This window comes from Cibotium barometz, chromosome 39 (assembly GCF_041138505.1).
Source record: "Cibotium barometz isolate CiBa-2024 chromosome 39, ASM4113850v1, whole genome shotgun sequence".
Classification (NCBI taxonomy): domain Eukaryota; kingdom Viridiplantae; phylum Streptophyta; class Polypodiopsida; order Cyatheales; family Cibotiaceae; genus Cibotium; species Cibotium barometz.
Window position 1 is genome coordinate 19,891,426 of NC_141084.1, and position 108,978 is coordinate 20,000,403.

The following is a 108,978-nucleotide window of genomic DNA, read 5'->3' on the forward strand; positions in this document are numbered from 1 at the left end:
GGAGCTAATTGTGACCTCCTAATTTATAGGGAGAAGGTGAAGAAGACGCCTACTTGAATGACATCATCCATGATGTCTTGTGCCTCTTGAGAGCATCTAAGGCCACCTCCAAGACCTCTTCAAATAGGGTGCCCACTTGACCCATGCCATGTGACACCCTTGCCAGCTAGACTCCTATTTTTGACTAGCTTATCTAGTCCCTTGTAAAGTCTTACAAAAATAGTGTTTTCACTTTTTTCTTTACAAAATAATAAATTTTGATACATGGCTTTTGTATGAGGAAACACCTAATTGGGAAAGGGTTCTCTTTATTAATCTTTCAAGCAACATTTCAACTTAAGCGACAATGTTAAAATTCTCAAACATGAAAAAGTGATTCTTTCACAAATTATTTTTTAAGGTTATGTAGTTCTTATACTATTGTGTTTAGATTTTATTTATTGGTCTTTAAGCAATGTTTCACCTTAGGTGTGACAATACCAAAATTCTCAAACATGTGAAGCAATTCGAAATTGTATTGTGATCATATAGAAAGTAAATATGTTGGGGAGATCATAAGCAATGTATAATTACAAACCACTTGCTTCAAAAAATTACATTCTACATTAAATGTAAGGTTTATGTTGGAATCACATTACATACATATGCCAAGTTTAATAGAGATGCCAAACCAAATAGTTTGCCAGCACTTGCACCTTCACATATACATAAAGGTTGTAAGCCCTAAAATATGTATTACTCCATGGTGCCTAGGCAATGAGCTTCTATATAGTAACTCCAATTATAGGGTGAAACTTACATATGTTTTTTTAGTCGAATTATAGGTGGAACTTACATGTGTTTTTTTTAGTGGAATTATCACATATGCAATCCAACTTCAATGCTCTACTATCAAAAAACCATCCAAATTCTTTTTAGGATATAGTGTAATGTAGTTGTGATGTTTATTAACTTGTGTATTCAGATGTTCAGTCTCATGTGTTGTGTTCTATCTTTATTTATTTTTGTGTGAGAGAGAGAGGACTAAAATTATGTAAGGTAGCAAGTGAGTTAATAGAAGAGGTTTTATTTCTTATGGAGCTACATATTTACATATTTAAAGTTTTAAAATTATGTTCTATCTTTATTTATTTTTGTGTGAGAGAGAGAGGACTAAAATTATGTAAGGTAGCAAGTGAGTTAATAGAAGAGGTTTTATTTCTTATGGAGCTACATATTTACATATTTAAAGTTTTAAAATTATGTAAGGTAGCAAGTGAGTTAATAGAAGAGGTTTTATTTCTTATGGAGCTACATTAAATTTACATATTTAAAGTTTTTAAATTTTTTTGGGTAAAAAAGTGTATATAATTGGTGTACTTATCATCTTAAAATCTACAAATAAGGGTGTATCTAAACTCGTCGATATGTTTTTTTTACTGTCCTAGGATATCCATATATAGTAACCCCCAAAGGTTTATCATGCATTTTTCTCTTATCATCTATATGCACAAATAAAGTTAACATTAAAAGTACATATCATTTTCCCCTCTTTTGTTGCCTCCACCTCAATTACTTAGAGGAATATATTTTCCAAGCCTAATAGGAAAAAGTGGGAATATTAATTATCTGATTGGTCACTTCAAACCTTATCATGGGTATAATAAGCAACAACCGTGTCCTCCTTAGCATTCATAATGTGACTTCTTAAGTGACAAAATTCTTGTAGTAACAAATGTAGATAAGGACATGATCATGGCAAACTTCATGGCATATAAACTAGAAATGACCATTATTGAATCACTTGCCTCCCAACCTCACCACCTTCCCTTCTAGATTATGCAGTCCTAGTTTTCATCCAAATCTTTTGCATTTCCCTTTCTCATCACCCTTTATTTGTCAAGTGTCCCCATAAGCATGTGCGTATTACATGCATGCACCTAAGTGCACATGCATAAACACGTGCACAAATAAGAACACGAACATGGCCCATTGTCCACATTTGAGAGAAAAGAGGATAAACACTATGGAGGCACATGCACACAAACAAGAACACAAATATGGCCCATTGTCCAAGAGGAAAAACATTATGGAGATAAAAGAGGGAGAGGGCCATTTTTCCACATGGAGAGGAAAAGGGTTCCCCATGTGTCGTGTACATATGTCAAACAACCAAGAGACAAGGAGAGCTCCATGTGTACCTCTGACCTTTTCCATGTAGGAAGTAGTTAAGCCTAAGAAAAGGGATAACCGTTTGTCCACACGAAGCATGAAGAAAAGAGAAGGCCCTTTATCGACATGAAGTGTGAATAAAAGAGAAGGTTTTTTGTCCACACGAAGAGTGAAGAAGATCTCCATGTGTACCTATTTCCTTTTCCTTGTAGAGACACTAGTTAAGGCCTTTGCTCATACAACAAAGCATAGAGAAAAGCTCCATCCCCCCTCCCCCAATTTTTTATGTGTGCATGTATTTGTGTGTGTGTGTGTGTGTGTGCGCGTGCATACATGTCCATGTGCCCATGCATCCACAGTGTGTGCATATGTGTCCATGTATGCATACATCCACAGTGTGTGTACATGTATCCATGTATGCATGAATTTATAGTGTGTGCATGTGTGTCCATGTACGTGTGCATCCATATACCCCTTTTAAAAATAGCATAACCTCTCTCTCTAACACACACACATGCATGCACGCACCCAAACACTCACACATATGTATATGTGCACGCTTCTACACACACATACATATACACACCAAACCTATACTAACATGCATATGTACAAGCACACAACACAATAGAAAATCTCTCTCTCTCTCTCTCTCTCTCTCTCTCTCTCTCTCTCTCTCTCTATCTACTCACACACACACAATGTTATAAGGAGTAATTCATGGAATTTAATTTTCATGTTTTTCATTAATTATGAATTCTTGTAGACAAGTTTAGATTTGGACGCCTTTCTAAATCCGGGTGGTTATAGCCTAATTTAAACATATGCATGTGACTTTGTATATGCGTGATAGTATTGGTTGCATAGTCTCAATTAGTTGGATTTTATGTGGTCTCAATTAGTTGGATTGGTCTTAATTTGTGTATTTTGGAAGGTAAAATGTCTAATAAAAATAAATCATTAAAAAACATAAGTAGGAAGTAAGAAAAATCAATACACAAGGTTAGGTCCAATTTGCCCCCACGCAAGAGTGAGCCCACTCTTCCTCTTAGTGCATTTTAATTCATATTACTTAAAATAGCTTGTGGGCTTAAAATAGCTTTACTTTACATCCATGTCCATCTTGGGTCCGATTTGCCCTCACGTAAGAGTGAGCCCACGCTTCCTCTTGCTGCATTTCAATTACTTGAAATAGATTGTGGGGCTTAAAATAGCTTTACTTTATATCCATGTCCATCTCAAGAAAAAATGGGTTTACGTGCATATCTTTAGTTTACATTCATGTCTATCTACTTGAAATTGGAGTATCCTTTGAACCCAAAAAATCTTTGCAACCTTTATAATAAAATCAAATGTCTACAAGAGAACTTTCATATGTCTAAATAAATATCCTCTATCAATAAATATGGACGCCACCCAAAATGGAAGCAAGTGTCCAATAAAATATAAATATAAATATGTCGATGCCCAAAGTCGAGAATCTCAATAATGATCAATGACTTTAGTAGGAATATGTGGGTGTATTCTCTTTAGGATAAGACTGAAGCTTTTGGAAAGTTCAAAATATGGCATAACTTGGTAGAGAATAAGACTTGAAAGAGGCTAAGCACAACTTGATAGAGAATAAGACATGCTAGAGGCTAAGCATAACTTGGTAGAGAATAAGACTAAAGCTTTTAGAAAGTTCAAAATATGGCATAACTTGGTAGAGAATAAGACATCAAAGAGGCTAAAGAAGTTTTGATGAATAGATCGAGGACATCAAGTGAGTTCAATGCCTACTGCCAAGGAGTATCTAGTCTTTGCAGGTGCTGCATCTCATGTGGAGATACTTGTTCTAGCAATGTAATCCTGCACTATCCATACATATTACCTACATATTTTCTTATCATCTACATGCAAATTATACTTTTACTTGTAAAAGCACTAATGAAATTGAAATTAAAGTATGTTTTCTAGGCTCTTCTTTTCGTTGCCTCCATCTAATTTATTGGAATGGATCTAGAGTTAAAGATGAAATCAAACACATGAAAGATGAATTCTAGCATCCATTACACATGAAATTAGCATTTCCAAGCATCATAGCCAAATATGAACAAGAGAGAGAATCCATATGTGTATGTAGCAAAGAGAAAGATACACAATGGCCTAAGTGTGTTAACCTCTCACCAAGAGGATGGCCTGAAAGCTAGCCATGAGCCTTGACTAAAGATAGCCATCTCCATAGTAGGAGCCAACGGTACAATGGAATGTCCAAGATTAGTAAAATGACAAAAGGTCCTATCCATATACCCAAGGCCCTATTTATAGTGTTTTACCCATGGGCCCATTTACATGTATGCTATAGGTTCATGAGACAAACCATCCCTTCTCAAAGATTTTGTCCTCAAAATCATACAAGATATTTACACTTCAAGTGTGGCCACAATTGGAATCTTTGAGAAGTAAAGAGGTTCCTCTTGAAGTACATTTGGAAGAAGAAATCCAAATGTAATGAAGCCCACAAACCCTTTCTCTTGAAGTACATTTTGAAGAAGAAATCCAAATGTAATGAAGCCCACAAACCCTTTCTCCAATGCAATCATATGAGACTGTTATGGCAACCTTATTGTCGATGAAGATCCTTGAAAATACTTCATGAAATCTCCATAAAAATTGGGTTGCAATAATTGATGCATAACCTCAACCAAATGAGTCCCACATCTTTGCCTTATATCATGATGATCTTCCAAGAGTAGAATGATGGCCCCAACAATGGATCCAACCAAAGCTATCTAGAAATTATAGCAAATCTGTCCAAAGATTACAGCATATGTAGTCCTCATGTAATGCCCATTCTCCACATGCTAAACATGCCACTTGGTCAAGGAATACTTCCATCAAGCAAACCATGTTGTTGTACATACTCCATTGATTGCCAAGTAGCCTCATCCATGGGCAAATGCTTCCATTTAATAAGAAATTCTTCAATATCCTTGTTCCTCAATGCTCTTATCCTTTTGTCTACAATTCTCTCCGGTTCATATATTATCTCTCCTTCTTCATCCATTCGTGGTTCTTGAGGAAGAGAACCCACAAACCTCTTGAAGTTAGAAACATGGAACACATTATGGATTCTTGTGGAAGGAGGTAAGTCAAGCTTGTAAGCCAATTCACCTACTCTCTTGACTATCAAATATGGTCCATAATATCGATGAGCCAACTTTGGGTTGGAAGAAACTTTGAGGATATTGTGACAGCTCTTAGGAAGCTTGAGTAATACATAATCACCTTCCTTGAACTCCACTTCACGTCTATGCTCATCCGCATTTGCCTTCATGACTTCTTGAGGCTTCTTCATGTTGTCCTTACATAATTGAAGAAGCTATCTCATCCTTTCCAACTCATCCTTGGCTAAAGGATTAACTATTTTATCCTCATGAAAGGCAATGGATGGCACATGCACTAGATAACCATAAAGAGTTTCAAAAGGTGACATTCCAATACTCAAATTCTTGCTAGAATTATGGCAAAAATCAGCAAGATAGAGCCACTCATCCCATGAGGCTTACATGTCATGACAATAGTGCCTTAAGTACACTTTAAGCCATTTGTTTGTGCACTCCGTTTGCCCATCCGTTTGAGGGTGATAGGCTATAGAGGGAGTGATTTGAGTACCCAAGTTCTCATACAATGTCCTCCAAAAAGTGCCCATAACACCATATTAGATAATTTGGGAAAAATCCCATTCCCATTTGAAAAATGGGATCATGGTGAACTTGTCCAAAATTTTGTCAAAACCCCCTCATGTGACATATCATTGGTGGAAAGATCTTTAAATGTAGAATCTAGATCTACAATCTTCGACAAATTTGGAGATGGCATGTTTAAGATATACCCAAAATTAAATGGAGTGATTAATTCCCAAAATATGAATTTTTTTTTCGAATTATCTAATATTGACTTCCATAAACTTGGTATCTCGATCACAAACTATATTGAGTGGCAATCCATGTATCTTGAATACATACTCCATAAATTGCTTGGCAATGTGAGAGGCTCCATATGTAGTCTTGGAAGCAATGAAATGGGCTGATTTGGTGAGTCTATCCACCACCACCACAAAGACTTGATCCCATCCATGCTTCGTCTTTGGTAGACCCATGATGAAGTCCATAGAAATAAGAATCCATTTCCCATCTGGAATAGGCAAAGGATGGAGTAAACCACCTGTCAATTGGCGACTATCCTTATTCCTTTGGCATGACACACATTCCAAAACAAACTTCTTTACATCTCTCCACATGCCTTTCCAAAAGAAGCTTTTGCTCACTTTGTCAAATGTCTTGAGTACGCCAAGATGACCCGAAAGTGGTGAAGAATGCATCTCGTGAAGCACCTTGGGAACGTAAGATGAGCAAATACACCTTATCCTTGTGCCATAAGAGACCATTTCGAAGCTTATAATGAGGAAATTCTTCACCCTCTCCTTGCTTCTGTAATTTTATGTAAATATGGGCAGCATTCTCATTGACAAGATACTCCTCTTGAATCCCTTTGATCCATACACTATACACTTCCATAATTGATGTCATAGTGCAAGCCCACATTATAGACAATGCATCCGCTACTACATTGTCCTTTCCCAGAGTGTAGGATATCTCAAAGTCATGTCCTTGGAGAGTAGCCAACCACCTCTTTTGTTTGGGAGAAAGATTGGGTTAGGAGAGGAAAAATTTCAACACCCTATGATCACTTCTCACCTTGAAATGAGCACCATAAAGATAGTGATGCCATTTCTTGATTGCATGAAGTATAGCCAACATCTCTTGCTCATAAACATACAATTCCATCTCCTTGATATAAAACTGCTCCAAGACCTTTTCCACTTGCATCCTCTCTCACATAGAATGTCTTTATAAAGTCCGGACAAACAAGAATAGGAGCTGATGATGTAAGCAAGGCTTTGAGCTCATTAAAACTCTTGTCAACAATGGCATCTCAAAAGAAATCTTCCCTCTTGAGTAGATCGGTAAGAGGTGCTGCAATAGATCCATAAATCTTCTATAGAAAGAAGATAGCCCCAAAAATCCTCTCAATTGAGTTGCATTGCTAGGAATTGGCCATTCTTTGACACATGCCACCTTCTTTGGGTCCACTCTAATTCCATTCTTTCCCACCAACAAATGTCCAAGGTATTCAACCTCATTCACCCATGAAAGTACATTTAGTCTCCTTTTTTGCAAACAATCTATGCTCACTCATGACTTCAAATACTTGCTTCACATGTGCCAAATGTTCCTCTTTGCTCTTGCTATAGATCAATATGTCGTCGAAGAACACAAGCACAAATTTAAACAAGAAAGGAGCCAACACCCGATTCATAAGTGCTTGGAAAGTGGCCGGGGCATTCGTAAGCCAAAAGGCATGAACATAAAATGAAATAATCCCCTTTCAGTCCTAAATGTCGTCTTCTCATCATCACCCTCCATCCTTATTTGATGATATCCCGATCTCAAATCAATCTTTTTGAATAACTTGGCCCCTTTAAGCTCATCAAGAAGATCATTGATGTGAGGTATGGGGTATCTATTCTTGATGGTGACCTTATTCAAATCACGGTAATCTATGTACATATGAAAGGACCCATCCTTCTTCTTCACCAATAGAACGGGAGATGTAAACATAGATTGTGAAGGTTGAATGAGACCCATAGAGAGCAAATCTTGCACTTGCTTTGCCACTTCCTCCCTTTCCACCTTAGAAAAATGGTAAGGAGGCTTGTTCACAACCCTTGCATTCGGTTCAAGCACAATGGCATGGTCAATCTCCCTCTTGGGTGTGGCAAACTCTTTGGCACTTGGAAAATGTCATCATAATCCTTGAGAAGAGCTGCCATTTCTTTGTCTATGTGCTGTCCATTACCATCCATCCCTCCTTGAGTGACATGCAACACATAAATCGTGCGAAGAGCCTTGATTTCCTTCTTGAGCCGCTTTGGATTGATTATAAAGACAGCCCTTTTGGTGCATTTCTAGCCAATACCACTTGATGTCCATCATGTGAATAGCTCATAACACCTTGTTGGAGGTTCATGTGAAAATTGCCAAGAGAAGCTAACCAATCGCATCCCATAATCACATCATTGGGTCCCATGTCCAAGACCACCAAATCACCTTCCCAAGTGTATGAAGAGGATAAAATCACTCTTGTTGAAGGGCAAACCAAACTAGCTTTCTCATTGTTTCCATTTGTTGCAACTTGCACTTGAAAGGTTATGGGTAGCTCCTTTGGAGATAGTTTGAGAGTGTTGATGGGTTTAGAGTTGATGAAGCTATGAGTACTCTCAGAATCCACCAAAATGTGTACAACTCTCCCATTGATGGTACCCATCAATCTCAAAGTATTTGGACTCTTGCAACCCACCAAAAGCTCTTGTGAAATGGAACATACATGAGCTGCATTTTTTGCATAGTTTGCACTTTTGGGCATATCATCACCCACAATGCATGCATGATTCCTTCCATTGGGGTCAAAAGGAAACTCATCCTCTTCTTTAACAAAAGAATGATCCTCCAAATCCTCCTCCCCATGTGTCTCTTCATTGCAATCTTGAAACTCTTCCATGTCATGAGATGGTTTGGAGTCATCATCCTCATCCATGATAATCATAGTAGCCACCATTTTCTTTGACTTGCAAATATGCCCGGGTGACCACTTCTCTTTGCATTTGAAATAAAGGCCTTTGCTTCTCAATTCCTCAATCTTAGGATCATCCATCCTTTGCGTCTTCTTGAAGGGTTGAGGAGACTTCTTGATGAACCCACTGCTCTTCTTAGCATCATTATGAACTTCATTCATGGTATGCCCACTTCCAAAAGATGATGGAAGTTTGTGAGTATAAGTGGATGTGGTAGAAGACATACTCTTCCCAAAATTAGAAGAAGCATTGAATGGCTTATGAGTAGTTGCATTGGGCTGAAATCTCCTATACTTTGGCTCATATAGCTCCGCCAACTTCATAGCCTCCTTGATAGTGGTAGGTTTTTGTGTCAAAACATCCGCCTTGATGTATGAATCTAGACCATTCACAAACTTCTTCAATCTCATGCCTTCATTGAGCCCATCCAAACGAACATAGAGAGCTTCATAAACTTCTTGATGTACTCTCTAATCGGTATACCCTTTTGTGTGAGTTCATACCATTGCTCATGGTATCGATCAAGAACCAAAGGCGAAACAAATGACCTATTCATTTCCCTCTTCAATTCTTCCCAAGTGTGTGGCATAGTACCTTCCTTAATCATATGTCTCCACCATTGATGTGCATAATCTTCCAAATGTAAGGATGCAAACTGCACTTTATCCCTTTCACTCTTTGGGTAAAGCTGAAAGTATGTATCCAACTTGTTCATCCACTCCAACTCATTTCGGGCTGATCCATCACCCTTGAACTTAGAGAGAGAGATCTTGTCTTTCACATCCTTAGATGCGGCAGATGATGCATTCTCATGATGGTGTGAAGGCTTGTACTTTTGCATTTGCACATATGACTCAAAGAATTGTGCAAAATCCTTGTACTCCCTCTTGAGAAAGTGTGGCATTCCCATCCATCTATCATGAGCTTCTCTTTGCTTCTCTCGCGAGCGATGAACGACATATGTTTCCAATCATGTACATCCACATCATCCACATCATCCACATCATACACCTCTTCTTCAATCATGGAGTATTGATTTGCTTTGGGCTGTAAAGGTACTCTTCTAGGATCCCCAACATTGGACTCCACATGTTTGAATGTAGGTGCATGTTGCCCTTCATTCATTTGAGAAGAACACGCTTGAAATGAAGTAGGCTTTGTCTCCCTTATCATAGAAGGTCTTCGAGCATCCGCCATGAACCCAAAAGAAACATTCTTGGTTGAATGCTCATGTGTCAACTTAGGAGAAGCCTCTTGCATCATTGGTTGTTTGCCTTCCCTTCGGCCTTCAAAAGCTGTCTCAAAATGTTGTTTGTCTTCATGTTGACCACCATGACCACTATCATATGGATGTTGACTCATTGGTCGAATGACATTTCTTCCAAAGCTTCCATCCTTGTAGCCATAAAGTCAAGTTTATCATTGACCTCCACCTTTGTAGCCATAGAATCCATCTTTACATTGATTTCCATTAGCATTTGTAGGAGGGCATCATTGGAGATGGAATGTGAGGATTGCGGGGTATACTTGGGGACACTCCCAACATTCATTTTTTCCTCCACTTCTCTTGAAGCTTGCCCAAGATTTTCCTCCGGCACATCCAAAATGCCATGCTCCATTGCTTCCTCCCCTTCTACTTCCTCGGAGGCCAATGCATTGCACCTCGGTCGTCCCTTGGGTTTCGGTGCCATAAAATCCCTGTTTTTGGAAAAAATGGCGATAGATTGGGGTAGGGTTATCGGATTAAAGAGATCTATAGCTTGAGAGAGAGCTATTGAGATACTCTGAACCCCTATGAAAAGACCCAAAAGAATTGAAGTGTTCTACTACTCTCTGTTTTAGGGTTCTCAGGGATAAGGGCTGAAATAGTATTTTGGCTATATCTTGAGCTAGAAATATCAGAATTCAAAACTTTCTTGCTCAAATCAAAGCCCTTGATGAGTTCTACAAGCCTATGTGATTAGATCTATGAGACCATAAACTCCATGTGATTGAATTAGGGTTTATCATTCTTGGTAAAATCCTAATTTTTACCCTAAAGGAATATCATATTTCAAAGGTTAAGGGCTTGCTAGGTAGGTCTAAGGAAGTAATAAGGGCTTGTGTAATCACCTTTAATTCAGTCCTGAAGGATTTTGACTGAATTAGGGTTTTGACAATTCTATAGAATCTTGCCCAAATGACTTTCTTAGTGACCAATGGCTTCCCGCTTGCCCCAATTCACTTGTTCAAGTATCCAATACTCCATTGACATCCAAAAGCTCATAGTATGTGCTCACCAATGCCCATAACTCTGACCATGCATAAGATTTTTGAAAAAATTTTGGCATGGTCTCCTTTGTGTATTAGGAGCCAAATCTCAATCTCCTAAGCATCAAATTTCAGCATCAACACTCATTGGCATCTTGCATAAACTGCATAACACCTTGCCCCAATGTTTGCCTCAACCAATAGGCATCAAATCCATGCATAACCCAAGTGGATCACTGCAATACATGTACCAATGTCTTTATTGAAACACGTCAAAGAAGCTTACTAATCTCCTAGCCAAGCTCTTCCCACCCTCGTACCTAGTCCGATTCTAGGCACAAGTTGGGGCCATGTCTTTCCCACCAAGTACCTAATCCTCCACCGTATTGCTTTCCCACGGCACTCACGGGACGGTGGATTCAAACCATGCTCCTCTCGGGCCTCTTCTCCAATGCCCGAGGTACCTCACAACATACTAGATGCTAGGAATGAAAAGTTGCGAGAACAATTGTGATGTGGTAGCATGCTTTGCTTGAATGTAAAAGCAAGGAAGATTACTTACAATCACATGGCATGACTCATGCCCTTTTACAACTCATTCATTACAACCAAAGAGCATGGACTCATGCTATTCAATCAAATCCCATGAATCTTCCATCCATCCAACAAAACCACTCAATTCTAATCACCACAACAATTGCATGTGAGGGTAAGTAAAACCAATAGCTCAATCCACAATCTCTTATGCATGCCCATACTCCATGTGACTCCTCATAGCATTGAGATGGCTATAAGTGGCTCAATGGCATCCAATACCCTTTGCAATGCTCAAAGATATGAGAATATGTGTCGTATCAATGCAAAATTGGTGCCAATAGCTCATTCATGGGTTTCATAACCCTTCTAATGCATAGAATCACATCCATCATAACCATCAAAAGCATGTGAGTCAATCTCTACACCATCTCATATGCATGTCCCATAGCATGGATAAGGCCAACGTAGCTCCAATGAACTCAATTAGGCTATAGGTTATGCCAATAGAAGCATAGACATCACCAATGGTATGTAATGTGTCTAAATGCTTCAATCTCTCATTATGTGCATGATTAGGGTTTTAAATGGATGACAATCCTTGATTCTTCAATGAAATTGCTGGGAAACTTGGAAGGCCTCTTACCACTTGATGCACATAAAGCTAGTTGATGAAGAAGTAGTTGATAAAGCATTCCCTTTACATAAATCTTGATGTAGATAGAATCCAAACCATCCAAAATCTCCAATTAGAAGTCCTCATCATTCGATTTTCTCCCAAATTAGCTTGCAAGAAGCTCAAACCCTGATTTCTCCCAAAATGGATGAGTATTAAGCATATGTGTGGGTAGAGGGAAGCAAAAGGAGAAGGATTAACCCCATGGATTTCCAAAAAATGATGGTAGAAACCCTAATTAAAGATGAAGATAAGAAATGCCAAAAAATAGATGCAATACAATAAGCTGATGATTAAGAAGGCTAAATGAACTTGTTAATCAAGAGCTTAAGCTCTAATCTCATGTCATTTTAAGCCGTGAGGCTGTTCGCGAACGCGATGCTGCCGATTGGTTAATTTTCTCCAAATTTTGGTCCTACAATTCAAATTTTGGTTCGAGAAACCCAAAATTTGGTCCCATAGCCCAATTTTTTACCAAAATTGATCAAAATGGGACCTCTAACACCCAAATCTCTCCTAATCCCTCAAGATAAACAGATTTAGAGCATGATTAGGGAGCATTAACCAAGGAAGGACCAAGAAATTCAAGAAAATTTCCAAGAACATCAAGAAAATCAAGAAATACCAATCTCATGCACCAAGAACCTTGAAAGTGGATCAAAATCAAGGCTCTGATACCAAATGGAATGGATCTAGAGTTAAAGATGAAATCAAACACATGAAATAGAATTCTAGCATCCATTACACATGAAATTAGCATTTCCAAGCATCATAGCCAAAGATGAACAAGAGAGAGAATCCATATGTGTATGTAGCAAAGACAAAGATACACAATGGCCTGTGTGTTAACCTCTCACCAAGAGGATGGCTTGAAAGCTAGCTATGAGCCTTGACCATAGATGGCCATCTCCATAGTAGGAGCCAAAGGTACAATGGAATGTCCAAGATTAGTAAAATGACAAAAGGTCCTATCCATGTGCCAAGGCCCTATTTATAGTGTTTTACCCATGGGCCCATTTACATGTATGCTATAGGTTCATGACATTTATCAAGAGCATCTATTAAATACCTTTTCTAAGTCTCATTAGAAAATGTAAAAATTTTGATTATCTATTTGATCACTTTAAACTTTATAATATGTACCCAATTGACCTTCCTAATGTGACTCCTTGAGTGATGATATGCTATAATAAATAAAGATAGGGACATTATTATGTCGTGTTACCCTACTAGGAAACCTTCATGGTGTATAAAATAAAAGGATACACTATTTAGCCATTTACCTCCCAACCCCACCACCCAACCTTCTAGGTTATATACATCTACTTTTTATCGAAATCCTCTTCATATCCCTTTCCCACCACCCTTGAATTATAAACCACAAAGAGAATATATTAAATATATCTACCTAGAGCATGTATTAAATACATTTTCCAAGTCTCATTGGAAAATGTGGAAATTTTGATTATTTATTTGATCACTTCAAACCCTATAAGATGTACCCCCTTGACCTTCCTAATGTGACTCCTTAAGTGATAATATGCCATAATAAATGTAGATAGGGACATGATTATGACATCACCCTAATAGGCAACCGTTATGATATATAGAATATAAGGGACCACTATTTAGCCACTTGTCTCTAAACCCCCAGGCCACCATCCACCCTTCTAAATCATACACTCCTACTTTTTATCCAAATTCCAAATCCTCTTCATTAGCCTTGAACTGTCAACCATAAAGAATCACCATAAGTACATGCATACACGTGCACACACACACACACACATAGAGAGAGAGAGAGAGAGAGAGAGAGAGAGAGAGAGAGAGAGAGAGAGAGAGAGAGAGAGGGCCCATTGTTCACATTTGAGAGGATGGATCTAAAGAATGAAGAGATAATGAAGGGAGAGGGCAATTGTCCAAATGAGGAGGAAAGGGGGTCATCATGTGTACCTATGTCCTCTAATTAGAATTTACTATAAGAAATAAAAGAAAGGGCCCGAAGAGACAAGTAGAATTCCATGTGTACCTATGTCTTTTCCATGTAGGAACTAGTCAAAACATAAGAAAAGTGAAGGACCTTTGTCAACATGGAGAGTGAGAAAGAGCTCCATGTGTACATATGTCATTTTCCTTTTAGACACTAGCTATGAAATCTGCTCATATAAAGCATAGAGGAAACAACCCCACCTCCCCCCCATCCCCAAATTTTGTGTGTGTATCCATGTCTCTGTGCATTCATATATCCCTACAAAACACAAACAAACACAATCTTTCTCTCTCTCTCTCTCTCTCTCTCTCTCTCTCTCTACACACACACACGCACACACACACACACACATGCATGCATTTATGAATGGATGTATGTATGTATGGAAAGAGAGGTAAAGAAACCTACATAGAGATAGGAAAACAAAGGGACAAACATAAAAACACACAAATAAATGCATAAGTAGGTAGGTAGATAGACATACAAATAGATGCTTAGATGGATTGATAAGTAGGTAGGTAAATAAATAGACACATAGACTCAATGATATTATAGGCACAAGAAGACAATGTGTGGTAAAATAATATTTTGAAGCAATTAAGATATTAAAGTTACTATTAGTTACATTCATAATACATAATAAAACAAAATTGATGATAATTACTTTATTATCATTTAGTGAGAGACTCTCAAAGTAGTACACTTATTTTTAGGGGCAATAATATGTGTGATATAATGTTTCAACTTCCAAACAAATTATTTAATTTGCCATCGCTAACTTTCAATTGTTGCCTTATGTATGAACAATTCTTCTTATTTGATTCCATTTCAGATTTTACTACTAATTGGATGTAATACAAGTAACTTATATTTTGTTTCTGCCAACATAAAATGAGCACTTAACACTTATTTCCATGGTGTCATTAATCCATTGCATGCTCTTATAAAAAGAAATGGTATAATTAATAGTATAGTACAAGCCACCTTCACATTGAATCTAAAGAGTCTCATGCCATAAAGTCCACAAAATCCCCAATAAGTGATCGGAAGGGTGTTAGTTCTTAAAGTAAGATTATCATAAGGAGTTCTTATAGGTGCTCACTCAACATCCACATCATCGTCTAATTTTAACAAGGTCTCTTGAGTGTAAGTTAAGCTAGTTTCTAAGATCCACTCTGATGTTGGAGGTAATTGAGTACCCTAGAACCATCCTTGGGGTTGAGACATTTGTGGCTTACTAGCTACATAGATATTAAGTCCATCATTACTAGAAAAGCTTTACTTGTGTAAAATCTAGTAGAGGAGAAGCATTTCTTGAGCATTATTATATACAAACCACTTCAATTAGAATTCTTTAGGATGTAGGTGTGCAAGCACATAAACTTATTTAGATGTCATCTTTCAGAACTATACAATGAGAAGTGCTAAATTCAAAGAGAGAGAGAGAGAGAGAGAGAGAGAGAGAGAGAGAGAGAGTTTTGAATTTTACACTTTAGAGACAATGCCCATCATGTTAGAAATATATTCTTTACAAAATGTTAGATAAGCATTCCTTCATCATTACCCTCTTAAAACCACTTTACGTAATTTTATTTAGGATGTAGGTGTGCATGCACATAAATTTAGTAAAATGCAATCTGTGTGTGTGTGTGTGTGTGTGTGTGTGTGTGTGTGTGTGTGAGAGAGAGAGAGAGAGAGAGAGAGAGAGAGAGAGAGAGAGGGAGGTGTGTGTGTGTGTGTGTGTGAGGGAGAGATAGAGAGAGAGAAAGAGAGAGAGAGAGAGAGAGGGAGGGAGGTGTGTGTGTGTGTGTGTGTGTGTGTGAGAGAGAGAGAGAGAGAGAGAGAGAGAGAGAGAGAGAGAGGGACGGAGGGAGGGAGGGAGGGAAGTTGGAGGTTTGCATTCTTTTTATGACCACATTTATTACTTGTGTAAGTGAAGATATTTATGGGGAAAACCATGATATAAATTGTCAAATTTTAAATAAAGCTACAATCAATGGATTTAGTTTCTGAATATTATATCATGGCTAAATACTTTTAACGTCCCCTAGCTATTATGAATAAATGTATATATTGGCAAGATTTATTTCCGTTCACAATAGAAAATTGTTTATTTTTTCATTTGGGCATGCTTTTGTGCAGCCTCTGTGGAATCACCATGGGTTTGCCACTAGTTTATTTTGTCATGTGGGCATGCTTTTGCGCACCCTCTATGGAATCACCGCACTATTTTATGTAAAGGATATTGAGTTTGATTTTTTCATGTTATGTAATGTTAGGCTTTTAAATAGATTGTGTGTGAGAAAAGGATGGTTGAAATTTGATTGCATCTTAAGCCTTTGTTATGTAATGTTAGGCTTTTAAATAGATTGTGTGCTATAAAAGGATGGTCGAAAGTTGATTGCATCTTAAGCCTTTGTTTTGCTTTTATGATTTCAAAGGTAGGATGTGGTATCTACTTTAAAATATTGAAGTTCATTTTTTTCAAAAAAAAATAAAAATAAAATACAATATCATAATAACTACAATAGATGAATGCTTCTTGATTGCATCACAATTTATAGGTAACTTTGAATCATCATTGAAAGAAACCTTGAAATCGATATCAAAACCCTTAGTGCAAATGCATGGTAAGTGGGGACATCAAGTCGCAAATAATGTAAAAGTGCATGTGCTATAACACAAATATATAAAGAGAATGGTTTAGTACTCTTAAATACACACTAGTTCTCTTGATGACACCTTTTTTCTTGATTCCCATGTGATTACCTCATTGCATAGACTTTTCTTGTATCTCAATAAGATGATATTATAACATGCAAGGACCAAAAAACAACCAAATATGCATGGCTAAGTATCCAATACATAAGCTCACAATAGAATGATATTATATCATGCAAGGACCAAAAAAGTAACCAAATAAGCATGCTTAAGTATCCAATATGTAGGCTCACATGCAGCACATACTAAAGCTAGTAAAAGATCAAATCTATAATTACTTGTGTATCTTGATAGTGGTGAATAGAATTTATTTATACATACAAAAGAAGAAACACACATGTTTGGACTATCTACCATTCTAGATGGAAACAATGTTCTTTTCTTCTTTTCTTCTCTTTTTAATAAGTAAAGTTATCCTTTGACTATAAAAAAATAGTTGTTTACAAAATATCAATTTTGATACATAGGTCTTGTATGAAGAAACCCCTATTTGGGAAAGGATACAGTATTTGGGTTCTCTTTATTAATCATTCAAGAAGTGTTTCAATTTAGGAGACCATGCTAAAGTTCTTTTTATTAATCTTTTAAACAAATTTTAAACTTAGGAGACCATCGTAAATTTCTTAAACATGAAATATTAATGAGATTCTTTCTTTTTTTTAAAGGTGATAATTTTATAGTGCTCAAACTATTGTATTCAAGTTTTCCATATTAGGTGACGATGTCAAAATTCTAATTTAAAATTGCATAGATCACAAGCAATGTATAATTATATACCACATGCTTCAAAAATTTACATTCTACATTAGATGTAAAGTTCAAGTTAGAATCACATATGACCAAGTTTAATAGACATGTGTTTGCCAAACAAAAAATTTTGCACCACTTGCACATCATATATACACAAAGGTTGTGAATCTTAAAGTAAAATAGGTATTGTGTAAAATAGGTACTTAGGCAATGAGCCACCACTTGCATCATCATATATACACAAAGGTTGTAAACCTGAAGTAAAATAGGTATTGTTCTATGGTACTTAGGTAATGAGCCTCTCTATATTAATTCCAATTACAAGGTGACACTTATGCCTTTAGTGGTGAATTACCATGGAAGCTATCCAACTTTATTATCACTGTCAAAAAACCATCCAAAGTATTTTAATGATATAGTATAATATAGTCGTGATGTTTATTAATCTCATGTATTTTAATGATATAGTATAATATAGTCGTGATGTTTATTAATCTCATGCATTTAAATGTGTTATGTTCTCTCTTCTTCCTTTTTAGAGAGAGAAAGCACTAAAAATTAGGTAAGATGATGTTTTTTGGACACTTCTATAGAGTGTCAGGCGAAAACCTTAATGGGATCCAAAATGACTTCGGATGGCAAAAATAATGATAGAATTATCCTTATGGGCCCAAAACAATGCAATGTTGAGCTTTTACTTTACTTAAGGGGGCTCCCCAATATATAACAGTGCCCCCTCCTATGGTCGCTATCCTTGACTTGTAAATACTTGTAGAGATTTACTTCTGAATCAAACGAAAAGAGATGGAGTTACCCTTACCCATGTACCACTTCCTTTGCTTGTGTCTTGCTAGCCTCCTAAGCTCATTATGCAAGCTGACACTCTAATACCATGAGAACAATGTGAAGGAGAGTGGGAGGTTGAGCTCCTTGTATGGAGCAATACCTATTTTACTTTAGGATTTATAACCATTACATACATAAGACGATGCAATTTGGTTTGGAAAACATGTGTTAAACTTGGAACAAGGCCTATGTTACTTAGAAACTATAACTTTTATGTATAGAAGATGATGCAAGTGGTGGCAAATTGTTTGGTTTAGCTAATACATATGTGTTAAACTTGGCCACATGTGATTCCAACTTGAACTTTACACTTGATGTAGAATGTAATTTTTCAAAGCAAGTGTTATCCTTGCTTGTGATCCATGCAATCTAATTTGTAAACTAGCTAGCATAATTAGATAATTTAAATCTAATGGGAAGAAATATAAATAGATTACTAATGGATAATATAGTGGACATTCCAAATATTTTGTTCAAGCATTATAGTAGAATTGCAAATTACATGTGTTTAAGAATTTTGGCGTTGTCACCTAAGGTGAAACATTGCTTAAAAGGTCAATAAAGAAAACCCAAGTACACTAGTTTGAGAACCATAAAATTACAAGGTTTTTTTTTCAAAAATTGTAGTAGAATTGCATTTATTTTCCAAAACAGCATATAGGATGCATGTTTGACATTTAAAAAAACCTACCTACGAACTTTTGTAATTTAGATACATCCCATTTATAGATTTTGTTTTTTTGTTTTTTGAATTAAACAACCCTTTAAATGCATAGTGTGCACCTATGTCATTTTCCTTGTAGACACTTGGTCATAGAAAGTGTAGAGCAAACCCTCCATGTGTACCTATCTTGTTTTCCTTGTAGACACACTAGCTAATACCTTTGCTCATACAAAGTCTAGAGGAAACAAACCCAAGCCACCCCCCCAAAGAGAGAGAGAGAGAGAGAGAGAGAGAGAGAGAGAGAGAGAGAGAGAGAGAGAGAGAGAGAGAGAGAGAGAGAGAGAGAGAGAGAGTGTATCCTCTCACTCACTCACTCAAACACACTCACGTATGTACACACACATGCTTACACACGCGCACACGCACACATGCACATGCATATGCATATACACACCTACACACATGCACAAGCACAAGCACATAACATAAGACAAACATGCACATGTATATGCATGCATAGAAAGAATGAAAGATAGATGGATAGGTAGATAGATAGATTATAGATTAATAGTTGTATACTCTTGCCACCATGCAATTATATTAGTAGTAGGCACGGGGAAATATGTGTGGTACAAGAACATTTTGAATCAATTAAGATATTAAAGCCAATATTAATCGCGATGCACAAAAACAACATTGTTGATAATTACTTTAGTATCCTTAGAAAAAAAAGTGAAATACTCTCAATGTTCATTATTAAAGAGTAGCACAGGGGCCATACTATATATGATATAATGTTTTGACTTCCAAACAAATCATTTTATTAGTCATCATCACTTACTTTCAGTTGTTGTTTCCTTATGTATGAATGATTCTTCTTGTTTGATACTTTGAGATCTTCATATTAATTGGATGTAACACATTAAGCTTACGTTTTGTTATGCCAACATAAAATGAGCACTAACACTTATTTCCATGGTGTGAATAATCCATTACACGCTCCTATAAAAAAACAATGCCATGATTTAACATTAGAAAATAAACACATGAAGCATAGAACAGATTAGAAATGATTGATGTAATGAGATGAATATAAGGCCTTGGTAAAAGTTGGACAATGGTTTACAAACCATGACCACCCATGAAATAAAACATGTACCTTAACATTGAATCTAGACAATCCCATCCCATAAAGTCCACACGATTCCAACCACTGACAGAAGGGAATTGGTAAAAGTTGGACATTACAAGCCATGACCACCCATGAGACAAAACATGTACCTTGATACTAAATCTAGACAATCCCGTGCCATAAAGTCTATATGATTCCAACCATAAGGGATTTGGTTTTTAAAGTAAGATCATCACGAGCTACTTCCTTCTTTATGAGCATAGGTGCTCACTCAACATCCACAATGTCACCTAATATAACAATGGGCTTTATAAGGGTAAGTTAAGCTAGTTTATGAGATCCACTTACTCATGTTGGAGGTAACCGAGTATCCTAGAACCATCCTTGGGATTGAGAGTATTGGCCATATGGATGGCAAGTTAATCGTTTGTTGGCAAATCTATACTTGTGCAAAAGATTGCAAAGGAGAAACATTTCTCGTTGACAAACTCAGACTTCTTTAGGATGTAGGTGTGCAAGCACATAAATTTATTGAGATGCCATCTTTAAGAACTATGTCATGTGAGAGAGAGAGAGAGAGAGAGAGAGAGAGAGAGAGAGAGAGAGAGAGTATCTACTAAAGACCCAATGGACCTATGAGACAAAAGTGATACAATAATGTCCATGGAATATCTCATCATGGAACATAAATAAGAACAAAACAAAACTATCTCACTGTAGTAATTCAAAAATGTCAATGGAAATCTCATCATGGAATATAAGATGAAAGGAGAATCAGCCCAAGTAAATGGTATACCACTCCCCAATATATCAAGCATGGGGCTAAGGAGTATGGCTAAGAGGTCTCCATGAGCTAAGTCACGTGGAAAGGTATCTTGATGGTGTGCTTGGAGAGCATGTCCTGGATATGGAGCATAATGATTGGATCGTGGCTATCATTCGGGGGCCATGGGCATTGGGCATGCTGGAGTGGGCATGCTTGGTCTAAGGTAACTCCTCTTCGATGAGGTGGGTCCATCAACAGCCCAAGGGATCCACTGTGTGGGTGTCCTCCTCTTGGGTCTAGAAGAAGTTGGTGATGGTTGTCGGTGAGGGAGGGGGCATAGTAGTTAGGGCGCCCAAGCTCTCTCAAGAATGTGTCCCTGTGTCTACAGAGCTCAAGCAGGATGGGCCCTAGGCAATATTAGTCTTAGAAGTCGATGATCTTGGAAATTGGGCCAAACCCCTCATGGAATAGACAGTAGTGAATCCTCCGGCAGATCTCATAGTATACTCTGCACAACGACATATGTAATGCTTCTCTATCTTAGTAGCATAATTAGTAGATCCTCAGTCCTTGGATCTCCATATGAGCTTTGTGGATCTAAAGATGCACTTAGCTCTCCCTATCTCCACTCTGTGATGAAACTCATATATTTGGCCAATTGCAATCCGGATGGCATGGGACATGTGAACACTTAGGTAGCCCGGGTTAGATGAATCCATCCTCAGTGAGCCTGAGCAAGCAATCTTTGTAGAAGTGCATCTTCAATGGAAGCTTCGAAGGTGCGATTCATGTGCAGTGGGTGCAGAGGTTGAGAAGATCTAGTTGGATGACCCTTCAGTGGAATATCCAAAGGTTTGATCCATTTGCACAGTGGGTGTAGAGGCTAAGAAGATTTATCTGGATAACTTGATTGGTGTCCTCATGAGAGAGCTAGAGAAAAGGGGAGTCTAAACTATACAAAAGATGTGATCCATGTGCAGTGGGTGTAGAGGCTGAGGAGATCTAATCGGATAACCTGATTGGTGTCCCTATGAGAGAGCTAGAGAAATGGGAGTCTAAATTGTACGGAGGTGTGATCCATGTGCACTGGGTGTAGAAGCTGAGAAGACCTGACTAAATAACCCAATCTATATCCTTATGAGAGAGTTGGAGAAAAGGGAGTCCAAAGTGTATTAAAGGGGTCATGTCCTTGCAAGTAGAGCCCCCGACCATATCGTTGGATGATTGTACCCACCATTGAGCTTCTCATTGAGAGATTTTGGGTTCCTTGCTTTGAATTGGACTTAAGATAAGTCTGATCAAAACCTATGGCTTTGGATAGGACTTAACATGAAGTCCCATCAAAATCTTGAGATGGATAATCAAAGCAAGGGATATAATATATATATATTATAATCGTTTAAAATTAGATTGTTGGTCTCCATTTTTCACTATGCTCCAAAGGTTTAACTATTTTCGACCTTCTTTGGCACGCGCTTTGGGCCCAGAGCCAGGTGGAAAACCGCCATAGCCAGCGACACTTGCTCTCAATTCTCGCAGACAGCGCTCTCTGTCTCTCTCCGTGCTGTAGCAGCAGTGCAACACAAGCTAAGCTGTCCCTACCCTCTATTTTCTAAAGCTTTTTCTTATATTCTTCAGGTTGTGATTGGCCTTCCTTGCTCGATCCTCGGGCTTCTCTCAAGCAGGCTTTTTGACTTCATCGCTAGTGGAATTAGGGTTGAGCAGAGCAAGCGAATCACGTTCTCACAGGGTAAATCTCTCCTTTGCTTCGGATTTCGGTTCCTTTCCTAAGCAAGAGCTTCAGAGCTCTGCATGCGCACAGGAATCATCATCATCAATCTACAGGTGATTAGCAAGTAATGCAGGCTCGCCGAAAAGAGAAGGAGAGGCATCGGGTGGTATCGCGTTAGGCGTTTGGTCCAGGATAGCTTGCTGGGGAAGCCATAGCTTGCTTTTTTTTTTTTTTTTTTGGCATTGTCCGCCGTAGCTTGTACAGGAAGCTCTTTTGGAGCCATAGGTTTCGTCCCGTCATAGTTTGCAAAGGGAGCATAGCTTGGTGACCCTGCTTACCTTTCTTTCTATTGAAAGAACTTTCCGGCTAGAGCAGGGATCCTTTGGATATGGCGTTCCGGGCGGCTTGCCCACAGACATGTGGAATGCGATCGCCATGGCCGAGCTCGAGCTTTTTCAGATGATAGCCGAGTGCAACGGCGGTGTGGCGGGGGTATAACGAAGCGGGATTTGATGGTCAATCTGTGCAGGAAAGCGTTGCTCTTCGTCCTGCCTGCTGCGCCCGGGCCTCCTCTGCAGCTTCCATGGCGTGCTTCCAGCACCATGATGAGCCTCTCTACTCCCTCACCTCTCTCCAAATTGGGTAAGGCATCTTTGGAAACCTTCCTTTCTTGCAACCTTTGAGTTTAATTTTTTTTGTCTTATCCCAACAAATTACCTTTGCTGCCTTTTGATTTCCACTGTTTTTTTTTGAGATATTAGTTGAACTCACCTGCTTTGGTACACAAGAACTCTGAAGAATTAACATCCGGAAATCATTCCAAAACAGGGCTTGCAAATTTTGTTCGAACTGTTGCAACCTTGGGAGACTTGGATGCTTTTCCTTTTCTATATATTTTTTGTGTTGCTGCCAGTGGGTGGGGGCGCGGGGATAGTGTAAAGTCCTTCTCTGAATCCCCCTAAACACACTGAAAACCAAGGTTAGTCCTTAACCAAATCATGAGGTAAGCTAGTTCACCTCCCAACCGCGACCGGCTTCCGCCGATCTCCCCTGAGCCAAGGCTAGGGCGTCTTGCACAATCCCATAGGCCCGTGTCTAACTCCGGAGTCCCTTATCACTGAAGTGCGCCGGCAAGCTTTCGACCTGCCAACCTACATGCTTGCCATGTGCCTGGCACGGGCATGTCTGCCCTGGTTCATCTGTCTCATAATAACCCAAGTTCTCAGTTATATAGTGATAACTGTGCCATAAATAGTTAACTCGCTATAAAAGGCCATTAAGCTTGTTTTATCAACTAGTCAAGTATCAGCCTATTAATCCTTGATCCTTGGGCGCCCCTAATCCTATTGGATTAGTTTTCTAATCCGTAGATTAGTGTCTAGGCATTCTTCCCCTCTTCAAACATTTACTCTTAAATGAAATTAGGAAAGCGCTTACTTAAACTAGCTGTTGATTCCCAAGTCGAGTCCTCCTCCGCTCTATCTTTTCACATAATCTTATATTCAGGGATCAACTTGTTCCTCAATTGCCTTGTCGTGAAATCTATAATCCTCTCAGGTTCGTGTGGAACATATGACAAGTCCTCAACCTCAACAAGTTTTGAGGGTAACAAGGTTATCCTTAGCTTACAACATCTCGTTCAGTCGACTGGCGTAAAAGACAGGTTGAACTTTCACATTCGGAGGTAACTCTAGTCTATAAGCAACCTCACCAATCTTTTTCAAGATCTTGTAAGGTCCATAGTACCTAGGGGATAACTTTCCAATCTTCCTTGTACGTAACGTCTGTAAACTCTTTGGCACTCTCAACCAAACTAGCATTCCCTTGATGAATGTTGCCTACCAGCATAAAATCTTGCACGATCTTGTGCATTTCTAATAGCCTCTCGTGCAATGACTAGCATTTCATGCATATCTACTAAGAAATCTCTATGCGCATCAATATGAGTACCCTTAAGTCCAACTATTACCGGAGATCTAGGCTGGTATCTATACATCAACAATGATGATGTTAGTGGGGATGTCGTAGTATAGTGGAGTTGATAGTTATATAGTCTTGTGGGTTGACTACCATGAGTATATAACATGCACGTTCGTAAAAGGTGAATTTGGGCATGTTACTGGATTCATCTAGGTATATGTATATAAATGGACTATAACCAGTAGCCGCATGCTTAGCATTGTTATAGGCAATCTCGACCATCGGGATGTACTTCTCCCAATCTGATGGTCTCTTGGACATGTATGCATGAAGCATATCCTCCAAAATCTGGTTCACCCTCTTTGTTTGCCCATCAAACAGAGGATTATTAGAGGAACTCATACTTAGTGTAGTCTCCAATCTCTGGAAAACTAGTTGCCATAAATGTTCAGAAAACTTCGAGTCCTTATCATTGACTATATCAAAAGACAATCCATATAACCTGGAAAGCTGCTCAATAAACTGTTGCGCACTAATTCCGTTGTGTTTACTGCTACTTTTGTAAGTAAAAAATCATGCCATCTTTGTAATCTGTCTACCACCATCTAGATAGCATCATGCTCTCTCCTACTCCGTGGCAAACCTACAATGAAGTCCATGGAAATACTCTCCTATTTACCTCTTGGGATCTCTAGAGGATACCTTGAGTCCTAAGGCATTCGACCTTATTCACTTGACATTGACGGACTTTACCACCACGGCCAGTAAAACGTCCGCTTTACTAAATCATAGGTTCGTTGTATCCGTGGATGACCTGCTGCTAAAGGAGTGTCGTGACATTCATACAAGTTCCTCTTTCTAATCTCAATGTTATCCGGTACACAAACCTTCTCATTCCGGGACAACAATCCATTCCGAATAAGAAATTGACCATGTGCTACACTCAAGGATGGCTTGACTCCTGACTCTCGGTCTAAATCTATGGAGCTCCTTGCCAATGTTGCTACGCGTTGAAACAGGTTTCGTACGTTTTGAAATGTTTCCTAAAAGGTAAGAAATGGGTCCATAAAGGTTTCAAACAAAATAGAAAAAATATGTATATTTTTAACTTGGAATATACAAAAAAAGAACAAGTATTTATCTCTATGACATAACTTATAAGAGACGACACTGTATTCATTTCAATAAACAAACAAAATACATGTAAGATATCACAAATCATGATTGATCATTGGGCCACTACGAAAAAGCTTCATACTTCATTAATAAACAGAAATCAAAAGGATCACCACGTGGGTGATGAGTCATGACTCATAATCCATGATCCACGGCATAAATTCCAGCTGCTAGTAGCAAGAAAGTATCGAAAGAGTACATAAATATATGATGTAACATGTCCAAACTAAATAACACAATTGAAATAAAATGACGTTGCTAGCAGCTATCTACTTCATCCTCCTCCTCATGCTCATCCTTATTCTCGTCCTCATCCTCATCCTCATCCTCATCCTCTGTAGCCTCACTCTCACGGTCACTACCGGTAGTTGAGTCCTCAAATGCCTCATCCTCTAGAGGTGCGAATGTGGTACTATACTACTCTCTCGACGAGATCGTGTAGTGTGAACTGGAGCCATGATCTCCTCATAGAGCATGGAATAGATATCTCTCTCCTCTTGAGGAATGTCGAGAATCTCCTTGCACTTCGTGATGTCAATCTTATCAAGATTCACTTAGCGAGGCTCAATGGGATGATCCTTTTGCTTTAGCAATCGAAGATTGCAATGGCAAAAGACAAGCCTCTCCAATTGTCTGTTTCTCTTTTTCGTGTGAAAAAGAGCCCATGTACTCCAGTTCCTCTCACAAGGCCCTGAACTACAATCTTGTGAGAGAATTCTCAATGCAATCTGTCTCTACATTTTACAAAAAAGAATGTAAAGTTAGAGTCAAAGAGAGTAGCATTTGAATATAGATTTAAGAAGAATAAGAGAAAAAGATGCAAGATTTGAGAACCTTACTAAGTTTGGTGTACCAATACCATATTTCTCCCACCAAGACAATGGATCCAACTGTGTCTCCCTGAGCAATGCAGTAGCTCGCCCAAACATATAGCTACCGTTGCGGTAAATGAGAAGCTCATTCTCTAGCTTCCTCATAAGCTATATCACCTCCCAGTCCCACCAACTTGGTAGTGTACTCGGTCCATCTTGACTCTCGCTTCTCATTGAGATATTGCTCCTCATTCCTCCAAAGGGGATGCAAAATGTGAGCAACAGCATGGATTGGCCCATACCAACGCCGATTCCAGATGTCCTTAATATCTTAAACTCTATATGTGACATATGTAAGAGATCCAAGATTTAGGAAGCACCAAGGAAGCTGCAAGTCTAGACTCTATATTTATAAAATAACTTATAGGAAGAGAGAGAGTCAAAGACTAAAGTTATGGCCCAAGGGTGAGCACTTGTTAGGTGACAAGGTAGTGCAAGCATTGAGAGCTTCACCAATTCTATCTATGAACTAATAAAGCAGCCCAATGGTACTCCCCTTCATGTCTGTTAGTTGAAGAATACTATACATGGGGTGAAGTGCCTTCACAAGCCCCTATGCATCCTACCACTAAGTCATAATAACATGGGATAGGGAATGGGAACGGGGAACGGGGACGGGGACAGGGATTCCTGGGAATCGGGACGGGGAACGGGGGACGGCATGGGACGGCATACAAAATATGCAATTTTAAGTAAGCACTCATTCAAGAAACTTAACAATACTAAAACAAAGTCACTTTACACTTCCAAAGCATCAATATTAAGTCATACTAGCAAAAAAATGGGTGTTACAAAAATGGAGATCGGGCACCCAGGACCCAGTCGCCAAAGGCTAAAGCAAAAGACAAGGGCAAAGGCCTAGGCCCTAACCACGTAAGTGGCATACAAAAAAGAGACTATCACTAGAGTAGTACATATGTCCAAAAGCCTCAAGGGGCATGTGAAGTGCTGGCCTCACGATCATGGGTCCCTGCAATGCCTGCAGGCTCCATAGAGATGTCCTTCACTTGCTCCTCCAACTCCTCATCATCTTGAGACATCTCCCACTCGGTAAATGCATCAGCCTTTGCAGCTGCACTCTTGCAAAGCATTCACAAGTTTGCACTCACAAAGACTTGATCATTTGCCCGTTCCACCCCAAGACGGTTCCTCTTCTTCGATGCAATGTGACTGTATCAGCTCCAAAGTTGCTCTAGGCAAGAGGAACTCACTGCCTGGCTGAGAATGCGGATGGCTAGATGCTGAAGCTCAGGTCCATCCGAACCAAAATCTTCCCACCACAAAGCAGCCCCAACTTTGAAGCGATCATCCTGTGCATCCATGTCTCCATGAGAGCCCTGAAAGCTCCTATACCTGGACAACTGGTCACGGATCTTCCGCCTAACATTTGGGTCAGGCACAAGTCGAGTCAAGACAAGTCTCCATAGCTTGCTCACCTCTGCGTCACTTTCTTGCCCTTTACCCTGAAACTCACGGTCCACCACATAGGTTGTTGCATGCAACGGAGAAGAGTAGGAGTTTCACTTACGCACACATAGGGCACGGATCTCCTCGTACCTATCCTCATCTGGCTCCAAATCCCTCAGCTTCTCTATCATGCTCTCCATAGCCTCATATACCTTGCCGATGCATGGCTTCATACCATCCACAAGCCTCATCAAGTGGACAATAGGTTGAACCATAGCATCAATGCACTTCACTTTTTCCCAAAAATCAAGGCTATCTGCTTTTTCCTTGCATAGAGCTCCTGTCTCAGTGGAAGCCAATGGTGAAGAAGTGAACTTGTCACTAATGAACAACTGTCTCAATGCACCACTACACTCTTTCAATCGGTGGAGCATCAAGAAGTTGTAGGCAAACCTCGTATCTGAGTATTTGAGGAGCTGACGGCTAGATTTTTTGGAGAATTCATGAGGTAGGAACAAATGGTTTGTGACAAATGTCACTATTTGGTTGCCCACTTGGATGATAGGCCGGATCCATGGCAAGTCCCCAATATCCTTCAAGAGATTATTTAAGCAATGTGCCATGCAAAATGACATGGTGATGTTGGGGTACATGCTCTCAATGATCGCTTCGGCTGCCCTATTTGAAGCCTCCCCATCAGCAACAAAGCCCACAACTAGGTCTGGGCCAATGATCTCTATGCCACTAGCCCACTCTTCTGCTGCTAGGACATCAGCACTCTTCCCGGTCCCAGAAGCATCATGTGAGGCGATGAAGTACATCTCACTGTGCGTATATGCGACAAGGCCATGGATGGACCTCTTCTGCGTATCACTCTAGCCATCGGCTATCAGGGACACTCCATTCCTTGCCCATTGTCGCTTCGTGTTTTCTGTTGCTTGCTCCACAAGCCTCTTCTCCTTCTCTAGCAATGTGGTGCGCAAGGACTCCGATGATGGGGGCGTATAGTTTGGACCATGCTCCCCTATCTTCTTCACCATGACCTTGAAGTAGTCCAATCTATCCACAAAAAATGAATAATTTAATAACCGATCAACTTCAAAGTTCAAAGTTCAAAGTTCAAGTAACTTGTAAGAGGATCATTGTAAAATGATAGATCTTAAGCTAGACATCTTAATTCTTGATTACCTGGCAGCATGGAAAGCAATGTGGTCATGAAAGAAGAAGCGGGCTATGGCCGTATCCACCTCTTTCTTCTTCTTGGGGTCCCAACTACCCTCAAGAGTACTTTGCCGGCGTGAGTGTGTGGATGCGGTCGGCATGGAGAAGGATGGTGTTGGGGCCCGTTCTTGTGGGGCAGGTGATGCGCCCGCGGGTGCCGATGAAGTGGATGCACATGGGGATGCCGATGTGGATGCCGAACCTTGGGATGGCCTCACTAGTGTTGCGGGATCCACGGCCACATGCGGCACTCTCCTCCTTGAAAGCAAGGCCTCGTGTGCAGCAACACAGGGGTCAGGTCATAGAGAGTCGTAGAAAGGTCATTTAGTCCCTTTTTGGATAGGCCAAAGGCCATAGATTTGTATAGACAAATACATCTTTTTGTATCATATGAATATACTGAATACACAACCATCTCTCTCTCTCTCTCTCTCTCTCTCTCTCTCTCTCTCTTTGGCGACAGGTCTGGACTGCATGTGGTAAGACTTTTTGGTGTGAGAAGGTTGGCAGGCTTGACCTGTGCGTTTGCTCTATGCGCACCCACCTGCATGCCTCTCTGCTGTACTCTGTGCGCAACCAGTTCTTAGTTCTACTCCCTTTTCCCACCCACCCTTGCTCAGGCCCCCAAGGCAGCAACTAGTAGGGGAAAACATGTCTCAACCCCGAGAGGGGGAACAGGATGGTGAGACAACCTTTCAAACCCCCACGAAGGCACCAAATGCCTACCACAGAAGAAGACTGAGGGAAGGAATCATGTCCCCTGGCTCACGAAGGATTACGAAGATGGCCTGAGGAGATGAGGCCCTTTATGAGGAGCTTCAGCTTCACATAAGGACAGAGATGAACACCATGCGACAGGAGCTTGAAAAGGAATGGACCGAGCAGATGCATGCAAAGGAAAGTGATATATGAAACGCTGAAGGAAGAGATATATGTCCAATTGAAGGGAGAAATGCAAGCCCAAGTACGGGTTGAGATGGAATTAGCCCAAGCCTTGATGTACACGGAAATGAAAAAAGAGATGCAGAAATGGAAGGATGACATGCTCCGAGAGATTGGCACAATAGTTGCATCGTACGAAGGCACTTTGAAGACATGTATGGCTGACCACGAAAAAGACATCACAGAAATGCAAAACACTTTGGAATCATGTAAGGCAAAAGTGGCTGCAGGTGAGAAGGAAATGCATTCATGGGCTCAAATTGCCAGTGCCACAAAGAAACAAATTGAGGAAGTCAACCCATGGATTGAAGTAGTAAAAAAACAGAAGGATACACGAGTCAATAAAGTAGAGGTGATGAATGCTACATTGGAAGAGGAAGCCAAGAGACGGGCACGTGCCTTACATGTACGTGTGGTTGGGTGGGAAGATAAGGGCAATCCCCAAGAGGATGCAAAAGCTCTTGCAACAAAAATTGGAGCCACTGATGTACCCATTACCGGAGCATGGCGAGTAGGCAGAGATGAAACCAGGGCGAAGATATTGATCATCAGGTTTGGTGACTTGGAGAAGAAGAAGGCCTTCCTCTCCAAAAGGATGGCCCTTAAGGGGGAAAAGATTTATTTGGATGAGGACCTTACACCGGCACAGATAGCATACCGGAAGGAACACATGCCGCGTGTGCTTGAGGCAAGGAAAGAGGGGAAATGGGCGGTATACAGAGATGGTCGAGTCATCATTACGGAGAGGAGGCCCGCTTGACGGTGCGCGGCCTATGAGACCTTGCGATTCACGGTGTGGAATTGCAACGGAGCCCTTAGAACAGATGCAGGATACTTTGAGGATACTTTCAGACACAGTGATATTGCTATGTATACGGAGACCCATCAGTGCACAAACAGCAGGCTTCCTGACGTCCGGGGTTACAGATGGGAATCAGTTTTCCGCCCTCAGCCACGCACAGTGGGAGGTGCCAGAGGACCTGGAGGAGTGGCAATACTTTACAGGGAGGAGCTTCGTGACAAAATACATGTGGTACATAGAGATGCAGATCATAGTAACATGGGACGAGGAACAGGGACGGAGATGGGGATTCTTGGGAACCGGGACAGGGAACGGGGGACGGCATGGGACGGCATACAAAATATGCAATTTTAAGTAAGCACTCATTTAAGAAACTTAACAATACTAAAACAAAGTCACTTTACACTTCCAAAGCATCAATATTAAGTCATACTAGCAAAAAAATGGGTGTTACAAAAAAGGAGATCGAGCACCCAGGACCCAGTCGCCACAGGCTAAAGCAAAAGACAAGGGCAAAGGCCTAGGCTAACCACGTAAGTGGCATACAAAAAAGAGACCATCACTAGAGTAGTACATATGTCAAAAAGCCTCAAGGGGCATGTGAAGTGCTGGCCTCACGATCATGGGTCCCTGCAATGCCTGCAGGCTCCATAGAGATGTCCTCCACTTGCTCCTCCAACTCCTCATCATCTTGAGACATCTCCCACTCGGTAAATGCATCAGCCTTTGCAGTTGTACTCTTGCAAAGCATTCGCAAGTTTGCACTCACAAAGACTAGATCATTTGCCCGTTCCACCCCAAGACGGTTCCTCTTCTTCGATGCAATGTGATTGTATCAGCTCCAAAGTTGCTCTAGGCAAGAGGAACTCACTGCCTGGCTGAGAATGCGGATGGCTAGATGCTGAAGCTCAGGTCCATCCGAACCAAAATCTTCCCACCACAAAGCAACCCCAACTTTGAAGCGATCATCCTGTGCATCCATGACTCCATAAGAGCCCTGAAAGCTCCTATACCTGGACAACTGGTCACTGATCTTCCGCCTAACATTTGGGTCAGGCACAAGTCGAGTCAAGACAAGTCTCCATAGCTTGCTCACCTCTGCGTCACTTTCTTGCCCTTTACCCTGAAACTCAAGGTCCACCACATAGGCTGCTGCATGCAAAGGAGAGGAGTAGGAGTTCCACCTACGCACACATAGGGCACGGATCTCCTCGTACCTGTCCTCATCTGGCTCCAAATCCCTCAGCTTCTCTATCATGCTCTCCATAGCCTCATATACCTTGCCGATGCATGGCTTCATACCATCCACAAGCCTCATCAAGTGGACAATAGGTTGAACCATAGCATCAATGCACTTCACTTTTTCCCAAAAATCAAGGCTATCTGCTTTTTCCTTGCATAGAGCTCCTGTCTCAGTGGAAGCCAATGGTGAAGAAGTGAACTCGTCACTAATGAACAACTGTCTCAATGCACCACTACACTCTTTCAATCGGTGGAGCATCAAGAAGTTGTAGGCAAACCTCGTATCTGAGTATTTGAGGAGCTGACGGCTAGATTTTTGGAGAATTCATGGCGTAGGAACTGATGGTTTGTGACAAATGTCACTATTTGGTTGCCCACTTGGATGATAGGCCGGATCCATGGCAAGTCCCCAATATCCTTCAAGAGATTGTTTAAGCAATGTGCCATGCAAAATGACACGGTGATGTTGGGGTACATGCTCTCAACGATCGCTCCGGCTGCCCTGTTTGAAGCCTCCCCATCAGCACAAAGCCCACAACTAGGTCTGGGCCAATGATCTCTATGCCACTAGCCCACTCTTCTGCTAGCGCATCAGCACTCTTCCCGGTCCCGGAAGCATCATGTGAGGCGATGAAGTACATCTCACCGCGGGAATATGCGACAAGGCCATGGATGGACCTCTTCCGCGTATCTCTCCACACTCCGTTCCTTGCCCATTGTCGCTTCGTGTTTTTTGTTGCTTGCTCCACAAGCCTCTTCTCCTTCTCTAGCAATGTGGTGTGCAAGGACTCCGATGATAGGGGCGTATAGTTTGGACCATACTCCCCTATCTTCTTCACCATGACCTTGAAGTAGTCCGATCTATCCACAAAAAATGAATAATTTAATAACCGATCAACTTCAAAGTTCAGAGTTCAAGTAACTTGTAAGAGGAACATTGTAAAATGATAGATCTTAAGCTAGACATCTTAATTCTTGATTACCTGGCAGCATGGAAAGCAATGTGGTCATGAAAGAAGAAGCGGGCTATGGCCGTATCCACCTCTTCCTTCTTCTTGGGGTCCCAATTACCCTCAAGAGTACTTTGCCGGCGTGAGTGTGTGGATGCGATCGGCATGGAGAAGGATGGTGTTGGGGCCCGTTCTTGTGGGGCGGGTGATGCGCCCGCGGGTGCCGATGAAGTGGATGCACATGGGGATGCCGAACCTTGGGATGGCCTCACTAGTGTTGCGGGATCCACAACCACATGCGGCACTCTCCTCCTTGAAAGCAAGGCCTCATGTGTGGCAACACGTTCAAGAAGCCTCCTTCTCGTCTCCGGTGTGACCTATCACAAAATCGGACCTCATGACCGGGCTCCGCTGACCGTCCCGTCCACCGTCGTCCCGCCGTCCCACATGAACCGCTGTCCCGCCGTCCCACATGAACCGCCGTCCCGCCGTCCCGCCGTCCCGGAATCGCCTTCCCCTTGTTGCAGCGTGGGCTCACACATCCCTTGGCCGTCCCCTGTCCGGTTCCGTTCCCGCGCGTTATGGGACGACGTTCCCCCATCCTAGGGGTCCATCCCCCAGGTCCCCTGTGACTGATGCAGATGCGAGGTCCATGTGGGTTCGAATATGCAGAGGGGGGCTTCGCGAGCTATATGTGGCGGTATGCTACTTTCCCCCAGTCCACTCCAGGTTTGCACCATCAGGAGAGTCGCCCTATATACCACTATATGATGATATCATGAGGTTTGCTAGCATGGGAGACATATTACTATTGGGAGACTTTAATGCACGTACAGGCACAGAGCAGACAGAGTTGTATGATACTCAAGAGGCTATGTACCGGGAGATCACGGCAGAGGATGTAGGGTTGCAGAGATCAGCACAGGATGAGGGGGAGATTACAGATTATGGCAGGCATTTTCTCACATTCGGGAGTGCACATGGGTTGGTCATATACAATGGCTTATCGAGATGGCAAGGATGAGATGCTCTCACACACTGGAACTCTAAAGGGGGAGCGAGCACAGTGGACTACTTGATGGGATCTCCTTCATTGATACTTGATGTGCGGGGTTTCACGATTTCCAGTAGGTCCATTGGCATGCATAGCAACCGATCATGCATACCTGAGTTTCACACTAGTAGGTAGATCCCCGAGAGATGGGCCAGCCACTCATCTACCTAGGTACCCGAGATATCAGTTTACATGTGAGACAGTTGGGGTTTATCGAGATGCAGGATCTGATGGCTTGTTCGCTGTAGACCCGCATAGCCCTGTGTGGACGAGATCACGAGAGGATTGGCAGGTGTACTACATGCATCCGCCTCATATGCGTTTCCCTGCACCATGATCCCTTCCACCCACCCCCGTAGCATTGTCCCACAGAACAATTGGTATGATGATGAGTGTCGTGAGACACGAGCACAGCTACAGCGTGAGATTGCCATTGGGTCTCACACGCATAGACAAGCCAGGATGATCTTTCGGCGCCTTGTGCGGAGCAAGAAACGAGCCTATCTGGCTAAGCTAGAGGAGGAGATCTACCAACTCTTCCTGGGGAAGGATAGCAAGAGGGCATGGAAGATGTTTCAGGAGAGACAGCCTGGTACTCCGATTACTGCACCTGAGGCATGGCATACTTATGCTAGAGAGCTTTATGATGCACCAGGACAGCCCCCCACCCCCCCTCCACTGGGAGCTAGACCGGCTAGTAGCACCTTTTTTACTGTGTGGATGGTGCTAGATGCGATAGACAGGTTACAGAATGGAAAGGCACAGGATCATGATGGGCTAGTTGGAGAGCACTTCTCATATGCACGAGACACTTTGGCTCCGCTCATCGTACATGTGTTTAATCGTGCCATTTGTGAGGGTTTCCCAACAAGCTGGATAGAGCATATTATTGTACCACTCTTTAAGAGTGGGGACCCCATGGTACCAGGCAACTACAGGTGGATCATGATTGGTTATTACTTGGCCAAATTATATGGCTCTATATTGGAGTCGGAGTTGAGCGGATGGGCAGAGAGGCATGGTCATCGAGCACATGGATAGGCTGGCTTTAGGAGAGGATTTACTACCTTGGATCATATACTGACACTTCAGGCACTTATTGAAGAGGGCAGGGCACAGAAGAGAAGGATATACTGCTGCTTTGTGGACTTCCGCAAAGCCTTTGATACCGTACCACGTGCCAGGCTTATGCACAGATTGCATGACATTGAGGTACTCGAGGATATGCAGTAGGGGATATATGCTTTGTATGAGTCTGTGAATGACAGGTAGAGTCCGAGTTCCAGGCGGAGTATCTGCACGATAGGGGTGAAGCAGGGATGCCCGCTATCGCCCACCCTCTTTGGACTGTACATTGATGCGGTCTTTGATTATGTAGACAGATTGGGATGCCCAGGGGTATGCCTGGCAGGGGTGTTGATACCCATCTTGTTATATGCTGATGATATTGTTCTAACTTGGGAAAACCAAGGTTATGGTGTTTAACACCACACATGCATGGGTGACGAGATCAGAGCCTCAGTTCACTTTCCGAGGGGAGCCGGTAGAGTACGTGAGGTCATATGTCTACTTGGGAGTTACTTTCACAGGACTGCGTTTCTCCCTGAAGGAGGCAGCAGCAGCTAGATTAGCTGGAGGGCATGCAACCTTGGGGGCACTTGAGAGGCTGTGTGCACACATACAGTTTCAGGAGCCACGCACCAAATTGTGGCTATTTGATACGCTTGTCACACCGACCCTCCTGTATGGAGCTCCAATTTGGGGGCCCAGTATACATCACAGATCTCAGAGAGGGACAGATGAGGGATGGAGGCAAATGGAGAGACCACTGATTATGATGATTGCCCGCATGATTCAGAGCAAATCATCAGTACCACATGAGTTTGTTCGGGCTGAGCTGGGTGCCCCACCAGTAGTAACCGAGGCCCTATTCCAGGCAGTTACCTTTTTACAGCGGCTATGGGAGCTCCCTCAGCAGAGCTACTCCCGATCGGCATTGACCTCATCCATACAGTTGGCAAAGGATGGAGATACTCATTGTTGGTATGCTCAGATGAGATCATGGTTTGACCTACATGGTTTGCGGATAGAGGCACTACCACCCTTTCAGTAGAGTCTGGATTGTCCATTTTTGGATCTCACCCGCTCAGAGCAAAACCGCGTGATCAGGATGGATATCATCAGCGTGGACACAGAGAGGACATGGACTAGCCCCCTTGAGCCCTTGGGCATGAAAATGGCTCATTACAAGAGCCATTTTCTACACCTCTCACCGGATGATTTTATCACCCGCCCGGCGTACATGGATGTACATCTATCACATGGGATATGTTGTGCCATTGGACAGATCCGGACCTCATCACACGAGCTGCGGATTGAGACAGGGCGATATGTGCATCAGATCTTGGATGACCGCGTTTGTTAGCTATGCTACCAGGAGGTAGAGACAGAGGAACACTACATTTGCCCATGTACAGTCTATTATGAGATCCGAGGGAGATATCATTGCGTCTTCCGAGAGGGTTTTGGGCCGTTACGCAGGGTCATGGAGTTTGAGGATCAGAGATGCCTGGGATTGTTTCTACTTGAGCTCAGGAGACACAGAGAGACCCTCTTGGCAGACAGGAGGCCGAGCCATGATGTACCTAGACAGAGGACCCTGACAGATTTCTTCGGCACCAGCACCAGCAACCGAGCCCACACACCTCTTGATACCTCCTCCATTGGGCCATCAGGGCACCGACCACGCTCCCAGGGAGTCACCACTGATAGAGCAGTTATCTTATGTCGTGCTCGTCAGCCACACCCACTAGGATCCCGACCACGGCATCCTCACCATCGCCAGATCAGAGCCATTATTGCTCGGCACACACTTTTTTTTTTTTGTAAATCCTTGATTTATTTACAAGTGGGAAACCTCTAAGCGAGGAAAACCCAGAAAAAGAAGAGTAACTATAGGCTTCGCTACCTAGAAGCAATCAAAGTAAATCCTATAAGCATCAAGAGTGATGTCCCCAGCATCATAAGCAAAATGAAGTGCGTGACCAAGCGAGAACTTGAAGTAATGGAAGGGATCAATGTCATTGGCTTGGAACATGAGGTTGTTCCGAACATGTCATATGGTCCAAAAGACCCAGAATCGGACCCAGCTGAAAAATACAGCAAACTGAGAGTGTGATGCTTGTAACACCCCAAAAAGCCAAAACCGTCTGTGAAAAATGCCCGAAGGGAAACGAAGGCGAAGAGCAGTCGAGACCCGGCGAATGAACGATCTGGAGCATACGCAACCCCATAGTAAATGTGGGACAGTCTCCTCAGTAGCTTTACATCGGACACAACGTGAAGGCGCAATATGACGTGCATGTAACAAGCTACCAACAGGAAGAGCACCAACCAAACAGCGCCACAAGAACAGGCGTTCTTTGAGAGGCAGATGACTTTTCCAAATTCGAAACAATGTATGTTTCCACCACATTGAAGATTTGGAGAGAGACCATAGCTGATTACCATGTCTGACTATCCATGCATCCGATTGCAAGAGGGCATAAACTGTCCCAGCTGAAATACATTTCATAGCAGTGGTTCCAAGATTCCAATCAGATAGACGGGAATCCACATTCAAGCGAGGTAAAGGAGAAATATCAGCAATCATCCGCTGAATTTCTGTCCAAAGATGAGAATAATGGGATCCCAATTGAAAACGATCCGCCGCAACAGAGAAGGAAAGAACCTGACCAGTGTCATCCACCACCTGATGTATCTGACATATTCCTTTTTGAGATAGAAAATATGCCCGACGAGGTGAACGGTCAACCAAAGTGGAAGAAAATACACGACTCCAATGCAAACTCTCTAGCCGCAGGGAATTGCCCATCAAAGATCGGGAACCATGCCATATCATATGTGAAGTAACTTCCTTCCAATCAATAATGAGAGAAGAAGTGAAAGGACATCCCGGAATGTGTCCTTCAAGTTTTCCACATATAAGATCCCAGTATGTGGGTTGCCAATGACCATAGAATGGCGTGAAAATATGCCGACACAAATGGGACACCATGAGAGTCCAGGGTTGCTGCTGGTCCAACAAAACAGGCAAAAGCATAGCTTTCCTAGCCAAGACATGACGTCTCAAATCCAAAATATTCAGCCCTCCAAGGCGCTTAGGAGAGCATAACTTGTCCATGGATAACAATCTGAGGCCCTTTCCACGAGATGAAGTGCGCCAGAAATGCGCCAATATACTTGACATAAGGGACTTCAAGCGGGATTGAGACCAATATAGCAAAGGTAGATAAAACTGCACATAAGCTACAAGAATGCATTGCACAATTCTAAGACGCACATGAAGCGGCCAAGTGGACAACTTCCAATAATGTAACTTGGAGTGCAAGCGCTCGGCTACCCAATCCAATTTCCGTGTAGCCGATACAGTCCAACCCATCGGATAACCCAAATGACGAACTATAATGTTCGGAGGAACAAGTTCGCCTGGCCAAAGCAGCTTATGCCAATCATACTCAGTCAGAGCCAATAGTTTGGATTTACGAAAATTCACTTTGAGGCCTGCTGCCAATCCAAACAAATGAAGAGTGTGCATAATTTGTTCCACATCATCTTGGTGATTGCGAGGCATAAAGAGAGAATCATCTGCATAAGCTTGCCCAATAAAATGTTTCCCAGAGGGTAATTTCAAGCCCTGCAATCTTCCAGATGAAGTCAAAGACTCCAAATACATAAGCAGGGGATGAGTAGCAATCGCATAAAGCAAAGCACTGAGAGGACAACCTTGCCTTACTGAACGTCCCAAATGCCAAGGATCTGTGAGAAAACCATCCAACAAACCGGCAGAGGTACTGTCAGCATACAAGAAATAAACCACAGAGGATAGCTTAGGCCCAAATCCCAGCCGAAGCATGGTATCTGCAATGTAATCCCAAAGAACAGTGTCAAATGCCTTTTCAATGTCAACCTGCATGACCAATACATCTTGTCGAGTGGAGATGGATGCAAACCATCATGCAAAAACCCTTTAAGTCTATTGACAAGCATTTTAGCCAGCAATTTATAAACCACAGGCATGAGCGTAATCGGCCTCCATTGCGAGAACTCTTCACAAAGTGCTTGCTTTGGAATCAACTTGAGCAAGCCTTCTTTCCAAGATGAAGGCAAAACTTGTTGCTCCCATGCCCTGTTTATCATTAACAATAGTGGTTGGTCCAGGTAGTGCCAAAACGACAAGAAAAATTCTACAGTAAGGCCATCCCAACCGGGAGATTTCCAACGGCCCAAATCACACAAACTGGCATACAATTCTGTCTCCGTGAAGGCGGCTTCCAAAAGCTGAGCCTGGTGGGCCGATAAAATCGGAGCAACTTGAGATAAAAACAAGCGACGAGCCTCTCGACCTTCCTGCGTGAGAGAAGAGGCCTCAAAAATCTTGCCATAATGAGATTCCATGGCCCGTGCAAGCCCCACACGAGAGGTAGTCCAATCACCAGTCGGGAGTTTAATCCTCTTAATAGTTTGAGACTGCCTAGAAAGATGTAGATGACGAAAGAATTGTTTAGAAGTGCATCCTTTATCCGCTATAGCCTTTTGGCGAGCTCTAGTCTGCCACTTTGCCAATTTTCTCTCATCATTACGATGCAACAAAGCACGAGCAGAAAGCAACTCTGTCATCTGGATTTCAGTAAGAGATGAAGTGTTAGCCAGATGCATCAAACTTTGACAAGTGCCTTTGGCCTGTTGAACTTGCTCTCTGAAATGCGATAAATAGTGTCTGCCATAATCCTGGATCACACATTGAACCCGCATAACAAAACGAAACCATGCTGTGTCCATATCAACATGCATTTGAGAGATCAATGGCGAAATAATATCCACAATCAGATTGCGAAAAACGTCATGCTTAAGATAAGCATTATTGACATGCAGAAGTCTCTTTCTAGTTAATGAATCATTGGCAGAACATGAATCGAATTGTATTTTCAAGCATATCGGAGCATGATCCGAGAGACACAAGGAGTAATCAATCCACATATCACATACAAAATCATCATACTGCTGCATCTGAAAGAGATACCATCGGTCCAGACGAGCACGATACATTGATCGAGCGTTATGCTGAAATGTGAATCCTGGATCATTGGCTTGCAACAGAGGCCACAAATCCAAGGCATTACATGTGTGCTGAAAGAGATCCCAAGCTTGTCGTTCCACATGAAGCATGTGAGAATGTCCAGTAGTATTATCCACATGATTTGGAGCATTATTAAAATCGCCACAAAGAAATGCATTAGAACGCCAACAATAAGAGGAGATGGCATGCCACAAACGAGCCCTGTCAGTAGAGGCTGTGTATGCATACACACCACCAAACTCAAAAACTTCCCCATTGATAATACATTGAATGACCATCCATCTGCCAGAGCTGGATCATTGAATACCAACATGGGAAATAATTCATGGCGAACAAGCATCAGCACTCCAGAGTATCCAGCGGATCCTGCATAAGCTATCCAATATCCCGCAAAATAGGAAGTTTGTCCGGCAAAATTATGCTGATTATGCTCTTGAAGAACAACAATATCTGCTTTGCAAGTATGTACATAGTGCCAGGTTAGCCTCCATTTATCCTGATTGCATAATCCGCGCACATTATATGAAATGCAATGTATAGAACTATGCATCTTAAATGGTATATACAGTGGGCGAGAAAACAAAGAAAGCTTAAGAACTCGTGCCCATGGGCACATCCGCATCTGTCGCGGAAACATCAGCTGCCAAATCAAAACTCGAATGTGGAGGAAACAAGTGATGGCCATCCGACGTTGAAGCGGTGCCCCCTGTAACTACTTCCTTATAAGATCGAACAACTTTATCCCAGGCCTGAGCCAAGGAAGAGTTATCATTACAAGGCAGTTTTTGCTGAGCAACATTCTTCAAGGGGGGCACATAATTGCGAGAAGATGGTAGAGTACGTGCTTTGACAGTTTTCTTGGGTACTATCCACGCCTGAGTAGCAGGAAGCTTCTCTTTGCCCTTGTCTTTGATGTTCGGGGAAGCAGGAACACTTGGCATTTGAGACTGCTTCCCTTTACCTTTATTTAGTCCAGTTGTTGATGTGGATGCGGAAGCACCTTTAGATTGTGCCTCAGGGGAAGATTTCGCTAGAGGAGGAGTCTGAGGGGTAGGGACAGCCGAAGGAGGGGGTTGTAGATTTGGTTCAGAACATTCAGATTGCATATGACCAAATTTGCCACAGCGAAAACAGGAATTGGCAAATTTCCCCCATTTAAGCTTGAATGGTCGCTTTCCGACCACTGCGTCCCCAGAATCAACGGTAATGCCCGTAGGAGCAGGAAGATCAGTGTCCCATAGAATACAAAAACGATTTGTATTGGCATCCAACTTCGGGGGGCAAATCACTTTGCCCAATTGAGCAGCCAACAAAGGAAGAAAATGATGCCAAGTACGAGGAAAATCCACCACCTCAACCCAAACCGGGCACTTATGTCGAATAAGGCTCTGATAATCTTTAGTAAGAGCCTAGGGAAGAACATGAGTCATTTGCGTATTGAAGAAGAGGGGAGACATTTCCAACAAAGCATCTCTAGCTTCCATGTCTGCTAACAAGACCTCATAGAATCCTCTTGCTCCAAAATAAACACCCCGGACTGCTTGACGCTTAAGCAAGAAATCAACCCATTGTCCCACATCCTGTGCACTAGGCATCTTGCCCGGGAAAAAGAGAATCACTGCATTCAATGCATACTGCGCAACCGGATCCATGAGCTCCTGCACCGGAATACGCACTTCTGTGACTGGAGCAGGTCCTTCCCAAGCACATCTTGCTTCTTCGAAATCCTCATGCAGGCATTCCTTAATCAAAGACATGGCATCCAAATTCGAGGTGTTCATTGCTTTCCGACGCTTATAAATGGCCAGCTCAGGTGATTCCATCATGCACACCTTAAATTTTCTATAATCCCCAGAACTGCTGTAAGCCCTACTGCTGCTGCAGACAAGAATTTGCTGCGGTACCACTGGCCGAATCTGCTGCAAGCTCCAAATGAAGTAGAAACCCTAATGCTGCTGCAGACGAGGAAGTACTGCTGCTGTAGAACGCTGCTGTAGAACAGGAGTCGGGCTGGCTGACACACACACACACACACAAAAACACGCACACATACACAGTACGCACGCACGCGCGCACAGACACAAACAGAGATGTACAACGCAGCACACACAGGGGCGAGTGAACACACTCAGCGGCACAAAGAAGACTCACGCTGTCGCTGGATAGATTCGTTCATGTGGTCGCCGGCTTTATCAGACAGGTAAGTGGCGAGCAGAGTCGAGCAGAGACGCAGGCGAGGACAGTCGCAGGTTGGCAGGCGAACAGAGTCGCAGGCTCACAAGCGAGTAGAGTCGCAGGCGAACAGGGTCGCAGGGTCGCAGGCGAGCAGTCGAACACACACACCACTCCGCACACACACACACACACACCCCGAATTGCTACTCACTGTGTCTTTGAAAGCATAGCCCTGCTGTTTTGTGCGGGCAGTCTTACCACCCACCTAAAGCTACATTTGCAAACAGAAGTTGTGGCGCGTTTTTCCAAGACGGTTTGACTAAAATTGGTTTATTAATCTTGTAGTTCAAATGAGACTAATTATTTTCAAGCTAAAAGGAGAAAAAGAAAACAGAGAGACACCACTACGGAAGAGTCACTTTTCACATTTCTGGTGCCATTGATTGCTCAAAACTTCTCATTTAGGCACAGTTCCAGGTATGTGTAATAGAACCTAGCTTCAATGAGCTGACATTTGATTTCTTAAATGCAGAGATATGCAGTCATACATCTCAAAACTTTATTTACATGCAAATCATGAGAAGTTGGTGTTGTTTGTTGATAATGGACCTTGGACTGCTGAAAGCCATCGCTCGAGGTCTGTGGAATTATGGCAGTTGATGGTCACACAGGTATGCCTTTCTTTGGGCAGTCTCTCTCCATATGATACTTCTTGTGTAGATCACCTCTGAACTTGTTTGCTAGCGCAGTCACGGACATCTCCATTTGCGAATCGAAGCTTGAGGTGTGCGTTAATAGGCAGGATGAACAAAGAGAGTGCTGAAGAGCTAGATGCAAATACTGTTGAAGATTTTACTGTTGAGAAATGGAGCTTGAGGCGTAGGTTGTTCCAGAAGGATCAGAGCCGCTTGGTGAAGTTCTTTTATGAGTCTTTCCAGCATCGACTGAGGTCTGTAGTCAGCATGCAGGAGCTTTCACATCTGCTGTATGGTTGTGTCACGTTCGAACTTGAGTGGAAAAATGTTAGGGGAATAAATTATGTCAATGAGCTACAGGTACCTTCCTTGTCCTTCTTTCTCTCCCTCTCTCATGGGTTACATGTAATACTTTTGATGTTATAGGTCTTTTGTCGACGTTAATATAAATTTCTCTCTCAAACCGCCAACCCCTGGGTGCACCTTGTCCTCTTAGCTCCCCATCACCCCTGCACTTGAACAAAAATCTCTCTCTTATGGATGTATTTAACACTTTTGATCTCATGGACCCTATGGGTCTTTCATAGGTGTTATTATAGCTCTCTCTCTCTCTCTCTCTCTCTCTCTCTCTCTCTCCCCCCCCCTAGAACTCATTTTCAGTAAAATCATCTAAAGCCATGGGAAGGCTTGTTATTTGTGGAGCCTGATTTGTTCCATGATTCTTGCTTGGTCCAGACAGATACCTGCGTTGCTCTGGAGATGAAGCTAATGGTGAAAAAGGACTTTGGTGATTTTAATACGGCCTTAGCTTCTTATGGCATTGAGCCTCTTGGAGCTCTATCATCAAGTTTGGATGTGACTGTTCCACTAAGGCATTCTTTATCCACACAGAGGGTGGAGAATAACCACATCAACTGTGTTGGTGGAGAGTCATCTCCATGTACACCATGCTCTACTGAATTTCCTCCAGATTTCAGTTTTTCGAGACAAGAGCAAGGTTACAGGGATGATTGTTTAAGTTTTCATGTTGACTCTGATTCTGATTGTGAGCTCTTTGATGCGGTTTGCCATATTGATGGAGCAGCAGCTTTGGAGACAGATTTATGTATTTGTGATGTGGTGACAAGCACTACCATGTTTGCGGAGGGAGGGCTTGCTCTGGATGTTAGTTGTGAGTTTTTTGATGCAGTTCAATGTGGCTGCCATTGTGGTGGACAACCAATTTGGGAGACAGGTGCTTGTCCTCATGAGGCCGTGGACTTCACAAGTGTCACGTCTGACTCACTGCATGATTCTGATTTTTCGGATGATGCCAGTTCTTCTTGCAGCTTGCAAGATGTGGATGATGATGCACCCCTTGTTTACAGAGATACCCTGCTTCTTTTCCGATTTTGTGATCCAATGTTACCATTGGAACTGAAGCGAATAATTATGGCAGATCAGAGGCTCCTGAAAATGTTGGAATCAGGGTTACCTTCTTGGGTCATATTTTTGCAGTCTTATCCTGTTGTTAGCAAGTTTTACAGGCCTTGGATGCGGCCCTTGGCGAAGACGATGTATATTTTAGTATCAATTGTTACGGTCATCATTGGGTTTTATGACTTGTACAAGAATGTCCCAGTTCTGAAAGCCACAGCTGCACGCATATGTGGTCCTCTATTTGAATGGATAGAAGCTTGGGAGATGGTTTCGAGAATCAAGTATCTTGGAACTGTGCTTTTCTTACAAAATTGGGAGAAGGCTTTTCGGTGGTTGCTTTTGGTATTCAAGACTACAAGGAAGCTGTCAGCAATTGTAATGAAGCCAATGATCGAACCTTTGGAAGAGTTAGCAGAACTGATATGGCCAGTTTGGAACTTAATTTTTGAATCAATTTGGGGCATCACAAGTCTGGTTTGGATGATGGTTGCTTCAGTATTTGAATACACAAACAATCTAGTACAACTCATAGTCTGGCCATTTGTTGTATTGCTGACTGCCACATGGAAGCTAGGTGATGACCACAATTGCATGCTTTTAGTGTATAGTGGTTTCAGGTTGTGTACGCATGTGTAGACATGTATGCATGTGTTTTTATATGTGTATGCACGTATGATGTACACGCATACACATACCTACTTTCCTACCTACATACATACATGCGTTTTGGATGGAGTGACTGTCCCTCTTATCATACGCCTTGTATCTGGCAGCAAGTATGTAACATGTAGGTCTTTTATCTCTTATAAGAGGGGCTTAGCCCGATCATTTCCTTGTTGACGTTTTGCAGTTAGTTGGCTTCTATACCCGATTATCTGTGCTGTGTGGGGCTTGATTGTTTTACCTCTTCGCTTGACCATGCTGCTGGTAGACCTCATAATAGCTGTGGTGTGCAGCCTTTACAAGGCTATCCAAAATGTTTGGGTCCTGGTGAACAGCTATACTCAGCTGCTTTCTGTGGCTGGGCCACAGGCTGGAAAGACTGCAAAATCGTCAGCGTCTGCATGGCGACTTTTGTGGAATGATATTTTTTCTCAGGTAGTTGTTCTACTTGAAAATTAACAAGACGAAGTATTCATGGTGTGGGCTTCTAATGTAGAAGTATAGCAACTTGATCATGCTTCATTGGATAAACTCTATGCAGGTTTTTCGTGCTGTTCGGAGCATTGTAAATGTTTTAGTAGCATTTTTTACAACTTGTAACCGCCACCGTTTAAGGTACAACCTACCTTTGCTCGAATGTACTTTGATTTACAATTATTTTTCTGGTTTTACATACATAGATTTGCTTCTTTGAGTTATCGAATGAGACAGAGTCAATTGTCACTGTGCTTTCTAGCCCATTTATTATCTTTTTATCCCACCATTATCCAGGAATTATAGAATATTGTCTGAATCTATAAACTTGTAAATAAACGTAGATTTGGTTCCTCTAACTTCACAATTGGAGAAGAAGTCAACAAACATTGTGACATGCATTTTGCATTAGATGCATGTGCCATGTCTACTGGGGCCTTGTACCCAATAGGTACTTGTGACAATGTGACACATATTATTGTCACTACCATGTTGAGTTCCAAATTTTTTATATGTGTTCCTTTCTCTTAGTGGGCATAGAGAGTTGCCTTCCAGTCCTCATTATTTCATCCACTCTCTTTTGTGTGCATGCACGGAGGATTCCCATTACCATATGATGCCTTGTGTGGAGAGAAATTGCACATCATGTGGTTCACTTGCACATCTATAGATGGTAGATCTTGATGCAAGTGACCAAGAGAGTGACATGGTGATGTTATGAGTATGTGACACACTAGCTCCAGAGTGGTGGGCAGTCCAAGAAGTTGAAGCTCGTGGACGTTTACACCACGTTGTCACTTCACAGCCACATTTAGGGAGCAAATCTACCCCTATATACGGCACACTCATTGTGCCAAGTGACAGGATCGTCAGTTCTGAGCATGCCTGGCAAAGTTTCCTATTGGTGTGGTGGTCTCTATGGTTGATTTTGCAGAGAACTACACCTCCACACCTTTTCAGAAGATACAATTTGAGTATTACTTCTTGGAGCAGGTAATGGTTATATTTCATAATATTTGTTTTGTGTTTGAGCTATATTACTTAATTGATTTTTTGTGTCCTAATTGTCTCTCTCCCTTACCTTACCAGGTTCCTATTATGGTTAACATCTTCACGTGCTATTTAGCCTTGCTTCACACAAGCTAGGTGACACTCAAGAGGATGTGACTACTAGTCACATGACTCGCATATCCATAAGGCTAGGAACAACAACTTGCCACAAGTCCAACGCTTGTAGTGCATAGAACATTCATGACCCTTGGTCATAAGTTCCTTATAGCATCTGCCATCTACTATTCTGTGGCTTTCAAAATTCAGCCATAGAGCCCACACGGCTGTCTTGCCATATCTCATGGTACTAATTCATGATACATATCCAACTCCTGTTACAAAATGAGTTCCAAGGCTTGCCCTACCTAGCCATCAACATAGAAGGCTCTTCAAAACCTGTAGAGAATCCACATGGCATACATAGAAGCTCCATGCATATCTTGTGCCTTTTGGAGATGCTATTCATAGCATTTGGATCTTAAGATGTTTTTATGGCTGTCCACCACATCTCAAGGTACTTGCTAGAACACAAAAAAGAAATTCACTGATGCAAGTACTTCGATGGAAATTCCTACAAACATGTTAGAAGTCATCTCCTGTCTTTATCAGACACCAGGGCCTCTGTTGTGGGTGTGCCCGCCCTTTGTAGGTGTTTTATCATTTTTCCTCACTCCCCGTATTTTTTCCCCATTTTTTCCTATTTTTCCAGGGTATGGGAGGCAATGTAGGACCTGTCGGCTGTACCAGATGCTGGCCGACTGGTCACAGGCAGTCCCAGTTGCTCTTTGCTGGTGGCCAACTCCACACGTGTGAGGGCCGACCTTGAGATGCTGGCCGACTGATGGTTTTCACTGGTCGTGGGCATTTTATGTCCTGTCGGCTGTCCTTCTATTGGCCGACTGCACTCATGGGGCCATATAAAATGGCCCCATGGTCCCCCACCTATTGTCTCTTGTTTTCATTGCGGGATCTTGTGTATAGAGAAGAGTTACACGCCTCTCTCTCTCCTTCTCTTGTGCTGTCTATTTTCTGCACTCTACTTGCTCTTGTGATCTCAGATTTTGTTATCTTCTCTGTTGCGTATTTTGACATGGTACTTTCGTTTTGGCCACTTAAATGTGGATGCTCTGCCGGCAAGCTTTCCGGGACCAGATGGTGGTTGGCTTGCTAGATGTTGGTAGCAGGTATGGACGTTGTAGTTCTTGCATACGTGGTAAGCAGCACAGGGAATCCTTTCCGAAGCAGGCTTCCAGGCGGGCTTCAAAACCATTGGAGTTGATTCACATTGACTTGTGTGGACCTCAGCAGATACCATCAATGGGAGGATCTCTCATTTTATGCTGCTTGTTGATGACTGTTCCAGATTCATGTGGGTCTACTTTCTTGCACAGAAGGACCAAGCTTTTGCACGGTTCAAGGATTGGCACGTGATGGTGGAAAAAGAGTCTGGATTGCAGGTAAAGACTCTCAGGGTTGACAAAGGGGGTGAATTCTCCTCGAATGTATTTCTCAGATTTTGTGCAGATCATGGCATCAAAAGGGAACTGGCCAATACAGGACCGCCTTCAGAGAATGGAGTTGTAGAAACAGGACTGTGGTGGAGATGGCGAGGACCATGCTGGAGCATCGTGATCTTCCTCGTCCACTTTGGGGAGAGGCTGTGGCAACGGCTGTCCATACCCTCAATCGGTCTCCAACGACTTCAGTACCTAATATGACTCCGTTTGAGGCATACTTTGGCAGGAAACCTGATGTCTCGCACTTTCGTGTTTTTGGGAGTGATGCGTATGTACATATTCCGAACAAGCAAAGGGGGAAGCTTGACTCCAAATCCCGCAAGCTTATATTTGTGGGGTATAATTCTCTTTCCAAGGGATATAGATTGTATGATCCAGATAGGAATGAGATTGTTGTCAGCCGGGATGTGGTCTTTGATGAGCATGTTCCAGTATCCATTGTCGAGGAGCCGCCACTTCTTGGAGATCCAGAAGAGTCTGATGATGATTCCCCGACCATTGTTCCAGTTGATCCACCTCAGTCAGTACAGGAGGTTGAGCCCGCACCTGGAGTAGAGCTTCCGCAACGGCAGGAGGCTCCACGATCTGTTCGAATACCCAGGTGGTTGTTGGACACCCTTCGGGAGTCAGGTGTCACGGAGTTACCCTCCGAGTGGACCACAGAGAGGACGGCTCTCGAAGATCGCACAGAGTCCGTGACAAAAGCAATACAACGGAGCTTCTTCAGGTAAACTATGCTTTGATGTCTCGTATTATGCGGGACAAGGAGCCCACTTCCATTAAGGAAGCCCTTTCACAGGATACTTGGAGGAAAGCCATGCAGGTGGAACTTGATGCCATCGAGAAGAACAAAACATGGGAGTTGGTACCGAGGCCGTCGAAACGGTCAGTCATTGGTGTCAAATGGGTCTTTAAGACCAAATATGCGTCAGATGGGTCGGTGGACAAACACAAAGCCAGACTTGTGGCTAAAGGTTATGCTCAGCGGCCAGGCATCGACTACGAGGATACCTTTGTACCGACAGCACTGATGACCATGATTCGGACCGTTCTTGCCCTTGATTCTTCTCAGAGGTGGCCAGTGTATCAAATGGATGTAAAATCTACGTTCCTTAATGGTGACATGCAGGAGGAGGTGTATGTTGAGCAGCCTCCAAGCTTTGTTGTTCCAGGATCAGAAGGGATGGTTTATAGGTCACGTAAGGCCTTGTATGGTCTTAAGCAGGCTCCCAGGGCTTGGAATCAAAAGATTGATTCCTTCTTTGTTCGGACTGGTTTTCAGAGATCGGTTGCAGATCCCAACCTGTATCTCTTTCGGGAACGCGGCATGGTTACGATTATCATCCTTTATGTGGATGATCTCATCCTCACCGGCGGTCATGTGGAGCACATCGGCGTGACGAAGGCTGCCTTGTCAAAGGAGTTTGAGATGACCGACCTAGGCTTACTCCACTTCTTTTTGGGATTGGAGATCTGGCAGACCGAGAGGGGGTTTTTTGTCTCTCAGCAACAGTATATTCATGAGTTGCTTGAGGCCTTTGGGATGGAGAACTGCAAGCCTATTACTTCGTTGATGGACCCAAACACAAAGTTAACTATTAATGATCCTTGTGAGCCAGTTGATGCCTCGCAGTATCGGAAGTTGGTTGGTTCATTGATCTGGTTGCTGAACACCAGATTGGATTTGAGCTTCTCCGTGGGACTGTTGAGCTCTTTTATGCAGACGCCATTGAAGTCTCATTGGGACGCAGGATTGCTTATCTTGCGGTATCTGCAGAGTACGAAGGATCTAGGACTCTTTTACATAGGAGGGGATGGAGTCAGACTCCAAGGTTGGAGTGACTCAGATTGGGGAGGAGATTAAGACATGAGGAGATCCACTTCAGGTTACAGTTTTATCCTCGGCTCATGAGCAGTTTCTTGGAGCAGTAAGAGGCAGTCAACTATTGCCCTATCTTCGACAGAGGCAGAGTACCGGATTGCTTGTGGTGCTGCTTGCGAGGTTGTGTGGCTGCGGAGGCTGTTAGGTGAGATTGGGTTTCCACAGAAGGAGCCCACAGTCATCCAGTGTGATAACCAGAGTTGTATAGCTATTGCTCGGAACCCGGTCTTCCATGCCCGGACCAAGCACATAGAGATATAGTATCACTTTGTACGTGAGAAGATCTTGGCTGGTGACATCTTGCTACTTTATTGTTCGACGGAGGACAATGCGGCGGACCTCTTCATGAAGTCTCTACCTCAGGCTACGCTCAGGCGGCACTCCAGCTCCCCAGGGTTGATTTCACAGCCAGGAGCTGAGAGGGGGTGTTAGAAGTCATCTCCTGTCTTTATCAGACACCAGGGCCTCTCTTGTGGGTGTGCCCGCCCTTTGTAGGTGTTTTATCGTTTTTCCTCACTCCCCGTAGTTTTTCCCCATTTTTCCCTATTTTTCCAGGGTATGGGAGGCAGTGTAGGACCTGTCGGCTGTATGAGATGCTGGCTGACTGGTCATAGGCAGTCCCAGTTGCTCTCTGCTGCTGGCCGACTCCACACGTGTGAGGGCCGACCTTGAGATGCTGGCCGACTGATGGTTTTCACTGGTCGTGGGCATTTTATGTCCTGTCGGCTGTCCTTCTACTGGCCGACTGCACTCATGGGGCCATATAAAATGGCCCCATGGCCCCCCACCTATTGTATCTTGTTTTCATTGCGGGATCTTGTGTATAGAGAAGAGTTACACGCCTATCTCTCTCCTTCTCTTGTGCTGTCTATTTTCTGCACTCTACTTGCTCTTGTGATCTCAGATTTTGTTATCTTCTCCGCTGCGTATTTTGACAAAACATTCATGCTGTCCATGTTTTTATGACTAAAGCATCACATGCTTTTGACCGAGGTAGCATTCATGGATGCCCACAATAAAGACAGGCTATCTACTGAGCCTTTCAACCAAAAACGGTTCTTGAAAACAGCCCCAAACATCACATGTTTTATGGCTGCTGTAACTACACCGGCTAGGTGCGAACGTCCTTGGGCATTGTCTCGTGAACAATACGTATGCAACACTTAAAATGTAACAACCACAATGCAGAAAACAATGGAAAGATACATCACTGCATAAGTTAATCTGCAAGAGACAAGCATTGCATAGTACACCACCACTAGGGCCGCAAACGGGCTGCCCCCCCCCCCCCCCCCCCCCCCCCAAAAAAAAAATCCGAAGTATATTATTGGAGTATTTTAATTTGTACAAAGTTCCAAGGACTTGCCAGCTAGATAATCCAATGCAATGCAAATATAAAGACAAGTTAGCCAAACAAAAGTGCGTCGAAGTAGATTGTCGATGCCGGACTCGTTGAATGAGTCAAAGTAGCCTGGCCGCGAGTCTCATTCTCCTAGGGGGAGTGAACGTGGAACTGTCGTTCCGAGACCAGCACAAATAGGTGCTCTCATCCTAGAGCTTGGCTCACACCCTTGCAGAGTCCGTGGTTCAAGCCTCCCTGGTGCAAGTACACAAACAGGTACAGGCACACGAACAAGTACAAGTACACAAACAGGTACTAGTATGCAGTTTCCAATAGCAAGTACTCAAACCGGTACATGCGGAGTCGATTCACAAGTACATCTGGTGCAACAAGTACAATAGGGTTTTCAGCAAGTACTGTAGGTACGGTAGGGTTTCTAGTAGGTACTGGAGGTACAGTAGGGTTTTCCAGCAAGTACTGCAGGTACAGAAGGCTGTACAACAGCTGTTTCATGAAGTGCAAATGCAAGACCAGTGGGTACAGCTGATGATACGGGTGGTACAGCACCTTTGAGAGCAGGTACAGTCGGCAGCAAGTACAGGGCAGACAGGAGAGTTTTCTTTTTAGGTGTCGATTTGGATATAGAGAGACCCAAGAGAGAGCAGTTATGGGAGAGGTTACTGGAAGGGGTCCAACCCTGGGTTGACACATGGCAGTGCCCACCTTTAATGAAGGTGGGCAGCTTTATAAAATGCAACACCCCCCCCCCCCCCATTATAGAGGGACACGTGGGAGGTGCCCACAATTTGGGCTGGCCACACCTTGGTCCTTGGGCCCTAGGCAAGGGCCAAGAGGCGGTGCCTGGCTTTAATGAAGTGTAAATAGTAAAGGTCATAAAACCTTTGCTGGAAGGAGTCCAACCCCGCATTGACACATGGCAGTGGCCACCTTTAATGAAGGTGGGCAGCTTTATAAAATGCCCCCCCCCCCCCCCCCATTATAGAGGGACACGTGGGAGGTGCCCACAATTTGGGCTGGCCACACCGTCGTCCTTGGGCCCTAGGCAAGGGCCAGGAGGCTGGCTTTAATGAAGTGTGAATAGTAAAGGTCATAAAACCTTTACAAGAATAAACAAAGGTTTAAATGAATACTTACCACCTGTTCACATGCCACAAACCATGTCAAACTATGGGACACTTGCACGGTTCACGGGTGGGCGTCCCTGCTCATGAATTGGACACGTCAAAGCAGGTAGTCACGAAATGAGTTTTAAGCAAGGAAAGATGCGTGACATGCATTATGCAATGGATACATCTCCCATTCATGGAACTTGTAGATAGAAGGTATTCTCGAGCACAGAACTGTCAGAATATGCACAGAACTGTCAGAATATGCAGCGGAAATGATAACCAAACTTGGGTAGACAAGAGCAAGTAGAATGCAGAAAATAGACAGCACTTGGGCGGCCAAATGGTGACATTCCCTGGGCTTCTAAATAGTTAACCACAACTTGTAGATAGAAGGTCTTCTCGAGCACAGAACTGTCAGAATATGCACAGAACTGTCAGAATATGCAGCGGAAATGATAACCAAACTTGGGTAGACAAGAGCAAGTAGAATGCAGAAAATAGACAGCACTTGGGCGGCCAAATGGTGACATTCCCTGGGCTTCTAAATAGTTAACCACAACTAAATACGCCTAAAGAAGCTGTGGGTAATCTTTGAAGTAGTTGCGTTGATAGGCAAGTAGTTTTGAACTTCACAAGGTATCACCTTGAAAACTTACCAGCAAGTAGCTTTCTCTCCTTGTGAAACACAATCTGCTCAGGTTGAAGAATTTCCTCTTGCTCATCAATCTTTGGTGGTTCTTTTGTGACAGGCTTTTCTGGCTCTCGCCCCACGTATATCCGCAGTAGACTCACATGAAAAGCATTGTGAATCCTCCAATGCTCAGGCAATGCAAGTCAGAAAGCAGCCTCATTAATCGCTTCATCATCCTAAAAGGTCCATAATACCTAATAGAGAGCTTAGGGCATGCTCCCTCCTTTCTTGGCCTCTTATTGAGTCTTGCTTTCTCAAATTTCAGCAATACCCAATTATTCTCTTTGATGTCCACCTCTCTTCTATGCTTGTAGGCAGTCCTCTTATGCTTAGCCTGTGAACGGGTAACGGCTATTCGCAATTATGCAAAGGCAACATCAAGATTTGACATACTTGTCAGTTGCATCCTTAGTGCGTAAGATGGGTGGCGATATCGCTTTATATACAATCTCAAACAGGGCCTTTTCCATGGAGGCATGCACTGTGTTGTATGCAAACTCTACCAACGGGGTAGATACTTCTCCCAAGTTGTTTTCTAATTTGCAACATAGCATTTGAGGAGATCCAACATAGCTGAATTTTTGCAGCCTCACTTTGCCCAGCTGTTTGGGGGTGAAAAGCTGCACTCCCACTGGAATCAGAATCACTTGTCCCAACAGTGGACCCCCCTCATGCGAGTATTGCCAAGCATTTCTGGAACGGCAGGTATGAAACGGGTTTCATACATTTTGAAACCTTTTCTAAAAGGTAAGAAATGGGTCCAAAAAATGTCTATATTTTTGACTTGGAATATACAAAAGAAAAAGTATTTATCCCTATGACATAACTTATAAGAAACCACACTGAATTCATTTCAATAAACAAACAAAATACATGTAAGATATCACAAATCATGATTGATCATTGGGCCACTACCCACTAGTAAGAAAAAGCTTCATACTTCATTAATAGTGATCACTAAATAGAAATCAAAACGATAACCATGCAGATGATGAGTCATGACTCATAATCCATGATTCGTAGCATAAATTGCAAATGAAGCTAGCTGTTAGCAGCAAGAAAGTATCAAAAAAGTACATAAATATATGATGTAACATGTCCAAACTAAATAACAAAGTTCAAATAAAATGATACTGCGAGCTACTATATACTTTATCCTCCTCCTCATGCTCATCCTCATCTGCATCCTCTGCCTCTGCACCCTCACTCTCACGGGCACTACACGTAGTTGAGTCCTCAAATGCCTCATCCTCTAGAGGTGTGGGTGCGGCACTAGTACTGGCCTCCTGACAAGATCGTGTAGTGCGAGCTAGAGTCATGATCTCCTCATAGAGCATGGAATAGATGTCTCTCTCCTCTTGAGGAATGTCAGGAATCTCCTTGCACTTCGTGATGTCAATCTTATCAGAATTCACTTGGTGAGGCTCAATGGGATGATTCTTTTTCTCTAGCAATCGGAGATTGCAGTAGGAAAAGACAAGCCTCTCCAATTGTGCTATTGAGAGTCTCTCTCTCTTTTTCGTGTGAAAAAGAGCCCATGTCGTCGAGTTTCTCTCATAGTTCCTCATAGAGCACGGAATAGATGTCTCTCTCCTCCTAAGGAATGTCGGGAATCTCCTTACACTTTGTGATGTCAATCTTATCATGATTCACTTGGCGAGGCTTAAAGGATGACCCTTTTGCTCTAGCAATCAGAGATTGCAATGGCGAAAGACAAGCCTCTCCAATTGTGTTGTGGAGAGTTTGTTTCCCTTTTTCGTTTGAAAAAGAGCCCATGTACTCTAGTTCCTCTCACACAAGCGATCAGCTAGGTGGACAGCCAGTTGGGCAGTCAGATGGACGCCAGTGTGGGAAAGCAATGCAGAGGATGGGCACACAGCAATGAATTTGTCTAGGTACTGGTGGTCGTGGAGTAGGTTACTTGCATGTGACAGCCAGGCGGGCGGGTTTTCTTGCATCATGGAGCAGACCGCATCGCGTTGAGGCATCTCCATAGCCAGAGTGGACAGGCTTAGACCAGCATGATGGAAGCGGGTCTATGGGTTTTTGGCACCGTGATTGGATGGTGCATATGTGAATGGTTCTGTATGGAAACAAGACAAAAGTGTCAAAGGGAAACAAGCCTAAGGGTTTCATGTGGAAACAGGTCGTAGGTTTCTCGAGGAAACATGTATTTGGGTTTCTCCAGGAGATAGGTCACATGCAAGCAGAAGGTACAAGAATGGACACATGTTTGGTAAAGCCTTGCTACTGATTGGGCAGGGGACAGGGAATCCATGATAGAGATGGATAGTACCCTTGGAAGGTAGAGAGGGTTGGTACAGGTGTGTCGACTGTATGGTATGCTGTGCTGTGTTGCGAGTTCTCTTTTGAGAGACAGTTTGGGAGTTTGTGTTGTGATGCAGAAGCACTGGATGTGTCAGGGGGTGATGCTGTTCATAGGGTGAGAGGCTATGGATGGTTATGGCAGCCGTGATCATGGGAGAAAGCTTCTGTATGGAGGACTCCATGTGTGAGTCTTTTGATGTGAACAATGGCTAGACTTGGTTGTGGATGCCGAGTGGATATGAAGCCATGATGCAGGGTATTTGCAGGCTTCAGGAGTTCTACTGTGACGGCTGAGTTCCCAGCCGTATTGTAATCAAAGCTCTTATAATCAATTAAAGAAATATCGCAAGGGGTGCCACTGCGTTTTGGGGCCAATCGGTGTGTGTGTACTGTTTGCAGGAGCACTCTAGCTCCCCCTGTTTGTTTTCCTCCTCTAGGTCCTCAATGGTGTTGAAGTGTTTTATGTGCGAGTGTTTGTTTCACCGCCCGTCAGATTTCTGAAGGCCGGTTTCATAATATGAGAGAATGTTATAGACTTGGGCTCGTCCTTGTCCTCCCATGCTGTCCACTCACGACACACAACAGTGCACAATAAGCCATGTCGCACTCACTAGTCTCTCCACCACAATAAACATATATGCGAACCAAGTTTTGGAGGGTTTGAGAAGCTCAAGATTAGTGTTGGTTGCTACATGCACTGAGCTTGACCGTGATAATGCACAACATGGCCTTCTTTATACCTTTAATGTGGTGAGAGGCTTTATTATCCAATTTAGAGAATAGAGAGAGAGAGAGAGATAAGAGAATGAGAATGAGAATGTAGAAGTCGACACAGTATTGGGTCCCAAATACTACACCCCCCCCCCTTCTCTACCTGCAAGCAGGAGTGTTTGTTTATATTATTCTTTGGAGAATGCTGTACAATGCTTGAGTAACAAGCGATATGAATGCCCAATCCAAGGACGAGGAAGATTGTACGTCGGCTCGGCTGAGTATCCACCTAATCCGAGGCTCTACTGAAGACTCTTCTGGCCACTGATGCAAGTCTAGATAGTTGTAGGACTGCACATATGCTGGCTGTGAAGAGGAGCTTCCTTGATGCTTGGAGAGTATGGATGCTGTCTTGCTTCTGCACTTTCTGCTGAATACCTGAGTGACTTGTGTGGGACTGAGGCACGTGCTTATATATGACCTTCTACTGCTGGTCGGCTGCTAGAGAGAGCTGTCGACTTGCTGTAAAAATCCCACGACTGCATTAATTTTTGTCGGCTGCTGCAAATTACACATGACTGCATAATATGCCAGTTGACTACTGCAAATGCTCACGATTGCATTAAATGCCTGAGTCGGCTGCTGTACAATTGTTTCGGCTGTTGTAGGGTTGGTCGGCTGTTGGGCGACTGGTCACCTAAGTCATCAATGGCTGGCCGACTGCATGGCAAGGGCTAAGGCAGCCCAACTTGGGCTAGCCTTGCAAAGGGATATCCAAGGGCTGGCCCCTTCTATGTGCAATGATCCTAAACATGCCTATACATGCATCTAAGGCTATGGCAGACATCTATATGCTCCTGTATGATGATTTCACCAAGTGGGTTAAGAGGACTGACACCTGACTGACCTCTAAGGCTCAGAGAACGACCTAGGTAGCTCGTGCCTGGACTGAGGGCTCACAATGGGGTCACGATGTATGACAAATATTCCTAAAAAAAGGTGCTACTTTTGTACAAATGTTGCACTGATGATCATGCCAGTGTGTCATTGTGTACCCCAGTGCAAGGTGCACGTGACATTGCCTCCTGCTTAACTTGGCCGCAGGTTCAGGGCTTCCAAGTAGTCCGCTAACAACTGGGGGTAGTCCTGAAAGAACACTTCATCTAGCCAAACTGCTTCATGGGTTCCATGGTCTTTAAACTTCGTGTAGAACTATCGTATTCTTCAATTGGATCCATGCTTCCATCTATGGAGGAGAATTTGCTTTGGCTCTATGATTAGCTTCGTCTATCATATCTAGTTGTTGCTCTTTTGATATATCTTGCAATGTTGAACCTACATATGGCTTGAAGCTTCAACCAAGAAACATGAAAGACATTGTGTATAGTCCAACTTTCCGGCAACTTTAACTTTAAGGAGACGTCACTTACTTTTACATCACATGGTGCGAGTAGGCCGAAATTACCATGTGTTTGAAGGCTTATTCTCATAACGCATCCTTGACTTTGAGGGGGGTTTGTTGGGTATTTCAAGCAGCCAACGTACATGGTTGTTAAAAAAGAAAGAAAAAATTGCAAGTTACCTAGGCTCTGACACCAATTGTAGAACACTTGTGTTTATGTGCTAGGGTTTTCCAGAGATAGAAAGAAGAGTGTGGTGGAATCACACATACAACACACTCAAGAGTCCTAAACTACTACTCTGTATTATGTACAAGAAAGAAGTAATACAACTGAATTCAAGTACAAGATGTGGCTGAGAATGTAGATGCTGAATCACAACCATGTGACCAATTGTATACTCGTGGCTAGCACTTCGCTTTAGAGAAACGCTTTGTGAAGTCCAACATCGAGGAAAGCAGGTGAATATGACAATTTGACTACCCATGTATATGTATGCACCAATGCTCCTAGTCAGCCAATAGTATTGTTGTTTGTCACCTGTTCCTGACTGTCACATCATCAGTGCTACATCACCAGTGCCACGTGGCAATATGTGTTAGAATTCGTGGTGCTCATGCTAGATCAACTATGTGGAGGAGAGAGACTCACAAAATACAAGAAAATATCTTGCTTATTAAGTTGCTCAAATACAACTAGGCTTCTTGCTCCATACAAAATGCCTTCTAGCTCCACCTTTAAATAGGTGAGCTAGTGGACCATAAGTCCATTCACACACACACACCCTTCTCTTCCCCTTTTATATAACCTTAGTCTCTTAATACCCCCCTTCGATACCAACTATGAAAGAAATTGGAATAAGTAGTATTGGACATAGGTTGCCTTTTTATAACATTAGGCGTACAAGGTTAGGAATATAGGTGTGGTTACATTGAGATTTAAAACAATTTCTCAGTGGAGTTAGAGGCTGATACAAAGTTAGCCTGTGACTCTTTGTTAGGACATTTAGTAGTGATATGTCCCGTTTGTTTACACTTGTTACATTTCATTTTGTTGGGATATTTGATCCAACAATTATTTGCCAAATAATCCACCTTTTTACAATGGGCATATCTTACTTTGATCACTAGATGTGACAAATCTTGTTCGATATTCGATGAAGTGGTTGCATTTGAAGATTCAGCTCCTCCCTTTAGCCTCTTTTCTTCATCAAGACAAGATTGAATGACTCCTTTAAGGGTGGGATTAGGTATGTTCTTCAGGGTGGTGACTAAGGTGGGGTACACCTTCTTGACTGCTTTTAGCAAAACAGCCATTGCATCATCTTCATCCATTCCCGCATTATTTGGGTGTTGTCCTTTGACATTGGGTATTGAAGGAGGTTACTAGAGAGTAATGGGCTGATTTATGAAGAAGAAAAAACCAGAAATTTATGATATTTTGGCTTAAGTAGAAAGAGAAAGGCTTATGAGAGTGCAACAACCCTTAATCAAGCCAAGGATGTTGCATAAAAAGGAGACTAAGATGGTAAATTTTATGGTTTAGTACTTAGGGTTTGTGCCCAACCACTAATTTTGATGGAGATTAACTTCATTAGTGTCAAGGAACAGTTTGTTTGGCGATTAAGATCACCATTAGTGTTTAAAAACACGATTAGTGCTTAAGAGCACATTTCTAACATCTAATGACACTTGCATTGGTGATTAGATTCACCATTCGTGTTTAAGAACACTCTTAGTATTTAAAAACACTTTGGAATGACTCTTCTCTGTTGGATTAGTAGTCTTATTAGTGTTAATCAACACTATTAGTGCTTATAAGCACACTTTAAAAAGCTTTGTGCACTTGAAGATGATGTTGATGATGGAGCTTGATGAGAATGAGGCTCATGAATACCTCATGGTGTATGGCCACCGCTTCAAGCTCAAAAATAGGATCAGCAACAAGCCCTCTCACAAGAGCACTTAGGTGATTAGAGCAAAGAAGAGGGGATTAGTGAAAGAGAATCACTATTAACAAGCTTGAGCAAGCTTTCATGGAGAAGTGAAACAGTAGGCGCCTGGTTTTTCTCTTATTGTGAGAGCATGGAGCAGCCATTAGGGCTAAAAATGAAGCTGTAGACTCTCGAGGCTATGGGCTTCAAAAGCCCTAAGCCCACGCAGCCTATTATGCGCTGCAGACGTCGAATTCATGTACGACATCGATGGCAGCCAGGAACTGCGCCGGCCTGCACAGCGGCAATGCCGCAACGGAGAGAGGGCGACTCGACTGATGAGCTGTACGAAAATGTCGGCCCGGATATCCTCTTCACTTTCTTAGTTGAGAGCTCCCCAAGATTTTGCCTCCACGAGCTGCTAGAGCTTCTCCACTAGCAGGAGGTTCAGCTCCCATGCTAGATCAACTATGTGGAGGAGAGAGACTCACAAAATACAAGAAAATATCTTGCTTATTAAGTTGCTCAAATACAACTAGGCTTCTTGCTCCATACAAAATGCCTTCTAGCTCCACCTTTAAATAGGTGAGCTAGTGGACCATAAGTCCATTCACACACACACCCTTCTCTTCCCCTTTTACATAACCTTAGTCTCTTAATAATATGGCAATGCCACGTGGCACGTGTGTCGTCCGACCCTACCAGTTGGCTGCTATGTGATATCCGGTTGTTCTCTACATGTGTCACATTGACACTACTTGGGAGATCATCGCCAATATCATAGCTTGGCAAATGCCAGACGCACAGAGGCTATTGGGCATCCAGATATACGACACTTAGTGCATTTGTACTATATAGTTAGATATTATTCACATTTTTATGGCCACATGGGCTTGTATAAAAGGACCATCTAGATTTGTGCAAACAAAGCGCACTGCTTTCATGAGGGAGTGGGATCAAGGGATCTTTTTCTCATCGACGCCCATAGGACGCTCTTGGCACCTTTGTGCTGTGCTCCAAGTTGGTTGAGATCACCCTACATTTTGAGATGAGGTTTTTTTGTTTTGACTTCTAGCTGTGATTTTGTATGGTCTATTCATAAGTGATATAAGTCTCCTTTTTGCACTCCAAAAATAATAAAAATAAATAAATCTGCCTCTTGGATCTTCTTAAATGAATTTCTCCTTGGTCCCTCTCATGCACGTCCAGCTGTTGGGTGTCCTATTATGTTCCTGAGACTAACCTAGGGGTTAAATTGTGAACCTGGGGTCAGGTTGGCTAATTTGGTGGCTAGGAGGACCCAAAGATTAGTAAAAGCAGGCTGATTCTAAGGGCTAATTCTTATAAGTTACAATAAGTGACTTATGAGTTAATAATCTATGGGGTTAGGTTGACTAATTTGGTGGCTAGGACCAAAAGATTAGTAAAAGCAGGCTGATTCTAAGGACTAATGCTTATAAGTGACGATAAATGACTTATGAGTTAATAAATCCATAAGTATCGCTTTTATAGGAAAATGAGAGTTATGTGATGAGTGTATTGTTATATTGTATTGTCATATGACAAGATGGTGTGTGCACCTAGACCTTGGGTGCAATCCACTCTTGATTGTCCATCCTTGATGCACATGGTCCACTGATAAATTGTGAACCTGGGGGGTTAGGTTAGTTGATTTGGTGGCTAGGAGGACCAAAAGATTAGTAAAAGTAGGTTGATTCTAAGGGCTAATGCTTACAAGTGACGATAAGTGACTTATGAGTTAATAATCCCATTAGTATCGCTTTTATTGGAAAACGAGGGTTATGTGATGAGTGGATTGTTATATTGTATTGTCATGTGACAAGATGGTGTGTGTGCCTAGACCTTGGGTGCAATCCACTCTTGATTGTCCATCCTTGATGCAGATGGTCCATTGATGGCCTTCTTAGGGCAGCTCTTCAGGGCTGACTAGTGTGGTCTGTATGGGCGGAGCCTTAGCCCCTTAGCTTGGGGTAGACCTATGTTGTATGGGATCTATGGTTGGGTGGTGAGCTAGCTTGCGGAACCTTTGATTCTAGTTCGTGAATCCTTGATGCGTCCCATGCCATTTTCACGCTTGTCCTATATGATCTTGTTGTGAGAACCTTAATTTCGGATTTTCACGCTTGTCCTATATGATCTTGTTGTGAGAACCTTTGATTCTATTGCGTGAATCCTTGATGCGTCCCATGCCATTTTGATGTGATGCGTCCCATGCCATTTTGAATCGAGATTCTTTGCATAACTTGATGTATGTGCGTGTGCGTGTCAACTAACTTGAAATATGGGCATGCATGTGCAGCATATACAACCATACAGCAGCTTTCATATTTCGACTGACATATCTGGTGAAATCTGCTTGTTCGAGGTTATCAAATGCATGTCATCACGTTCTAGACACGTCTTTGCTGAACCAGGGTGGTTTTGAGGATGAGGTATGTGGTATTATTAAATATGACATAGACATAGAGAAAGGCTAAGAGACAAAGATAGCACAAACACATTCATGCACGTGCACGCGTGCACATGGGGAGATTTGCATGAAAGCAAGTTTGCACATCCATGCATGCACATGCCTGTGCACACACAAATATTTATAATGCACCTATTCATTGGTACCTAACTGAAGATTGGACATGCAAGTGTAACGAGTGCACAATGGGAAACAATGAATTACAAGGAACTCATATTAACGAAAATTAAAGAAAAACATAGCTTATACAGCTGAAAAATGTAACTGTAACAGGATTGGAGGTGGCAACTGAAAGTGTCTAGACATAGGGACATTTTTATATATTTGTCATTTGACCAGTCTTAACCTGAAAATGTATTTAAAGTATGGTAGATCCTTGTCTTCATTTTGTATATCTAGTGTGTTGTATTTGCCCTACCAGCAACCCTCTTTTGTAGTTTGCATTCCAAGTAAGCTGATTTGATGGCATCACGTATTTTTGTAATCAGGAAAAATGCGTATAGTCTAAGAGCCTTCATCATAGTTGTGCTTGCCTTAGCTGTAGGTGTTAGCTATGCTCTTGTTTCCTTGCCTTAGGGATGTTTAGTCAATAACCCTTTGAATCCATACTGTACCTTAGGAAGATACACTTTCCTGAGTCTAGAACATGCAGGTAACAATCATATCCAAATGTTACGAAATATGACAGTGAAGGCTTCTTATTGGAATACACTTGTTGAGGAGTCATCCCCTGGACCGTTGGTGTAACTCTAGTTGAGTATGTTCACCACAGTGTTAACTGTCTCGGCCCAAAAGATTTTGTGACATTCATTTCCTCTTTAGCATACTCTTAGCCATCTCCATGACTCTGTAGTCTTTTTGTTCCGCCACTTGGTTTTGTTGAGGTTCATGCCTGGGCTGCACGGGCATTAAAGGCTGACAATTTACAGGTTGTTGCATCTCGTTCCTCTTCTAATGACCATATCAATTCGGACAATAAAGGCTGACAATTCATGCAGGTTGTTGTGTCTCGTTCCTCTTCAAATGGCATTGCCACTGGCATCATGCACCAGCTCGATTAAAGTGTACCCTCAGGTCACGGTCTGTACGCAATGGAGAGCAGATCTCGCTTGATATTTGGTACATAGAGGACATCTTACAACTTTTTAGTATTGCCATTGCTTGAAATAGTACCTTTGCGTTTTGCTAGGCATTTGGCATCATTCCTAATTGCCTTCAGGATGGACTCTCCTATTGGCTGTAGATAAGGTTGACAATTTATACAGGTTGTTGTGTCTCATTCCTCTTCAAATGGCATTGCCACTGGAATCCAAGATGATTGCACCAGCTCGATTAAAGTGTACTCTCAGGTCACGGTCTGTACGCAATGGATAGTAGATTTCGCTTGATATTTGGTACATAGAGGACATCTGACAACTTTTTAGTATTGCCATTGCTTGACACAAAAGAAATAGTGCCGTTGCTTTTTGCTAGGCATTTGGCATCATTCCTAATTGCCTTCAGGATGGACTCTCCTATTGGCTGTAGATAAGGTTGACAATTTATACAGGTTGTTGTGTCTCGTTCCTCTTCAAATGGCATTGCCACTGGCATCCAAGATGATTGCACCAGCTCGATTAAAGTGTACTCTCAGGTCACGGTCTGTATGCAATGGAGAGTAGATTTCGCTTGATATTTGGTACATAGAGGACATCTGACAACTTTTTAGTATCACCATTGCTTGACACAAAAGAAATAGTACCTATGCTTTTTGCTAGGCATTTGGCATCATTCCTAATTGCTTTCAAGATGAACTCTCCTAGTGGTTGTAGAGAAGTATATAAATCCTTCTAATTGGTAATGTGTTAGAACGCTTCACTATTGATGATCCACGAACCATCGAGTGCTTAGGAATGTGTTTTGCGTTTGCACAAATTTCTTCAATTACTTCAAAGATCTTCGATTCCACTTTCACACTGTTACTTAGACTCCTTTGACGGCTTCAGCGTGCCATTCTTCTCAATTGCTTCTCTTTGCACTTAGCTTGTATATGATCTTACCTCGGGATCATCCTCCGGAATCTGCTTCTTGTTTTTTGAACTCTGTCTCTAATGCCACTTCCTCTCTTGAAAGCTGTATGGCACACTCAAACACTCCCTCTTGTTGAGCTTGCTCCATGTGTGGACTCACCATTGTACTTGTCTTCTTTCTTGCTTGAATCTCTTCTTGGCATGCTGCCAAGTGGCTCTCCCAAAATTTCCGACAATAAGCATCCCACTCAATGAACTCCTCTCTTCTCATTATGGAGAACATATTCTTGATGGTCTACTCCATAGTGGTTGCGTACTTTAGGTACGGTGCGGTATGGTATGGTATGCATACGAGTATGTAAAGTACTCATCAGGATAAGTACTTTACGTATGTTCACTTTTTTAAAATAATGTATATGTAATAAAAATATATATATTATAAACCATCCTAATTTAGCAACACTGGTACATAATTGCACAAAAACAATTGAAAGTCAAACATCTATGCTCTATAAATATCAAATGAGCTGTGAGCATATAACATGAAGTCCTGCTAAATGTGAAATCCTAGTACAAACGCCAATAGCCATATGGCCATCACAAAATAATATGACATCATACATGTTTGATCATAAATCATGAAATTACAAGGCTAGCTGCTAGTAGCGACTATAAGCTGAATATATGACTAGTCAACGGTCACTACTGAGGTAAATACTGGTATGCTAACCACTAAGTAGTAAGAGTGACTACAAGGCCACCGACTAATAAATCAAGTCTCATGAGTCACCACTCACATCATCATCCAAGCTTGAAGATAAGGATGATGAGTAGTCTACTTCTGTTAGGAGATTCATATTAAAATTATATAGCAGCTCCCACTCCACCACATCACTTAGTACACCACGTTGTTGGATCATCATCCAAGCGTGAAGATGAGGATGATGAATAGATTTACATCAAAATTATATAGCGGCTCTTGCTTCACCACGACACCTGGTACATGGTACCATTGGCTAATAAATCGAGTCTCATGAGCCACCCTCGGACATGCTCCTCCGTTTCGCCGTTCCCGGGACGTCATTCCCTGGTGACGAGAAATGCTGGAACGTCCTCGCCGTCCCCAACCCGTTTCAAATCGTGATTGCGTCTCGGGACGGTGTTTCCGCATCCCGGCCCACCATCCTCTATGACTATGTAGTGATGTACGAGGTGATCTGGTGGAGGGGGAGCCACTATATGATTTTGATGTAAATCTATTCATAGATGGAGACTGATATACTAGGTGCGGGAGCCGCTATATGATTTTGAATCTTCTCTTTTGGTATACAAACAGAATCTTCTCGAGAGAATAAATCTATCCGAGAAACCTATTGATTTCAATATCAACAAAATCTGGTCTGAATCTCGATCTCTACAAAATATATCTGCTCAGTGCGTATGCTAAGATCCATTAGAGTGAACCTGGAAAAGTTTCACCTCACATTTAGCAAAGCATAACTACTTTACTCCATAGTTGCATTCCGTACTCGTACTTATCCGTTCGGTACTTTCAATACGTACTGTACCGGTACCATGCTTTCCATACCCGTACTTAAAAAAAAGTGGTGGAGCGAGAGCCGCTATGTGATTTTGATAGAAATCTATTCGCAGATGGAGATACTGGGTACTGATGTATCAGTGCGGGAGCCGCTATATGCTTTTGATGTAAATCTATTCACGGATGGAGACTAATATACCAGGTGTGGGAGCCACTATATGATTCTGATGTAAATCTATACACAGATGGAGACTACTCATCATCCTTATCTTTAGGCTTGGATGATGATGAGTGGGTACAGGACGGGACGCTGCAATGGGAAGATTTTTTTGCCGTTTCTTTTCGCCGCTTACGGCTGTTTTCCTTTCGCCGTTTTTTGTCGTTGCTTCTGCTCGTTGTTGGCTATGCCCGTTGGCCTAGGCTATTTATATTGTCGTGGCTTAAGCTTCTTCACTCTCTCTCTCTCTCAACCCACTAGCACCAGCAACCCAACCCACACACCTCCTGATACCTCCTCTATTGGGCCATCAGGGCATTGGCCATGCTCCAAGGGAGTCACCACTGATAGAGCAGTCATCTTATGTCATGCTCATCGGCCACGCCCACTGAGATCCCGACCACGACATCCTCACCATCGCGAGATTAGAGCCATTATTGCTCGGCATCGGAGGCGCCTACTTCGCACCAGCACCAGATTTCTTTGGCACCAGCACCAGCAACCCAACCCACACACCTCCTGATACCTCCTCCATTGGGCCATCAGGGCACCGGCCATGCTCCCAGGGAGTTACCACTGATAGAGCAGTCATCTTATGTCGTGCTCACCACGCCCACCAAGATCCCGACCACGGCATCCTCACCATTGCCAGATCAGAGCCATTATTGCTTGGCATCGGAGGAGCCTACATGGCGGAGATATTTGATCTGAGGAGAGGGCAGCACTTCAATTGATCAGCATACATGGATCTACTTGATAAACATTTTCTAGTATTTTCTACTCAGTATCATCTAGGAGTCTTACTTACAGTTCTTATAATTGTAAGACAATCAGTTTATTGTACTTTTTAGTTTCATTTAGTTGTTCTCTTTGATGAGACACCAACTTCAGATGTACTCTTGGTTTTGGCTCATAGACCATTATGGCCTCTTAGAGACGTTAATATATCATTTCATTTCTCTCTCTCTCTATCAAGCGGCTTGCCGCTTAAGCCTTAGGCTCTCTCTCTCTCTCTGTCTCTCTCAAGCGGCTTGCCGCTTAAGCCTTAAGCTCTCTCTCTCTCTCTGGCCATCGCCTATGTATCACATATTACACCCCCATTATGATACTGGTTGGAGCTAGACAGATCTGCATTGCATTCTTGTATACCTTGCGCATATAGGTTGCATACTGAGCCTCTAGTAGTAGTGCCTTATCCATCACACCCCCCCACTAGCTCAGTACTTTCATAGTTTATTTCATGTTCATTTTGTCCTTTTTTTTTCTGGACATCCAGAAGACATTGACAGTTGTACATTGATTTGTCTCATAGGTCGAGTTCGGCCTCTAGTAGACGTTGATACAGCTTTCTTTCTTTCTTTCTCTCTCTCTCTCAAGAGCCCAAGACCAAATTATGGCTCTTTGATACTTTGGTCTCCCCTACTCTACTATATGGTGCTCCTATCTGGGGACCGAGCCTTGATCATCGTTAGCGCTGCACCGGGGGGGGGCTACGATGGATGGGGGTTCTATGGAGAGACCTCTTGTTATGATAATTGCTAGGATGATACGCAATAAGCCATCAGTCCCACATGAGATCATTCGAGTAGAGATGGTTGTTGCACCACTTGTAGTAGAGGATCTTACCAGGTCAGTATCTTTCCTCCGCAGTTTATGGGAGCTCCCTCGACACAGATATGCTAGGCTCGCTTTGGAGTCATCACGACAGCTTGCAGAACGGGGAGATGAGACATGCTGGTATGCATAGATGACTACATGGTTGGGTCGACATGGGATCTCGATGGATAGATTGCCACCTTTTCAGTACTCTTTAGATGCCCCTTCTCTGCCTTTGCACCACTTAGAGGTGAATAGAATCATCAAGCAGGATATTATCAGATTAGACACTCAGAGGACATGGGTATGACCAATGGCCCCTTTAAGGACGAAGATGAGTTTTTACAGAGATCATCTGCTTTGCCTCACAAAGGATGGTTTCATCACTCGTTCGAGATACATGGACACACATTTGTCACATGGCATCAGCAGATCCGCACTTCCTGTCATCAGCTGAGGATTGAGACATGTAGATATAGACCACAGAGAGTACTGACAGAGCAGCGTATATGTCAACTAGAGCCAGAGACGGAGGAGCACTACATCTATTGATGCCCCATGCGGCGTGTACTATGAGATTATAGGGAGGTTCCATTGTCTTTTGAGAGAGGGGTTCGGCTCCCTTGCCAGAGTGATGGACTACAGTGACCGGAGATGCCCAGGACTTTTTCTACTAGAGATACGCCGGCATAGAGAGACTCTCATACGTGGAGGAGTAGAGCAAACAGGTCCTGTGTAGAGACAGCTTACTGACTTCTTTGGGAGCACCACTTTAGCACAGTAGACTCGTAGAGGCAGGGTCAGGACACAACTGCATCCACATCCAGAGGGGTCACTCTTCAGCGTGCCTCTCAACTATGTCGGGACAGATGCCCTAAACCTCGGGGTATCCGTAGCAAATCCAAACGGCATGGGAGGATTAGAGAGATCATCGCAAATCACCAGCAGATACCCTCCAGGCAGTTTACCCCAAAGGAGCTTGTCTTCATGCTTCAGCGACCTATGAGGGATTTCATCCACTGAGGGCCTGTCTATACCCTCACACATTCATGAGCCTCACGTGCCCAGAGATGTCTCTATGTGGACACTTTCCTCCCCCCTTAGTAGCTTCCCAGGTTTCCCATGTTTCCCATTTTCCCATGTTACTCTTGATCTCTAGATCTATAGATCTTTACTCACTTTTTTCTGTTGAGGCTCCTTTATGATGCCCACACCCGCACGGCAGAGTACATTTAGGGGAGTTGGGATCCTAAGAAGAAGGAAGAGGTTGATACAGTTTTGGCTCACTTTTTCTTCCATGACCATATTGCTTTCCATACTACCAAGTCAGCCTCGACTCTTCCCTCTTGTCCAATGCATGACTCACATGATTTTTCTAAGTTTCATTCTTGAAAGTTGACACTTGTTTCTTTTGTGATCGGATCCGAGTACTTTAAGGCTATGGTGAAGGGGATTGGGGAAACCCCCCCCCCCCCCAATCGAAGTCTTTGTGCACCACATTGCTCGACAAGGAGAAGCGCCTTGTCGAGCAAGCTACAGAGAACACAAAGTGGCTATGGGCAAAGAATGGAGTGTCACTCATTGTGAATGGATGAAGTGACACACGAAAGTGGTCCATCCATGGCCTTGTTGCATATTCCCGTGGCGACATGTACTTTGTTGCTTCACATGGACAAGGAAGAGTGCGGACGTGCTTGCAGCGGAGTGTGCAAGTCGCATTGAGCTCGTTGGCCCGGAATGTGTGGTGGGTTTTGTTGCAAATGGTGAGGCTGCAAATAGGGCAGCTGGAGCTATCATTGAGGGCATGTATGTGCACATGACTGTGTCATATTGTATGGCACATTGTTTGAACAATCTATTAAAGGATATTGGAAAGATGTCATGGATTGAGCTTATCATTTAGGAGGCTAATCAAACGGTAACTTTTGTCTTGAACCATCAGTTCCTCCACCCCGAGTTCTCCAAGAAATCAAGGCTCATACTTCTCAAATACTCAAGACACTTGATTTGCCTTCAACTTCTTGATGCTGGGCCGCTTGAGGGAGTGCAGTGGTGCATTGAGGCAACTCTTCATCAACGACGAGTTCACCACTTCCACATTGGCTTCGACAGCCATAGGTAGATTATGCAGAGGGCACTTCCTTTTGGGAGGATGTGAAATACATTGATGCTATGGTAAAGCCTATCGTCCACTTGTTGAGACCTGTAGATGCTATGCAGCCATGCATCTGAAAGGTGTATGAGGCGATGGATAGAATGATAGAGAAGTTGCAAGAGTTAGAGCCCGATGAGGACATATACGATGAGATTTGTTCCCTATGTCTGACGAGGTGGAACTCCTATGCCTCTTCTATGCATGCAGCCGCATATATGGTGGACCCTGAGTTTCAGGAAAATGGATAGGAGAGTGATTGAGAGGTCAATGATGGCTGGAGGCGCATCTTGGATTGTCTAGTGCCGGATGGAGGCATTAGGTACAAAATTAGAGACCAGCTTGCTGCACACAGATCCTTTCGTGGTGCTTTTGGTTGTGCAGATGCACAAGGTTGGGGTTGCTTTGTGGTGGGAGGACTATGGTTCAGATGGGCTTGAGTATGTGACTATGCATCAGTACCCGTTATCTTTATCTGTGAATAGATTTATATCAAAATCATATAGCGGCTCTCGCTCCACCACTTTTTTTTAAGTACAGGTACGGAAAGCATGGTACCGGTACGGTACGTATTGAAAGTACTGAATGGATGAGTACAAGTACAGAATGCAACTATGGTCTACTCCCAAATCTTCAACTTGGTGTAAGTCTTTAGTTGGAGAATAATCTATGTCTGCTATGAAGAGTTGCTTGCTGTTTTTCTATAGTAATCAACACACAAACCCCAACCCTGGACTTCTACTTGCTTTCTAGACTGCCTAGAACCATGCTAGGCTAAAATCTAGACTTGCTAGCATTGTATACTGTGAAAATGAGCAAAAAGTAGATGTAAAAACGTTGATCCAATGCAAAAACGGAAACTCTAATTTTCTATGTAAGGGTTGAAATAATGCAAAAGAGGGAAACCCTAATTTTGGTGTGCAAACCCTACCCTAATTCACAACCATACCTAGGATTATCTTGGGCTCTAATACCACTGTAACATGAGTTCCTAACTTAACGGAGATTAACACAAAGATGGAGATTAATGCAAATCTTCCTATGCAAAAGCATGAATGAAAGCATGCAATAGACAAGATAGACGTAGACCTAACCTACTTTCTATCACTAACACGAATGAATATTCACAATGATCGTTTATGATGAGAACTTGGTGATGCTCACGTTATGTCGGGTGTGGCCTTATCTTGCTTGCCCACCACTGTCTCCAAGCACATGAATGACCCTTAGTCCTAGTCCTCTACTGAGTTGCAAGTCCTTGGGTTTTACTCTGACGAATAGGTGGAGCAGGTCATGACCTCTTTGTTGCTTACGTTAATGGTTAAGGATTGCTTCCAATTGTTTTATCTACCATGTGTGTGTGCAAGACTGAGATGTGAGATGCCTAAAATGAACTCTAAACTATCCTTTTATGATCGTGTTCAAGTTGGCCAACCCTTCACCCAAAAAATGTGTCCAAAAAATCATTTCTCATGTTCATATTGTGCCCAACTTGTGTCTCAACTATTGGTGCATTTCTTGGGCACCTTCGAGCAGCTATTGGGCTGCCAAAACAGCCCTAAATTGGCCATATTCTACCATGTACCTTGGGTAGAAGGCAGCTGCAAGTAGGAAGCATGTCCACGTGGCACTTACATGCGTGATGCACGTGACATCCCCTCTTGCTAAAACTGGAGCACCATGGAAAATCATGCACCTTAGCTCCACTTCTCTTCCATTCCAACTATAGGCTCAGCTCCATGTCCACCATCTCGATCTCCAAGCTCTCTTGACTCAGTTATTGGATCTTGTAGAAGAGATGTAGCCTCATCCTCCTTCGTATTGGACTTGGAGAGATTCTTTGGAAGCTCCTCGAAAACCGGTAGGCTAATCTCATCCTTCTCCTATTGGGATTTGCCTGCCCGAGAATCTACTAGCTCTCGAGTTTTGCTCTGAGACAACTACATCTTAAGCAACGATATCTCCTTCTAGGATCACATCTCCCAGTAGCTCCTTATGTCTTGGAAGCTCTCCCTTACTTGGACCAATGCTCTCAGTCTTGGGCTACTCTTCAACCCTAGGCAATTCCATCATGACCTTTACTTTATTTGCTATGAACTCCAGAACCACCTCGCTTGCAATCTCCCTTGCAATTTTCCATGCGTGTTCTGCATCCTATTGGTGTCATGCTTGTCATGCTTCTTCCTCTTGCCGCTATCTGAATTCGGTTGCAATCTCCTCAAGTCGCTATTGATGGTGGACATTTATCTCTCTGCATCCATGTTTGTACCTCTACATCAAGGTGAGGTTCTTGTTGAGGGAGTTTCCAAAAGAAGCCATTTCCTACCTAGGTTAGACCTAGGCTAAGACTTTTGTTGATCCTAGTCTACATGCAACCTATGCTACATGCAAAAATGGGTTGAAAACACAAAAATGCAAACCTTAATTTTGGTTTTGGACTTTGCACATTGAAGGGCTGAAAACACCGCACATTGAAGCTAGGGCTGAAAACACCGTTGCAAGGGCTGGTTTGATGCAAAACAAGGAAACCCTAATTTTGGCTACAAACCGTTAAATACAAAACCTAATTTCACAACCTTATTTGAGCAAGCACAAACTCTACCTAAGATGATTCTATGCTTTGATTCCAATGTCACATGAGTGACACAATGGAAAGACTAAAACATAGACGAACGCTAAGCATACGAGAGACTAACACTAATCAAACTTATCTTGCAAGCACTTAGAAGACAAGACCTAATCTCTCGTATATTGCAAACCGTGAGTGTTTACAAAGATGAACTTGGATCTTGGATGAGATCTTGCTAATCTGCTGATGCATATAAGATTACTTGTTGATTCACAGCTTCTGTGATGATGATGGTCCCCAAATGCTTGCGTTGATGGTTGAAGACTGCATCCAACAATTGTATCCACCATGTATGTGCAAAAGCAAAAATGCCTCATATACGGGGCGGGAATCACATGATCACAAGGGGAAGAGACCATTCTTCTCTTTCTTTGCCAACAACCAAAGAAAGAGGGTGATCTTTCTAGGCCTGAAACTGTCCCATAGCCTCTTCCAGAAATCTGAAAGAAAATGTGGTGAGAGGCCCTGTTACTGCCAATGTGCTGTTGCTACTGGGGTGCCATCAATCTCTGGCATTTGGATCATGTGGCCTGGTCATGCAGTATATGCAAAGAAGGGGGCATCCAAAGTCTCCTCCCGATGAGCAGGTTCATGCCAAGTCCACTCCCCTGAGTCCCACTGTAGGCTCGTGAGAGGTTGGCACTCTCACATCCATAGTCGCCAGAATCTCTCCCTAGCCACCTTGGTCGGCGGTGGGTCTATGTGCCACTCGTGCTTGAAAGCCAATCACCCTCACTCTCTGCAAGGTGCAACCCCTCAAGTCCTCTATGGGAAGCTCAGATCTCTCAAGTCTGCCATGGGATCCAATAGAAAAAGTGAGCAAACCATTGTCCTCATCTACTCTGTGGACCGCCACGTGAATATCATGTCTGGTAAACACACCTAGCCACACTAGGGGGGGTCGGGTTTGAGTCAGCCACTCCTGAGGGATAGTTGAGTTGATGTCGATGCTGAGCCCATCTCTACCCCGGACCCGTGTCAAGCCTCTCTCCTGCACCTTGCTGTGTGCAATCCAATCTCCAAGAGACCTGGCTAATCCCATGCTCAAGATGCCCCATTATACATGCGGTCGGGCCCCCAACATGTGGCCACTAGGTAAACAGATCAGGGGGTTCCGGACCAAAGGTTGTCAAAGCCGCTCCTTTGAGTTTGCCAGAGTGATCTATCTAAGAACCGGCCTAAGATGATCCCAAGCTTGAAGTTAGCTGGTTGCAAATCTGTCCTCAAAAGGTGGACTAAAATCATGGGCTTGCATCTTTGTGAAAATCCATCTGGAACAGGCCCCCAAGACTCGGGGTACGGGCTGAAATCCGGGCCAATAAGAAATCCTTCCAGGACTCACCACCAGGGAGGAGTCCTCTAACAATCAGCTTGCCTAGTAGGGCACGGCTCTAAATAGCAGGGTTAACAAGGCCTAGTCCCCCCCTCTACGACGTGGCTAAATGATCACTCTCCATGTCACCTTGGTCTTGGCTGGCCTCTCGTCCACTGCTTGCCCATAAGAAGTTCCGGATCAATCATTGTACATGGCCAATACATGCCCTAGAGAAGGCCGAGCACGAACCACGAGACTATCCTCTAAGGACGCCTTGTCTGTGAAAGCATTGAGGCCCCCCTAAACGAGACTATCCGCATATCAATCTTTGTGTGTGGCCAAACTAGTGGAACTGCCCTCCACTCGAAGAGTCTTGGGCGAGGGTTTAGATGGGGAATAATCACAATCCGTCTTGGGGTGAAGGCGCGCCAAGTGGGCACGGATCTTGTCCTCCCACTCCTTCCGAGCACGAGAGTATGCGTATTCTGGACTCCATCGATCACAATGGAGGTACTTGTAGGAGGAGGGGAGAGGTACTGCAACATAAGTATGCATGACCACAAAGAGCATTACCTCCAGGCTGGAGGTCACCATCTCTTTGTCCTGGTCTTTGTGGGCTGAGCCTCCAAGCTCCATCCTAGCCAATGGCCATAGATGGGTGAGTATGTCGGTATTGTAAAGATCGTGAAGATGATGAGATAGCGCTACTACCTGACCCTGGATGGCGGGCAGGCGACTCTGGTGGGAGAGCCCTCACCGGGGAGGCAATGATGGTCATCTCAACTAGCTCAGAGAAACAATGAATCAATCAGCGAACGGAACTCGTCGGCCACCTCTACTCCGGGTGGGGGGGCTGCTGCGGGGTGACACGAGTGCTTTGGAGAGACGGAGGGAGGGGGGTGGGTGGGCTTTGATGTAGAGGACGGGTTGAAGAAAATATTGTGGGCAAAGACAGGGGCACAGAAGGAGGAGGAGGGGGACGAGGGACGGGGGTGCCGCTAGGTAAGATCCATTGGAGACGAAGGTTGTTGGGAGAGGCTCACCGGGGCTTAGTGGGGTCTATTGGCCTCACTGGACACTGTGAGAGTCGGGGGAGAGCTCACGATGGAGAATCGGTCGCCAAATGAGAGAGGTTGAAGGGGCCCGCTTAGTGACAGGAGGGGGCCCGTCGCCAACTAGTGGGTGCTGTGATAAATGCTCATAACGGTTCTCTGACAAAACCGAATCCTCCTATGCTCTGCTAGCCTTGCGCGCACGCCGATGGCGCTCAGCCCTGGTGGTCGGGTAACGGCCTAGGCGCCGGTTGACCCGCGCCACTTTCCGGCAGTTGTCATCCACGGCCGGAACCTGATGCCCCGTTTCCCGAGAATTTGCTGCTCTCTCTACCCCCTCGTGAGGTTTTGCATGGGATTTTTGGGGGGGGGGCTGCTGGTGGTGGTCTCCTAGATTGACGTCGAGGGCAAGCTCTAGCTAGATGGCCCATCTGCCTGCAAATGAAACATTGGCTTGGAAGGCTTGAATACTCCACTGGCTGAAGGATGGGGTCTCCCCGGAGGCATGGGATAGATATAACGTGGGGCACTGAATCCGGCAAGCAACATAGATGCGGAGGGATGGAATCCCGGCTGCCCGTGCAAGGGTTGAGGCAGGGGGGGTGGCATCAATCTCTCGATGGCATCACCAATCACCGGGAGAAGCGGAAGGTATGCCTAATGCCTAATGCCTAATGCTTGGGAAGCCCGACATGCCAGCAAGTGGGTCAGACGTAGGGTCGAAGGCTGTGTTGCCACCGCGCAAAGAAGGTCTACGCTGTACGTAATGCAAGGGGGCTCAACTGCATGACTCGGTCCGACGCCTCTGACAAGTCGAACTCCATCTAGTAGTAGCCATGCCCCAAAGGGTGAATGTCTGTGATCTTTGTAGGCGCGCCAATGAGGCTCGCTTGTAAAAGATCCCTGAGTTGTCCACGCGTGGGGCAGCTACCAACAAATTTGTAAACCGGGGTGGAGGCTTCTAATGTTGCAACAGTCATGGCGAGGATCTGAAGGTTCGGAAGAAGATAAACAAGCAATGGCGGCCTCAGTCGGGGTTGATGGAGCAGCTGCCATGAAGTCCTCCTGAGGGATAAGACCAGAAAATGCCGAGGCTTGTCGAAAAAAGAAAAAACACCCCAAAGAAACTGAAGAGACTTCTTGTGGGAAGAGGGCGGGGAAAGCAAGCACTGGGAGGGGGGTGAGGAAACGGGAAGAAAGAGGAAGGGGGGGGGGGGGTGAAGGCGCTGAGATAAGAGGGGAATGCGGGGCAGCAATGGGCAAGGAGGGGGAGGGGGCAGGCGGCAAGGGGCACAGTGGGGCTGGGCAGGAGGCACAGGGGGGGCGGGCGCAGGAGGGGGGGAGGGTGTGCAAGATTGAGATGCGAGATGTATAAAATGAACTCTAAACTCCCTTTTACAGGGTGTAATGATGCTGGTTGGTTTCAGGTTGGCCAATCCTTTTATGATTCCAAAAAAGACCAGATCTGTACATGCCCTTCAAAACAGTCACATGCATCACACATAGTGAACATGCTTCCTCGCCTTCTAGGCAAGATACATGGCAGAATATGGCCTGTTTGGGCTTGTCAATATGTGCTCAAAGTACCTAGCTCATGCACCAATAGTTGGGTCAAGTTGGGCACAATATAACATAAGAAATGAGGTACATTGGAGAAGTAGAAGGCACGGCTCGTGGCGAAGGTGGAGGACCTTCGCACAGCTTGTGGCGATGTCGAGGGATTCGACTTTCACCAGACATTTGCCCCCATAGCTAGATTGATCACCATTGGCACAGTACTAGCTTTGGTTGCTAATGTATGTAGATGGACATGAAGTCAAGCTTTATGAATATATATCTCAAGGAGGTGTATGTTGAGTAACCACTAGGTTTTGTGATGTTCAGGCAAGGTATGCAGACTTCGAGAAAGGCATTGTATGGGGTGAAACATGCGACTCGAGCTTAGTATGAGTGGATTGACACGCATTGATCTTTTCAAAGCCTTCCAGATGCAAATTTGTATACTTTCTCTGAGTAGGGTAGGTACATAATCATAGTCGTATGTGTGTGTGGACTACCTTATTGTGATGGGGACCCCTATGGAGGTTGATGCAAAGTTGTCTAGGGAAGACACTTCTCCATTGGTGGATGTGAAGGAGCACTTGAAGCTTGAGGGGAGTTTGATTTTCTTGTGTAATACACACCAGGACATCAGCTTTTGCTGTTGGTGTATTGAGCTGGTACTCGAATCAGTCCCAGGAGAATCACTGGATGGTAGGGATGCGGGTATTAAAGTACAACATCACCTACACCTTTGGGCAAGACCTTGATTGGATATTGTAACGCAGACTGGACAAGAGATAGTGATAGCAGAAAGTCAGTTTTTGGATATTGTTTTTTACTTGGGTTTGGAGTTACCTCTTGGATCAGGTAAGAAACAGCCTATCGTGGCTCTTTTTCTACAAAGGCCGAGTACAAGAAGGCAAGGTGCTTTGCTTCATGTGAAGCAATCTGGTTGAGGAGAAAATTGGGGAACACGAGGGCTGCACAAGAGCAACCAATAGAGTTGTGTGACAATCAAAGTTGTGTGGCAATTGAAAAGAACTTGGTGTTCCACGCTCATACGAAGCACATTGAGATACAGTATCACTTTGTGCATGAGCTGATTATGGATGGAGAGGTCAAGATGGTCTACTACCTAACAACAAAATATCTTTACGAAGGCTCTTGGGAGAGATCTAGTGGAGCCTTCATCGACTCGGCATCGGGCCGAAGAGGTAGTTCGCCTACGGGTGGACATTGAGGGGGGGTGTTGGAAATCAATGTCCCACCCTTGTCATTGTGACTGCGAGGGGCTTCTCTATTTTGTAAGGGCCCCTTTATGAGGAGAAGCCTTTGTGTGTTGAGTATGCTCAGATGCCTAATAGTGCCCAGTTCAGACACTCTAGATTTGTAATCTTGGATTGAGCTAGAAGCTTTTCCTGGCAAATACATCGAAAGGACTAGTGGTTGTTCCTTACATTTATGGTATGTTTCCTCTTGGTTGTGCACTTAAGAATGCTTGCTTAAGTGTGGTTTTTTCATACTATGCATAATGGAGTTGATAGTTATATAGTCTTGCGGGTTGACTACCATGAGTAGATAACATGCACATTCCTAAAAGGTGAATTTGGGCATGTTCCTGGATTCATCTAGGTGTATATATATATATGTCTAGATGCTCCCTTTCTCATGTGAAAAGGGGATGATGACTGGGCAAACAGGAATAGCTTAAGTGGGGAAATGTAGGTGGCTTCAGCTTTATAAGTCACATATTCCATCCACACAAAAACAATGCTGGAAATGATCTCTTGTGACACGAAAGTCTTAAATGGCAACTTAAAATGTTAAGCAATAAGCTAACACATTTTCAAACAATATATGAAAACATAATTTCAGATTAAGATTTTGGTTGCAACCCAACACGCTACTGAAGAAGATTGAAACAAGAACTACTTGTACCACAAATATATTTCTTAGTTGTTGACTGCCTTTATTATCCCTTTCCATAGGGGATCTTTCTCCCTGTTCATTATGAATCATTAGTTTGGAGCATGGAAATTGGAGATGAGGAAGATGCTCACAGTGGCAGTGGATCCCCCCTCCCAACGTATTGCGAGTTGTTAATCTTACCTTTTCAAAGTGGAACATTTGCAGAGGAGGTTCAAGAAGACGAGCCAAGCATCTAAAATGTTTGATTATATAAGTTTAATAGGTACACTGATCTACATAATTATAACTTATGAGTTAAATAGGTACAATTTTAACATATTTTCTCTGACTCTGAAACAAAGATTATTTTGCCTTTGTCTGTGTTTATTTCTTAGCTCACTAAGTGTGTATCATTTTAATCTTCCTCCATAAGAGTCTGTCATTAGGTTTGTTAGCTGTTTTGTGATCTGACTTCTTAGGGCGTCTACACACCGGTACACAAAACACAGATGGGCTGTGGGCTATAACGATGATTGTCCATCCATGATCCCCTGCCCTCTGCCTGTCATCAGATGCTCTGACAGGGAGGATGGGTGGGTGATGTCTGTAAGGGGCATTAGTTTCTTGAAGTGGACAATGTTCTCTCAATAGTCCTTTGTTTCAGGTTGGGCACAAGAGGAGCTCAAGAGGCTCAAATGTGGGGCTTATGTCAAGGTATTCCCATATCCTGTTTGTGACAGCTGAGGAAAGATTAAACAAACTTATCGTTGGTACATTTTGCTAAGTTTGCTTTGCTTCACCTATGCAGGAGAAAAGGCTCTCTGGCAGGTACAGTAAAACAGTGTCATGACTTCATGCACAAAAAATCACAAGAAACTCCAATGTAACTAGGATGTTTTGGTGGATGATAATGCTTGCATTTAGTCACACACAGATGATAGACCTTTAATGAGCCATGTTTTGACCGACCTTTTGCTGCAGATACTTAAATCTTGCAGACTGTGCACAGGTGAAATCAATATTAAACCATCGGTTCGTCCTCAGGAAGTTGCACTTGGGTGGTTGCATACACATTTCTTGAGCAATGCAGTCTGTATATTGTACCATACCTCATTTTTTGGATGCCTAGAGTGCATGAGGATAGGACTTGTCAAACCTGAACACTCTATTCGTCAGTGCATGCCATCAACAAGTGCCCCTGTAAAAAGAAATAAGCGTCAACAAGATTATTGTGGTAGTGCATGTAGCAAACAGCATTTTCATAGCATTCTCTCATTCCCTTGTAATTCATTCAAAATTATTTGCATATTTTTTGGTATGGTCAACTGCTCATCTGAACAATTAATTACAAGTATTGAATATTTGGCTACAAGTAATTGATATTTGAATGGCTACAAGTAATTGATATTTGAATGAGACCTAGTTGTAATTATATATCAAATCAAAGGTCTCCAGCTCCACTGACATTGTATTCACGCAAATAGCATATTGTACAGTTTAAGGCGAGCACCACTAAAAAATGCACTGCACTTCTTTAAAGCTAGCTCTTAGCCATAATGCATTAAGAAGGTGTAACACTGGACAGTAGCATTCATATCTCTACAACAATGCATGATGCTCAGCAGTTATATTGCTCAAAAGGCCTCTTTTGCAAGTTTCCTGTTACTTGGTACAAGCAATCTAGTCTCTGGTGGAGCCCACTTGGATTTGTTGTATAAGAAATGTTTATGGTTTATGTCTTTCAATTAAGTATACACAGTTCTTATTTGCAAATTTGATGAGCACAATAGAACAACAATCAAAGAAATGTCTTTTAAAGAGAATTGTACAATGTACAATACTTGTAATAACATATTACCAAAATATCCTTGTGTAAATATAATGCATGAAGAAGAATGTTCCTTTATACATTATTCAACTGATATCAATACATTTTTTTTTCAACGGCACTTGGGGGACAACCATGGCTGAAGCTTGCATACTCAAACATCAATCTCCATATGGAGATTCTAATGGTTGTGGACATTATCCCTTTCTCCAAATGCATTTCTAGCAATTCATCACATATTCTTGAACTCCTTGAACATAGGCCTCGCAAATTTGCAGGTATGTAACACTTGAGGATACCATGACTAAGTATACACAGTTCTTGTTTGCAAATTTGATGAGCATGATAGAACAACAATCAAAGAAATGTCTTTTAAAGAGAATTGTACAATGTACAATACTTGTAATAACATATTACTAGAATATCCTTGTGTAAATATGGACATTCTCCCTTTCTCCAAATGCATTTCTAGCAATTCATCACATATTCTTGAACTCCTTGCACATAGGCCTCGCGAATTCATGGGTATGTAATACTTGAGGCTACCATGACTAAGTATTATGAGTTCTTATTTGCAAATTTGATGAGCATGATAGAACAACAATCAAAGAAATGTCTTTTAAAGCGAATTGTACAATGTACAATACTTGCAATAACATATTACCAAAATATCCTTTGTGTAAATATAATGCATGAAAAAGAATGTTCCTTTATACCTGGCAGAGATGTGCACACAAAAGCCCTCCATCTCAAAAGACTCACATCATCCAGCAACTCTTGAGGTAGGCATTTGAGGATCTCCACATCACATGCAGACAGCCTATCAACACCATTCATCGAACTTAAATCCACAAAATCTGTTCTGTGGCATTGATCTGTACCAGGAACCAGGTGTACGGATTTCTGCTGTGTCTCCACATCACATGCAGACAGCCTATCAACACCATTCATTGAACTTAAATGCACACAATCTGTTCTGTGGCATTGATCTGTACCAGGAACCAGGTGTACAGATTTCTGCTGTGAAGACACATTCCCTGCATTTGTAGATTCATGTTTTATGATTTGTGGCGCAAGCTCCAATGATTGCCCAAAAGACAAGCTTTGTATGCTTGGGTGTGTGAAGTCCATCTGCATGGGAAATGGCCTGTGGGACCTCAGTGCTTTGCAGACAGGCTGGAGTGTTAAATGAAAGCACTCTACTCACACTGCTGATGGCTTTCTTTGGGGTGACAAAGGAGGTAGCATTGGCTGGAAATCTTATGGGAGACAGGATGGATGCCAACCTCAGGTTTTTGAATTGAGATGGAGTTGCTTCCTTGATTTACACTACCATTAACTGCAGAGAATTCCCGTCCGACAGCTTGCCATGGCCACACTCTAAAGCTCTACCCTGCTTTTGCCTCTCTTTCTGCCTGAAGAAGCGCAATAGCCGTAGTCAGTGGTGAAAACCATCCAATATCAGACAAGCCCCCCAAGCCAAAACAAAAGTCGATCACTAGTCATACCTGGGAAACCTCAAGATGTGAGTCAGACAATGTGAAAGAGGGCTTCAGTGGCTCTGCATTATTCTCACCATAGCCAGAAGCTGAGACTTGATGAAGAATGGATGCCTGAGGCACATCAGTGTCATCCTGACAACAAGCGAACATCAGAGATTGAGAGACTATCTTCATATCTAGTGTGCCAAAGACAACAATGGCACTGTCATACCAATCACAGAGCTGTACCAGTAGGTTTTCACCAGTAGGGCTAATTTGAGCAGGCTGTGATGGAACTCTCGTCTCGCCTGGCCACCATCTCTGTGGTTTTTCCTGGAGATTTACACCTCTGCACAGAGTCATCTCTTTCTCTTGAGATAGGAAGCAGAGTGATGCGGAGATCTTTGTGAGAACACTGGGACTCAGCATCCCATGAAATGTGCTCTTCCACCTGAAGAGCTTCTGGAAGAATATGCTTCATCTGTGTGAGATGGTTTTGAAGGAATCAGCTGAGGGGGAGCAAAGGAAAACTCAGTTCAGTTCATTGAAGCAGAGGAATGAAGATTTAACTCTGGTGAAAAAGGCCACTATTTACCGATGTGTGCAGAGCTTGACGTTTAGCCATGGAAAGTAGGTTGAGAGATGATGCCATGCCAGGAGAAAAATGGGGGGGGAAAAAACAGCTTTCAAAAGGGAAGAATGCAGGCCTTCGCATCTTTACCTCTCAGGAGCACCTCATTCTTCGAGGGTTTGCAGCTGTGCCCAGAAGCCCATAGATGGTGGTCCTTGTTCTGAAACCCGGCATGGAAACATGCAACAGGATGCTATGAAATCATGCCGGGAGATGGTGGGAGATGGATAAAAACCCATCATCAGGGGATAGAAGGATATAACATCATGACAATCCTCTCTCTCTCTCTCTCTCTCAACACCCCCCCCCCTCCCCCCCAACACACACACACACAGAAAGAGAAAGACCTTCTTTACTGTGCAGATAGCAGTTGCTTCTTGCCCCACACAAACACACACACATACACAGAGAAAAGAGAGCTTATTTACTGTGCAGATATGGTTGGAACTCTAATTCTTTCAAAGACTTTTTGGCACAAAAAAGCATTAAGCATCAATGCATAGCTCCTTATACACCATAGCAAAATGGTTTTGCTAAGAGAGAGAGAGAGATGATTATTATGATGTTATATCCTTCTATTCTTCTCCCTCTCCCACCATGGCTTTCTGTTCTCCTGGCATAATTTCATATCATCTGTGTGTGTGTGTGTGTACACCCCCCCAAGAGAGAGCTTCTTTACTGTTCAGATAGCGGTTGCAACAGGATGAAATGAAATCATGCCAAGAGAACAGAAAGGCATGGTGGGAGAGGGGTCTCTCTCTCTCTCTCTCTCTCTCTCACACACACACACACACACACACACTCACTCACAGAGAAAGAAAGAGAGCTTCTTTACTGTGCAGATAGCGGTTTCTTCTTGCCATCACCAGATCTCGGTAGCTGCTACTTGGTACAAAGAAACCCTAGAATCCCCTTGGCCTGCTTCTCTTTGTCTAGACTGCCTATTCTTGTCCGAGCCTCCATTGGGCTCCCTGCTGCTGAGCGGAACGCGAAATTAGCCTAGCCTCCACACAGTCGGTGGTGCAGCTAGATCAGACTTCAAGAAAGACGCTGTGTTAATAACTTCGGCCTTCCTAATTCCAATGGCGGGAAATCCTACGTGTACATCATATGCCTTCGTGGAAAGGATACCTGTACGGCCTTGCCACGTGTTATGCATTCATTCCATGAGTTTTTTTCCTAGAGGTCTAGGATCAATCAGAGCCGTTGGATCATAAAGTTTAGATCGACAATTGGATATCTCTGTTTTAAGGTTTTCCCTTTGTAAAAGACAAGTAGAAAAGCCCACTTCCTTGGAAGCTCAACAAAAAAATATACCTAGGTTGAGGGCAGCGAATGGGATGATAAATCTCTATAGGCTCCATTGGGTGCTCTGTCAACATTAGTTCTTCTTTTGGATACACTGCAACATCAACAAAAAATTATACCCAGGTTGAAGGCAGTGAATGGGATGATAAATCTCCATAGGCTCCATTGGATGCTCTATCAGCATTAGTTCTTCTTTTGGATACATGCAATGAACTGGGGTTGGCCACTCAAAGCATGTAATGCCAACATGGGTGTAGGAGCACCATCCATAGGCAAAGAGAAGGGCAAGGTTGCCATAAAAGCTTGATAGCTTGTAATCTTGATTAGTATGAGTTAATTGTGATTAGTAATTCTCATTGGCCTATGTACCACTTTTCACACACACTTATTAATGTCCACTCTCCTTGGCCTTTGGCCCATAAGCCTATGTCCCCCACTTACTCTTGGCCCCTTGGCCTATTCCAACTTATGCTTGGCCCTTAGCCTACTATATACACTTTGTCTCCACATTCATGTGTCCACTGCTTCATTACAAACCATCCCCACCCAAATATGTTTCGTCCTCAAAACATGCACAAAGTAAAACCATAGTATGGATGGTTTGCATAAGCATCAAAATGAACCACTTCACACTTCTTTGCCAAAGCTCTCTAAGAGAGCATGATTTGAGCCTTTGATACATCCAAAACTCCATGTAATGCTCCCCAACTCATTGTCAATCATTGCTAAGAAGTGTATATGCCAATTGCATCCGTTTGAGCCTCTCTTATGCCTCTTAACAATAAATTACAACAAGCTGCACTGTTTTGACTCAAAAATCCACCTTGAATGCATCTAAAAGGTGTTCCATCCCCTCCAACATAGAGGTGGACTACCATGTTGCTTCATCTTCAGGTAAACCTTTCCACTTGATAAGATATTCATGCAAAGTACGGTTGTGTAACACCTTCTCTCTTTCTCCCAACACCTTCTCGGGAATGTACTCCACCATGCCATCTTCACTCATGGATGGAAGCTCATCTAATACTTGCACCTCCAGCCCAACATATGCCTTCAAATGTGATATGTAAAAGACATCATGTATCCTTGTAGTAGATGGACGTAGCAGTTGATAAGCCACTTCACCAACCCTTCTCAATACTTTGTATGGCCCATAATAACGGTGTGCAAGCTTTGTGTTGGTGCTACCTTTGAGATTGTGTAATGCATATTATCCCTATTTGCCACTTCAACTTTTCTCTTCATGTTAATGCATCCGGGTACAACTTGAGATTTCCCAATGATTTGTGGTTCACAAAACTATGTGTGCTACCGTTGTCCACCAACACAAATGCATCTCTTTCCTTGACCTTAGCCTCGAATATAAATGTATGTGTCCCTTTGCAAACCAGCATAGGATTCATTGGATATGGAACAAAGAGTACCATTGTGTTCATATGCCTTGTAGCACCCAAAGTATGAGGTAAGCCATCATTGTAATCATAAAGATCACCAAGAGAACCGCTGAGGTCAAAAGGAAACTCCCCTTCTGGTTTTAAAGAACGGTTGGCATCCACAAACTCATATGGCTCATCAAGTGGCTCCATTTCTTTGTCTCATTAGTCTCGTCCACTACTTCTGAATAAACGATATTAATTTTGACGTTGCGGGCTTCGCACTCCTTCCAATGCTCTTTGTGATACTTCCCACCACATTCGTAGCATAGGTTTTGTCCCTCATCTCATTATGCGGTCTTCCCTCGCAAATTTAGTCTTGTTAACCCCATCATTAATTGGCTTTGCACCCACTTGTGAAGGCTTTTGGGAAGTATTCCCACGTTTGAAACCTCCCGCATTGTATGGTTTGCCACCACTACCATATACGGTAGAAAATTTAAGTACATTGGAGTGGTAAAAGGTGACTTTGTGAAAGTATTTGACCCGTAATCCAACCAACTATTCACCCATGTATTTGTATACTTTTCCTCATATACCTCGGCCAAGATCATTGCATCCTTGAGAGTTTTTGGTCTTTGTGCTTTGACATCCGTTCCAATTGCATTCTTCAAACCCTTTATATACTTCACTATTTTAAACATTAAACCCTTCTACATGAAGCATAAGTTTAAGAAACTTATGTGTATACTCTTTCACACTTGAGTATCTTTGTTGTAGATTGTCCCATTCACAAACCATTTTATCTTTGTGCATCTTGGAAGTGAATGCTTCTCTCATATCTGCCTTGAATGCATCCCAACTTGTGATCTCATAATCTTGTGATTGGAAACCATGCATGAGCATACCCTTCCAAGTGTAAGGTAGCATAGTAAACCTTAGCTTTCTCACTTTGACGGTTCATCTCCAAATAGAGATCCACTCCTCAAAGATGTCATTGTTAGTGCCTTCACTACTAAACTTTGAAAGGACAATGTTATCTTTCATACCCTTGAATTCATCTCTATCCCCATGATGATCACCATGCCTACGCATAGGCCCATCCATATGATCATTGTTATCCTCAAACTCATCATCAAGATCTTCCTCAACATGAGGTCTTGAAGCACTGCCTTGATGAGTATTCCCCTTAATTGCAATATGACCATCACTCCTTAGGAATATTGAGCCTTTATTCCTGGGGTTTGGAAATGTGTGACCCTTGCCTTTGGCTTCATTAGGTGTGTATGGAAACATTGGATTGCGCATAGCACCATAAGTAGAATGAAAACTTGGGTGATGATTCTCTTTCTCTTCAACATGAGCTTGTCAAATGAGATGGTCCCCCTTTATTTTCATCCTTGCTCTTTATGTCAGCACGAATGCCCCTAATCTCTTGCACAATTGGTTGCATCATTCTTTCCACAAGTGGTTGCATCACGATTTCCATCATGCTTCTCATCATCATCATCATTCGTGACATGTCATTTGTCATAGCGGGCATCGCTTATGCATTTGATGCATTGGCCACATTTACCCAATTTGCACATGATTTGTCCTATGTGTCATATTTGCATTGTTGTTGTCCCCTTGTAAATTTATGTCCTCTTCACCAATCACCTCTACATGATCCTGATTCACCATTTTCGCGTCTTCTCTTAGCTTTTGAAGTCCTAACCCTTGCTTGGATGGAGTTTAACTTTAAAGCGAGCATGCACGAACCGAGCAGAGATAAAAACCGAGCATGCAAAGACGGAGCGGAGCGGTAAAAAAGAGCAACATTGAGAGAAGTGATAGAATTCAACCACTGTAGGATTAAATTCACACCTCCTATCTATTGTGATTGTCTATTGAAAACTCTACAACACTACAACAAACCTTACAACACTACAACTTGATGCGACAAAAAAACACTCAACCGTAGAAGGAATCTCTATATCCATGTCATGAAAAATTTGATAACTAAACCATACAATAGAAAATTTAATTGCACACATTTTATCTACTCCATATAAACAAATTCATGAAAGAGATTAGAAGACCTGAGGTTATCAAATTTTTCCAAACCAAACCATACAATAGTCATAGTCTTAGCACAATAGTCATAGTCTTAACACAACACCCAAAACTCAATACACTTTACACCTTCTCTTCTCTACTCTCATTGTCTATAAACTGACATCCTACTCTTATCCCTTTGTTAGTTTTGGTATTGATTGTATCATAGTATGCATCCATGCTCATCTTCCTTGCAACTTCCTCCACATAACATGGTAGTACACTACAATAAGAATTTCATAAACCGCATTTCATTAAAATTTCAAAGCGCACTACAAAAACTCACACACAATGGCATATCATCCCAAAGTGCATATAATGTCCTAAACAAGTCAATAGTAGTAACCATGACCAACCATGACTAAAAAACAACTCAATAGCAGTAACCATACTAATCAAAAGGACAACCATATGCATAATCCACCAACTCACTCTCTGAAATCTCCTCATTGGAGCTATGGACGGATCTCTAGTACTTGCAAGAGGTCCCTCTGTAGGTCATGGGGGCAACAACCTCCCAAGAGGTCACCCATCTATGTGCGTGCATACGTGCTTAACAAACTTTCCACAAATTGGTCTACCCATCTAGACCCAGAACCTTAAGGTGTTAGGGACCTCCAGTCTAGCCAATTTGTGCAAGCCTCATATCTAGGGACCACTTTGTCACCACAAGTTGAGCTTATCCCACTACCCTCCACCAAAGGTCGTAGAATGCAGCCAACAATGTTAGGGTCATTATCAAATGAATAGCACACGCGGCCATATGCAATACATGCACGCATCAAAGGGGCTCTACCACTACCCGTCTCCAAAGCCAATCCTCGGGGAGGACAAAGAGCCTCTAGAAAGCATCGCACAAAACCCACACTCAATTGCACACCTAATGTCAAATGTGCCTCCTTGTTAGCCTCCAATGCCCTCGCAGTATCTGGCAAATAGTGATGAATGATGTGCTGCAAGAACTACACACCATGAGCATGTTGCAATGTGGCACTCTCTTGAAGGCACAAAGAGGCCATGTAGCCTTGATGTAGCAGCATGTAGTAAAGGTAGAAGGCATCCTTCTATCACATAATAAATACAAAAAATCAAGACATCTCACAAAATTTTCAAGAACAACACGGTACTTAGTGTACAATAACCATGTCAAATACCTCTATGGCAATGCCATCAACCATAACCTCACCCATGAAGGCTACATCCTCAACGATGAATCTACGCACAATCTCCATGTCACACCACGGGACATATTTCTCCACCCATGAGGGAGAATCCCCTGAAAGTAGAGGCAAGACAAACAACCCACCATCTTGAGTCGGCCAAACAAGCTATCGCCACTCCAAGTCCATGCCAAATATGATCCTCCGACACCTTGTTCCACAATGGAACACCCTCCCCTCCATGCATAGATTGCATATGAAGATCCAAAAGCACAAAGTCAAAAGCCCATGCTATCATCTTTTTCTTTTTCTTATACTCCACCCCCAATTTATCCATGTCGGGAAAAAATGTATGGATCATTGAATAATCTTCATTTCTAATAGAGGATGCAAAATCCTTACCCATAGAAGTATAATCTCCACATCCAAATAAAAAGATGGAGCGATCCAAAGAAATCCCCCCTTGTGTGGACAAGGGTGACACATAGAGTTTTTGGGACAGTGGTCTAGGGCGGGAGGATGGACCTAAACAATCATGACAAGTATAATGAACGAATAACAATCACAACAAACAAAGCAATCTACTTGTGTAAATGCATAAATAGAAGCATACCACTATGAAAGCTACCATGCATACCAACATCGAGGGGAGGTGAACTATCATAAACAAGGATATTACAAATTAATACAAAACAAACAAAGAAACAAAAATTTTAATTTTACAAGGAAGGACTACAAATTTTCCAACATAGAGAGTTAACATTCTCAAAGAAGCATGAGACTGCTAGGGCACTTTTTCCCTCACTAGGAGGGTTTTCTCCCGTGCATTGTATATATTCCCATCACTTCTAGGGGTTGTTATCTTTTGCACATTTGCACTCATAATACACCACTATGTTAAGCTCCAAAATTCTTCTTCTTCTCCAAGATATGTTTGCATTTCCACAAACCTAACAAAATCTAGGAGCCTTCTGTAACTCTTTTTGAGCTGATTTAGACAACAAAGATTCATCTGGGTTATTGTTAATCTCTTTAAGGGTCACGAGGTCTTCTTTAGTACCTACAAGTTTTTTCCCTTTCTTTTTCTTGAGGCATTTTTTCATTTGACTGGTCGTCTCGCTAGAAACCTTAGCCTCAATTAGGGGTGTAGATTGAGCTTGTTGCCGAGTGATTACATCAAGACTTGGAAATTGCTTGGATTTGTTACAAGCTACTTGATGTGAGCTAAGAATGTTACAGGGATTGAGATCGGGAGTCTAGTTTGTCTATAACACATCTATCACTCATGGCTAGGGGCTTGCTAGAGCTTTCAAAGATTGATTGGATAGTGAGTGAACAAATAAGTTATGCCAAATTGTTCACAACTAGCTAGGAACTTTCAACGATTGATTGGAAAGTGAATGATTAAATGAGCTATGCACATTCTACTAGGGGCATGCTAAGATATAGAGGGTGTAGTAAACCACTACATGTAGAAGAATAATCGGCCATATTGTGTGGTTGATATTGTTCGCAGCCTACAAGAGTGCATTTAATAGAGGACTCTGCTATTTGATTTGCCCTTTGGTTTTTGTAGTTTGCTACTAGTCACCAATGCTTAGGAGCTTGGGATCTCCCCCTTCCTATAGCCATCACACAAAAAATAAGCATTAACTCTATAGAATCATGTAGGTAATAGGACGTGAATATCTGATCACCTTGCTTGTCATCACATTATAATAAAAAGGGAGGGACCGGAGAGAGAGAGAGAGAGAGTAGCGAGCAGGGGAGGAGACATAACATTCTCATTCTTTATTTGAATTAAATCTCTTACACCAATGTGCATGCATACACCAATCAAGGAGCACTCACCTATGCACATACATGTATACACTAATCAAAGCGCATGCACACTCACATACTTGGAATGCACTGATTGCACACAACCACCCAAAGGTTGGTCACTCCTTGTATGGACTTGAATGGAAAGTATGGGGCTCTCTCTCTCTCTCTCTCTCTCTCTCTCTCTCTCTCTCTCTGTGCAAAAGCAAAATCATTACTTGCAATGCTTAAGAGTAAAGATTTAGTCTCTTGGGTTGCACTAATTAATATATCAACATCAAACAATAGCATATGGAGGCCCATGGTGGGCATGAGAGAGAGGGCATATGACAGAGACATTGGTCTTTGTCATATGCTCGGCGTATGGGCTTGGAGGCCCATGTGGGCATGAGAGAGAGGGCATATTATATATGACATTGCCCTTTGTCATATGCCCTCATGCCCACCATGGTGGCCACGAGATAGAGGGCATATGACAGAGTCATATCCCCTCTCTCAAGGCCACCACGGGCCTCCAAGCCCATACGCCGGCGTATGGGCTTGGAGGCCCATGGTGGGCATGCTCTCTAACATGGCCACCATGGGCCTCCAAGCCCATATCGCTGTAATGGCTTCTCATCAGCACTACACTCTCAACGCATGAGTATCCTGACCCAAATATCATCTCCGCGCTGAAGACAGTAATCGTGCACTTATTAGACATCTAGAAGACGCTTTTCTCTCAAGGCCACCAAGGGCCTCCAAGCCCATACGCCGGCCTTGAGAGAGAAGCATCTTCTAGATGTCTAATAAGTGCACGATTACTGTCTTCGGTGCGGAGATGATATCTGGGTCAGGATACTCATGCGTTGAGAGTGTAGTGCTGATGAGAAGCTGTTACAGCAACTGTTGTTGAGTCAACTTCTTTTGTTACCGCAAGGCTGATTCTTGCGTGCTTGCCACATTGAGGGTTATTGTTCGCTTCAGAGACCCAGCCTAGATTGAGCTCCACTACATGCAGAACATCAAACTCATCCGCAGCACAGACGAGCCCGTGTGCGCTTTTGCCGCACGAGTCGTAGCTGGGGACTTGCCGAACACCGTATGCGAGCCACGAATGGCTGCAAGCATACAACCAGGAAAGCAAGCTTAAACAGAATGCAAGGGTGTGTCACTCACCGCTCAAACCACCGCCGTGGTGAAGGATTCCCGCATCGCAGTGAAGGAGGAGCCGCCGTCGTCGCTCTACCGCCTCGCCGCCGCGCCGTGCTGCTACACAGTGCTTGATCGCTCTCTCACTCTCTATCTCTCTCTCTCACACACGCAGGAGAAGGAAACCAAGAAGACAAGGCAAGAGCACTCTTGTATTCAACACCTTGAAAATAAGAGTTTTAGGGTTACATTTGACTCTTATAGGTGACTTGGCCGTTCACACATGGGCGTCCATACATGGCCGTTCACACGGGCGTCCATACAGACCGATCCTAACCCTTACCCTGCTGATATTCAAGGTGCGCCTCTCATCGGCGATCACCCAATCCCTTTATCCTTAACATATGGTGCCGACAAGCCTGACCCATGACTCAGAATATTTAAATTAATGATGTAAAACATAGTACGTCTCAATGTCCATCATAGGTTAACATGCCCCCCTTCTTGATGTAGATTCCATCCTCGGAAGCTATGGTACGGTAAGCTCGATAGGGTTGTTGTGGTAGACCGTCTGCAAAACAGGAAAGTAGAGTGAAAGTATGCTGGAATTCAAAAGATATAAAGTGTATAAATTCAAGCATGTTAGACCACAATGGATGTTGCTATGAGAACTTAGTTTAAGGGGTCACATGAATGAGCTACTGTAGCAAATTAACAGGAGTTTAAAATTATTGAAAGTAAATCAAGAGTTAGCAAGGTGTCAAAGGTTAATCAAGGTTTATAACTGGCCTAAGTCAAGGAAAATAACCAAGCTTAATAAATAAACAGATGACCACACTGTGTCTACTCTAAGAACAAGTTAATACCACGAGCCTAGGGACACAAGAAACATCAGAGTTACAGGAGCCTTTTGCCTTTATTTCTTTATGCACGTGATAATTTTTACACACAATGGCGACCTTCCTAAGGCAAAACTAACATCGATCCTGGTACCATGTTTAACACAAGGCATTATCCAGGAATCTATTAGTTCTACCCCCTACCAACCAAGGCATCGGTCTGGAGTAGAATACTCCTCGCCTACCAAGTATCAATAAGACGATAGGCCAACATTAGAGCACATGGTAGACTTATATTGCCATTTATTGTAGGCTTTTTTTTTTAAATTTATTTCTTTTGATCTTCGCTCCTGAACTATAATTTATCTTGCATCCTTTTGACAAAGGGGTAAAAGCTATGGCCTAGAGGTCAACACACACATAGCCAGGTTGTTTAAACATTACGATGGTTTTAACCCTAGACTTAAGACAATCGTATTCCAAGGTTAACTAAAGATTGCATGCATTCTCAAGAATATATTCAATAAGGTTAAACTCATTAATGATTCACACTAGCACGTCAGGCAACTTCAAAATCTAAGTAGTCTTTGACAAGTTCCATGTGGTCATGCCTTCAGTTCATGCAATTAATTACACCTGAAAAATGAAAGAGAGTGGGCATGGAAGAATTACACCTGTATTTTGGAGATCTCCTTGATTCGATGAGAAAAATGCTCGCAATTTGATGAGATATTTATGTATGAGCGTTGCGGCTATCTCAAGACTTGAAAGCGAACCCACCTCAAACTTTTCCACCTGTACAACCAACTAACAAGCACTATACCTCGAGAGGCACATCAGTGTGAAAAATTAAAGACTCGTTTAAGGAATCCAAACTAGAAAAAACTTGAAAACACTAACCTACCTACCAATCACCACACTACTACTGAGGATACGGTAAGAGGATGTTGTAGAGTCCTGGCTCTAGCCCTAAGGCTAAGCCTCTATCCGCATCATCATTGTGTTAGATATTTCCTTTTCGTTTTCCCATCCACATAAACTCATCAAGAATGTAACCATGTGAGGATAGTCATCTTGTGGAAAAGGAAAGCATTGGGCTATCGGGGATATGTCCTCTCTACGGAGTAGGGGTCAGTCATGGTCAATAGGCGAATTAGCCATTCTAATTCCTCAACATTTTCCTCTCTGGCTAGTACATCTATATGATCCCATTCAGTTTCAATTACAGGATAGCACATGTGAAATATCTGAGAAAGGTATAGATGATACCTCTCACCAAAGGTGGGAGTGGATGAAGTGTATGATGATCGTGCATCTGCCATATCTGCAAACACAGATATAGCATCAGTTGGTTTATGACAGGTCAATCTAGTTCTTGATTGTATATACGGATATTTCTGCTCTTAATGTGCTCTTGCTCTTTTTACTATTTTTTGCTTTTCTTTTCTTTTCTTTTATGTGTATGAAGCTATATATATACATTCCCTTGAATTTGGCAATTACATGGTCAGGGGAGAAGGTTAGGGAGGAAGCATTAGAATGTCGAGCGTGAGTACATGCTCCCCCTTACCTTGGGTAGATCATATTTTCTGCAATGATGTTGCAGCCTCTTGGAACCAATTTGTCCAGCGGGTCATAGGTTGTGATTTGGGCAGATAGCTTTTTATGACCCTTATGGCCACATCCAATTGCAGAGATGGTAGTGTACGCTCCCATTGACGAATGGAGGAAATGGTTTTCGACGATACTTTTACAAAGGGAGACATAGACTCATTAGTCTCTTGTTGGGTGTCGACAAGAGTAGGTGTAGAGCATGAAGACACTTCTATATCAACGTGTGCCTGGCAGGCATGAGGAACTAGAAGCTTCATGTGGCTCCCCCCTTCCTAAGCTAGGTGGTATTGATCGATATCGTTTGGGAATCCAAAATAACTCTGGAAGAAGTGGTGCGGAGCACTCTCTTACCTTTTCTTTACCACGGTCTTGAATTGTCGTTGGGGTGGCAACATTTGGTTTGAAAGGTTTTACATGTGATGTAGAGGGATTCAGCTTATGCTTAGGGACCCAAATCTGGTTATTCCCTTCGTAATACCCTTGGGCTACTAATAATTTTTTAGGGATCCATCGTGATGTTACATTGCCCTTCCTCGGGTGGGTAGCTGCTTTCCTTCTACGAGGCTTCTTGTCTGAACAAGATTGAGCAGGGGAAGTAGCTGTTAACGGAGCTTTTGGGACCCATTTATATGTACTCTTTGGCATAGTAAGCGGAACCTTGGAGACCACACTGCCTGTTTCCACTCTTGGCATTGAAGCGGTAGAGGGGTGGCAAACAATCAAAGATGGTTTTGCCACTGGACTTTGTGATTTTTCATTATCTAGCATTTTGTTCAGAGTCGATGGCTTAGGAGCGGGATTTTGAGCGGTCAAACTGAGTGTTGGTTCTTGCGTTGTGACTCGTCTGGTTGCCCAATCGATATTGCACTTGGTGGCCAACATCCATTTACGCCCTAAGTTTACAGTCCCTTCCATGGTACCAGCAGGCATAACCAAAAAGCTTTGAATTATGTTCCCCTTGTCATAGGCAACCGGAGTGTGCAGAACTCCTGAGACAGGGGTTTTTTTCTTGTTGATTCCTTTAACTTGGATAGCACTCCTGGATAAAGGTGGTTTTCCAAGTTGACACCACACACCATATGATAGCAAATTGTGTCCTGTATCCAATAATGCATTATACAGCACCTCCCCGTAATAAGGACTCTGTAACTCAATTGGGTATCTTAGAGGTGGGTCAGATTATTCCAGTGAATCCTCCTCTGTCTCCTCGAAAAATACTTGCGTAATTCCCAAGTTGGCTTCTCGTTGGCGCCTAGCACGCTGTTGACGTTCTTTGGCTTCAATTCTTGCTTGTATCTTCTTAAGCTCAGCTTGTTCTTTAGCTGCCTTCTTCTAATGGATTGCATGTAACTCCTCTTAGCTCAGGGGGTCATAGTATCTTTTAATTTTTTCCCCTTAAGGAATCCAATGGTTTCAACTCCGTCGAGAGTCTCCACTCGGATGGTACCTTGCGGGGTAATTTCACATACTCTATACGGTCCCTTACCAGCATATTTGAGCTTCTTCTTTTCGTTACGCACTCCATACATCAGGACTTTATCCCCAACCTTGATGTCCTTGTCTTTCAGGTGGCGATCAGACCATTTTTTCCTTCTATCCTTCTCCACAAGGGCATTGTACACAGCCAATTGTCTTTCTTCGTTTAGCCGCTCAAGGATATATAGTCGCTCTACTAAGGGGTTACCATTCCAACCCTCTTGAGTAGCAACACGAAGACTAGGAATGACAAATTCCCACGGCATGACTGCCTCTTGGTCATATACCATTTTGAATGGTGTGCAATCAATAGCCACTTTGTACGCAGTACGATAGGCCCATAAAGCTGTCGTAAGCTTTAGATCCCAATCCGTGCGATGAGCTTCAACAGTCTTTGTCAGAACAGAGATTAATGTCTTGTTTGTACTCTCGGCTTGGCCATTCGCTTTGCGGATAATAAGGAGTAGATTCATGATGGGATATCATGAAATTTGTTGTGAGCTCCTTAATCACTTCATTTATAAAATGCGTACCATTGTCGCTCACAAGTTCAAAAGGACAACCGAAGTGTGTGATTATATTTTCAAAGAGGAACTTGGCTATTGTCCTCGCATCTGCTTTACGTGTCGCTTTCGCTTCAGCCCATTTGGTCATATAGTCAGTGGCCACAATAATATAGCGAGATTGTGTGTTGCGGGCCGCTGGGCTAATTGGACCTACAAAGTCTAAACCCCACTAATACCCCGATTATAAGATCTTTCACGCAGTTAAGTCTCCTGAGAAGTGACCACCGGCTACGCCCATATGTGCCTCTTGCAAAATGTATAGATACTCATCCTCTCGGGCACAACGCCTAAGAACGTCATCCTTTCCTCTTTTATAAAGAGTCCCGGCTATCAGGCAATAGGGTTCACATTCTTTGATCAGCTTTCAAGCTAGATCTTTACGAAGCTCCTTGGGTGGAAAGCCATTAACCAAAAAGTTATCACTCCATTCAGGCATTGTCTCCACCATGAACAAGGAAGTGTCATCAACCCCCGTAGGAGCCTCACCATTAGGTATGCGAGACAAATGATCAGCCATAACATGTTTTTTGCCAGGTCTCACAACAACAGTGAAATCAAACTCAAGAAGAATCAATAGCCATCGTGTGATTCTTCCTGTGGAGCATGGTTTGTTTACCAGATACAACAATGCTTGATGATCCACATAGAAAATAAACTTGTTGGCAACAAGGAGGTAATAATGAAATTTCCTTACTGCATATATCATTGCCAACCCTTCTCGCTCCGTAGTGGTGTAGTTCATCTCAACATCGTTCAAGTGGCGACTGGCAAAGCTAATGGGGTAGTCTAATTTGTGTTCTCCAGGTTGAGTTAACACACACCCAATAGCAAAGTTTGATGCATCAATATGCACATGGAAGATTAAATCCCAGTTAGGCATTCTCAAGATTGGAGCACTCCGCCAAGGCCTTCTTTAATAGCTCATTGGCACGGTCACACTCTTCGGTCCAAATAAACTCGATGAGAAGCTTATACAATGATCGAGCTATCTCAACGAAGAATAGAATAAACCTTCGATAATAACCAACGTGGCCCATAAAGCGTTGGACTCCCTTATAGTTGGTGGGTGGGGGCAATTCCAGAATGACCTTGATTTTACTCTCGTCGGTGGAAATCCCATTTTTGGACACTATATGCCCTAAGATAACTCCGTATTTAACCCAGAATTGGCATTTGAAAGGATTCAATGAGATGTGATATAATCTACACCTTTCAAATATTTTTCGTAAACACATCAAGTGCTCGTCCCAAGAGGAATGAACACAAAGATCATCTAAGAAAGCTTCACAGAAGTCCCTTAGATATTCCTTAAAGGCCGTGTTTATCAATCGTTGGAATGTTGCAGGTGCATTGGTCAAGCCAAAAGCCATGACACGAAAGGCAAACACTCCAAACTTCATGATAAATGCTGTTTTAGCTTGGTCCTCTACTGTAATTGTGATTTTATTATAACCAGAGTACCCATCTAAAAAGCTATATGCCTCCTTACCTGCAACTCTTTCAAGCACATGTTCAGAATACGGTAAGGGGTAATGATCCCTTCTGGTGGCTGCATTAACCTTTTTGAGATCAACGCACACTCTGAGTTTCCCATTCTTCTTCGGTACGATGACTATCGGAGAAACCCATTCTGAGTGCTCAATTGGGTATATGAATCCACATTTTATAAGCTTTTCAATTTCCTCCTGTACAATCTTTGCATACTTAGGATTCATTGGTAGGGACGTTGCTGGACTGGTTTAGTAGTGCTAACCATTGGAATCGTGTGTTGCACCACAGAGGGTGGAACACCCTTCAAATCATGATATGTCCAAGCAAATATGTCCTTGAATTCTTTAAGAAGCTTCTTGAGTGTAGCTTCCTCTGACTGGGTGAGGTCTTGAGCAATAAAAACTGGTTTAGACTCCTCACCCGGATCTGCTAAGTCTATCTCCTTAACTACCGCAGGGCCATTGTAGACACTGCTACTCCCATTGGTGTTCGTTGGGCTTTTGTGTAGACCACTTTACGTTCCCCTGTGGTAAATGATTTGAAATGCTCGGGTGCGGGGTGTAAGTCTACTGGTTCTTGTTGTGCAAGGTTTTTTTCTTTAAATTCCGCCTTCTTTTGTTGCTGAGCTAACTCTTGGTTTTGCCGCCTTTTGGCAATACGACTTAATTTTGGCTTCTCTTCAATTTCTAATTGGGCGACATCATGAGGTTGCGGAATACACCACATGACACTTTAGAGGTATTGTCCCCAATTATCCGCTAACTTCCGATGAGCGTCAATGGCTCCTACATAACTAAGCCGTTCTGTGGTGGATCTCTCTTTGTTTATTGCAGTTCGTACATTAGCTCGATAGCGTTGGCGCTTATGTCTCGTTTTCTTCTTACCAAGTTTTTGATTTTTGTTTCTGTCAGATTCAAACTCACTTGGTCGATCTTCACTTGTGTCCCCCTCACTTTCAGATGAACTGCAAGAGGTCACTGTCCTAGGCCTTGAGCACCTTGCTTCCACATTTGGGCGAATATTTGATTCATCCCCCCCATCAGGCTCAAAGTCAGTTTGTTCTTGAGATTCATACTCAGAGTTACATTGGTCAGAGTCTTCGCTATTGTCAGTTGAGTTTACCACCACTTTCTTGCCATCAGGAGTCAAGTGCATAACACCTATCATGTTTATTGGCACTAACGGTGGCATATCTTCCCCCTCAGGTGTTACCCAACTTGTGCCTCTATTTCCCCATGTGTCTATGGTTGTCGCCAGGTGTACCCAATCCACGTTATCCGACTCAGTCATACCCGGTGTAGGACATCCATATAATCATCAGTCTCTTTTTTGCATGTATAGCAATACCTTAATGGGGCGGAGTGAGTAGTGGTATCCGATCGATTATCGATGATAACTTTACTTCCTAAAGGATGCGCACGACCATTCTCAAGATCAACTCGAATGACAGAGTCCTGGAATTGTAGGTAGACATGGTTTTTCGACTAGTCATGCACCATTTGTGCTTCCCTCATGAAAGGACGTCCTAAGATCATTTGATATGACATAGGATGCTTGGAGAAATCCATTACAATGAAGGTGTGTCTTACCTTATATCCCAGAACCTTGATCTTAAGGTATGTCTTACCTTAAGATCCCAGAACCTTGATCTTAAGGTCCCTTAACATTCCAATAGGTTTAGCAATAATTCCATTTGCCATCTTAACGACTATATTTGTGACTTCGAGGTGAGGTCTTTCCATAGATTCCCAACAGTTTTTAGTCACAATGCTCACTCCAGTACCACCATCAAGGATTCCCTTTAGAGTTAATCCCTTGGTAGTAATGGGGAGGGTTGCATTAGATTCGTCACCTTCAAAGTACTGTCCCAACTTGTTAACAGGTATTTCAACGACTGAGTCTTCATCTAGGTTGGGTCGTAGATCCCAATGTTCCCCTTCATCTTGAAGCGTGTCGGGTCTATCCATATTTGCAAATTGTGGTAGCCCCGCCTTTAGTTCTCCATTGAGAAACGCTCGAAGAGCTAAGAATAGCTCGGGATCTCCGTAGAACTTGGATATGATTGTGGTTCTGATTTCAGAGGACATGAAATCCATTAGCTTGGACACATTCAATGGTACTTTTCGAGATATCGCCCCTTGACTAGTGACTGGTGAAGATGGAATCAGTTCCTCTTCGATGGGGTCAGGCATTCCCTCACTAAACATTCTTTCCAGCAAGACGGGTGGTTGCCCACTTCCTGATGTCCTATCCTCACTTTCTTCTCGAATGATACTAGGTATAGCTAACGGTTTATGGCTCATGTGAGGCTGAACTTGTGTAGGAAACACTGTGTCTGGAATTTTGATTCTTCTAGGGTCTGCTGGCTCCAGTTCTCTTTGTGTTTCTTCCACTAAACCCCTTAAGTGTTGCACTTGTTCAATCTCCTCAATTGGATTTGGGTAAGTTCCAATCTTTTTCTTGAGGGTCTTTGGCCCACGTGGCTTGTCTTTGGGAGTCTCAGTCAGTTTGGGTGGCCGAAAGGGCATTAGCTGACTTGGTTGTGGGGCCGAGGAAGTTTCCTTCTGTTTCCCCTGATTTATGTATTCACTTGATTCTCCTTCGTTGAGCTCCCGAATGGGGTCCTCCCTTAAGGTAGTGGCTTTGGTCCCCATGGTTTCTATTGAATCAGAATCATCTTCAGGATCATTCATATACACGGGGTCATCTCCTGTTCCTATGTTAGTCTTTGAACTAGGCTTGGAGCTCGTGGCATTAAGCGATCTCTTCCGTCGCGTTTTCTTTTTCTTTGCTCGAGCAATTGATGCAGTATCCCTCTCTTCGAGAATGTAGTTTTGATTTTGAAGCATTGATCGTGTAACTACATTCACGGGTACAACAGGTGTGGTTCCTCGTGCCTGGTTGGTGACCTCAACCAAATTCAATGGCGTAATCTTGGGTGCATTAGGATTATGTGGACATTGAGCAATCAAATGATCTATGCCACAACGATTACATGTAAGTACTGGCATTTCTGATGTGCTCCCTTGATTTGGTTGCATCTGAGTAGCGATCTTCTGTAGCCTATTAGGGCACTCCGCTACACGATGCGGTCCACCACAATCGTAGCATTGAAGAGGTGGTCTCCTCGCCAAGGTATTAAGGTTTTGCCCTCTTGTGGCGAGAGCAGCCGCTTGATATACAGGCTTGACTTGCCCAAAATGATCCTCCATGTAATACTGGGGAATCAGTTCAAACGTATCAATCCCATATGTAACAGTGGGGTCTATCTCCTCTTCATAATCCCCACACGCACTATGTGACTCACCATCTGGTTTACAGGGGTAATCCTTGGATGTGGGGATGTGGAGGTTGTGGTCCTAGCACTGGCGGTGGTAACGGCACAGACTGGACTACATTCGGGTTCCTTGGAACTATGTGCTGTGACGGTTGCTCGACCAGTTGAGCAAGCATCAGCGCGGGTACTTGTGAGGTGTGTTTGACCAGGCTAGTGGTGCCTGATTTGCCAACATATGCTTAAGTACTAGGCAATCTTTAGATTGATGGCCATACTTACCACATGCATTGCAATTCCCATTGAATTTGACTCTGAATGTGGGACATTCACTCGTGCTATGTGGTCCTAAGCAAACCAAACACCATTGTTGCTCTCTTCTTGGGTACATATGGCTATTTTGAGGAGCTCGATTACCCCTAAAGTATTCTTGGAGAGCCTTAATAAGGTCGGTCACAGACATTTTGGATATCTTGGGCTCCTTGGCAATAGGTTTTACCGTCATTGGCTCGTGCCCAGATACTTGCGAACTAACAGATTTTGTCTCTGAAGACACCTTTTTACCTGCAATCATCAAGTTGTCTTCTAACTAGATTGCATTGGTAGTGACTGCTTCCCACGTTGTAAGACCTCTAATGACTAGGCCATTGTATATGTCCTCGTGGCGCAATCCTTGGATGAATCTATCGAGCAGTTGGTTATTATTGAAGCACTTCGGGAGTGCAGCGAGAATTTAGATGCTTCAATCGACTTATGAAGTCTCTCACTGACTCCCCTTCCTCGCGTTCAGCTTTTTGGAGTTGAGATGCTACTCCCCAAAGCACACCCTCACGTATGTATTCTTTCAAGAACAATCTCTTGAGAGTGGGGTAGTGAGTACGCTCTTCAACCCTTAAGGTTCGATACCAATCTCCGGTCTTCCCACTCAAGGTTAAGCCTAAAGCTTTACACTTATGCAGCTCATTGTGCTCTTCCAAGGAATCGCACACGTGTTCAAAGACTTCAATGTGCTTCCTCACATCTTCGTTACCACTGAAGTTCTGAGTGAGCTTAGCCACTTGTACCGCCTTGCTTCTGGGTTCTCCCTCAGGCATGCCCCGCATGTTTTCCGCAATACATCATCCGATCGTCTGAGCAAACGCTGCGAGATCACCTAGGTGAGCAGGTATAGCTGGTGGAGGCACTTCTGGGATAGCCTGGTTGATAGGAGTTGGCGTTGGTGGGTATGTGATGTAGGATATGATATGTGACTAGGCCTAGCTCCTCTTGGATAAGGGTTGTGATAAGGCGGTCATGGAGTATACGCCATTGGCATACTAAGAGGCGTAGGAGCTACATGAGCATGAGTAGCGATAGGTACATATGGTCGATAGGCATTGGCACGCACTGTTGTATGTACTGTTCCACTAGGTAGCGGTGTCGTACTAACTACAGCGGTAACAGGTGCACTTTCCGTTGTGCTCATCATTGGGGTAGGCATTGTGGATTCCTTAATGGAAAGTTGAGCCAAGGTTGGAAAGCTAAAGTTACTGCTCGTGGGCTCAACCTGCATTGAGACTCCAGGCGAAACAACATACGAAGGGTCTATGGGACTCACCGAGGGAGTCTCCAATTGTGATAGGGTTGGTTGTTTGGCCTTGCCCGTATCCAAAAATCTCATTGGGCCAGTGGAAACTAAGTTCACTCTCCTATTTTGCCTCTCAATTTGGATAATTCTATGAATAACCTCACATATCATTTGTTGTTGCTCCTCTAGATTAGTGGCGCTAGATGTAGATCATATGACTTCTAACCAACCTACATGGTATGTGTAACCCGTGTATAGGCCAGTTAGAGTCTCTGTGTGTAGATCATATTCCCAATTTTCATTGAGAAATATCCCATCTAGACTTGGAGTGCCAAACGGTTCTCTTGAAGTGGACGCAATGTCACTTCTTATGGATTGGCTTCTAGGGACCTCTACTTTAGGAAGAGCATCGGAAGGTGGTAGCGCAGTAGGGCCCTCATTAAAGGAAGTGGGTAGAATATCCACATGGACACTCTTTGGGAGGGTAGGGTCCACATGAGATGTGAATGGCGAATCCACTATCCCTCCTTCTTCATTTACTTCGCTTGTCGCATGTTCAGAGCGTGTAGCTCTACTAAAGGTCTCTATTAGACGACTAAACATGCTATAGATACAGGTTGTGGGGCCCAAACTGGCATGTTTTGGCTTGTCTCCTCAGGGTTCTTGGTAGGGTGCCCTTCCATGGCTTTTGAGTCAGAGGACGAGTCACTATCCACTATTCATGGATCTTGGGTTACACTCCCTTGGGTTCCAGCCGAAGGCCAAGATGCTAACATGGAGGGATGGTGTGAGTCTGCGTAGACTGAAACGCTTTCTAGTGGCTCAGGCTCTAGCACCCGACCAGAGCGTAGATGCATATGACATGGGTACCCTACGGGCGTTGGTGACTACCCTTGAAGCCCACCCAAGTGGTTTCTCGGGTGTTTCGCACCTCGTTTTTACTTGTTTTTGTATTGTTTTTAACCCGTTTCTAACCCCCTTACTTATGGTCGAACCTGAACTAGGGCGTGTGATAGCTCGAAACGAGCGTATCGTTTAAAGGGTCCTAGCGTGCTTTTTACAGCACCGTGTTCGCCTATCCAACCAGAGCTCCTGTGGTCCTCAAAACAGTCTGTTTCCTTGTGGGGGAAAGGGTGAAGGCCTATTTGCTTGTGGAGGAAAGGGTGAAGGCTTTATCCCACATGCTCACTTCACTCCTTGGGGAGTGGGCTACATATAGAGCTCAACGTCCCATAAGCTCTCACTTGAAAGAAAGCTATGGAGGCTCACTCTCCTATATATATATATCAAAAGATCGAGGCGGGGTCGGGGTCAATTGGGGGTTTTTCTTTTCAAAAAAATTTTCTCCAAATAAAAAATCTTTCCTCTCCACACATTTGGTTTTTTTCTTTTAAAAAATAATTTTTTATTTATTTTTTCTCCAAAATTTTTATTTATTTATTTTTATTTTCTAGGGTTCAGACTTTGCCGTGGCATAGTTCGCACGCAGCCGGCAGGCCTGGGGATTCAGAAATCCCCCCTCACACGCAGAGAACCAGAGAACAGAACGCACGCCCACACGCGGAGTGGAAAAATCACAAAAGAAATAGAATTGCAGAAACAGATTGCAAAACACGGAAACACCTCAACAACAAACACACAGTCGCCTTTCCTACAGTGTAAATTCCGCTTCACGCAGCAGCCCGAGCTGCAAACTGGAGCTTGGTGCAGGGCATCTCCTCGGCAGCGGTGCCAAAAATGTGCACTTTTGCCACACGAGTCGTAGCTGGGGACTTGCCGAACACCGTATGCGAGCCACGAATGGCTGCAAGCATACAACCAGGAAAAAGCAAGCTCAAACAGAATGCAAGGGTGTGTCAGTCACCGCTCAAACCACCGCCGTAAAGGAGGAGCCGCCATCGCCGCTCTACCGCCGTGCCGCTACACAGTGCTCAATCGCTCTCTCACTCTCTATCTCTCTCTCTCACACACGTAGGAGAAGGAAACCAAGAAGACAAGGCAAGAGCACTCTTGTATTCAACACCTTGAGAATAAGAGTTTTAGGGTTACATTTGACTCTTATAGGTGACTTGGCCGTTCACACATGGGCGTCCATACATGGCCGGCTGATCCTAACCCTTACCCTGTTGATATTCAAGGTGCGCCTCTCATCGGCGATCACCCAATCCCTTTATCCTTAACATATGGTGCCGACAAGCCCGGCCCATGACTCAGAATATTTAAATTAATGACGTAAAACATAGTACGTCTCAATGTCCATCATAGGTTAACAGCCCATGTATTCTCCAAGCTTTGTCACCATCGATAGCCTCAAGCACTTGATAAGCAGCTTCTTCTTCAGCTGGAAGCAGAATCTGGTCGTCTGGCGCACTGCATGGAGGTGAACCCTTTGGAGAGAGAGAGAGGCGCTGCAAGAACATGAAGGTGAGAGAAGGAGCATGCATGCATTAACAACGAAAATGAAGTGAAGGAGGAGGGCGTGGTGCTGTACTACTAGTACATGCAAAGAGTCGACCATGTTGCTCGCAGTACACAAGCTGCGAGCTGAGGTGTATCTCAGGGAATCTAGCTATTTTGAGCAGCAGATCAGAATTAGCTGGAGCAACAAAAGAGCAGCAGGGTAAGCCAAGAGATAGAAACGCTCACCACAGAGGGCAAGAGATAGAAATGCTCACCACCACAGAGCTACCATGGCACAGTCAGACTTGATGAAGCCAAGAGATAGATTAGAATTAGTTGATTGCCTAAGGTGCATTTGAGGGCAAGGAAAGAAACGCTCACCACAGAGCTAGGTCGATGCAAGGACCCGAGCAAATTGTGTACAGCTGTAGCTAAGTTATAGAATAAGCCCAATAGCAAGATAAGCAACTTTATGAAAATTTGTGCAGCATGGCTATGAAACTTATATGATTATGAGCAACTACCGGATTCTTAAGCAATCTAGTTATGGCTATGAAACTTATATGATTATGAGCAACTACCGGATTCTTAAGCAATCTAGTTATGGGGTTCACAAAACCTCTGTCCAAAGCTGCTAAAGCCCTAGCAAAGCTTATGAGGAGGAAGAGTGCTGCTAGTGTTGAGGAAGAAGGATCTAATACTAAGTTGCAGCTGTGGAGGTGTGAAAGGGAGGTTCTGTCGGACATTGGCTGAAGAAGCAGCCCAAAAGAGAGAGAGAGAGAGAGAGAGAGAGAGAGAGAGAGAGAGAGAGAGAGAGAGAGAGAGAGAGGAGCCTGTGTTTTTGTTTTGTGTTTTCCTCATTCATCTAATGTTTGTGAGAGCTGGGAGAGTGAGAGAGAGAGAGAGTGAAAGAGAGGGGCCGCTAGGAGAGTGTGAGCCTAAGCTAGAGAGAGAGAGAGAGAGAGAATGGTAGAGAGTGAGATATGAGAGAGAGGTTAGAGACCAAGTAGAGAGAGAGAGAGAGAGAGAGAGAGAGAGAGAGAGAGAGAGAGAGAGAGAGATTAAGAGAGGGAGATGGATAATGGTAGGTAGAGAGTCAGAGATATGATATGGGGTACAGAGAAATATGAGGGAGAGGTATTGTTAAAGAGAGGGATTAAGATAGGGATGTCTAAGAGAGATAAAGCGATAACGGTCAGAGAGATGGAGAGAGATATTGCTGGCTAAGAGAGATAGATGGATGGATAGAGATAGAGTCCAAGATAGAGAGAGGGGTCACTGGGAGAGTTAGAGAGAGAGAGAGAGAGAAAGAGAGAGAGAGAGAGAGCTAGAGTTAAATAGGTATATTTATGTGTATGTATATATATATATATATATATATATATATATATACATACATACATATACATATGTCTGATTATTTCTATATATATATATTATGCATTAAATTGTTTTTAATTAGTGATACTAGCATATATTAGTGGTGAATATATTCAATAAATGAATTATACTCATTAGTCACTATTTGAAAAGGATAATACATTCTACTCAGTACTACTCAATATTTGAAAAGGAAGGGCTATGCTTTTGAATTTGGCCTCCTGGATATATTTCCCAAAGTTTATCTCAATAACTGCATTTGGCAAGCAAAAATGGTCACTAATATTCTATGCTTTGGCTTTGTGAAGACTTTATCCCTTTGTTTTGATTTAGAAGAGGTTTTTTTGACAGGGAGAGAGCTTCAAACTTACTGCATCTATGCCAAGGGAATGCACTATTTCTAGTTCATCTCTAAATTGTAGTCAATTAGTGGAGGATATTGTACATGGTGGAGAGGATGGTGGGCATTTATTTTCATCAGTAAAAAAGCCTTGTCTTTCTAGTTTGGGAACTCCATCAATGAAAAAGCTCTATATTCTCTCTAGTTTGGGAATAGCACAGGAAATAAATTTGTTAGTATCTTATCTCCGATTAGACATTTGCCTATGATAAGAAGGAAGGGCCACTCAAGGGTGTTCCTGCACCTTGCTTCAAAGGACGTCAATAGTATAAAGATAAGGAGAGCTTGCAGATGTTTTACTTTTGTCCATTGGGTGTCATTCATTCAACTAGAGTGGATGAGAAGATTTAAAGGACTTGTGGGCCAGCTCCTCTTCTTTGGAAGGTTGCTAGAGCCACATGTTTGCCTGTAGAAGAGATAGCCAAACGCATAGCTGCGAGATTTATTTTGGAGGGTGTCAAACAAAGTGTCTCCACTATTCACACTACACCACGTAATGTTTGCCGAACGAGCAAAGGTGATGGCCGCATTGTTAGATGGAAGGAGAAGATAAGCAAGGCAAGCCAAGATTGCATAAATAGAGCACTTATTATGGAAGGAGAGGTAGTGCGTGAGATAGTTGTCAGTCAAGCAGTCACTCATTTTTGGGATTACAACAATTGATTCAAAGAAATCTGGAATCTCCTATGCAGTTATTATATGTGAATTTCCAAGATGCTCTTGTGTCCAGAGTTTGCTTTGAGGGATCTGAAAAAAGAGTCATATGTACCAAAATACAAATTTGGAGATCAATCAAGCACTCTCGGGACACCGCAATATTCCTTCTACTAGTGTTATATAGAAGGAATGTATTAGGGATTTTTGGCTTTTGGTTTTTGTCCATTGCAGATATGCAAAGCCTTCTAGATTTATGTCCATTGCAGATTATGTAATGCAGGAAATTATGTTTGCACTTTCTCGAGACAATATAATTTTCTTTTGCTAATGTCTTTAAGATGCTGCTATTTTGTCTGTGAATGAGAATTCCTTTGCAACTACAATCAGAGTTTTTGTAGGCTTATGTATGCACTTTCTTTATAAATTTAAAACTTCAAGTTATGACTATGAGTTCTAATGAAAACACATGTTTACCATGGAACAAATGACAATGTCAAAACAATTTGCTTCATCTCATGTTACTCGGTTTTGGTCCTCGCTCGGTTCTTGCGCGCTCGGTTTCTAGTAATCCTCCTTGGATGGATGCCCCCTTGGCATAATGGCTGAAAATGGAAAATGGCTCGTAAGGCTCAAATAGTGTTGAAAATTGGTGATCTAAGGCTCTATGGATAGCTCTTGTTGTGTAGCATCTAAATATGCAAGAATATAGCTCTTGTTGTGTAGTATCCAAATATGCAAGAATATAATTTTTTTTTGGATATTCTTTGTTTTGGGGTTTGTACAACACTGTTGAAAATAGTAATTTGGCTCCAAAACCCTTAAACGAGGTTGAAATTTTGTCCGCAATAGCTTGTGGAAAGCTCTTGAGTGGTGCTAAACCTAAACCAAATCCCATTGCTTGAGTCAAAGTGGAAATACTCTCTGTTTTGGCTTTTGTGAAAAAGTCAACCGTGTGTTGACCAAGTATGCGGTACCCAATTCCAAATTTTTTTGTGCCATTTGGTAGGAGTAATATAAGCATATGTAATCACTTTTTTGAACCTCCGAAACCCCTCGGATTGAATTAGGGTTTTATGAATCCAATGAAACCCTAAATTAAGCCCACTTTCGCTATCTCATTTGTGCAACCAATAGCTTGTTTCAAAGCTCTAGAGAAGCACTTTGCAATGATGTAGAGAACTTGTCACTTGCCAAAAACCCTAATGACTAAATTAGGGTTTTTTATCATAGCCACACATGAATTTTTGAGCAAAATTGGGCATCATCTCCTTTGGGGCAAAATCTCAATGTAATTAAGTGTCACAACACTCTTGCATTCATTGCCAAATTGCCCTAGTGTCCAATTAAATCCAATTGCATGTGCATTTGACCATTACAAGTCACTTTTTGCATGCCAAAATTACAACATAAGTGTCCCAATACCTCACCCATGCATCATTTTGCCACAAGATTTGTCTTGATGTTACCTTGAGAATGTATGTTAATGAAGCACGTTGAAGCTGAAAAGATGCAGGGGAGAAGAGAGCTTGAGCTCTTGCAAGCATATACACACTCACAAAACCCTAAAAGAGAACACACAAGGTGAGAGGCTGAAAATCTTCTTCTTCTTCACACAACACTCAACACACCATATACAAAGATAAAGAGTACACACAATATGAAAAGGTACTCAACCAAATACATACTAGGGTTCTCTATAGTGTGAACCCAACTAAATGAGCTGGCGCTATAACTATGCCAGTCTCTAGAAGGGCTGTCACACAGCCTATCATCCCACTGGCCGCATATCACCCATGATCTCACCAACCATTCCAATGGTGTAAGTGTGGGGCCTATCCCCTAGGCGGGTCATCAATGTCCACCGCCTCACTAGATGAGCTCAATATCTCAACACTCCCCCTCGAGCTCAACTCCATCTCATGTATACTAAGCGAAGCCCTGAATCTGCGGAGCTTCTCTGTACCCAATGCTTTGGTGAAGATGTCAACGACCTGATCCTGTGTGGTG

General features: G+C 43.1%; 2 protein-coding genes across 6 annotated transcripts; one reads left to right on the forward strand and one right to left on the reverse strand.

Moving 5' to 3' along the window:
* Window positions 1–22,570: 22,570 nt before the first annotated feature.
* Window positions 22,571–79,918, forward strand: LOC147615839 (uncharacterized). 4 transcript variants are annotated; one of them, XM_086778446.1, is made up of 10 exons: window positions 22,571–23,533; window positions 43,324–43,462; window positions 43,541–43,846; window positions 44,222–45,479; window positions 45,756–46,003; window positions 46,110–46,183; window positions 62,347–62,479; window positions 79,142–79,191; window positions 79,286–79,305; window positions 79,459–79,918. In XM_086778446.1, exons 1-10 carry the CDS (start codon window positions 23,475–23,477, stop codon window positions 79,464–79,466), a joined length of 2,295 nt encoding a protein of 764 aa, XP_086634572.1. In that variant the 5' UTR covers window positions 22,571–23,474; the 3' UTR covers window positions 79,467–79,918. The 4 variants fall into 4 exon arrangements, with proteins under 4 accessions (XP_086634572.1, XP_086634570.1, XP_086634571.1 ...); XM_086778444.1 differs by having other exon boundaries at window positions 79,286–79,360; window positions 79,459–79,802; XM_086778445.1 differs by lacking the exon at window positions 79,286–79,305.
* A 904-nt stretch (window positions 79,919–80,822) lies between these two features.
* On the reverse strand, window positions 80,823–82,707 carry LOC147615840 (uncharacterized). 2 transcript variants are annotated; one of them, XM_086777986.1, is made up of 4 exons: window positions 82,508–82,707; window positions 82,036–82,295; window positions 81,814–81,939; window positions 80,823–81,720 (listed from the first exon to the last, which is right to left on the reverse strand). In XM_086777986.1, the coding sequence occupies exons 2-4, from the start codon at window positions 82,213–82,215 to the stop codon at window positions 81,694–81,696; spliced, it is 333 nt and encodes a 110-aa protein (XP_086634112.1). In that variant the 5' UTR covers window positions 82,216–82,295; window positions 82,508–82,707; the 3' UTR covers window positions 80,823–81,693. The 2 variants fall into 2 exon arrangements, with proteins under 2 accessions (XP_086634112.1, XP_086634113.1); XM_086777987.1 differs by having other exon boundaries at window positions 82,382–82,707.
* Between the last annotated feature and the right edge of the window lie 26,271 nt (window positions 82,708–108,978).

Bases quoted from the DNA above. Each gene is read 5' to 3' on its own strand.
- LOC147615840 (XM_086777986.1), bottom strand. From the start codon at position 82,215: ATGCTGAGTCCCAGTGTTCTCACAAAGATCTCCGCATCACTCTGCTTC. The intron at 81,940-82,035 runs GTACAGCTCTGT...GCTTGTTGTCAG, and splicing joins CTACTGGTGAAAACCTACTG to GATGACACTGATGTGCCTCA. The intron at 81,721-81,813 runs GTATGACTAGTG...GCGCTTCTTCAG, and splicing joins CACATCTTGAGGTTTCCCAG to GCAGAAAGAGAGGCAAAAGC.
- LOC147615839 (XM_086778444.1), top strand. From the start codon at position 23,475: ATGGCGTGCTTCCAGCACCATGATGAGCCTCTCTACTCCCTCACCTCT. The intron at 23,534-43,323 runs GTAAGGCATCTT...TCTTAAATGCAG, and splicing joins CTCACCTCTCTCCAAATTGG to AGATATGCAGTCATACATCT. The intron at 46,004-46,109 runs GTAGTTGTTCTA...AACTCTATGCAG, and splicing joins GGAATGATATTTTTTCTCAG to GTTTTTCGTGCTGTTCGGAG.